The sequence below is a fragment of the Cotesia glomerata genome, linkage group LG10 (assembly GCF_020080835.1).
Source record: "Cotesia glomerata isolate CgM1 linkage group LG10, MPM_Cglom_v2.3, whole genome shotgun sequence".
NCBI lineage: Eukaryota > Metazoa > Arthropoda > Insecta > Hymenoptera > Braconidae > Cotesia > Cotesia glomerata.
In genome coordinates this window covers 7,212,701-7,340,540 of record NC_058167.1, presented here as the reverse complement: position 1 = coordinate 7,340,540, position 127,840 = coordinate 7,212,701, and the positions used below count along the sequence as shown (strand labels likewise).

The 127,840-nt window shown below is 27.6% G+C and overlaps 4 protein-coding genes, 1 long non-coding RNA gene and 1 other non-coding gene across 27 annotated transcripts; 2 read left to right on the top strand and 4 right to left on the bottom strand.

Annotated features, from left to right (window-relative positions):
* The first annotated feature begins 618 nt into the window (after nucleotides 1-618).
* LOC123272932 (bromodomain-containing protein 4) lies at nucleotides 619-31,749 on the top strand. 7 transcript variants are annotated; one of them, XM_044739957.1, is made up of 24 exons: nucleotides 620-1,569; nucleotides 2,803-3,090; nucleotides 3,314-3,362; nucleotides 4,460-4,501; nucleotides 4,920-5,168; nucleotides 5,265-5,459; nucleotides 5,557-6,165; nucleotides 6,652-6,729; nucleotides 7,038-7,133; nucleotides 7,240-7,341; nucleotides 7,474-7,619; nucleotides 7,714-8,033; nucleotides 8,127-8,435; nucleotides 9,396-9,554; nucleotides 9,638-9,757; nucleotides 9,844-9,993; nucleotides 15,946-16,028; nucleotides 26,463-26,580; nucleotides 26,714-27,073; nucleotides 29,040-29,597; nucleotides 29,741-29,886; nucleotides 29,999-30,151; nucleotides 30,543-30,839; nucleotides 31,425-31,749. In XM_044739957.1, exons 2-24 carry the CDS (start codon nucleotides 3,080-3,082, stop codon nucleotides 31,488-31,490), a joined length of 4,416 nt encoding a protein of 1,471 aa, XP_044595892.1. In that variant the 5' UTR covers nucleotides 620-1,569; nucleotides 2,803-3,079; the 3' UTR covers nucleotides 31,491-31,749. The 7 variants fall into 7 exon arrangements, with proteins under 7 accessions (XP_044595886.1, XP_044595885.1, XP_044595887.1 ...); XM_044739951.1 differs by having other exon boundaries at nucleotides 619-1,569; nucleotides 7,714-8,435; nucleotides 29,759-29,886; XM_044739950.1 differs by having other exon boundaries at nucleotides 619-1,569; nucleotides 7,714-8,435.
* A 4,673-nt stretch (nucleotides 31,750-36,422) lies between these two features.
* On the bottom strand, nucleotides 36,423-47,074 carry LOC123272933 (protein ROP). Of its 2 annotated transcripts, none has more exons than XM_044739959.1 (11): nucleotides 46,982-47,074; nucleotides 41,391-41,735; nucleotides 41,079-41,182; nucleotides 40,235-40,383; nucleotides 39,931-40,146; nucleotides 39,753-39,854; nucleotides 39,434-39,641; nucleotides 39,117-39,359; nucleotides 38,848-39,035; nucleotides 37,843-37,997; nucleotides 36,423-37,767 (listed from the first exon to the last, which is right to left on the bottom strand). In XM_044739959.1, exons 1-11 carry the CDS (start codon nucleotides 47,007-47,009, stop codon nucleotides 37,706-37,708), a joined length of 1,800 nt encoding a protein of 599 aa, XP_044595894.1. In that variant the 5' UTR covers nucleotides 47,010-47,074; the 3' UTR covers nucleotides 36,423-37,705. The 2 variants fall into 2 exon arrangements, with proteins under 2 accessions (XP_044595894.1, XP_044595893.1); XM_044739958.1 differs by lacking the exon at nucleotides 41,079-41,182 and adding an exon at nucleotides 40,687-40,790.
* A 1,503-nt stretch (nucleotides 47,075-48,577) lies between these two features.
* LOC123273022 (disabled homolog 2-interacting protein) lies at nucleotides 48,578-115,267 on the top strand. 15 transcript variants are annotated; one of them, XM_044740109.1, is made up of 12 exons: nucleotides 48,578-49,150; nucleotides 61,327-61,439; nucleotides 65,094-65,135; nucleotides 65,839-66,025; nucleotides 70,474-70,599; nucleotides 74,895-74,960; nucleotides 84,770-84,847; nucleotides 105,613-105,707; nucleotides 110,299-110,582; nucleotides 110,665-113,482; nucleotides 113,648-113,772; nucleotides 114,498-115,267. In XM_044740109.1, the coding sequence occupies exons 1-12, from the start codon at nucleotides 49,102-49,104 to the stop codon at nucleotides 114,775-114,777; spliced, it is 4,263 nt and encodes a 1,420-aa protein (XP_044596044.1). In that variant the 5' UTR covers nucleotides 48,578-49,101; the 3' UTR covers nucleotides 114,778-115,267. The 15 variants fall into 15 exon arrangements, with proteins under 15 accessions (XP_044596044.1, XP_044596046.1, XP_044596037.1 ...); XM_044740102.1 differs by lacking the exon at nucleotides 48,578-49,150 and adding an exon at nucleotides 58,885-59,267; XM_044740111.1 differs by lacking the exon at nucleotides 65,094-65,135 and having other exon boundaries at nucleotides 48,579-49,150.
* LOC123273487 lies at nucleotides 52,100-52,250 on the bottom strand. Its single transcript, XR_006511320.1, has one exon. It is a non-coding gene; the product is annotated as a U12 minor spliceosomal RNA (small nuclear RNA).
* On the bottom strand, nucleotides 81,526-85,375 carry LOC123273025. Its single transcript, XR_006511223.1, has 2 exons — nucleotides 85,344-85,375; nucleotides 81,526-81,675 (listed from the first exon to the last, which is right to left on the bottom strand). It is a non-coding gene; the product is annotated as an uncharacterized LOC123273025 (long non-coding RNA).
* Nucleotides 115,268-117,429: 2,162 nt separating the features above from the next.
* LOC123273024 (HIV Tat-specific factor 1 homolog) lies at nucleotides 117,430-119,626 on the bottom strand. Its single transcript, XM_044740133.1, has 2 exons — nucleotides 119,331-119,626; nucleotides 117,430-119,258 (listed from the first exon to the last, which is right to left on the bottom strand). The coding sequence occupies exon 2, from the start codon at nucleotides 119,237-119,239 to the stop codon at nucleotides 117,599-117,601; it is 1,641 nt and encodes a 546-aa protein (XP_044596068.1). The 5' UTR covers nucleotides 119,240-119,258; nucleotides 119,331-119,626; the 3' UTR covers nucleotides 117,430-117,598.
* Between the last annotated feature and the right edge of the window lie 8,214 nt (nucleotides 119,627-127,840).

Below are 127,840 nucleotides of genomic sequence, written 5' to 3'. Positions count from 1 at the left end.
TAATAAAACAAAAATGAACATAAGTTGACTAGTTATTGACGCCATTTTATTATTATAACGGAACAAACGATGACACGACATGTTGCGAAATATTATTAATTAGTAAAATAATAAATATATTATGTACTATTATTATTTAAATAAATAAATTTGTTTATTATAAAGTTTCCTGGAAATGAAAATACATATTTATATTCAAAAATTTAATATTGAGTGTTTGTATAGCAAACGCATACTTTTATGCGTAAATTATTAAGTTGAGTGCATTGTGGGTAGAAATAGGAATGTGAAATATAAATTAGCAAAAACTTATTATTAAATATTATTATCCTCAACTATATAATATAAAAAAAAGTGTTATATTTATAAATAAAAATAAATAAATATTATGATAAATAATAAATGTATTATTATTGAGATAATAAAAAACACGTCGCAAGGACAAAACTAAATGCATTGTGGGTAGAGACCGGAATGGTGGAACAGGAATTATTTTTTGATTGGTCTTCAACACAAGCGTGTCTTCAATGTTAATGTTTACCGTTGTCTAAAACAACCTCGTGTGTGCTTTAACAACGATTAAACAAACTTTATAAATAATATTAATAATATTTATTTAAATATTATATCTAAGCTGATAATATTAAATTCGTATAGTATAAATTATCAGCACCATCGCATTATATTAGTAAGTAATTAATGTGTGTGTTTATTAAATTTCCAATGACATACATAATACTGCTGGGTATATAGCAATTTTTTGCATTAATGGTGAACTAAAAAGGGTTAAATAATAATAATAAAATATCGTAAAAAAATAAGTATACAAATAAAATTTGTTTATTAAACAGGAGTTTGATTATTAAGTTAATGGTAAATGGAATTTTGGCGGCAGACTGTGATGACGTAGATGGATGTAAAATAATCGGGTGGCGGTGGGGGCGGAAAGTAGAGGAGAGTATCAGAGTAGTCGAGTGGTTTAGCTATAGTGTTTACAACGAGAAGCAGATGCTATAGTAAAAGGTATCAGGAAAAGGAGAAAAGGAAGAGGAACAGTGGAACCGAACCAGTCGGTACGTCGCGGAAGAATGCGTAGCCATTGTTGGTGCTGCAATCATTAGTTTATAGATCCTCATAACAGTTGATTCGGAAATATTATTATTTACTTGTTAAATAGTTGCTGAACTTTCGGTTTGATTTTATATAAAATGACTTATCCCAAATAAACAGTGGGTAATTATAAATTTAAATGAATAAGTTTTAGTAAGTGAGATGTGTTAGTCGTTGCGTCTGATCGTTTGGTGGCGTATAAGAACTGAACCCTCGCGCAACGTTCCTATACACCATAGATACAGTGTGTGTTGGTAGCTAACAGCCAGTGAGTAATATACTGTACGGTGTGATATTGTGGATGTGGACGGTGGGGCATACTCGGCGGCAGCCATAATACCACCAACGGACCAACCAAACTTAACGAGCAGGGAGAAAGCGTAGTGTTCGAGTATCCGATACGTAGTGGTAGTGTTTTTGATTTTAAATTACGTGGATAGTCAACGTTTGAGTCATCAGGTAGGTTTTTAACTAGTTACTCAAACATTATTTATTACCATCATTGCTATTGTTGATATAATAAATAAAGTTTAGTTGGTGTAATCTAGTGACAAATATACCGACAGGCCTTATGAGCTTTCTTTATACTTAACGGCCTGAACCGCCATGTTGAATTAAAACCTACGCCAAATCAAGCTAGTGCAATATAGAGTTTACAATTTTTTTATTATTCTTTTAATCAACTTTTTTATCATTTTCATTTAATATTTCATATTGTAGACTTTAAAACACCTCTCTTGTACTCGGTATGTATCACTACTTATTAGTCGTGTTTATCCTGCACTCAGTGCATCAATCATTATCAACTGGTTCAACTCGTTGGCTGGTTGGTTTGCTAGTCGCCTGCCTGTCTGGGCGCGGGTCTGCTGTACTCTGCACTATACCCTTCTCCTGGTCTGATGTACTTAATAATGTTTTGCCGCCACTTCATTCTTTACTTGTACATATTCTAATATAAATATAACTACATATATAGCATATATGTACTTATAAATACAGTTGATATTTATTTATTTATTTATTATTATTATTTATCATTTTTTTACATCCACATTTTTTAACTTGTATATATAATATATAGAATTTATTTCATGTGCCACTTATATCTATGACTGACCCTGAATTTCAATGCCATGGTGATCGTTCATTATACGTGTTTCATCGTCAATTTATCACTTAAATCTTGTCATTTTAATTTAATTATATTATATTATTATCAATTGATTATATAATATTAAAACATTATTTATCGCGTTGTAATTTTTTTTTTAATCTAATAATTCAATCGTTTGAAATTTTATTATTTTTTTCTTGATGGTGAAATTAACAAATATCTGATAATTTTTAGAGTTTTTTGATTAAATAAATTTAAAAAAAAAAAAAAAAAAACGTTGACATTTTTTAAAAATTATGAATGCAATTTTTTTTTTTTCTTTTACTTTTCTTATTACTAATTTATTTTTCACAAACTAATTATTGATTTTTTCCATCATTTTAATTAAAATAATTATTTAAAAATTGCTTAGCAAAATAGCGTTGAGATCGGTCACCATAGAGGTAACGCGTTTGTAAATAGTTACTTTATTTACTTACACACATTTTTTTTTTACTCCTGATTAAGTTTGTACTAAAAATATTAGAGGAGGTTATGATTTCGGTTGTTACAATTTGGGGTCCTGTTATGTTATTCAGATGTTGCTAGTATTACGAATCCTGGGTGGAGTCTCGGCGAATCACATGAAGGTACAGGGCTGACATCCAAGTATCTACCTTTCGGTAGGCTTGAGTAGTGTTATGTCTCTTCGGCATCAATCTCCTTGGTCGCAGCCAAAACATCTCAGCAAGCAAATATCGAGCTACCATGCTCAAAACAAAATATATTATTGTCAACTCAGTTGTTGATGAAGCCTCGTAGCATCAAGCATCAGCATAAGACAGTAACCTGCCACGTAGCATTTATGTACCATTTATGTCGGAAAGGTAGGTGTATCTCTAAATCGTGGATCACTAATTCCGATTATTTGCGATTATTATTTATATACATATATTAGTCGATAAACATTGAGGTTATCTTTACTAGTTTGTAATTGGTTTGATGCTGTATTTTATTATAGTTTTAAAGACTGTTACTATTATTATTAATATTATTAAATCTTTTCATTTTTTTTCTTCATATTTTAATCATGGACTTTTTTTGTTTCAGAAATCAAGTCAACATGCAGCAGGTGGATACTAACTCGCAAAACAACTCCGTAAGTATTCGTTATGGTGTTTTTTTTCTTGGTATAAAATTTACTCAAGATATAGTGTAAATAAACAGCATACTAAAATCTACCCTTTTGCGTAGAATGTATTTTAAATTTTAAAAAATTGGAGTGTACATAAAAAAATGTATGAATTTATTTTATTTTATAAATGGAGTATCGTTTTGATCTTAGTAAAGAAAAACTCTGTTTTACAACACAGTAGATAAATTTGGCATTTGTATTATATAATTCAATTTTTTATTTTGTAGAAGATTAAAAATTAAGATACTGTTTCTGTAAGTCATTTTTAATTTTTATAGAAAAAAAAAAATATTGGAGTTTAAAAAATATTGTCTTAACGAAAGATTATAAATTTAATACCAAAATGTTAACTCCATTTAATATTTTAATTGTAAATGTATATATCGACGGTCTAATTAGCAATTTGTCTAACTCCTTATTTTTTAGAGGGTAATTTTTTTAACATTTTGATGTAGCAATAATCCAATTATAAATTATTTGAATGATTCAAACCTAAATATTATATCTCTATTAGATATTAATGATATTAAATGGTTTTTTAAAGTGATAATAAATTTTTAACTAATTGTTTTTTTCGTACAAATAGAAGATTCTCTAAAATGGAGTTAGACAATTTGCTAATTAGAACGTCGATATGTGTATATAATTTTTCCATCAATAATCGGACCTTGTTCATCCAATATATTTTGGCTAATTTTTTATTTAATAGATACTCCGTAGTTTACAGAAACATTTTAATTAACCTGAGTGATCATACTATGTATTTAGATTTAATATTTTGAACTTTAAATTGACTCTTGACGGTGTTTTATATAAATTTCCTCGTATATGAATAGTTGAATATCATTATCCTTCACCAACTCAAAGTTTTTTTAGTATAAAAATTGAATTACTTATCCGTTATTTCTGCTGAAACTTTTTTTTTCTAACATAAATTATTGGACACATTGCTCTAGTTTTTGTAAAGCATAAAAAAACGTGATATGAAATAAATAAATGTACTATGAGCATTGTTAATATATTAAAGTTTGACTTATAATCGATAAATCTGTAAATTACAGTTAGATGTGGAAGAGCGAGAAAGGCTGTGTAATATACCGAAGGTGAGAATCATTGTTGAACATAGAAATTCCAATGATTTATTAATTATCGGTGGTAGTTGTTTTTTTTAATGCCATTCACTCTTTTAAGTATGATTTGGTAAAAATTTATTTGCACAGGCACTCGTATTCTTTTGCTATTGTTTAGTAGTATTAAGAAGAACTTGTAATTTTTCATAGCAACGCACATCTAAATTTAAATAATCAGCATTAAAATTCTAAAAATTTGCTCGCCTTTTTCATTAAGTTTCATGCTTATTTTTTACAAAAATTAGGTTTAAAGGGCATTTCTCATTTCACTTTTATTTGTTTGTGTAATAGAGCACGTGTTTAATTTAACCTTTTATTATTGAGTGAAGCTTAAAGTAAAATTATTTTATGTACTTACAACTTACGTGATTACTTGAAAAAAAAAATACAGACAAGTGCACCTGGACGAACACCAGGATCACAACCGTTACCAGCAAGAACGCCACCACCACGTGAAGAGCCCGCAGTAGAGCCAGTAAATGGCGTAGTCCAACCACCAGTCGTACCTCCACCAACTCGTCCAGGACGAATCACTAATCAGCTTCAGTTCTTGTCAAAAGGAGTACTGAAGCCAGTATGGAAGCATACGTTCGCTTGGCCTTTTCAGCAACCTGTCGATGCGAAGAAACTCAACTTACCCGTAAGTTATTTTATACTCATTAATTATTTTATTAAATATTTTTTTCATAAAAAAATTGGTTTTTATTTATTTTCTTTTTAAATTAATTTCTATTAGGATTACCACAAAATCATAAAAGAACCGATGGATTTGGGTACGATCAAGAAACGTTTAGAAAATACGTATTATTGGTCTGCACGAGAATGTATTCAGGACTTCAATACTATGTTTACCAATTGCTATGTCTACAACAAACCCGGAGAGGATGTTGTAGTAATGGCTCAAGCACTCGAGAAATTATTTCTCACAAAGGTATGGAATTTGTAGATATTCAATATTTTATTATTTAAAAGTAGTAGAGTATCAAAGAGGCATTAATTAATTAATTAAAAAAAATCTATAATTTTAGGTTGCACAAATGCCAAGAGAAGAAGTGGAACTCGAACCTCCTCTCCCGAAAGGACCAAAAGGAAAAAAGGCAAGAGTTGGTGCCCCTATGATCAGTGGTACTCCAGGAGTGACACCGGGAGTCGGTCGAGGTCGACCTTCTTCTGGAGCGGCGACAGTCAGTTCTAGTGTACCAAACAATCTTCCACCTACTGCTACAACAGCAGGAACTACTGGTGTCTTGCCAATACCACCTCTCGGTACTCAAGCACCAGTATCTGTACCTGGAAGTACCAATACAACTACAATCGCACCTCCAGCTAGTATAAGCGTCACCTCAATGGCTACCCATAACTCTTTACCGCAACAAGTAGTTCCTCCACCCAGTGGATATCACGCTCAACCAGCGTTAGATCCCCAAGCAGCTACTGCTGTACCTGCTCCTCCACAAGTTCCAACTGCACCTACAGTAATGCCCCCTTCACAGCCTGCTAAAGTCAAAAAGGGGGTGAAGAGAAAGGCTGATACGACGACACCCACCGCTAATTCTTTTGAACCCATGTATCAACCCATGGAATCTAAAAATGCTAAACTTCCTACGAGAAGAGAATCAGGCAGACAGATCAAAAAGGTAGCTATTATTTTATTATATTTTTAAATCATTTTAATAATTAGTGTGCTTTGTATGTAAACCCCATAAAAATATTTTTTAAATTGAATTTTTTCTTAATTTTTCTGATCTGGATAAAGAAAAAACTCGGTTTTTTAAATTATTATTAGAGATTTTTCAAGTTTTTTATTATTCAAATTCAACAACTTGATAATTTTATAAATTTAAACAACAAAATTTTATTGAGATTTGTAAACAGCATGAAATTATTTCGAATTATAAATTTTTAATTGTTGTCTTTTCGCTCAAGATTTAATCTTGGTAATTTCATTGGAAAAAAAAAAAAAAAAAAAAAAAAAAAATCGGTTGTAAAATATAAAATCGGTTGTAAAAATTAAAAAGAAACTTTTTGTTCGTTGTAATAATGATTTAAAGATGTCCTTGACGCTTGCATGTACATCATTGCATTAACATACTAACAGAGGGTTGATGATGGGGCTGTTTCAGCCGTCGAGGCAAGCGGAAGACGGCCTTGTGCCATTCCATCAGGCCAACATGCCCCTCATCGGGGTGATGGCCCAACAGGTACTCATACAATTTATCATCAACAATAGCATCAAGAATGCATCATATTTCATTTGTGTTGTTTGTGGCTTAAAGTGATTTTTATTTTTTATTTATTTCAAATTTTATATATTTTAATAATTTATCATTAAAAATTTTTTTTTATAATAATTAAAATCAATTTTTTTTTTCACTTTTTATTTTTAAAATCATTTAATGAATAATAATCATTCGCCTAAAAACAAAATTTAGAGAAGCTAAAACTAACTAAATCTAAGTTTTTGATAATGTATGTTAATTATAATATGAATATATTTTTTATCTTTTAGCCACAACATGTCGGCGGTAAATCAAAAGAAAAACTCTCGGATGCCCTAAAGTCTTGCAATGAAATTCTTAAAGAATTATTCTCTAAGAGACATTCGGTAATATTTTTTTTTTTTTCATTTTTATACTTTATTGAATTTTTTTTACATCTGTAAATAAAGTAAAATTGTTTAACTATCGGAATTTTTTCAATTTTTTTATTAGGGCTATGCCTGGCCATTTTACAAGCCCGTAGATGCCGAACTATTGGGTCTTCATGATTACCACGATATTATCAAAAAACCCATGGATTTGGGTACTGTAAAGGTAATTTCAGCATTCATTAACATTATTTGATGACGAAAAGAAAAGTATTTTTTTTTTTAAATTAGAAGCAAAATGAATTACTTAACTTTTTTTAATTGAGTAAACAAAAATAAACACTAATTGGATATTCAGACGAAAATGGACAGCCGAGAGTACAAAACGGCTCAAGAATTTGCCTGTGATGTACGGCTTATCTTCACCAATTGTTACAAGTACAATCCTCCTGACCACGATGTTGTGGCAATGGCTAGAAAACTTCAGGATGTCTTCGAAATGAGGTTAATAAATTTTAACATGATCTTTGTAATTATTATTTTTAATATAATGAATTGTTAAAAGAAAGTGTTTTAACAAATAATAAAATGAATTCAGGTATGCTAAAATTCCTGATGAGCCTGTGGGAGGAATGGCAGCAGTAACTCATAGTAGCAGTAGCGGAAGTAGTTCAGGTTCTGAATCATCATCGGGCTCCGAGGATTCCGAGGAAGAGCGTACCCAAAAACTTCTTGCTCTTCAACAAGAATTAAAGGCAATGCAAGAAAAAATAAAAAAGGTGGTTGAAGAGTCCGGTAAAAAGAAAAGCAAAAAAAGTAAATTGGAGAAACCTAAGTCGAAGCCTATGAGTAGTAAAACTCCAGGACTTGTTGGAAGTCACAGTGGTGCCATGAAGGAACTTATGAAACCTAGTGTTGGTATGCAAAATGTTTCGGATAGTGTTGGCGCAAGTATAGCTAGTGTTGCAATGGGAGCGGGTGATCTTAAAATGCCTAGTGGTTTGCCCGTAGGTGTTGGTATGGGTTTGCCTGGTGATCATCATCTGGCTTTAGCTGTTGGTCCTAATAAAACTCATCCTGGTGCTGCCGCGGCAGCAAGTGTTAAACCGAAAGGTAAAACTCGAGGTCCTGGGAAGTCCGCTGCCACTAATGCTGCTAGCAAACGACCGAAAACGAATAGTAGGTCCACTAGCAATAAGAAGAAGAATGCTGCTAATCAACCCCCTCCAATGCCGTTCGACTCTGAGGATGAGGACAATGCTAAACCCATGTCTTATGACGAAAAACGACAGCTCAGTTTGGATATTAATAAACTGCCTGGTATGTTCAAAAATTAATACTTAAATATTGTGGATTATTATTATTATTATTATTTTAGAAATATTACTAAGATCGGTGATTTTACTTATTAAAGAGGATTTTATTATTATTATTATTATTATTATTATTATTATTATTATTATTATTATTTTTTATTATAAGCCAACTTACCCGATCCACTTAGAGACTATTCAATTTTTATTTATTAATTATTTTCACCACAATATTGTCGGTATGAGCAATCATACCATCCTCGAATGAATATATAATAATTAAAAATTTTGATTTTGAAGACAATTTTAATTGGGATTATATAAAGATTAGGGTTTGCCAAAATATAACTTCCGTGGAGAACTTTTTAAAATTGGAGTTCCACTTTTAACAGGGTCTGTGTTACGGCATTTCCTGAGATATTTTGAGGTGAGACGATATATTTGATTTTCATAGAATTTTTTAACAAGAGCTTAGTTTGGGTGTTTCCGCTGAAAATTCAAAATTTGGTCGGAAATGCCCAATTAAATCTCCTGTTTAAAGATTCTATGAACATTAAATAAATCCTCTCACCCCGAAATATCTCAGGAAATGCCCAAACACAACTGCTGTTAGAAGCGGAACTCAAAATTCCAATTTTAAAAGGTTCTCCACGAAAGTTAAATTTTGGCAAACTCTAATCTTTATATAATCCCAATTAAAATTGTCTTCAAAATCAATCAAAATTTTTAATTATTATATATTCACCCAAGGATGGTATGAGTGCTCATATCGACAATATTGTGGTCAAAATAATTAATAAATAAAAATTGAATAGTCTCTAAATGAATCGGGTAAGTTGGCTTAAAAATTAATAATAATAAAATCCTCTTTAACTATTATTATTATTATTTATTGTTGTTGTTGTTATTATTATTACTATTAATTTTCCCTAATACATATTTTTATGCATGTAAATTATGATTGTAGGTGATAAGTTAGGGCGTGTAGTACATATTATTCAGTCTCGAGAGCCTTCGTTAAGAGATTCAAATCCCGATGAAATCGAAATTGATTTTGAAACTCTTAAACCCTCAACACTGAGAGAGTTGGAAAGCTACGTTGCTTCGTGCTTGAGAAAAAAAATTCGTAAGTTTACACTTTTGCTTCATCAATTTATTACTGTTGATTTATTGTTCTTTTAATATATGAAATATTAATTATTTATTCAGATAAAAAAGTTAGTGGAAAATCTAAAGACGAACAAATGGCTGAAAGAAAACAAGAGTTGGAAAAACGATTACAAGATGTCACTGGGCAATTAGGCAATGTAAAGAAAGCTACTAAAAAAGGTTGGTTTGAAATAAAAATGTTTATTATATTTGTATGGGGAAAAAAAAAAAATTACTAAATAAATATGTATTGACTTTGTTCACAGAAGACAACAGTAAATCAGTAGATGTAGTTGGTTCAGCAGGAACGAGTGGACCATCAAGGCTGTCAGCGTCAAGCAGTAGTAGCAGTGACAGTGATTCCAGTAGTAGTTCGTTATCATCGAGTTCGAGTGATTCGAGCGACAGTGAAGCAGGTTAGATATAATACGTCTTGTAACTGTTGCAAATTATTTACGACCCTCATGTTGGGAACAAATTAATTAATTAACTAAGCTAACTAAAATTTTTATCATTGAATTGCTAACGTGCATATAAGAAAAATTGAACTGACAATTTATGACGCAATTTTTTCAATTTTGCGAGGCTATTTGCGATTATTGTCTTGTCAGTTATATCAAGTTTTCCAATATAAATAGTTGTTTTTAAAATATCAATATTAAATTGATCGTGTTTTTACAAGGTTTATAAATAATTCAGTATATAATAAATATTTTTTTATGAAATATTTACTACAAAATTGACAAGCATTTTAAATTTTCTTTATAAGACTAGTTTTCAATTATTGAATTTCACTTATTTTTTTTATTGTCAATTTTTTATTCTAATTTTATAAGAAAGTAAAAACAAAAATAATATGCCAACTTCCAATATGAATAGCTTATAAATCTACAATTTCAACAAACAAAAAAAACCCGTTTTTATTATGCTTGTCAATCATTTTTCTTGTTGAAGCGATATTTTTTTATATTTTGATGATAACTACGTCTTCATCACATAAATAAACAATTATCTCATTTTTTAATCATAATATCATAATTAAAGTTAATAATTGACGGTGTACATTTTTTTCTCGTGTGTTCATCAATGAAATCAATTTACTATGTTGATTTTTTAAGAACTTAAAGACTTATAAATATTATTTACTTTGACAGCAGAATAAATAGATAACTTTTGATTAATAATCAATACACAAAAACTATCGCAAATAACTTCTCAAATTTAAAAAATATCAATAATTATATAATATTTATTGAAATTGTGTTGTTGGTTGTTGAAAGAAATAAATTTACCATGTCTACATGCAAGTATAAATCTAGTGTCAAATTTTTATATTTTACTAAATAATTTATTAATTTTTATTGTAAATACAAATCAATACGAAATACTATAGATTATATACATATAGTTAACTACTCTAATTACGAAGGAAGTAAATAAGTAATACTAGAGAAATCTGTTGTAGTAATAGTTAATAAACAGTCGAATTATAAACTTTTGACACAAGATTTGGAACTTGATATTTTTTACACAAACCTAGATTAAATACAATTTTTTTTCGTTTATTTTATGAGTAAAAAATATATATAAATATATAATCATATATATATATTTATTAAATATACATAGATCACTAAATATATTTATGTGAAAAACATAACAAGAAAGCAATTATGCTGAGCAGGTGAGCTAGTGGAGTGCAGACTGTGTTTAGAGGATACCATATGTCATACCAGCTTCTTATACTTATGCGCGCAATCCGTTAATTTGGAAAAAAAAAAAAAAAAAAAAATAATAAATGGTTAATTCTTTTGCCTTAATCTACAAAAAAAAATTCATCGCATGAAATGCAAGTAAACAGAAATAAATTTTATTTATTTTTTATTATTTTTTTCTCAAAGTATTTAATTTTAATGCTGCATTATTTTTTCTTCGAAAAGCTAGTGTAGAAAAGTGAAATTATCATTATTGTTCCAATTTTAGCATAGCAATTAATTACAAGTTTAATTGTAGCAATAAAATTAAATAAATTGAATCATCTGTTGGTGTTGTATAGGTTTAAATAAATTTTAATAACTTGACTACGGTAAAAAGAACTTTAATTTAAAAAATTATAAATATTTATTAATTTGTACGTAAATGTGTTTGTTTTAAATGTTCGAAAATGTGAATTTTTTTTACATCAGTTCGTTTATTTTGTATCATTTGGTTTTAAATGGTCGTTTTAATTAAAAAGTCACTTGGGTGATTGAAAAAAGCGCGGAAAGAAGAATGTAAGTCCCGATGCGGAAAACAGAATGAAAAAAGCGAAAAAATGAAAAACCGATTTATCGAAAACCAAAAATAGTAGGAAATAAATTAAATTTTATTAATAAAATAATATATTGAACAAATTAACTTACGAAAAGTTGATAATGTCAACAGACAATCAGCACGACAGTGTATGTGCATCTTGATTCGAGTACGATTATTATAGCTTATAAAATCAAAAAGTAAATAAACTCAAAACATTGACAATGCCATAATAAAAACAAAAAAAGAATAAAATGCAGACAATGTGTATTGGTGGCTGGATTTTTTTTTCTGATCGGCGCATTGTAGCATCGTTCTTCGATTTAAATAAAATTTAAAATCTTCGGATAACTACTCGATTTACTCACTTAAGCATCTTCGTTAATTTATCGCACAATAGCTATTCAGTAATCCCATATGTATTAGAAGGTGATTTGAAAAATCATTAATTTATAACGAACATTTTTTATCCAAATCTGACGGAAAACAAAATGTGATTTATAACAATTGAAATTAAAATGTGAAAAGAAATTGAATTGCTTATTATAAATGGAGTAACTGCATGGATCGAAGTCATGGATCAAATAACGAGGAACAAAGTGATAATGAAGATGAGTAATAATAACTATGAGAAATTAAAAAAGTTAATAAGTAACAAAATAAAAAATATATACATGTATAAACATCAATATATTATGTACATGAAAAAGGCGCACGGCCTCCAAACACATTGTTTGCACTCCGCTAAGCTTTTTTTTAATCGGTCTACTATTATTTCGTCATGCTATTTATTGATTTTTGTTCAATTTTCTAACTAAATAATCGTTTATCACGTAAAAATGTAAAAAAAAAAAAAAACAAACGGAAAAAAATTGTTTAAATTTTGTTTATCATCGCAATTTTTTTGTCTGATGAAATTGTGAATATTGTTAAAATAACAATGATTAATTAGATTGGTATGGTTTTACATGCCTTCAATATATGAATACTAGTTTACAAATTAAATTTTTTAAAAATGGTCGCATTAATCATTATAAATAAATAAATTGATTAATTTTTATTATTTATCCAACAATACCACTCGAGGATATAAGTTCCACAGCTAATGTAAATATTTGCAATTTTTAATTAAAAATGTTTTTTTAAATTTCTTCTAATGTTATATAACGAATTAATGTAACAGTTATAATTATTATATTTTTGCATAATGTGTCTATTTATTAAAATAATATAAATGAAAATTAGTATGTTTTAAACAAATTTTACTCAGTGAATGATAGTTGAATAATGAAATTAAATGTCTTTGATAATTTCTATTTTAAATGTTGGCTTAATTATTATACTTTTACTATTTTTAATTTGCAAATCATGTTAATTTTACTTGAAATACATTAAAAATACTAGATAGTTAAAGAACCGTAATGACAGAAAATGACAAGAAAAATAATAGTTCATGTAAATTAATAGTGATTATTATTAAATATAAAAAAGATTACAAGACACACGAGTGAATTAATTCTGCACTCTGAGTGAATATAATACTTTTATTATTATCAATTACCATTATTATTATTATTATAATTACTATTGTTATTATTACTAACGTTATTATTATCATTATTATCGTCGCTATTATTTGTATATTTATAACTATTTTAATGACTAGTTTCAAGTATTTTTTTTTTGGAAATTATTAGTATAATTATTATAAATTTTTATTACTACATACGTACTTAAATAATTTCAAAATTGAACAAAAAAAATAATGCAATTTGAATTTTATAAAGTAATCTTAACGATATAGTGTTCTATAGTATCTAAAAAAAATATTAATTTTTTGTGATCAATTATAACTTGTTTAATAATTATTCTTTTCCTTTTTATAAAGAACAAATATAGGTAAAAAAAATTAATAAATATTATTTATAAAGGTTTACGAGAATAATTAAAAATGAAAATAAATAAAGAAATTATTAGTATTTAGCTTAGATAGGGTTATTCATTAACGATGATCATAATTAGCCTAGGAACAAGTTTAGGGCATTTAATTACTATTCACATTGCCTTCCAAATTGTTTGCTGGATAATTTTTCATATGTACAGTAACATCTACGTTTATTATTTAAATAATTTCTTCTTAAAGTAACTATATTCTTCCTTTTTTTAAAATAAGTTTCACAAGTTATAAATTACTTAATTAAATTACCTATCTCTCTTTTACTGTTTTTTTTTATTGCTTTATCAGATCACTAATAAGAAAATTAAAGTTTGATTTATATTCATACGAATGCTAATTACTGAAAACAATACTGTTAGAACGTCAGTACAAAAATTCATTTTTGTACGTCCTATCACGAGTGGTATTGACCGGAATGGTTCATGAGTGTTTTGTACATAGTAAAGAAAAAGAAAGAAAAAATAAAAAAAAAAAGCATAAATGATTAAATGAAATAATAAAATTGTATCATTAAGTATTAATAGTAAGAATATTAATAATTCACTAAAAACAAAATGAAACTAATGTAGCAATTATGATTTCTCATTGAAAAAAGAAATCTGAGCGACAAAGTCATTATGTGAAGAAAACACAGAATAGAAAAACATTAAATTTTTTGATAATTTGTTATCTCTAAAAAATGTTTGACGAATAATGTACTGTATAGATCTCGACGCGCAATCAGATCCTTATTTGATTATTGATTTGAACTCGTTATATGATTTATGTTTAAGAGACAACATATATATAATCTTGTTCGTTGTTTATTAAATAATAGGAGAATATAAATAATTATTAAAAAAAATGGAATTTATTGAAAATAACTACACGAATGAATGAAAAGCATCGAACAAGACATAATAATCGATCTCAGAGTTGTGCTAACTAATTGTCTGGATAAATATTTAATATTATACCATTATATTATATATTTTGCATTTTAAAAAAGGAAAACATTGTTCTTATAATTGTGTCAGTATATTAATTGAATCAAATTATTTTTTGCAAACATAGCACTTATTCGAGTTTCGTTATGCTATTATTTTTATTTTAATAACAATTAGTTTAATATGAAACAATAAAATGAACAAAACATCATACGCTGACCAAGTAAAAAAAAAAAAAAACTCAAGTTAAATAATAAATGAAATGTCGAGGGTTTGGAGTTGCTTTTTTTTCTAGCCGATCATTTGTAAGAATTGCTGTACGATAAAAAACAAAAATAAAAGATGAAATTGAAAAATAAATAGACGTACGCGTTATTATACTATTCATATTAAAGTTATTTAGAAAGCAAAAAAATTATAAAGCAACAAACAAATAAACCAAGACAAAGATAAAGCAAAAGGAATTATCATTTTAAAAAATATAAAAATACTTTAAACTTTAACATGTCTAAAAAAAAAAAATAAATGAATTAATTATGTGTGGGTGTGAATTTTATGTGTGTAATTAATTAAAAAATGATTTTACGGATGAATGTAATATAATTGTGTACGCGTATACATATTTGTATGCACACGCAATTTTTTCGCTGAATTGTTTTAAATAAAATTTAATTGAAATAAAATGAATAAAGTTATAATAATAATAATAATATTGTAGAATGAACTAAAAATGAAAATGATTAAATGAAGGCAAAATGTTTTTGCGCATGAATTTTTTTTTTTTTTTAATATAAATATAAATATTAAAATTAATTAATTGAAAAACAAAAAAATATGTTAAAATAAGTAAAAATTGAGAAGAAAGTCCATAAAAAAGGAGCATACGATTGAGATATATAAATTAAAACAACGTTGTACACAGTGATACAATTATAATATAAGTATATGAATAATAAAAATCTATCAGTAAAAAAAATGTGCATCTAATATTGTTTAATTTTTACGTTTTTCAATAAATAACTTATTTATTAACCAAGTTTTGAGATAATTTACAATTTTCTTTGTTGGTATCCTCTAGAATAATCTGCACTTTATTAGCTCATTGGGTTACAAAAATATCATTAGAAATTTTTGTTTTAAGTTATTTTTAAATTGCGATATTTATCTACGACGAGTATCACGTTAATTTCCAGGAAATTCGTCTAATCGTCCACCGCGGAAGAAAACTAAAAAAACAGCTAATGCTGCTCCGCCTTCAAACCTCAACATTACACAGGTAAAGTGAAAAAATTTTCTTTTTTATATTTTTGGTATCGCTAACTGTTCTTTCTAACCAATTAAATAACAGAAAATTTTATGTATACTTTTAAATATTACTATTTTATTTTTTCAAAATTTGAGAACTTGAAACATTTTTAGTAGATTTCATAGAAATCTTAACTTGCATTGGTCCTCATGAAGAAACTTTTAAAAAATTTTGCTATATTTCGACTATACTCGTCGAGCTGAGTCGGAAAATGCATATAGTTTAAAAGTTTATATATGTATGTATATATCGGATATAACGCGGTTTATCACGACGATAGCGTCGCTAATTTACAACAGATTTCTACCAAACTCAATATACTTATTCTACAGATAAATACCCAAGTCAAGTTCGAAGATGAGCTTAATCGGTCAAGTAATTCAGAAATGCCAGGATTTCAAAAATTTGAAAATCATAAAAATTTATATTTCTTCACTTTCTTACTCGCATAACTTTTGAACGGGATAATTTATTGAAACTCTGTAAATTGCATCTGAAAGCTCTTTAAATAAGCTTCAATTTGAGTAGCATATCATATGTGTAATCTCAAAATTATGTCCTATTCCGCTATGTCAATTATGAAATTTGCTATTGCACTGGTTTTAGTATTTTTCCGTCGATATATATTCTTGTCGATTGCATAGAAGTTAAAAGCCCTAGTTTTGTATACAATGCTTGTTATATTTTTTTCTATTCATGATGAAATCTACTTCCATTTCGGCTGCTGAATGGTCTTTTTTTCCGTGATAATTGAAATGTTGATAAAATCAAAATTTAACGTTGGTCACACATTTTTCACGAAGTTTGGCATATTCAAGTTAATTTTTTAAGAAATAGAGCTGATTCGGCTTAAAAATTAATAAATAAAGTAATATTAAAGTCAATCGACAAAATAATGTTTTAGAAGTGTTCTTATAATTTTTCAAAAATAACTAATTGATCCAGCCTTAACTTTGAAAAAAATTTTAATTGAGTAAATATATATATATATGTTTTGTGTAGTCGAAGTAGCTGTTTAGAGCCTGAACATGTTGCCCTGATCAAAACTTGATTTTCAAAAATGAACTTTAGAACAGTGACTTGTTAAATTTTAATAAATTTACAACCTTAGCAAAACGTTGAAAATATAATTAATTTTCTTTTGAACATTAAAAAACATCAAAGTTTGGCATGAAAAATATCACGTTTGATGCTGAGTGAAACATAATGAATTCAAACTTTGAACGATGTCACACATTTTTTTTTTTTTAATTGATTAATTTGCTTAATATCTAAATTAGGGTGCTTCATTTGAGACGACTATTTTTTTTTTCTCACTCCATTAGCGAAATATTGTTCTTTACATAGAAAAAAAAAATTCTCACCAAAGGATAGTTCTTAATTTCAATTTTAAGTACTCGCTGGATGAATTTGAAGTTTTCTCATTTAATTAACCCGTTAAAATCATTTTTTTTTGCTTAAATTATCTATAGGCGGAAGTTGTAGAAGGATCCTTCCTCTTTAAAAGCTCTGACAGCTTATTTCCAATTTATGAGCTATTTCGCCAGTAAAAAATTGTATATTTGATTTTTGCTCAAAAGTCGTGGTTTTTTGATTTTTTCTCCTAAACTATTGATCTGACACCAAAATTGCAAAGGACATTTTTTGTAAAGAATTTAATTTTCTACAAGATAGATTGATAGCTGAGCCCTTTAAATGAAATTCCTCTGAGATAAATTTAATTAATCACAAGAAAACAATAAATGACACTATTTTATCGTAATTTTTATACTTTTTAATAAAACAACAGTTGATAAAAAAAATTAGGATGACGGTTGACTCTAAAGGCCATCCTTGCAACTTCCCGCTCATTTTGTACTTAAGCGCTCAAAGTTACACATTACGTTTTTGAGCTCTTCGAGCTCAAAAATATGATTGCTGTGTCATTTTGAGCTCTCCGAGCTCAAAACTCTAATAGCAGTTTAATAAAACACAATTTTTTGAATTTTCAAACGGCAATAACTTTTGAATAAATGAACCGATTTTCACGCGGTTGGCGGCATTCGACGCAGTTTTCAAAACTCCATGAAAAACTATTAAGTTTAAATTGATCGAGCCAGTAATTTCGAAGTAATACCGAAAAAACACTTTTTTCGGTTTTTTTTTCGACAACGATAACTCACGAACGAATCAATCAATTTTGACCGGGCTTGCGGTGATCGACGTGGTTTTTTATCTTAAGAGCTTATGAGATTTTGGAATAGATCGGTAAAGCCATTTAAAAGTAATTCCAAAAAAATGACATTTCAAAAAATTTAAAATCTAAGTTTAGTCGAGCCCTTTCGAATGGCGCCAACCGTGATGAAATCGGTCAAACCGTTCAAAAAGTATGAGAGGTTTACATACGGCCACACACACACACACACACACACACACACACACACACACACACACACACACACACATACAGGCAGACATACGGACATCATCGCGAAAACATTCAGGGAAGTTTCCTAGGACCTCAAAACGTCTAGATCTGATGAGAACTCGATTTTCGAAAAACGGGGTAAAACTAAAACCAATAACTTCCCGATTTTTTGAAAATTTTCAATTTTCTTAGCGGGAAGTTAAAAATTATAACATTGTATATTTTTATAATCAACCATTTTGATATCGTTATAATGCCTAAATTTTTAAAATTTTAAATCATCTTACAAATATTCTAATAAATATAGTTGTTACATAAAATATATCCAAAATATATAGTCATACATAACTCCAGCTCACAAAAAAAAAAGTGCTTTGGACCGGAACTACCTATTGAAATGAATATTGACCCACTGAATCCGAATTTCAAGTCCGTTTGACCCGGTTACCCTCCAATTTTGAGCATAATGCAAAAAAACCCCAAAAAATTGTAAAAAACTGCAGTCACAGCAATGAAAAAATTCTTCTGGACCCGGATCAAGTATGATTCTTGTGTATTTCAATTTACTGAATCTAAATCTGAACGTTAATTAGCCCAGTGCCACGTTAAAGTTTTGAAATTAAAAAAATCTCAAAAAACCAAAAAAATCAGGAAAAATACAGTTACAAATATGAAAAAACAATTTATAAAACATGATTAAATACTTTTCTTGTATTTTTTCACGCATGAAATACAAAAGATAATAACAAACGGAAGAAAAATTTACTGCGTAGATCATTTGAGAACAAAAGAGTTCGATACCAATGAAGAACAGTTTAAAATTCGAGAAAATCGTTCTCTTTATTCTAGTTATACGTTATTTTTTATAGATTTAAAAATTTTTTATATTTTCAGATTCTTAATTTGTATTTTATGCGCGAAAAAATACGAAAAGTATTTAATCATGTTTTATAGATTTTTTCTCATATTTATAGCTGCAATTTTCCCGATTTTTTTGGTTTTTTGAGATTTTTTTTAATTTTAAAACGTTAACGGGGCAAGAAAACTTCAGATTCAAACTCAGTGGAACAAAATACATGAAAATCATACTCAATCTGATTCGAAAAAAAATTTTATCTCGATAACTTCAATTTTTCATGACTTATTGCAATTTTTTTGGGTTTTTCGTTTTTTTTTTTTTTTTTTTTTTCAAATTTGGTCGGCTCACCAGGCTACTTAACATTCAGATTTAGTTTCAGTAAATTGAGATACATAAAAATCATACTTGATCCGGGTCCAGAAGAATTTTTTCATTGCTGTGACTGCAGTTTTTTGCAATTTTTTGGGGTTTTTTGCATTATGCTCAAAATTGGAGGGTGACCGGATCAAACGGACTTGAAATTCGGATTCAGTGGGTCAATATTCATTTCAATAGGTAGGTCCGGCCCAAAGTACATGCCACTTTTTTTTTTTTGTGAGCTGGAGTTATGTATAACTATATATTTTGGATATATTTTATGTAACAACTATATTTATGAGAATATTTGTAAGATGATTCAAAATTTTAAAAATTTAGGCATTATAACGATATCAAAATGGTTGATTATAAAAATATACAATGTTATAATTTTTTTTATTAACTGTTGTTTTATTAAAAATTATAAAAATTACGATAAAATAGTGTCATTTATTGTTTTCTTGTAATTAATTAAATTTATCTCAGAGGCAATTCATTGAAAGGGTTTAGCTATCAATCTATCTTGTAGAAAATTAAATTCTTTACAAAAAATGTCCTTTGTAATTTTGGTGTCAGATCAATAGTTTAGGAGAAAAAATCAAAAAACCACGACTTTTAAGCAAAAATCAAATATACAATTTTTTACTGGCGAGATAGCTCATAAATTGGAAATAAGCTGTCAGAGCTTTTAAAGAGGAAGGATCCCTCTACAACTTCCGCCCATGGTCAAATGAATGTCATGAAATGTCGCTATGCTATAGATAATTTAAGCAAAAAAAAATGATTTTAACGGGTTAATTAAATGAGAAAACTTCAAATTCATCCAGCGAGTACTTAAAATTGAAATTAAGAACTATCCTTTGGTGAGAATTTTTTTTTCTATGTAAAGAACAATATTTCGTCAATGGAGTGAGAAAAAAAAATAGTCGTCTCAAATGAAGCACCCTAATCTAAATTGTTAAACATTACGGATTTATTTAAAACCAAATTGTATTTTCTTTATTTTAGTTAGTAGTCAAAAGTAAGACATCTATTTGTTTGTTATAATTACATATTGATGGGTTACTGTAAGAACCCTATTTGTATATTGTGTATATCAATTATTTAGTATCCTCGTCAAACTTTTGATGCTAGTTTCTTTAAAATTTATCTTCTTTTCCCCCTTGGGGAACAATATTAAAAATAATATATTTTGTTGTATACACAAAATCATTTGTTTCATTTGATCAAAGACACGATCGTACACACTTGTAAACTAACATAACATTTTCGTTATAGATCAAGTTAATGTATTTATGTATTATATTTAAATTAAAAATTAGAGAAGAATCTTGTCCGGAAACTTTCCGTCGATAGTGTATATTTACTATTTCTACAGAAAATAAAACATTCGTCTCAGGATACAATTACTAGATAGAAAAAAAATATTGTGTGGTTTTATGAAACCACGATTCAAGTGAAACTTTTTTTGGATTGTTGACATTCAACTAAAAATTTTCAGAAAATTAATCAATTTAGGGTATTAAAATTGCGTTTTTAATTCTAACTTGATAATTGGTAAATGAAAAGAGTCAACCCAGGGGATGTTGCCGCGATTGAGCTTATAGTTATTAATGGATCTTAATGAAATTTAGTACACACATTTCACAGATGAGTTATCTCAAATAAGTTCAAAGATGAGTTAAGTTGGTCAATAAGTTTAGAAATAATAGTCATTTGAATTTTTCTGAAGATAGTGAAAGTTGAATTTTCCGTCTTGTTATTTTTGAAGAACATTTAATTGAAATAATATAGCTTATTATTTCTTTAAAACTTATCTTATGATTGATAAAATTGCGTCTTTAATTTGATCTATCAAACATTTACCGCATGACGATTTTATTAAGATTATAAGAATTTCAATTTCTGCCAGTTTTTGGTAGACGGGTTTTATTAGTCCGTGTAATAGAACTAACGGTGGTTTGATTGAAAATTAATTGTGATTTTTCACTGATAATTTAAGAATTTATTGTTTGATATAATTTTTTTAACTATGAATTTTATCGAAATCTACCTTTCAATAGAATTATTCTATCAATAACTTTATTTTCGCCATGAGTCTCGTAGTTTATAAATGTAACTAATATTCTATAGTAACGAAAATAAGCCTTGATTAAACAAAAGGATTAAAAAATATTTAAAGTATTGAACTATTAATATTTCAAATTTTCTCAAATTCTACCTTTTATGAAAGTTCAGTACATGAAGAATCATTTTTGATCCTTTTGTTTTTTTAGGGAGTAAACAACGTCTTACATTGCATTTGAATATAAATGCTACACGGTTATCTGATGCGAGCTATGGGCGCCGCCATATTGGCCTTGGCTGTTCTGCCATGTGCCTTTCACTTTATCCCTACTCCATGGCCGGGTAATGCGACATGCGATAGATGGACGAAAAATTTTGGGGCGATAGAATAAAAGTTTAACTTTAAAAAAAAAAAAAAAATCAGTAAACGGTTATTTCTTCTCAATTTATCATAAAACTGTGTCAGAAAGCACCAAAATGGAGGCTCAATATCGCACGAATTTTTGGTACTATTTTTTTATTAAAAATGCGGAAGTGAATTCCGATACCAAGCTGGGGTCATAGGGTAAAGCCCCTCTGAAAAAAAAAAAACAAAAGATAAATTATAAAGTAAAAATATTTAAAATGATCGTAATAACTTCACCTAAAAAAATAAACATAGACTTTTTATGATTTTTCGATAAATTAACTCTCATCATTTATGAAAAGTACAGTATATATCCTGAATTTTCAATCATTTGAAGCAAAATTATTGGAAAAATAGTTTTATAAATCTGCCTGTTTCAGTCAAGTTGAAAAATAAGCCAAATTCGTCCATTAGTTCGAAAGTTTTGGGTGATTGAAAAATTTTTTGATTTTTATAAATTTCAAAAATTTTCGAGTTTTTTCATAATAACTTTAAAACAATTAACGAAAAGTTAGTTATGTTAATTTTATCTTGTAGTTACTGTAATTAGCTTCAGTTTTCGTTATCTTATTTTTCTTTCTACTCATTTTCCAAATTTTTTTACAGCTTTTAAAGTTAGCAAAAATATTGAAAATTTTTGCATAACTTATCATGTCTAAATTCAATAAAATGCATGTTATAGTTTATGAAATAAGCTTCAGTTTAAACTGTTGAATATATAATTGTCCTCGAGTCTGTTATTTTTTAGCTTTAAAAGTAACATCAAAAATTTGATGCAGGCCAATTTCTGATTGTATTGTGATTTCTTAACACATATAATCATTTTTCCCCCTTTCGGGCGGAAAGCGTCAATTTTCCTCCCACTACGCTAATCATATTACGTAAAAAAGAAAATATAACTCTTTTTCACAAGTAAATACTTACATTTTCAATTTATGAATAATCATAAACTGCAATTTCAGCTTTCGAAAGTTATTTCTGTCAATAATTATTGAATTTATTGTTTTTTGGACTAGCTATTATTGTTTTAAGTTAAAAGTAGTATGATATTTTTGATAGAGATATTACAGACTAAAATTTTCAATATTGAAAAATTTAGCGAAATGTAAAATATGCAAACATGTGAATAGAATTTATTTGAATTATTTAAAAACTATTGTTTGATTTTATAATTCAGATTTTTATGTTGAGTATTTTTTTTTAACTCTATTAAAAAATTGAAAATTAAGAAAAAACGAATAAGTTCTTGAGATAATCTATATTTTTTATTATTCAATAATTTTATCTTAAAAAAGTGTGTCTTTTTTATTACTTACAAATAATACCATTAATATCAATTTTTTCTCTATTATCACCGTAGTTATAACTAAGAAAGAAAACATTTTCAATAATAATTTTTGGTTTATATTTATTTTAGTTGATTATTCTAATAGGGGAGGGGGGGCGGCAAAATGGGGTACTTAAAAAATCGTTATGATTTTAAGGACTTAAATACGCTGATTTTTCTCGTTTTCAGTCGTAATTGAAGAAAAATAATCAAATTTCAAGTTGCCGTAGAAAAAAAATTTTTTTTTTGCGGGCAAAATGGGGTACTCCCTGAAAAACTGAAAAAAAAAAATTTCTTCATCCGAAAATGAAATATCGTGAAAAAAATAACATTTTCTTATCGATAAGTCTACGAAAAAACCCAGAGAGGAACAAATCACCTAAAAAAGAGACATTGTTAGCTGAAGCAACATACTCCTAACAGGAATTGAGGTAGTAAAAAAAATTTTTAAACTTTGTAATAATTTTTGACGGGTTTCGCTTGAGTAAAAATAATATCAAGATAAAAAAAGAGTTCTCTCGAGAAAATTCTAGTTTTTGGAACTTCCGGTGAAAAAATTTTTAGACTCATAGTTCTCACGCAATTCAAAATAATAGCATGAAAAAAAAGATTCGTAATTTTTTTGCACTCTCTTTCTTGGTTTAGGGATTCAGGAAAATTTTTTCAAGTTGAATAATCTTGTAGGCCTGAAGATCTTACTTTTTAAATTAAATATCTTACAAGCGCACCAAATGATTTTGAAGAAATTGGCGGCCTCTGACTCAGTTTTCTGAGCATTCATAGTTAAATTATGTCATCAAAAATAATTCAAGAATAAATTCGATGTTATTTGAAAAACATACTTTTTTAAAATAATTAATGTACGATTTCTCTTCAACACATCACCCGATTTTGATGCGGTTTGCAGCAGTCAACGTCGTTTTTTAAATTAAAGAACTGTTTAGATTTTGGAATTGATCGTTACATCTGTTTAAAAGCTGTTAAAAGAAAAAAGTTATTTTAAATTTATGAGAAAGTCTAAGTTTCGCTGAACCTTATCGAATGACGCGATTGTCGTTCAAATCAGTGGAGTTGCTCAAAAGTTATGAGAGGTTTACACACACACACACACACACACACACACACCCTGATAGAAATCCTCGTAGGAATATTAAGAGCTACTTCCTAAGACCTTAAAAATGTGGAGATCAGATTAGAACTTGATTTTCGAAAACTGGCATGGAACCAATGACTTCCCGATTTTTTTTTTTTTTTGTAAAGTGTAAAAATTTTTGTGTAGCAAATTACACTCTAGTGTGTAGAATTTTACATTCTCATGTATTGATTTAACACACAAGAATGTAGAATTAACATTAGTTTGTGTAAAAACAGTCAGTAACACAAATATTTGTGTTAAATTTGACGAAAATTTTTTTACTCTATGCAAAAAAAATTAGAAAAAAAAAATTATTTCATGTTTTTTAATTAAAAAAATTTTTTTCCTCTGAAATTGTAGGAAATGACGTTAAAATATATTTTAGAAAGCTAAAAAAGCTTTTTGGAAAAAAAAATTTTTTTTACGAAATTTTGGGGGTACCCCATTTTGCCACCCCTACCCCATTTTGCCCCCCCCCCTCCCCTATACAAAACAAATTTTGTTCTTTTAACTTAGTTTTGCTTTAATAACAAGAAATTGCTTCGAAAGTTTCAGTACAATTATTATTTCGATGCTAATTAATTGTTTAATTGAGACTGGATTGTTTGACAGTGAAAAGTTTTTAGAGAAAATATTTCCGTGTTGTTAAGAAGGAAATGAACGAACTCCGCTAGTTCACTAATAATATATTACTTACGCAACTAAATTGGTTTTTAATAAACTATTATACTATAAACAAGGTCGCAACAAGAAATGAGAACATTTTTAGACTTTAATTTAGTCAACTAAACTGTAGTGGAAAATAATGCGGAAATGAACAGACATCTGATAATATTTAGAATGTTTTTAACATACAAATCAAAATTGAAAAAAAATTCTATGTGAAAATTAAAAAAAAACTAGCAACCTTTCAGTCACTAAGTGACTGCCGTGACTTGTAAACTATAAAAAATTAAAATTTTGCTTTGTTAAATTGCACTGTACTTGTTTAAATATTGACGTTTTTAAAGATATAAGCTCATCCCGATGTTACAAACATTAAGAGCTTTCATTTGAGTACCTACATACATTTTGATGTATTTTTCATATATATATATATATATATAAAATATATGATGTGGGTACTCGAATGAAAAGTCTCGATGAGTGTAACATCGAGATGAGCTTATATCTTTAAAAATGTCAATATTTCACAAGATAAAAGGTCATTTCTTAATTATGTATCAAGAGAGAATTTTCGAATGCAGCCTAAATACTTATCTTTATAAATTAACTATCGCCGAGAATGAAATGAAACCTTGAAAACGCATAAATTCAAATCAAGACCTTTACAATGACACTAAATTTCACTAAAATAACCGATTTTATCATATGACTATCCTGGAAACAAAATTTTTCCTATTCTCTTAATAATATCGACGTTCTAATTAGCAAATTGTCTAACTCCATTTTAGAGAATCTTCCATTTGTACGAAAAAATAATTAGTTCAAAATTTATTATCACTTTAAAAGGCAATTTAATATTTAATAGAAGTATAATATTTTGGTTTGGATCAGTCAAATAATTTATAATTAGACTATTGCTACATCAAAATATTAAAAAATCACCCTTTAAAAAATAAGGAGTTAGACCAATTGCTAATTAGACCGTCGATATGGATTACTGATCTTAGTATCATTATGAAAATAGAGATATATTTTTTGACTTTATTTTTCCTACAATTTTTTAGTGTCACTGGATACTTTTTTATTACTTTTTAGATGACGCTTTAATGTATTTAAACATCTTATTTTCATTAAAAAATTAAATTTAGACTCTAAGGAATTTAATTGTTTTTTTTTTTAGCAATTGTCATCTGTAAATCATACGGGAAATCTCCTTATGAATAATCAACCACCAAACTCCACGGGACCAGTTACAAAATCTATAGTAACACAACCTAATGCAATGCCCATCGATCATGGTACGCGTTATATGTAGTTGATATATTATTTATTGTCTAAAATTGAAATTTTTATCTATATCAATTTTTATTCAACGAAAAAAAGAAAGAAAAAAAAATGGAATTTTACCATGATTTATGAATTAATTGCTAGGTGGTAATCAACCAGCAGTCGGAGGAGTTGCTACAGTAACTGAGAGTCAAGGAATGGCAATATCAAGTCATACATCAATGCCAGCTCAACCGTCGAGACCAACTGCTTTAGCAACAGCAGCACCAATGAAGAAAAAGACAACTCCACCACCATCAACTCCATCAAATCCACCCACTCCCTCAGTGTCAGTACCAACCCCACCGCCCAGTGTCACTCCGACAAATGCAAATGCATCTATAACATCACCAATGATTTCTCAAGCAACGACTATTGCAAGTTATCCAATAATGAGCACGATATCTGCCATTAATGATACTACTATCAATCAGCCAGACCTTATGCAGCCTTTTAATCCTCTAGGTATTTTTTAACAATCAAGTTACCTTGATACTTTTAATGTTTAAAGAAATTTTCGGTTATTATCTGGAAGTAGGGTTCACAATATCTTTTTTAACCCACAAAAATGATGTTAAAAAATTTTTTTTAACAATCACATTCTCTTTTTATTGAAGTTCACTAAAAATAGAAAAATTAAAAAAGAAAAGAATTCTAAAAAATGTCTTTTATCAAAAATTTTCGCTCGATATTAAATTTTTGTTAAACATTAAAAGCTTTGAACCTAATTGAAAAGTAAATTTTTTGACTCTTTTAATAATAGGTGTTATGAATCTGCCATAAAATAGAATACTTAAAAAAGAATCTCGGAAAAAATAGACAAGAAAAAATTTTAAAGTTATGAAAAATTCATATTATTTCATTAAAATTATTATTTATTTATTTATTTATTTATTATATATACCAAACGCCGATCGGTATTATACATCAAGATTAATATAGTAAATAAGAGAAATATGAGAAAAATAGAATACAGGGTATAGAGACAGAGACTGAGAACAGATCAGCCAAATCATAATATGAAATTAATTCTGGATATAAATGATTGAAGTGTCCCGTTGAAGAAGTCTACGTCCAAGTGGAGTTTATTGATTAAATTAGCAATTCTGTTGCGTGGATCGTTGATGATGTAGTTCTTGTTAGAAAGGGAGGTCTTGAGTAATCGGTTATGTCTTAGATTCTGTTTGTTATTAATGAATTCAAAACAGTTGAGAACGTCAGGGGCTTCTAATTATAAAATAAAAATAATAATAATTTTTTTTTTGTAACAAAAAATGGAGCGATCATTCTGGGGGTGCTTGTTTTTCAAGAAAATTGTGGGGATGGATATTATAATTCTTATTTTATCATAATTTCAATGAAATAATATGAATTTTTCATAACTTAAAAATTTTTTCCGATTACCCTTTAAAAAAATCTGAAAAGCGGTTGACCGGTAAGCCAACCCTGGAACTTCCCGCTTTTTCGAGCTTAAAACAATCCAAAATCTTCTAATTGGTTGATTTTTGAATTCTTCGAGCTCAAAAATTCAAAAGTTATTTAAAAAAAACAATGATTATTCAGAAATTTTTATTTGGCTATAACTTTCGAACGCCTCGTTCGATTTTAATTTATTAAACGGCATTTGACGCCCTGACGGATCCAAAGTGCGGTAGAGTACGGCAAATTTACGGTAGGGTACGGTAGAGTACGGTACGTACAGTGATTTACCGTAATACAGTATGACACCGTAAATTACGAAGATTGTATGACAAAATACCGTGATTGTACAGTAATTTATCGTTATTGTACGGTAAGATACCGTGATTGTACGGTAAAATACCGTAATTGTTAGTAAAATACTATAATTATCCGGTAAAAAAAGTACTGTTTTTGTACGCTAAAGTACCATAATTGTACGGTAATGTACTGTAATTGTACGGTAACTTATCGCTAAAATAAGGTATATTTGACGGTAGGGTACCATTGGAATACGGTAGTGCGGAAAGTTCAGAAGTATATATTCTACCGTATTTTCACCGTACCCTACCGCAATTGTACCGTAATTTTACCCTTATATACCGTATTTTCACCGTTCTTTACTGTACGTTACGGTGTTTTACAGTTTCTACCGTGCAAGTAGAATGATACTGTAATCTACGGTAGCCATACAGTATATCGACCGTATTTTTACCGTATAATACCGTAATTCTACGGTATTTCAGATCCACCAGGGCGCAGTTTAGATAAAAACTCACATTCTCAAAATCGGACCAAAATCTATGATTTCCTATAAGAAACTAAAATAGAAAATGTTTATTATCAAAAATAAGGTGGACCCTACTTTCAAACAATTACCAAATACTTTTATTTTTATATTATTTACAAGTATGAGTATTGTTAATTAAATTTTTTTTTTTTTTTTTTTTTTTTTTTTTTTTTTTATAAATAGGATCTATAACAACGACTCAACCATCTATAGAAATGAATTTGAGTAGCATGAAAAAAGAAACGACCCATGCGTCAATGGTTCAAAATATTCATCAACCTGTATCAACAAATAATACTAATGCAAATTTAATGACTAATTTTAAAAGTTCTGTTAACATGATGCCAACAAATATGCAATCAAATTTATTGAATAATATTGGTATGGGTAATATGAATTTGAATTTACAACAAAATCTTGGTCCAGCGTTACTACAAAATCAGTTAGAAAATATGATGAATACAACGCAATTAAATAATATACAAAATGCTCATAATATGGTTATGAATAATCAACAGCATTCCAATGGATTTTCTAATATTAAACGTGAAACTTCACCATCTATGATGAACAATAATGGTATACCTAACTTAAATATGCCACTAGGTATATCGACCGTAGGATCAATATTTGATCCAGTTCCTCCGATGGTTTCTATGCCAATGCAAATTCCTCAATTGACTGTCAAAAAAGATGAACGGCCTCAAATGACACAAGCTCCACCTCATAAACCTATGGATGGTAAGTCATCCCTTATCACTTATTTCGTAATTTCTTTTCTACCTTTTTTTTTTTAACCTCATTAAATAACTCATTGTATTTTTAATTATTAATAATACTAACTAATGCTTTACTAATAAAATCTTAAAATGAAATCTCTTTAGCGGGGGCTTTCTTTGCAGAGATGAACTCATTAGGGATGCCAGTGATGAGTAACCACTCTAATGCACAAATATTGCCAGAAAAGAAAATGACGCCGCCAGATTCGAAAAATTCAGCGGCTAATTTTGCTTCGGCTTTCAAAAATAAGGTATTTGTTACTATCATTACTTTTTATTTATTTCTACAAACTCATAGAAAAAAAATTTATTAGTATTAAATTTCTAATGAAAAAATTTTTTGTAATTTTTGACAAAAAACAGACTGTTGAACAAAATGTTAAAAATGCATCGTCATGGTCATCGTTGGCTCAAGCTTCAAGTCCACAATCAGCTGCAGGAAGTAATATAAAAAGAGATTCATCAAGAGACTCTTTCTTATCATTCAAGAAGCAAGCCAAAGAAAAACAGGATAGGGTAAATCATTAAATTTATTTACTTTATTTTACTTTATTAGTTAATCCATACGGAGAATAAATTCTTGACGTTTGACGCATCTACCGAATTCCTTTTCGTATCGAGCTTTGTTGACAAACCGATTCGTTAAATAAATTCTCTAAGTTTCGTATTCATTCGTAAGACTTCGATACCTGTCGGCTATTAACTTGGCTACGTATATATATATATAGCTGTAGCGTCCTCTTAATCTGACTAAATTTTATTTTCTTTCATTAACGAACAAGTGACCGATCTTGACAGTCTAGAAAACTACAGTATTCTTAAAAGAAGAATTTTTAGTCTTTCACTAATAATAATTTATTTTAATTTTTCTTTATTCTTAATTTATTTTTATTATAAAAATATGCAGCAACGTGCATTACTGGAGCAACAAGAGATCCGAAGGCAACAAAAAGAACAAGAAAGATTACGCCAGGAAAGTGAACGAAAACGAGAGCGTGAAGATGAAGATGCGTTAGAAAAAGTCATGAAGACTGTCAATGAACAGCAAGGAGTAACCATTACACCAACATCACGGGTAGAAGAAATAAAAGTCTCTACTGAAACTGACAGTAGTAGTCCGAGTCATTCATCTAGCCAGGATAGAGCGGCAGCTGAACGCGAACGTCAAAGGCTGCGAGAACAAGACAGACGGCGACGTGAAGCGGTAAGTTTTTTTTTTTCTTTCTTTCTTTCTTTCTTTAATAATAAGATGATAAAATTCATGAATAAATAAAAACGTAAAAATGTACTTTATAATTATTTACTTTTATCAAAATCAGCATAATTATTTTTTGTGATTTTCGGAAAAAAAAAATTAACAAATTTTATAATAAGTGAAAGTAATAAATCATTATGTTGTTTATTCATTGATGCAGTCATATTATATTTGAAAATTAAATATTAATTACAGTAGTAATTTTGCTTGAAATGAAAAAATTTAAGAATTTTTCAAATTTAGATAAGATTGTGAAAAAGTAAGAAGGAAAAATATGCCATTTGCTTGATTGGTTTAATTTATTTCTATAGTTTGATATTAAAATACTATCTTTCTCAGCAAACAGTTGGTTTTTTCTTTGTTTTGGATACATATTTTCTAAAATTTAGTGCTTCTGTGAAATGATAGTTACATCAATGATGAACCTTAAAAAAAAGTAACTTAATATAGTTAACAGCATATTTTTCTTTCTTACCTGACAACAGATTTTATTTTTGAGAGATTAGAAAAGAATAGGAATATTTGTTATTTCAGAATGCAAACAAGATTGACATGAACATGCAAAGTGACTTGATGGCTGCATTTGAAGAAACGTTATAATAATGTACCTTGCAGGACTTGGACAAAGCGTTTCGCCGCTGGACGATAATACTATCATTGGATGTTTTGTTAATATTAAATATATATTTGTCAATATTATTATTACTATTATTGAAGCAATTGATGAATATAGTAATGATGATAAATATACTACAAAGAATAGTCAAAATGATAATTACTCATCATTACTTTAATGTGTTTCACAAAGTTCATTATTTACGGATAAATTGCTACAAGGACAAACGATAGTAAAAAATTAAGTTTGAAACAACTGATAAAAATTTACTAATTTACTAATCATATTTTTTTTTATTATTAATATTATTATTATTATTATTATTATTATTATTATTATTATTATTATTATTATTATTATTATTATTATTATATTAGAATAAGTAGCTAGAATTTATTTGTTCTGCACAATGAAAATGTTTACTTGACATTGCAGTTGTTTAGTTGACGGGCACTTGTGTCATGTGTGACCAAATATAATTGAAACGAAAAAATATATTACGTATTGATTATATATTTTGATAGTCTATATGTGCTATAAATAAATTATACATGTATGTATATAATCTATGCATATATATATATATATATATATATATATATATATATATATATATATATATATATATATATATATATATATATATATATATATATGTATATATGTTGTTTTCTGACATGGTATCTTACAAAAAATAAAATACTAAACCATAAAATATTGCGATAAAATAAGAATTATTGAGATGTGTAAAAGTGAACATAAGAGTGATTAATAAGCAGGATAATGATAAAATAACGTAAATTTAAAAAAATGATCCTTTGATTAAGTTTTGTATTTTTTCACATACAGTCCACCAATCATTGACAGTTCATGTACACATGTACATGTCAGTAACATTAATATAGAAACTAATTGCTATTAAATATTATTCTTTTATTAATTTCGAAATTGTTAAATTATCAATATTACACGAATTATAGTCCAATACGAATAAATGGCTGCGTTCAGGTTTACTAAGTTCTGAGCAGGGCTGACTTTATCTACCAAAAAAATTAATTTTAAACACACTTAAATAAATATACTTTGCATTGTTTTATTATAGATTAAAAAAAAAAATAATATAGTTATTTTAAGTTGTTGCTACAAGATATGCTCAGATCTGCTAAGAACTTAGTAAACTTGAACGCAGTCAATATGATATAATAGTGATCATAACCATTGATGACATACATTCATATGTCACATAAAATCTAAATTGACGAAAAAAAAAAAAAAAAAAAAAAAAAAAAATCTACAATCGATCTGTTTGATAAAAAAAAATAATGTTTAAATATAAATCGCTTAAGAAAAGCTGTCAATTAATATAAAGATAATTAACAAAAATATGCGTTATGTGAAACCATTTGATCGCTTAAAGAACAATTTTATGTAATATATTCATATGTTTAATACTACTATTACATATTTATATAACTGATTTATTTTTAATGTAAATCAAAAAATAATAAATCTGGGATCCTATAATAAACTAATTGAATTCTTTGTATATATATATATATATATATATATATATATATATATATATATATATATATATATATATATATATATATATATATATATATATATATATATATATATATATATAGATTAATGATGAAACAATATTTTGAGGAAGCGTCTTTGCTCGCGCTGGCAATATTTATTACTCTTGATAAGTGTATTATTGGTAATTAATAATAAATTTTCTTAATTACATAAATGTTCATTATCTTTATTAGAATATAAATAAAAAAAATTTTTAAAGTACAAAAATGTTCGAGTAAAAAAAAAAAAAAATGAAAAAAAAATCGTTCAAATCGAAATTTGATTGAAATATTTCGACATTGAAAAAAAATGTTATAATTTCGTAACACTGTTAGAATTAACACGAAGTCGATATGTGAATTGTAAAATATTAAATTATTTCTTAGAAAAATTAAAATTTTTTTTTCAAAAGTATTTAAGTTTGCTTTTTTATATTATAATTTTATTTTATTTTTACTGACGTTCTGTTATTTCGTATAACTCAAATTCTTGAGCATGATTATTGTGAATTGAATTTTGTTATTAAGAAGAAAATAACAGGTATAAAACTGTATAATATCCAATTACATCAGTAGCATTTTTATTTGTTATATTTAAACTCGACTTAATTTATCTATAAGCTTGTATTATATTATTAAATATAAAGGACTACCGTAGATTTTACATTAAATCACATAATTGTCTTTATTCTTTTTTTTTTGTTATTAACTGACGATACAATAATTTACTAACAGTAATTCAATAAAAAATTTATTTCATTATTTATATTATTTTTTTTTCGGATACATTTAATTTTAATTGTTTATTTGGGGTTGTGTAAAAAAAAACAACATTAATTTATTATTTTTAGTAGGCGCGACATAATCATGCTTCTTCTTAAAAAAAAAATTAATAAAATAAAATATGAAAAAAAAAATACACAACTTATTATACAATACACTCATTCATATATGTATTAGTCAGTTTATAGTTTAATAATAGCATGCTATCGGCCGTATCATCTTTAATAATTATTATTTTAATATATCACCTTGACAAAGTAAGGAAATAAACTGTAAATGTAGAAGAATATATGAAATACGGCCGCCGATTGAATATTCTTATACTTATGTGTAATTAATTTTTTACATAATATTTTTTTCTTTCAATTGAAAGCGTGTTACACATTGAGTAAAAAACATTGTTTTATTTTATTCTAATAATAGTAATAATAATAATAACAAAACTCAGGTATTTGTCTTCGCTCATGAAGTAATTGGTTTATAATGTATTTATAATCGATGGATTATTATAAAAATTGAGTGACAAATGAATCGTTCATTGACTACTCAAACACCGCTGAGGTCTAGCTTCCAGTAATTAAAAAAAAAATATTTGTTTTTTTTTTAATTATATGATTAAATATAACGTGTTTTCTTCTCTATATTTAAGTGATATTATAAATACATTGTTATTAATTATTAATCGTTATTACACGAAAACATATTAATTATTATTATTTTTTGTTCAATTTATTCGAGTGTTGATAAATTAATGATTAATTTAAAATGCAAATGATTAAATAAGCTAAAAAAAAATGTAACCATTGTTAAAATAATGGTACTACTACCCTGCATGAGTGACATCCTAACGTTTGTTCTGCTACACATTGAATAAAAATAATGAATAAAACGTAATTATAATAATAACTAATGATAATATATAAAATAAAATAATAAATAACAAAAAGTTGATAACCAGTACGTTTAGTATTTAAAATAAAATTATGTGTGATAGGTATTAATAGTTGTATAAATAAAAAAGTTTATAAATGTAAATATAGGACGAAAAAATGAATCATTGGCAGCAACTAACATGATTAACATATTAAAATAAAATAAATATATACAGTCTTATGTATAAAAAATTTATAAAAAATAATACAAACGGTCACTTATAATTAATAATTATTATTTTATTCTCTTAAGGGATAAGGTTTGTAATAATTACAACAAAGAGGAGACAGATTGTGTAACTTATTAGATCTCAGCGTAAGATTTATTATTATTATTATTATTATAGCAATATTAATTTTTAAAAATAAGTAAACACCAAAATCATTCTCCGCTGTATCAAAATGAAAAATAATAAAATAAAATAAAAAAATAATAATTTTTATATAAGTACCTATGAGCGCACATAATTTTGAATGGCACATTAAATTTTAGCGACAATTAATACAATAAATAAAGAAATGTTATTAAATATAAAACTTACTATTACTTAGAACTAATAATACAATAAAATGGTTGTACATAAATAATAATAAATACTGAAATAAATGGCTAAAATATTAATTAAAAGCTGTTGTTGTTAGGTTAAAGAGAAGTATAGTTTATTGATTATATACTTACCTACTTTTCCATCTTATTTCAAATTTCAATATTTAATATATTTTATAAATATGAACTTTATTTTTATTAGATTTACACAGTCCTTTCATACACATATTTAAATTAATCTTCTTTTTTGTTTTTCGTTTCTTCTTTTCTTTGAATATTACATACATAAATAATGAATTTCATTTACTTCGCAACATAAAATATGTAAGCGCGCATACGTAAAAATAGTCAAAAAAAGGTTTCGACAGAAAATTGTTGACATATATTGAAAATTGAATGGAAAAAGTTACAATAATAATAATTATTATGAATTGAAATACGAAAAAAAAAAAAAAAAAACAGTATTTAGTTTAATGAAAATACATAAAAAAAATAAAATTAATAAATATTTCACGACGTTTTCGTTTCCTAGTTAGCAATTTTTCCGATTCATGTGTAAACTTTATCATCATACAATGTTATACATATATATATATATATATATATATATATATATATATATATATATATATATATATATATATATATATATATATATATATACACATACATAAATATATATTATACATGTACATGGATAACATGTTTGTGTGTGTGTATGTAGAATAAGTTAATAAGAAATGCACTAAAGATTATGATTATATTTACATAGTTATTCCAAGTTTTATATAAAATAATAATCAATTAAACATCAATATTTGTAGCATTAATTAATATTTTTCTACATGTTTAAGAACTACATATATCCTAATACAAATCCTTAATCCAACAAAAAGCAAAATAAAATTAGGCAGGGGGTAAATTGAATTGTAGTAGTTATAGTGTATTATTCATTTTATTATCATTGTAATTATTTGTATTTAAATATTATCATTATATTATTATGATAAGTTTATTATATAGAGTGATCGCGTAATTTGATCTATATTGAAACAATTATTAATTTCATTAACAACACATATAATTTAATTAACTGATTTCTTTAAACCCTACAATGTATAGGCCATTTTAAGCAGAACACTTTCTTTGGATTAACATAATATAAATACACATTTATAATAACTAATTATATAAATATTCTAAGTTGCATTTTTATAATTATTTCAATAGATCTTTAACTGTTGCTATTCAACGGATATATATATTGTAATATTTATATTTTTAATTAGCGAACAATAAAAATCTAAAATTGATCAGTGTATACAGATTGAAAGCATTGTAGTGATACTACAGATTATGCATTATAATGAAGATAGTAATTTTTTTAATAATGGAAAATATAATAATTTTGTTTTTCATTGCATAGTTGATAGATTTTTTTTTCTTATTTCATTTATGTGATGAGTGCTTGTACGGAATGACTATACGCATAGCTTTAATAATTTAATAAAGATATTTCATTATTATATTAATGGTTAGTCAACTTCATTATTGAATCTCAAAAATCTAATAATGTTATAAACTTATTTTTGATGACAAGTTAATTTTACTTTCAGAATTTCTTTTTTTTTTTTTTTTTTTTTTTCCAACTATTTCTGATTCTGAAAATTAAAAGCTTCTATTTTTTGATTATTGGTGAAAAAAAGGTGGTCAGGATATAGAAAATTTTAGAATAATTTAAATTGTAAAATTTGATTAATTTGATAGATATTATAATTTTTTTATCTAACAATATTGCATTCGCGCTCATCATTTTTACCTATTTTTAATCTATAAATTTGAATAATTCATTTAATGATTACTTAAGTTTTTTTTCTTCTCCTTTATATGCAAAAAAATATTTAAATAATTAATAAGAACACAAAAATATAAGTAACAATTATTAATTTTTATACAATCATCACGTCCATGACTAATGTAAAATAAAAGTTAGACTATTGGACGTGACTGAAACATATGATATATTTATATATTTTTTATTATTATTATTTAACTTTTTTCTATTGCTTATGATAAGAATTACTATTTATTGTTGAACATATACTATTACTATTAATCTCAAGTGGTATTAGTAATATTAATAAATAATTCTTCAAAGTATCTCATGCAGGCACTTGACACATTTGTCGAAAATCCAATCAATTTTTTCGTTTCCAATTTTTTACGTTCTCCAGAATACATTAAAAATAAATAAAAAATTTTATTAATATTACTGATTCCACTGAAATTATTAGTACACAATATGTAATCTATGTCATCATAAAGTTGTAGATAAAATCAGTCAATTAGATTTAGATGTGGACTTTACTCAAATCCGATAGAAAAGATTTTGGTGTGATAATATGAGATGATCCTGAAAAAAGTCGATAAATAATTAAAATTTACTAATAATATAAGATAAAAAAACACACGATTTGACTAATCTTACCAATTATGACTTCCCAATTTTTCATAGCATTCGTTACTTCATATGCACATCGAATTTCAGAAAAACATACTCCACCAACGATAAAGACTATTAAACGTGGTACATTTTTAATAGTCTGCTGTCCTTTATCTTTATGCCAGTGTCCATAACGTGCGCTAGAATAATATAATTAATTTTTTTTCATATTATATAAATATAATTTATTTATTTATTTATTTATTTAAACAAACCCAACAGCTTACGCCATTAACAGGGTTGATAGTTACAATAGTTAGTATATAAAAAATTTGTAATGTATAACAAGATGACATAAATAGTACAATAATTTAATAGATAGTTTGCTAAATGAGTAGACCATTGATGTGCTAGCAATTGCAACCCAAAAAAAAATAATAGTAATTAATAAAACGATAAAGAAAAAATAATAATAATTATAAAAATTACAGCAATTACACATAAATAACGCCATTAAGTTGATAATTTGTCAAGTTAGACAGCCACTAAGTTAGTTAGACAGCACCAGGTCTAAATAATTGCTTGATAATTAGTAACAAGAGTGTATTGTTCAAATTAAAGCAAGTTATAAAAGTTATTTAAGAGCGAAAATCTTGCATTATGTAATATACGAGCCTGGTGCCTGATAAACATATTAGTATTTAAATCATCAGATTTAATAATCTTACAGCTAATATCAGTCAAACTCTCAGATAACAGATCCAACAAATTACTAAGTACACCAATCACTACTGCAGGTGGTACATATACACGAACAGTATAGGCTGATCACAATTCACAATTCTCTACTAGTCGAACACTAATGGTGTCAATGGCTTTAAAGATGAATAATGATGATGTATTAAAAAAAAAAAAAAAAAAAATTGATAATACACCGCGTAGTTCGCTAGTAGAACATTCACTAGTAGAACACTCTCATGGATAGTTAATGATCTTTGTTCAAGCCCAGAAACGATAATCAATAATAATCATTATAAAAACAAACTATACCTCGTTGGAGCATGATATCCAGAACTAACAGCACGCCCGGCTAAAAATGGAAAATGTTTAGTATCTAATCTATCTTCAATAGAATCCTCCATAATATCTTTAACAACTGGTGTCCAACGACTCATTTGGTAAGTTTGTTCAGTAATTCTTTCTTTCCGTGGAACTGTGTATGGTTTACGTCCTTTACCCTATGGAATAAAATGTAAATATTAACTTTAATGAATGTAGTAATTATTAATAAATATTTTTTACAACTATTTTGCACATACGTCAACATTGATGCCTAAGCTTGCCATATTCATAATGGTTTGTTTGTCGTCTGGTGATACTTGAGCATGATGAACTAAACGATTGAGATTGTCTTCATTAATTCCGTTTTTACTTAATACATATAGGGCAATAATACGCAATTTATCTAGATTGTTAACTGTTTGATCTAACAAAACTGGAGTAATGTTGCGCATTTGATCTTTGATACGCTCGCCTTCAGCATCAGTACCCATAGCCAAATCCTTTTAGTATTGTATTTGTTAATTTTAAACATTTTAAAAAAAAAAAAAAAAAATGAAAAACAGTTTTTTCTTACCTGTTCAACCTTACAAAGTTTGTCTACATTTCCTTGATAACGCTTCATGCAATCTTCCGCCAAATGTAAATGAGTAGCATATTTACTCAATTCTTTCTGATATTGAGGCATTTTTTTAATCATTTGCGAAAGATCTCTCATACTTTGTTTATCTCCTTGCGGCATTCTTTTTGATTCTGTAAATTTCTTAAGATTCTTTGTGACATTTCTAAAAAAAAAAAAGAAAATATTCATTAATAAAAATAATTATAATACAAATTGTTCATATACAAACTGTATACTATGTAAATAAAAAATGGTTAATAATTTTCACGCTTACTGAGATACAACAGCAATATGTTGATGCCTCAATTCTACCCACAGTTCATCATTTTCGTCAAGCAAAACTTCTTTTTCACCCTGGCCTGCCGATGCCTCATAGCTGTAGAAAAATAATTCAAAAGTGGTAAATAATTTTTATATATAAATGATAATTTATAATAAAGGAGAATAGTTACCTATAAACATCATTTTCAATGTCAAGTAAATCATACGCCATAGCTTGGAGTGTAAGTTCATGCAATAGAGGCGAAACGCAGTCGAATCCACGATCAAGAATTAATAATTGCGAGCGTGATTTTTCCGGACCCTCACCCATTGTTGGTTCATCGGCTTTATAAGCGTCTAATTTTTGCTGTACCATTTGTGCGAGTTCCACATTACGATCAAAATCGCTATTACAATTATTAAAAATTTAATATTTAGTTGCTTAGTTTTTTTATAAATATAAGGAAGTAAAATTTTTAATGAATAATTAATTACCTTCGATATCTTACTGATGGATATTCACCAAGAGTAGCACAAAGTGTTGCTATTTGTTCAGCACTGCGTTCCATATTTGCATTTCGAGCATTTATAAATGATGGATTGTAAAAGCATTGAAACGTTTCACGTGAATCCAGAGAAAAAACCTGAGTATATATTAATGTTAAAATTAATTTGTTTATTTAGTCGCTTGGTTCTACTATAAATGCCAAGCTAATATATTATTATATTGTTATTTTGAGCAATAAGCAATAATTTGTCACATAAATTTTATGCAAAGCTAATTAATATGCATAGAGAAGCCACAAGTTAATATCTTCTTTTTTTACGATTTTAGCCAATAAGGAAAAACAATGACAAAGAAAGTGAAAAGTTATTTTGAGTGAATAAAATACGGTATGTTTGATATAATTTGGATGGATTTATTTGTTTGAACAGTTTTATTTCACCTGAGACTCATACGGAAGAAATGCAATGTTGATCTCTTTGAGAGTTTTTATCTTTCTAGCGGCGAGAGACTTGCAGAGTTCATTGAAGAGCTCCTCTGGACACACTGGATGAGTGCAAGCATTAATGCATTTTGAAAAATTGTTAGTTCGTGCGATGAATAAAATCAATACACGTGTAATACATTTAATTGCAGAATAATGTCGTTTTGAGAAGAAAAAAAAAACATTTATTTTCATCATTTCGAATCGTAAAGTTGTAGGGATGAAGATAAAGAGAGTGTAAGAACAAAAAGAAAGAAATAAACAAAACAATTTATCAGCTTGATAAAAGACAAGAATTTCACCCGCAAATCAAATTAAAAAAAAAAAAAATAAAAAAAAAATATTTTTACCTGCTCTTCATACGGTATAAATGCTATGTTGATTTCCTTTAAAGTTCTAATGTATTTTTTTACCATCGATTGGCGTAAATTGTTAAATAAATCATCAGGACATGCTGTGAAAAAATATTAACTAAAAATTGATGTAAAAAATAAAAACATAATAAAACTCAAAACACTCTTTAAAAAAAATTAAAAAAAAATCTATAAATTAAACGCTATTATTGTGCGATTGTAAATTTATTGATATTAATATTTATATTAGATTTAGTTAAAAGATTTGGTTATAATTAATCGATAGGAGAAACGATAATTAGACTTTACCTTCAGTGAAATATACGTGGGCAGCTTTATAAATAGTTCTAGATGGATTACTGAAGTCATCAATAAGTTTTTGCACCGAGCCATTGCAAGGAGTAATAAGATAAATAGCTTCCATTGATGGTAAAGGCTCTCGTTTCTTATTGATATCTTCTACTAATGTAATTCCTTGAGCACTTATATCATGCATTTTGCAACATGCTGATACCATTCTCATGGCTAATTGATCTACGACGAGGATTCTCCATTCAACATTAGCACCAGCACCAGCACCAACAGCAGCACCACCACCGCCACCAGCAGAAGCTTTTTTGTTAATCTTCTGCTTGATAACTTCATTCATGATTTCTATAAATAAAAATTACAAATTAATAATTATTCATGAAAAAAAAAAAAAATATCTTTATAATTTACAATGATTATGTTGTACAGTGATTATGTCGTGTATCAAATGCCAAAAGGGCGTATTACAGCAGTTAGATAGGGTTCCATGCCAAAAGAGCGTATAAAAAAAAATCAGGATTTTTCAAAATTTCGAAAAACAGTCTTCAAAATTGTCCGGAGAAAGTTTGTATAAAAAAAATTTTTAAAAATCAACATTTTCGATGGTGATAACTTTAAATTTTCATCATCTTGGACAGTCCAATGATTAAAAAAGCATATGAATTCAAAATTTTTTTCGCGTATTAAAATGTTAATGTTTTTATCAATTTCTTTTTTTTTCAGACGAAAATGTAAAAGATGCAGATAGAGATAGGTGCAGGAATTGTACCCCACTAAACTTTCCGTATTTTGATATTAGTTTTTTTTCGTATTTTTTAACTTCGAATAATTATAATAATTTCTTGCCCGCTATAGCTTTAATAAAAGATATATTTTTGTTTAACTGTATACCTTAAGCACGAAAGTAAGTATACTCTACTCTCGCCTAAAAATTCAAGCCACCGATTCCGCTACGTAAAATTGTAGTTAAAATCCATAATATGTATATATAGAATGAAAAACACCTCATTATAAATAAGAAATTGTTAACTAATCGTTAAAAAAAATTTTTGAGCTGAATACAGTTGAATATTGATCTGATGAAAACTCTATTTTCGAAAAACGGGATAAGACCAATAACTTTTCGATTTTAGAAAATTTTTAATTTTCTTAGCGGGAAGTTAAAAATTATACGCCCTTTTGGTTTTAGATCACTAAATTTTTAGTGTTCTAAAGCCAAAAGGCGTATAACTTGAGACATACGCCCTTTTGGCTTTGGAATTTTTTTTTTCATTTTTAGGCTTAGAACATGTTTACAAAACGATTGGCATAAAAAAAAAAAATTATACGCCCTTTTGGTTTTGCAAAGCAAAAAAAATAAAAATAATTGTTTAATTAAATCATCTTATATTATTTTTTTATTAGATAATAAAAGTAAAAAAAAATACGTTTAAAATAATCTATCGTAACAATGTGTAAAAAAAAAAAATCAAATATCTGTTTACTGAAGTCTCCAACAGTTATGATGATTACTTCCAGTAACTGTAAACATTTTGTTTAATGATGTTCAGTTTTTCACAGTTTTGTAAATAAACTTTAATAGCTCTAACTATTTTTAATGATAATTTCCTTTTGTTAGAAAGAATCTTTATTTAAAAAAATATAAAACTACATAACTTGTTTGTTATTGAAACACATTTCAAAATTTTATATTTTCTATCTTTATAATTTATTCATTGCGGTATTAATGTTTAATCTTAGTAAAAAAAATTTTTTTTCATATTCACTGGCTCATTGTAGATGTTTAAATTAATACGAGATTTAAATAATCCCTGCATTGTGTTCAACTGCGAGGTATTAATGAACAATTTATACTTAATACCGCATAGTACAAATTTAACGATAACTGTCTCCTGTTATGTTGTTATGTGCAATAAAACAATGCAGCTTTGAAAGTAATAATACATAACCAGTGATATGTAATTTTTATGAGAATATAAAATCTAACCATGAACTGAGTTACGAAGATATAATTATTAATTACATAAATATAATTATTCAATTATAGTAATCGAATTTTATCACTATGGAAATACTACACCCAATTAAAGGTATCTACAATTTTCTACTTTCAATATATTGAGATAACAATTTCGATGTTTCAATGAAGGATGACCTATTTTAACAATCTGCCTGATGTCATTTTATCTATTATAATTTTTTTTTTTACATATCATATGAATCTATTCTCAATTATAGCATCGGTTCAGATTTCTACCGTTACGTGATACGATATTGTAATTAAATATATATATATATATATATATATATATATATATATATATATATATATATATATATATATATATATATATATATATCGGAATTGATTTAATTAAAAAAGAAAGTTTCAATAAAATTTAAAAAAGTAGAAAAATCATTTCATATCAAATCACCTAGTTTTTAAAATTTTTTTATACAACTAATTTTTTGATACGTTTTTTTATGTATCAAAAGAAGCTTGCCTGGAAATTTTTAGTCCTTGATCTTTTAAAATTTGTACATTCAGATTTTTTTTTTAATTTCAAAAAAGCAGCGGTATGGTGGATTTAAAAAATTCTCAACTTTTGATTGAGTTTTAATGTTTTTTTTTTTTTTTTTTAACTCAAGTTCTTCCGAAATCAAAAAAAAGTTAAGAAAAATTTTATTTTTACAAAAAGTCGAAGAAGTTGAGTACTTGTTATGTTTCATACTATAAAATGTTTTGTTTTTTCTTCCTTTTTCTTTACTCAACTGAATTTCAGGATTATAAAAATAACCCTTATTACTTTTAAATTAATTTTAATATTACAATAATAATAATAATAATATTTATAATTATAATTTCAGAAAAAAAATTACTCAGAATAAAAATAATTTTCATAAAAAATTTCTTAAACAAAAATAAAATTTGTTTCATGCCGTAAGATGGACGGTGGTGTTTATAAGAAGGTCCTTCTTTACAAGCATGTACAAAAGTCAAAAATTTTTACAAAAAAAAAATTTTTTTTTTAATTTGTTTGTTTGTTTTTTTTTTTTTTTTTTTATTAAAATTTACTGATGAGCTGAGGCAAATTGAGAGCAAAACGAAAAAAAAATCAAGTTTTCATTTTTCTGAAGATTGCAGCACGATAATGGATAAAATCTTATTCCTTTAATTTTTTCAAAAATTTGAATTATCGGGGCGGAAAAACTACTCAATGGATCGATTTGAAAATTTACATTGTTTTAAGGGGTACATTGAGGTGTAAAAATTCCTGCAATGTCTAGCTTCCACGTCGATATTTGTTAAGATACAGTCGATTAACCAAAATAAGGGAAAAAGTCACTTTTTTCAACTTTCCTTAACGCGGTATCGTACATCGATAAAATTTTTTTTTTTGGAATTTTTTATGGGATTTCATTAGGAATATTTTCCAGTTTTCAAAACTGTCCTTTTTTTTGCTGTGCGATTATTGGTTGCAGAGATATTGATGATTAAAGACATAAACGTCTTTTTTCGTCTAATCTCGGATATCTCCGCAAAAAATGGTTGTATCGAGCTAAATAAAAAAATGAAATTGAATCTGAATAAATAAGCTATCTGTTCCATAAGGTCGCTTTATCTGAAAAAATTTTTCCGAGCCCGTAGAGCGAAAAAAAAAAATCAAAAATTTCGAAAATTTTTTTTTCGCTCTTTTTCTTCGGATCATGTTGAAACCGTACTTCCTAAAAAATTTTGATCTCAAGATCTGAAAACTAGAATCTCAGAGCTTTAAAATGCATTTTTAATTTTTGCGATACGATCATTTTCCACTGGAATACAGCCTGTCAAAAATCTAAAAAAAAATTGCATTTTTTTTTATTCCCTTAATTTTTGTGAGTAGTGTAGATTAAAACAATCAAAAGTTATGAACATTCAAAACTTATATTATATCACTCTTCTTAAGAAATTCTAAAAATTGAACGTGTAAAAAATTCTTAAACTTAAAAAAAATTGCTGAAAAAAGAAATATATTTTTCTAAAACAGGTATGATTTGGTATGGATTGACCTAAATGTAGTACCCAGTCGACTCTTTATTAAGTAATAAATAATAAAAGACATAACATACTACGTTTTTAGTAAAAAACATAAAAAAAAATTATATTTTTGTATCTTCGGATCTTTCATTACAAATTAAAATTTAAACAGTATTTAACTCTCTAAATTACTCCAAATATTACTCAAAACTACTTTCTACGATGGACATAATTTTAATGATGATTAGAAGTTAAGGATTACAGAAAATCATTATTTCCCTTAACTAATAGTAGTAATTCTATTGTATAGGTCAAATTATAAAAAAAGTTATCGACTTATAAAAAAAAAAATGTTAAATTGTCATATTAATAAAAAAAAAAAACAAATTTAAAATTTTGTTAAAAACAAAACGTTTTCAAATTTCATGAGTGTGAAAGAAGCAAGCAGCTAATTCAAAAAATTTTCAAGTAACTCTAAAATTAATAATTGAAGAAATATTTTTAAAAATTACACAGGAAGATTTCTTTCAAATTTCCAAGTTCATTTTTTTTTATATTATTTTTTTTCGAAACAAGTAAATTATTTATAAATTAATAAAAATAATTTTTTCAACATCTGCTACAATCATACTCATAAAAAGTTTCCAAAAAAGCATAAAAAATAAAAAATTTTCTTTATTATAAAAAAAACAATATAATTACATGATTTATAAAAAATTTTGATTTGTTATCTATATTAATTTATAAAATAAAAAATGGTGAGATTTAATTAAAAATAAAATAAAGGTAATGTACAGATTAGTTAGATAAATTGCTGTAATCTGTAACATTAAATCTTTCGGTACCCATCTATTCAAGTATTGATCGGTCTTTAAAGTTAGTGACGTCACAACAGTCACGTATACTTGTGAAATAGTACCCTTATAATTAAATATCTATGTATGTAATATTAATAAAATTGAATAATTAATAATTAAGATTTCTAATTTCTCAATAATTTGAAGTAATGTTTTAAAGTTCCTATAATCAATATGAAATTATTTTACTCATAAATAACGAATTAGATTAGTGTTATGTCAAGTCCACGTGTGTAATCTAAAAATAGAATTGTCACGGATTATATCAAGAACACTAGGTTAATTATCAATTGAATTTTATTATCATTAAAAAATCAATGTTATGATTCATCACTGTTGATATAGTAAGTATCATATACAAACAATTAAACGTCAAAGTGTAATTAAAAATAAATAATTGTGATAAATTACAATAATTTATGATGTAAATTTATAAGCCTACTAAATAATCAGTGAATTGTTTATTTGATGTAAATGTTATGGACTGACAAAAATACTAAATAGTTTGACATTTATGAGTATGCTCAATTGTGTGATGAAATCATCTTGACCAAGACGTACGCCCAACAAAACCTTAATATCATACGTATTTGAGGTTATTATAAATAACTATTACTATTTATAGTAAAGTATTATTCAAACAATCTATGTGCAATGACAAATTACACTTATTTTGTTGCGATAAATAATAAATTTTATTTTTTTAGGGTACTCACTTTGACCGACTTGTGCTTTGAGCGCCATTTTGACAGAACTGAAACTCTCGCCAGAGAAATCCCACACAGGTGGCGTCTATTTCATAATACCTATATATACTTACATGTTTCATACTTTTTTATTATTTAGTTTTTTATTGATATGCTATAATTATAAAATATTTGCAAAAAATATTGGGTTTTCTTCTGTATCGTATTAATTTCTATTTAGTAATAATTTTATTGAAACGAATTTATTATTTGCATAAATTATTTTATACATTTTTTTTCTAAATATAAATTGTATTATTTTATGATACTGAAATTAACAAAGAATTATTTACCCATTACTTGATCTTATTAAAAATTAAAATAATACTGAGAAAATATTTTCATAAAAAATTGAATTCATAGTTTTGGTCAATCTTTGACGCGAAAAATTATTTTTTTTGATAACTTATTTGTTTAATTTTTTAAAATAGATAGCGAATTATAAAGGAAGTATTTATAAAAATTTGCACTCTCATTTCTTTCAATCTTGTAAGTATATTTTTTTCATAGTGAACTATTTGTTAGGGAAAACCATGGGATTGATAGCTCAATACTACTCTACAAAAATTGAGAAAGTAATAAAAAGTATTTATTTTTCATGCGTATGTTGTGATGTTTGTTGTTTTTATTGTGATAAAAATTTATGTCTATGCATCAATATTAAAAATTAATAAAATTGAAATTAGCAAACATGTAAAAATTTTTTAGTTTTTTAAACTCATAAGTTACTAGTAAAAAAAACATTTTAAAAAATTGCATCAATAATTTTCATTAATTTTAACACTACCAAAATAACAATTTAAATGGGAATTTTTCTGTCTGCAATAATAAAAAATGTTTTTAATAATTCTATAATAATTATTTTTTTATTTTTTCATAATTTATTTTCTTTGGAAAATAATCCTAACATATATTTATCAAGTCTGTTAAATTTATTATCATAACATAAAACCTATAAATAAAACTAATTAGAGTCTTAAATGTGAACCGATGAATATAAATGACACCGAAGTTGACAGACATTAAAAATTTTTTTAGAATTTTATGGCAATTAAATTATTATAAAAAAAAGTTTAATTAAAAAATTCTACATGTGAAAATTAATAAAAATTACAAGTGAAAATTTTTATAAGCATTTTTTTATTATAATTGGTTTGTTACAAAAATTTTAAAAATTGACATCTGACAGCTAACTTCAGTACCATGAATATAATTAAAAATTATTTAACAATAAATAGATATTTACAACAGAGAATTATATTATTGGGACTTGCGTAGTAGTTGAAATGTTCTGCGCATATTATTTGAACACTGCTGCGCGCGCAATTTTTGATTCTGCGTTTGATGGTTGGAGCACCGTGCGAGTAAAAGAGAAATGATTGTTCGTGAGTTGTCGGTAATGTTCGGTAGCGGTCGTTGTGGGTGAGTGTAAAGTGGAGTTAAAAGGGAGCAGATGAAATGTATAGGACAGATAATGCAGCTTATGTATAGAGTATAGAGTGAGAGTCGTTGAATGTGTTTGTGCTTGAGCACTAGCCGGTGGGTCTGTTGGCCTCGCCTCGCTCCTCGTTGCTATACATCCATACAGTAATACACAGTAATACAGTCCAACATTTATACGTTGTGTTGGTTGGTCTAGTCTTTCCTCACTACATTGCCACTTTCAGTTTGAATCGAGGAGCTGGTGCTGATGCATGTGGTTCGTATGGTGCCCCACGTCCCACGATTGAGAAGTATGTAGTGTTTTACCGCGCGCTTACCAACAAACCTAACGATCGTGCTTTGCATCTGGCACTCGGGTCTCTTGTTTATATTTCAATTGTAAACTCCATTTCAAGTTGGTCAACGGTCAAGGATTTTCACCCCGAGAGTGATTGCAAGCATAATTATTTCTATTCAGTATTTATGCTATTGTTCACTTATTTATTTATTAATTATTTATTATTATTCTTCACTGATTAGATGGCATAATATGATCCGGATTAATTATAAGTTTTTTAGTGATGATTTCTTGTGTTGGTGTAAATTTTCAATTGGATAGTACATACTAATATCTTGAGAAGTATAATTTATCGGTGAATCGGAGCATCATGAAGCTGGAGTACCCTTGTCGAGTTGAGGGATGGCTCAACGTTTGTGGTGAGTAGTCAATTTTCTTGTTTTACTATTTTAATATGTGCAACACGGTTCAATTCTTATGATCTTTATATTAAATAATCAGTTAATTAAAATGATACTGAAATAAGTGGACCTCTGACTATTTTTAGGATTTTTCTCAATAAATAAATTATTATAAAAAAAAAAAAGCTATATAACACTTTTTTAATATTTTGTTATTGATAATTTACTTATTAAATGAAATCAAATAATAACTAGGTGTCAGCAGATATTTGACCATTTAATAAAAAAAAATTTGCATTCACAGATTTGTAAAATTTTCTTTATAATCTATTTATCAAAAAATTTTTTAAGTTACCAGATGTCCGTTTACTTTAGTATAAACTGAAATCATTAGACATTTAACCATTTGTTGGATTTTCTTTTTTTACAAATAAATTACAAAAAAATATTAAAGAAAATTATATTGATAGTTTTTTAAAACTTCTAATGTTAAATTTTTTTTATTATATTTTATTTATTTAAAAATCCTAATAACTGTGGAAGGTGCCTGTTAATTCCAGTATCATTAAGTATAAAAATATGTATCTACGAAACAAATGTGTATTGACATAAGTAAATTAACACGTGTGATGGACGGTTTTTAAATCTCGTGGTGAATCACGTGTATGTACTTTACTTATTGAATATAACTATAATAATAATAATAATAATAATAAATAAAAACAGATAAAAATAATAGACTCTTACATCTATGAACATGTCAAAAGCTAAGTCAACTAGAAAGCTATAATTTCCTGTCAATATCTCGCAACATCAAATTCTATTCCCAACTAATTGTAATTATATGATTGATTATGCGAAATTACACAAAATATATACAATGCATTCATATTTAATTTGTATGAATAAAATAGCATTTGATGACATATTAAATAATATTCAATGAAAATGACGGTATAATTGTGATTAAAAAAAAAAAATACTCTCCCTTTCTGATTGGTAGCCGATCAAAATCAATGATACGTTCCTCACATTGCTACCACGACTACCAATGAAAGATTGACTTAGTCAATAGCATTCCAGAGTACTGTTTTTTATTTTTTATTGTGCATACATCATTAAACATATATCAACGAGTGGAAGCTTTTATGTATGTCGCGAAAACAATTTGATAGTAGAATACGCATATGTATTATTAATTATTACTATTGTATATGGAGACTGAACTCACGAGATATTAAAATTTATTAAGTTAAAATTTACAGAGTTTCGTGCTTGCACGTGACATGCGAACGGACGGCATAACGGCTTATGGCAACGTTTGTTGTAAAATACCTACAACAATTTATTTAACGATATAACTAGCAACATTAAGACGAATGATAGCAGACTGATGAATAAATTATATTTTTCGTAAGTGTATAAGTATCGAAATCTTTAAAAGGTAAAATAAAAATAGTATGCAGATATATAAACTCATGAATCTTAACAAATTAATTCAAACTTGATAATTATTAATCGATAATTATTTTTCTTTGTTTTATTTTTATTACCAAGCGACAATACGTGCAGAGTTCAATCGAGAGTTTTGCCATCATAAATACTCGAACTCGTTTCGTCAGATATTTTTACACTCAAACTCATCCACACAACAAACACCCTACTTTATCTTGTCTACTTTTATTCTCTGCATTCGAAATTCAAACACGTATGTCTTTGTAATTTAAACTCAACTCTAAAAAAGTTTTTTTTATATCTTTAAATCTTAAAATCTAAAAAAGGAAAATTATTATGCTCGGTGAATTTTAATTTTAAATCCTATAAACCCAAGTAAAGTTTACTAGATTGCACAATCTGTGAAGGTACTGATTAAAAATTAACGCTTTTGGGATTTCGGGTGAAATTTGCAAGGAATTTATACAGTATACTGAGCACCGAGGAAAGTGTAGGTGAGTAGGTAGAAGTAAAAGAGAAGAAACAAACGGTACAGCACGTGAATGGAATTTTGTTGGAGGGGTTTACTACGCTTTTTGTACCCCCGCCCTTAGTTTTTTTTTTTCAAGTCAGAGAAATACTGACAATTCTTAGACAGTGTAGCAATACTCTACAAAAAAAACTCATTTTATTTATTAAAATAAAAATTAATGTTGATATTGAATAAGCTTCGCTTTTGAAATTGGACAAAGCTTTAACGGTTTTTTGAGTTACTACCCAAAAATTCGTATTTAAATATATTTTAAAGCATAGAAATTAAAATCTTCTATCATACGAAACTCGCACGATTCGTGTCACGCACGTTGCTCACACTTCCGGTTGTGACTGCGCATGCCCTTTGTCTACCTTCCGGTGATGATAGGAAAGTATAGAGACAATATAAAGGTAGTAGTAAACGTATACAGGTAAAAAAAAAAACATTACGGTTACTTGCAGAATTACAGTTATGCCGACTTCAAGATTCAATTCCAGCCGTGGATACTCCCACGATTATGACCGTGAATTAAATCATTTCATAGTGAATATATTTAAAAGTTGAAAAAAATAATACATCTAACATCATACTGTGAAACTATTTTGCATATTATTTTTTAATGTTTCTCACTTGTGTTTTGTCTTTACAAAACAATAACTACTTTATGCTGAAGGAAATTTTTTGAATGAGCACTTACAACTATGTGTTATACGTAGACGTCAAGGTCTTTTTAAATTTCAACATGAGTTTTGAGAGTTGAAGTGTATTGCGTGTTCTGAACGAAAATATTTTCTTGAATTTTAGGTGCCTGACCGTTTAAAAATAGATTTAATCTTTAACTGAAAATCTATTTTAATCAGGATTCGGAATTATTGGTGAGGCTTGAATTTCCAAGAATTAAAAAAAAAATACCAAAAGAAGTTTTTTTTCGTTTTTTCTACCTGATGGAAAATTGTTCCGAAAAAGTTTCTTCAGATGTATTCTTTTGATCTAATAATAGGGTAGATCGCTTCACTCAGCCGCTCGAAAAAGTAGTTCAAGCAGCTAAAGGACGACCTGTGCCCCGTCAAAAATATGGTCGCTTAATTATTTAGCATAGCTAAGCATTACCAAAGCTCTATATTTTCCTTACTCATTAGTTTAAGGCACGAAAATTTCATCTATCTGAGTGGTCTTTATTATTTCTTAATCAACAGTCTTCAAGCGAAAAAATGTTGGCGATTAAGCCACCTACCGATGACGTACAGTACTAGTATTTTACGAATATATTCAATCGGATTTTTTATTCTGTTCAAAGATTTTCGTTGTTCTTCTAAATTAATCTACAATTAAAAATTAAAGCTTTTCAAGTATGCACTTGTTAGTACCTGTTTATGGAGTGTCGCTAAGTGTGCTCTAATGATATCATTATTATACGATAAACATTTTATAATGATATTGGACTTGTTATCACCCGACAACGACGTATTAAAATAGCACGCTTGGAAGAAATACAACACTTTGATACATTTGATCGTTTCGAGTGATTATTAAGTGTAATTATATTTTCAAAACATTTATTAAACTTTATAAAAATATGGAGGGTAAATTTGAGGATTGGAAAAATAAAATAAAATAAAAAGCTAGGTGATGTTTTAGTTTTGTTGATGGTACAAGAATATCCTGAGGGTGGTTTTTAAAGGTCTGATCGGTCTTGGTCTTGATGTGTAAGGGTAAAAAGAAGCGTCAGAAGCGTGGAAAGCGACCCAGCACTAAGGCTACATTATAAAGAGAAGCTGCTGGAATATCGATTACTCTCACGCCATGTACTCTAAACCATCCCTCGTGAAACTAGAGAAGTGAACGTGCTTTCGCGATTTATAGAATCGACTTACCTAACATAACTTTTGTACCAAACTACAAAAAAAATACAAATAATTATACTTTCAGTAGGCGGCGAATGGAAAATCCTTAAAAAAATTAAAAAGCTGGATAATGGTATACGCGACCGCAAGATTAAATTTAAAAATATTTAAGTATGTGTAAATATATACTTAATGATGCGTAATGTTCAACTCACGCGACTATCTGTAGACTTTCGCAAAAGAGCATTTTTGCGCAAGTCTTCGTCTTTATTTCTTATCGTCCGCGTGGAAAGAGAGAAAGTTATTACGGAAGTAAATTATTACCCGCGCTTGTTGTTATATTCCTATTCTTTACATTTCTTTCACTATTTTCAATACCCTGAGAACATATTTCCCATCCATTCGCAAATTAGATCTAGCTATTTGATTAATAACTATTATAAATATTTAGAAAGACCAATTTAATTATATATGTTAATTAACATCTCTTCTTTAATAACCGTATTTATTTTTGAAAATGACAATTTTGCAATTCTAAAAATTACAAATGCCAAGAATGTGTGATAAATGTATAAAAGGCGGATTTAATGCAATAATCTAAAAATAATCATGATCCACACCCACCTTTTTGCCATCTGAGATACAAAATTTTACCTTGAATAATCCAGTTGGGTGCGACGATGTTATGAATAAAATGAATAATAGATATCATATATTGATTAAAATGAAAAAACTATGGCTCTCGATATCAAGTTTTGTGTGATATTTCTCATCGTTGAGTTACAGGCAAGAGAATCCGGTCGATAGACAGTAGCGAGACAGTCCAGTGTAACTATAAACCTTTCTCTTTCTCAACACTATATATCTATATATCCATAGATAAACATACTCTCACAGATTATTTATTGAATTTAACAACTTTCTTAATCACTTATTTGTAACTAAGTGTGTTTAATTAACATGTTTAATATCGTCAAAAATATTTAAAACATATAGGTATTTGCTACTAACAATCTATAATAATGTACTGAAGTATAATTTATATTTCATATAATTTATTATTTGATATAAATTAAATTCGCAGTACTCATAAAATTTCATAATTTATATAGCTATTGTAAGCGGCATGATGGCCGAGCGGGCTGTCATTATCCCGTTAGTTCGTTCGTGCATCATGTCGTGAGGCGAGGGTTCGAGCCCTGATGGTTGTTCGAATAGTTCTAACACCAACCGTCGGAGATCGCTCCGGTAGCCGACTGTACTGGCATGGGTTTTCTCTGTGGTTTCCCCATCGCCACTATTCCAACAACCGATAGAAAGGGGTGAGGAATAGGGTAAATACAGTACAGAAAGCACAAGTCGGTCCACAGCCGCATTGAGAATAGAATTATGTGCGAAATGATATGTTGATTATAAAAAGAAGCGGAGAACATGTTGATTATAAAAATACCGGAGAATATGTCGATAATAAAAGAGTTGAAAGATTGTATTGATAATATAGAGCGGAGCATATATTGATAATAAAGAGTTGAAAAAGACTATATGCGGAGAAGCTGAGACAATTAGCCTTGTAAAAACTAGAAAACGGTATACACTGATAAAAGGATTTGTTTATAGTTAAAAATATTTGTTAATATTTAACAAATCATTTATTAGAGACCACTTTTTAGTCCTTAACAAATATTTCTTAGTATTTAACAAGATTTATTAATATTTAATAAATGAATATCAGATTTATTAAATACAAACAAATCATTTTAAATACTAAGAAATATTTGTTTGATACTAAAAAATGGTCTCTAATAAATGATTTGTTAACTATTAACAAATATTTTTTTAATACAAATAAATCCTTCTATCAGTGTACAAGTAAAACTCATAATAATAATATAGCTATTGTATATTAAAAAAAAAAAAAAAAACAGGTTTAAAAAAATATTGCTCAAAAGTATTGTTAAAACATTTTTCAACTTCCCAATTTGACATGAAACATTACTTCCTTTTAACTCGATAATACTTTAAAAACTTAATTCTTATGTACAGCAATAATCTTTAAGATTTAAACTAATACACAAGAGTTGGCTGTAGTAAACTGTGGGAATGAAAATTCAACCAACTAGAATGTCTTTCTTTAGGGCTTTAGCTTACGCGTATTACATAATAACTCAACATAATGTACTAGTAACCTCTCTAACACATGCGATTCGGTCATCGTTTGTATGTTATGTTTTATTGTTTCTATATTTTTCTTTCTTTATATATACAAAATTTATTTTCAAAATAAAAATATCAAATTAATTTTATACTTAGTGCATAGAATAATATAATTAATTTGAATGATTTGACAAAAATACGCCTAAATAAAATACAATGATTTTATTTACTTAGGATATTTTTGGGTCATTCTATTTATTTCTATATTTTGACACTCACGATCATCACTCGACATAAATATCAATGAAAAGCATTGTTGATCGTCAATTACATATCCAACTAATATTCGATGAGTTTGCAAGTCATAGTGTCGAGTATTGTAATAAGTACTTGTTGCTCTTGGGAAAAGAAAAAAAAAAAAAGAGAGAAAAAAGAATGTAGATATAAAAATCCTCTTTCCTTACGATGTTTCTTTAACGGTATATTCTTGTATCCTAAACGTAGATTACCATTTAGACAATGAGTTGATGATTCATAGTGTTCGCAAATAAGCGAGAAACCTGGCTTTTTATTATACTGCAACATGTTACATAGCTGATGAATCATGTTCAAAGATGACGAAAATTATTGATAGTAAATTGCTCATGGTGCTTCAGCGTGACCGGATCTATGTATGAGAAATTTATTGAAGTTATGAGAGAGAGATACATAGAAAAAAAAAGAAAAATAGTAAAACGTGACACCCTTGAGCTGCAAGATCGGATTTCGATACGCGTATTGACGTTCGAGAATTTTTGTTCCTTTTCTATGATGTTTAAAAAAAAATGTTTTTATATGAAATAGAACATTATTTGATACGATAAAAATTCTGTACATACACTTGAAGGTTCAAAGTTTCAATCAAATCACTAAAGTTGAGTACGTTTAAGTAATAAACGGGAAAAAATTTATACTTAAAGTTGGTTGTATATTAGAAAATTAGAAAGCGAGAAATCGTGACCAGTCAAGTTTGCTTTTACTTAAAGATAAGAGAATCAATGAGATCAATCAAAAAGCTAAAGTATTTAATAGTTGTAAAAATTTTGAATAATTTATTTTTAATGTGAATAAATTATTACACATATCAAACGTTTATGAATATCTAAAATTCAACTTTTCAAATCAAATATATATTCACGTATGAAAGTAAGAGCTGGAGTGGATGAGAGTAGGTAGCTTTAAGGATATAATTTTTCCCCTAATGTATTTTATTTCCATCCCCTTCATATGGACCTAAAGGCATCTAGGATAGGCTTTAGTCTGCGACTGTTTATTTTTGTTGGCTCCCTTCTTTTTACTTCATCATCTCGCTGGCGATTGATCCGTCGATGCATCTCGTTGGCTCTTGCTGTGTATTTGTGATATACATCCCGGTTAGTTATATATATACATACTGTATAATAAAAAAAAATAAGAAAAAAAAGGAAAAATAATGTAGAATAGTCGACGAGGGTAGACTAGGTTGCGAAGAAAAAGGGGCTGGAAAATTTTCATGCCCGACGGACCGAACTCCATTCGTCTGCACCTGCATCGGTGCGCACCATGCGATTGACAACAGTGCGCCAACAATTATGCTTTTTTTCTGTTGCATATAAAATATTGAATACGTTTCGAAATCTACATTATATTTATAGACACATAAAAAAATAATTAATTTTTTTTTTTTTTTTTTTTTTTTGATTACAAATATATATTACAAATTATATATAATAGACAAAACAATCTGAAAATCTGTTCATATTACCGGTGGAAGATAAATTTATCCTTGCCGATAAGGTCTTTGCAATCGGTATGGAAGATATTCTTTGAGTTCTTCATCTTCAATCAAAATAATGATGATGATAATGGAAAATGAGAAAAACAATAAATGATACCTAACGGAAGATTCTAGTTGACTTGATAAAGTAATAAGAGTCCAGTCGACCTTGTCCAGCATCAAGCAATCTAAGGATACTAGAACATGGTCATCCACAATCAAAAAAAAAAAAGATACGGAAGAAGATAGAAACAAGAAATTCAAGGAAGGATGTAACTGCATCAACGATTATGCGGTTCGCTGCGCGTATAAATGCGGTTAATAGTTAAACCGTAAGATATTCCACATGTGACATTAAGATCTTGTATTGTGCTTACATATCAACTGTAATACTTTTTTTTTCTTTTATAAAGACATTTGTATACTTTCTTGCACCTGATGCAAAAATATTGACATTCCCCGGCAGATGTTGAATTGTAATAAACTCTAACGTTCGTAGTTTTATTATTCTTTTAGCTCAAAATTTTATGCTGTAGATTATTAAAATTTCAATTTATGGATTGTTTTGCAAATAAATTTTCCTCGCAATATTGTTGAATTAAATGGAAATTGATTTTAGTTTAATTTCATTTGATTGAGATAGCACAGAATAAGTCTTTCAGGTTGTATAGGCTTATAAATTTCCAATAGATAAAGGTACACAGGAATCAAATATTGAAATGTGAATTATTAAATTATCCTAAAGAGATGAAGATTCGAGATGGATATTCCGGGTCGTCGGCCGGCTTCGTGGAGCCTCGGATTCGTTCGGACTTCAGATCTTGGCTCCACTCTATGTTAAGTCAGTTGACGACGAACCTAGAACGCGTTGACTTCAAAGATTTCGCGGGTTATTTCATAATGTGACAGTTTGCTCAAATTCTTATCATCCTAGTTTCATTTTTTTTTATCCAGTTATTCTTATATTTAACTTTGATTTTTTTCCCGTTCATACTGTCATAATAAAACAAACTCTTTATGTTAGATTAATCATAAAGGAACAAAGTAATATGAATTGTTTCGCATAAATGACTGGAAAAAATGAAAAACTATTGATTTATCAATTTGACAGTATTTTATTATTTATTTTTTTAGTATAACGATGTGATAGCTATCAAAACTGAATATACTTTGAAATATACGTAATTTTTTTCATTTTTTGTTTCATTATATGAATTGAATAAAATGTCATGAGAACTCGTTGCGTGATACGAATTGTTTGATTGGATTCATAAAACGCAAATGTTCATTTTATCGCGACAGGATAAAACAAATATTTGAAATTGAGCAAAATCTTAACAGTATATATGTATACATATACATATATAAAAGTGGCGATCGCACGTGCGCATAGAAATTAATTCATTGGAATTATTTTGAATGATTCGATATCCCAACAGTTAATCTATATTATTTTATGTTTGTTACATATTTACACTATATTTGACTCATTGTTAGTTCAATACAATTGTATTACTCACTAAATATTTTATAAAGTATTAATTCGATTAAAAAACTTTAAATGAATAATAAAATTTATTCAAAAACGGAGTTAAGTTGAAAAAGAGGTTTATTTGTTGATTTTATCTTTTTATGTTTTCGCGAATTCGTTACTCGGGCTTGCAGTGAAACCCGACATTAATTAATGTACATTGTGAGAAAGACTCAAGTCTTTATGCGAAGTAATAAAAAATCATAAACGGCGTCTCGTCTCTACTTGAGTCTGACCAAGTATACAAACATCAACAAGACAGTGAGTCTGATCTACAAGTAAAGCTGTAGCTGTTCTAGCAGGACTTTTACTGTTATACGTCGCCACGATTGGTGTTCTCTATACCTCATTTTATCTTTCTCTTTTCTCTTTATTAATTTTTCATTCATTGAAAAAAGAAAAAACAACCAGCAGCATTTATAATTTATAATAGATAAGACATAAAAGAATGGAAATCTATCATAAATGAATAAAAAACAGTGACATTAATAATTGCGGTAGTTCTACTAGAAAATAACCAGTGAAAATGGTTAAAGAAGTAAATAATTAATCGTGCAGTTTAATAATTTTTCTCCGTTAATGTACTGATGCTGAAAACATGGCGTTGTGTCAACACGGCACAGTATCATCTTCATCATCAGAATTACGAGAATTTATTACTGAGGACGAAAGTGCTATTGGTGATAATATCAGTATATTTGAGCCTTTGAGCGATTCATGCGGCGAAAGCGACATGGAGGGTCTTGATTTTTCTCTATTTGAGCCTCAAGTTGAACCCAACTGTTGCCATCAAGATTCTCGCGTTTGTTCTGGCATGCTTGACCTCTTGATGCACTACTGTGGTAAGCAAATTCTTTACTGTATACATGAAAGATTCTCTTGTCATTTGCCTTTCTCCATTCGTGTTAATAAATTCGTTGAATATATTATTATTATTATCATTATTTTCATACTGTTAAATCAAGTTTAATTTGCAATAATATCTATAATATGTATTCATTCTTGTAGCCTCGTTTTGCGCATCATTACCCACTTTCTGAGTGGCTTGTTTGGCGTGAGATCATGTCTATAATTCATAGATCTCTATCTTTTACTATGTTTGGTGTTTTCAAGAACAATATAGTAAGTGGTTAAAAAAAATTTAATTACTTAAATCAGTTAGGTATTTTATTGATTTTATCTCTTGGTAAAATAAACAAAATTGCTTAAGTACATTGAACTAATTGACCGACTTTGTCAATCTAAAAATACCAATTATATTTCGCGGAACTATAAACAAATTGTTTAATTGGTCTTACAATTGTCTATCAAGTCAGTTTCAATGAGATCTGACAGGTTTTCGATTTATGTGCTTATTCCCATTTACTAATACGTATATCCGGCAAGATAATGCTAAAAATAGTTAACATTAATAGAAAATCAATAGTATTTAAATATATTTATATGGTCTATTTTTGGAATTTTCTATTACTTATTGTGAGAACATTAATAAACACACTTTAAAATTTAGGTTAATTGATGGTAATTGTATGAAAAGTAAAGCTTTACATATTTTCAGCCATAAAAAAGCGAAAAATGAAGTTGTTCTTAATTCATTCTTCACTGATAAAAAAATTAACTTGATTAAAAGAAAAAATCGTGAACCAAGAACATTATTTTAAAAAGTTAGATCATTTTGAATAAAGATAAAAAATTCTTGAATCAAGTAAAATTAATTTGAACCAAAAACGATTCTTTAATTCAATAACTCTCCTGCTTGATTCACAATGGTCTAACTTTTCAAAATTATGTTTGTGATTCAATATTTTATTTCCAGAATCCGTTTAATTTTTTTATAACTGTACTTTTCGTTGGACTAAAAATACAAATTAATTCAAATTAAAAAAATTTTGATTTGAAAAAACTTTTAGAGATCGAGTCAAATAGGGTTTTTTCTTTAAAAGTATTATTTTCGATGCAAAGTATTATGACAAAATATATTAATCTGAAAAAATTAATCATCTTCCAATTGTTGATAGAAATTCAAAATTTTTATTTTAAAAGTTTTCGAACTTTAAAGTGAAGCCTTAATTATATATAATTACCTAATGGATAAAAAATAATGTACAATAAATGAAATTTAAGTAATACTCTCTCCTTTTTTTTCATAAATTATTTTTTCTCGTGGTATTTACTATAAAAAATGAAAAAAAATATATTTCCGTGCATGCAATTCTGACTGTAATTTCAAAATTATTCGGGGGATAATAACTGTGGTGTATTATACTTGTAGATAAAAAGTATGAGTAAAATAAAAGTATTGAAGAGGTGTGGAAAAGGCTGTATACAATTCTATACAGGGATTTAATTATTTGAAATGAAGGTAGTCTGACGATGTCGAGATTTGAAGCTATTAGCATCCGGAAATTGTCGTCGAAGTAGCTACATAGTTATAATACGAAGTTGGTTCACCTGGGCTTAATACTATATAGTTATATGCTCGAGTGGTCTCACGGGATCTTTCACCCTTTTCTTTTATACACTTTGCTTCATCTTCCATCTTCTCTGTATAATACTGTTTCGCGCAGATATAATACCAAACTTTATCTGCTATTGACGTGCACAAGTGTATAAATTCGCAGTATGAAACGTTATGCTTATAGGTATACCGTACTTGCTCATGACCGGTTTGCCATAAGCTAATCCCTTTCACGGCTGGTTTGCCACCGACGCGATTTCATAATTAATAGCAAATTGTATCACGATTGAGTATAATATCCAATAATCTTATTCACTCATCGACCTTTCACTACACTCGTTCACTGATTTGTTAACTATATATTTTATCATTATTTTATTTATCATTATCTGATTTTTTTTTATGTCTAATTCCGGCTATTATAAAATGTTCAATGCTTACAGAGCCAGAATGCTGTGTCAGCGAAACTGCAGGCGAAGCATGTTGGGAACCATGTTACTGTGTTCTATTGCAAGATGAGCAAACACTCACAGCATACCGGAGTGAGGATATGGCGGTAAGTTGTTCAATTTTAATATAATAATTAACTGAAATTTTTCAATAAAGACAACGTCGGACTTTCGGTAGTTAACCCTAAATAATTAACTGAATAAAAGTGATCTTTTGTTAGAATTATTTATGATGTCTAGACAAAATTAATCGATTAAACATCATTTTAAAATGATGTAATTATTTTTGGATGATGGTAGATTAATCACTTATACTTTTAATATAGTGAATTCTTTTTGGAAAATTTTTTTATTAATTGATACAATTTTTTCTACGGTTTCGTAATAGGAAGAGTAACGCAATTGTATAGAAAATCTAAGAACTATTGTACTAAATACGAGATTCTAATCACTTTGTTTCATGTAGAATTAAATATTTTGTAATTCATTAGATTTTTTTGTAACAAACAAAATATCTTTCAGGAAATTGTGATATAAATGAAAACACTATAAATCGTTTGATTTTTTTGTTCTGGAAATATTTTCAATTAATAAACACCCTGATAAGAATTTATTAGAAATTTGGTTTATTTATCTTCAATAGTAATGGGTTATACAATAATGCTTGAATTTATGTCAATACATTAACATCAATGATACGTATGTTTAATTTATCTATTGGTTCGATAGCTTTTAATGACAATTGTTTGCACTTTACTTGATATCTATTCTAATTAATTGATATAGTTAAAATTAATAAAGTTTCACATTGGAACAGCCAGAATGCAATAAAAGGTTCGAAAACGAGAAATTAAATTGTTGTATATAATTTTTTTTAATATTTGGAAGAATATCTAAGCACTAGAATATTGTGACGTCACTGCTAAACAAATCGATTTTGTTTCCATGACTTTCTGTGTTCGAGAATCATAAATTATTCTGGTGCATTCATATCGATGAAACACGTACTAAATTTTCAGTGAAATCAATCCAATCTATCATATCGAAAATCTTCATATTTTTATTTTTTTTTTTTTTTTTTTTTTTTTTTTTTAAAGCTGTCTAACGAAGATTAAGATATAGATAAAATTAATATTTATTTTGACTGCCTTTGGGAGATTAATAAATGATTGATCTAATTTGAATTAAGCGTACACGGAGAGAATTTTATGTTAACGGTAACCATCCCTATTTTGTAGCTTCTACTATCCAGGATGGTTATTAACTTTTGCAAAGTTAAGATGATAAATGCAACTATCCGGCGATTGTAATTAGTACAATCAGTATACATTAATTCCCACAATTATGATGATACGTTTTATTATCTAGATGGTAACTTTTATCATCGGAGATAGTTAAAATCATCATGATTACAATCATAAAAAAAATAAACAGGAAGTATAAAAAACTAAACTTTTTCGATTTTAGAGTCAGAATATAATAACATTCTAATGTTTGACATAAGAGTGAGTATTGAAAAAAGTATATCTATATTATTAAGAGAATAACAAAAATTTTGTCTCTAGGATAGTCATGTGATAAAATCGGTTTTTTTAGTAAAATTTAGTGTCATTGCAATAGTCTTGACTTGAATTTCCGCCTTTTCAAGGTTTCATATCATTCTCATCGATAGTCAATTTATCATGATAAGTATTTAGGCTGCATTCGAAAATGCTCCATTTCTAGACACATAATTAAGAAATGATCTTTTATCTTGTTAACTATTGACATTTTTTAAGATATAAGCTCATCCCGACATTACACTCATCGAGACCTTTCATTTGAGTACCCACATCAATTTTTCATATATATATATTATATATATGTATATATAAAAAATATATCAAAATGCATGTGGGTACTCAAATGAAAGCTCTTGGTGAGTGTGACATCAGGATGAGCTTATATATTAAAAAATGTCAATAATTAAGAACTGACATTGCTATCTTGTCAACTATTGACATTTTTAAAGATATAAGCTCACCCCGACATTACACTCATCGAGACCTTTCATTTGAGTACCCACATCAATTTTTCATATATTTCATATATTATATATGTATATATCAAAAATGCATGTGGGTACTCAAATGAAAGCTCTTAATGAGTGTGACACCAGGATGAGCTTACATCTTTATAAATATCAATAATCAAGAAATGACCTTGTATCTTGTAAATTATTGACATTTTTAAAGATACATAGTAAAAAATTTTTCGTCATTTTGTAGAGTGTTAAAATTTGTGTGTTGAATATTACACTCTAGTGTGTAGAATTTAACATTTTCATGTATTGATTTAATGATTTAACACACTAGAATGTTAAATTCTACACACTAGAGTGTAATATTCAACACACAAATTTTAACACTCTACAAAATGACGAAAAATTTTTTACTGTGTATAAATTCACCCAAACATCACACTCATCGAGACCTTTCATTTGAGTAACCTCATCAATTTTTCATATATTTTATATATTTTTATATATTATATATAAATATATAAAATATATGCTTGTATCTTCAAAAACGTCAATATTTAAGAAAGTACAGTGCAATTTAACAAAAGTCATTATTTAATAAAGCGAAATTTTTGTTTATTCATATTACCAGCCAGATGGTAATAATTATTATCCAGATGGTAAATGTAACTATCTGGATGGTTCAGTTAACAATTTGGATAGTTCTTGCAATCATTCATACTAAGAAGCCTGTTTTTACAATACTTGGATAGTTGTATTTAACATTAAATTCTCTCCGTGTAGTAAAGCTTATATAATAATTTTAAAAATTCATTCAACATATAAATATGTACTATTATTTATTATTATATTGGGATCAATTTCTTTTATCTAAAAACGTTTTATAATAAAAAAAAAAAAATTGTTGTATAAATCTTGTATGTAAAATCTTTCTTGTATAAATGACCAATATTTGATGACTATTTCAAATATATTATTAAATTCAAGCACTAAGGTAAAAGCCCCAATATATGATCATGTACCAGTATATGATCACTCCATGTATTTGTATACCTATATTTGTGAATATAGATATACAAATACATGGAGTGATCATATACTGGTACGTGATCATCTATTGGGGCTTTTACCTTAGCTAATAAATCAAATTTTGATTTCATATCGAATAAAGAGCAGTTGATAAATACAGTTTATGATACAAATTATAGTGACTGGGGACACTCTAAGCAAAAAAAAACTGGAAAAATTGGTTTCGAAATAAAATTTTCATAATCTCTGTAAGTGATGCATATTTTGAAACTGTAAAATGATATTAAAAACTAATAAAATCAGTACTTACATAGAATTATATTTATAAAAATATTGCTTGAAACTATGTAACTTTTCCAGTTTTATGCTGAGAATTCCTATTATTACTGAAGAAAGTATATAAATATACATCGCTCCTGACATATAATCAGAGAGATATAGGTTTGATCGAACAAATACTTTCAGCTACTATTTATTTTAGACTTTGACAAACAAACAGATTGCCTAAATTTTTATAATAAATCAAAAATTTTATTTACATAAAATTTCTCAGTTTTTACGATTGTAAACTTTTTAAAAAGTTATTGACGTTACAAGCAATAAAAAAAGCTTTCTTTTTTATTTAAAATATATAAATTGCATGTGTTTCTTTAGCTTCATTTAAATATTTTATTACTGAACTAATTAGATTTAATTTTGCTTGTAAATGCAGCTATTTGCCGGTACTGGGTGCATTTTCAGGGCTCAGGACAAGGTTTGTATATTAAACAGCCTACGGGTTCAATAGCATGATGTAGATACATTTGAATTATTTATTATGACTGACTACTAACAATAAAAAAAAATTAGAATGCAGTCAGTGCTCTTTCATAGATCAAAGAGCAAGTTTGTGTCAGTACAAATATTGAAAGGTTTCAATGTATCATATAGTTTTCGTGTGGTAACACGTACACAGACTAAACTATTGAATGCACTCGTTAACCTGCCAATATAAATAAGAGAGGACACAACATCTGCCATTGGATAGTATTATATACGATCACGATCACTTTCATCAAACCCTTTTGAGCATGTAATTGATAGGCCTGCTCAAATACGTTGATCTATGATATGTCATCCAATTTTATAGTGAGCTTTAATTAATGACATCATTCTTATAAAGTTAGGTCAATTTCTGACACCGGCTCGTGTGGAGACATGGTAACTGATATGCAGATGGTACGCGATTCAGACTTTCTCACAATTCATGCTAATGTCTTCTTCATTCATTCTTAAATAATATTTGTTAAATATACCTTCTAAATGATAATCATAAATTAATATTAATATTACCATATCAGTAATGTTTGAGTTTTATAATAGGTATATACATCAAATGCATGGTATAGAATCAATGCATATTGAATATTAATATCAATAAAGATAATGTATAATAAATTTATGATGAATTATTCCAGATTGGTGATGCGATATTTGTGGAATTACCGCGCGTACGTTTAGACGGTGGAGCCAGAGCATTTCGTCAATATTGGGGTTATGAATCGCGCCCATTAGCACCCCCGCCACCACTCATTGAAGAAGACGAAGGTGGCATTGAACCAGAAACTGTTAGTCTACGTGAAGCCAACACCGCGTCTCCTATAGGTAAATTGAATTATTTATTTTTTATTAGGGATACTAATAACTAATAACAATATCTTAAAGAAAAAAAAGAGAAATCATTTCTGGATATATTTGAGTGAGATACTGCAGTAAATTTATATGAAAATTAGTGAAAAAAAATTTATTTTTTAATTAGTTTTATTGTCATATATGGAATAATTTATTAATTTAAAAGAGTTTAATAAAAAGTGAATATGTTAAAATATTTCTCTGAGATAACTAAATGATAATCTGGACTCTAAAGTCTTGAAATGAATCTTGTTTTCGATTGATCTCTTTAAGGTAGTACCGGTAATATGGGTAGTCTCGGTCGTTGAATAAATGTTCAAAATTTAATAAAATTTGGTATATTAGTATATAATGATCTCATTAAATTTTGAAGAGGTACAAAGAACCTGCAAAAAAATATTGAACTTTAAAAATTTTTATATTTAACATTAAGTCTTATGAGTAAATGACAGTTTTTATTTTATAGTACAAAACTTAGCCTTCAGGTTTTAATAAAATTGAAATAATCAAGGAATATAACATATTAACTATTTTCTATAATTGAAAGTCCATATTCAGAGAAAGCGATAGTTGAAATTAGTGAAAAACTATCAAAAAAAATCTGTCTCTCTTTTCTACCGCGACGTTGCATAAGTAAATTTACTACGTTAATTGAACAAGACTTAGTATTTGACATTTAACACTTGTAGTATCGACAGTACACCCTTAATTGTCATCACGAGTATTTAAATTGATTGTTTTGTTCGAGAGATGTACATACAATGTTGAAACAAACAGTTTTATATGTAAGACTCTATACTAACAAAATAGTGATTTTCATGATACTAAAATCAGCTATTTGGCTACTTTTCGGTTTTATTTATCAAATTAGTACTTAAAAATTAGTTAATTTTAGTATCATCAATTTTTATGCTTTTTCACAAAATTTATTTACTTATTTTTTAATTTCTTACGTGATAGTAAAAATACTAATTATTTCGATTAACATAGATGATTTATAAGAAATCCCAACCGAAATAAATTTTTTTTGTTCATGTTTTGTTGAATTTAAGTTGACGATTATTGATTTTTAATTTCTTGTTGAGTAAAATCTACCAAAAAGTTAACATTATTTTTTGTGGTGTTTAGGATGTAGTAATGTAAAAAATTTACTTAAAAATGGCTCATACTCCTCAACTCGTACTTAAAATAAACATTGTAATACAGAAAAAAGTAGTAAAATGCCTAACAACAATAACCAAAAAAAAGTTTTTTTTGCATTAATTTTTAAAACTAAAAAATTAAAACAAAGAACTCTAAATTGAAATTAATTAAAATATATATTCGTGAATTGGCATTGCTTATCAATGCAATCTCTTTTATAAATTTAACATCAGCAGGTCAAGTAGGAATAGTATTTCTACGTTTCTTACCATATCACAGTAAGGGTTCTAAAAAAAGTTTGCATCCGATTGAAGTCTAAAAATCTTCTAAATATTTTACGTCATTCGGTCTTTAAAAAACAGCTTTAATTTTTACCACTTCAAATTTTATTGCAATTTTCCTCTAATTGAGAATAATAATTGACCCTGATAGCCAGCGCTTTCTCAGTAAGTGTTGACTTCCAGCAGTTACGGTTAATTTATAGATCAAGTTGGCGGTAATTCTTCACTCAACAACAGTTGTAAGCAAATTGATGGAAATCTACGGTCGCAACTTGAATACAAGTTAACAATCAAACTTGTAGTTAAATTTCCTTTCAACTTTACTACAATTTGACGGAAATACTTGTACAACAAGTTTTGACGTCTATTTGCAGAGTAAGTTATAGGTAACTAATAGGTAATCGCTCGCTTTGCCAACTCTTTCCGTCAAGTTTGCTTCAAATTGCGGACGTAGATTGACAGTAAGTTATAGGTAAGGTGGCTATCAGGGGAACTGCAGGTTGTGTCATTGCGTGACTAGTTTCTACATTACCATCAATGTTTGTCCCTGTCTACAAAACCCACATAAAAGTTATCTGTTAGCTAGCGACACCACGAATAAATTCAAACAAGCAAAATTAGTTGAGTGTTTAAATAACAATATTTAAACACTGAGGATAGAAATTTTATCAATGATACACTGAATAGCTTTGAATTATGTTTTAAATTTCCAAAACCGCAACATGCGTCAATATTTAAACGACAAACTTTAAATGATTAACATATTTTTATATTATGTTACATTTATCTCTGATTGTATTATATTACATTACTCCGATTTATCAGATTAGTTCGAACTGTTCAAAGAGACGCTCCCATACCTCGTTACAGTAGCCATCAACATACATATAGTTGTTATTTATCGAATTATATGAGGTAGAACGCTTTTATCCGTCATTGCAGACAGTGTCATTGCATCGTCATCCGTTCCTTTGCGGATACGATAAAACAAAATAAAATAAAACTTACAACCGCTTCTCATCCAGTCTGTTAGTAATGTTTCGAATGCTTATACGTGTTTTATATTCTGTAAAGTACAAGTGGCAATAGCTTTTTATTTACCATTAAATTCCAGCTATTTTAATTGATTAAAGTACAGCGTAATATAATCAACAAGTGAATAAGTGAATAATCAGTGATTCAATGCCGTTCAATCATTAAAGATATACATGTGGCTATTGTTCAAATATTTTTATGTACTTGATGCAAAAAAGTGTTTTTTTTCTTTCTTCAAATTGTGTTTAGCATAATTTTATTAAAAAATGGGTCATCGAAGACTGTGGAATTCATTTGTGAGGTGGACAAGAAAAGACAGTTTTGATTATCAAGAGGAAGAAGATGATTCGTCATGTTCTGAAAGTGATCGTGAGTAATATAATGAAAAACTAATGATACTGAAATCAGTAAATATTTAAAAATTTTTTTATCAAAAAAATTACTGTAAAAAAATATTCTTTAGAGTTCACAATTATAATTTATTCATTTTTTTTTTTATAATTATTCAATTTTTATAAAAATTTTTGCGTGTCTATAAAATTAACTGCCATGAAGAAAACTGGTATTTTATTTAGTAGATATTTTTAATTTTTTTTAAACAAATAAGAAAAAACATTTATAAAAATTTTGACTCACAATTTTTTCAAATTTCTTCACGGGCAATTTTTTAAAATATCTTTTTCTACAATAAATTATTAGTTTAAAAAAATCCAAAAAATTGTCAATTGTCATCTTATTTAAATATCATAAAAAATAAAAACGAACAAAGATAAAACAGCAATTAATTGATATGTTTTGACTAATTATTGAGCTCTTATTTATTTCATTTGATATAAACATATAATCTTCAGAACCTCGACGCCAACAGAAAAAAAGAAACAATAGAAAAAGGTTAAAGAGCATAGTTGGTTGATGAGTTTACACTCTAAGGTGAAATAAGAGTTTCTCTGTAATAAATTGCAAACAATGGTTTTCTCCATAGAACGCGAACCCGATATGCAAGTAGTGTACTCTTATTACTCTAAGTAGGTTATAATTTGACTCTAGTCCACACTCAATAATGATTACGAAATTTCTTAGATGTTATTAGTAACACTTATTATATGGTGACGTAATTGAACATCAAGATACAAGCGTGCGGCATAAGATCGTTTATTGTTAAAAGTCTTGAAGGCTTCTTTTTATAATAGATAAATATTACATATAGTTTTTATTTTGTTTTAAAACTAAATAAAATGAAAGTTGATGTGGTAACCACTGAAAAATTGGTAGTATTATTTTTTTGTGTTTACAATGAGTCACAGTAGAGAATAATGGGTCTATTGATAGTGAAAATATAATTCAAGTATTTGAATATTTATTTATAAAAATTGTTTAAGAAAAACATTTGATTGCTAAAGATTAGCAATATATTTTTGCTAGGAACTAAATGAATAATAAAACACAAGGAAGTGTTACCTGAATGTTTTTCAACTAGTGTCTTGTTCATCCTACGTAAACCTTTAAAGAGTGACTCACTCATGGCTTGCATTTATTGAGAAATTAAACAAAACTATTAAATGTTATTTTTGTTAAACAATTTTTGTTTAAATTTAGCAATATATATTGAGAAAAATATATTTTTACAGTTGGTAAAAATTAAATATTTTTAGCGACACTATTGAATTTATTTTGGAGTGAATGATCATGATGACCATTTAAAACGGATGGTGATTAAAAGTTGAATTTCCGTATTTCCTTACTGATAATAAATTCGAGATAAGCAACAGTGTTTCTCAACTGCTATGCTCAGAATTGTTTATATTTACTTAAAATTAAATTAACAATTTATTTTTGTTTTATCTCGTTACACGTTTTTATTTTTTATTTTTAATATTGTACATAAATATTACACTTAAGTAATGGAATATAAAATACAAATTAAAATAAATAAAGTGAATTAACCCGAAATCTTATCAACAGCGTCTTTTGTGAGAAAAGCCAGAACTCTACCCGCAAAAGGTTATCGTCAACAACGACACACAATGCATCCTGATTTATCACGTCTGTCGAATAGTAAAGTTGATACAAATTTACCTATACCGCCTTGTAAGTTATGCATTACTATAATTTAAATAATTTTTCTACCTTTGACATTTTTTTATTGATTAAATTATTTTATGTATCTATTAGAGCGGAAGTTATAGCTTCTTTTTATAGATTAATGTATTAAAAATAATGAAGAAATAAATGAAAATAATAATGAAAGAATTCTAGAATGATTAATTTTATAGAAAGTGAATCTAAGAATTGAATTATTGTGAAGTTGATGGAGATGGAAAGAATAATAAAAGTTTATATAATAAAATAATATCTTTTGTTGAAGTAAAGGCAAAGTGAGTATTTTATACTCTATAGAGTATTGCAAAGATACAGGAAGTAAAATAATGAAAAATAGACGAAAAGCTTTGGAGAAAATTGATATTCTCTTTCACCTCGTCCCACTTAACCCGCCCCCTCCTTCCGTTTAGCGTTCTTCTGTCTTTCGTATCTTAATCTATATCTTTCTCTTTCTGTTTTGCTTTTGGCTCACAGTTATTGTGCCGCACACAAATTTACGATTTTCCCATGTTTATGTATCCACAATCGACTCTTGGAAATGAGCCAGTGATATTTTTATGTATGCCGCAACGCAGCTGAGTTTTTGTCAGTTTTATTAAACTTTTTAAATTTTAACGATTGAAGTTGAACGAAAAAAGGATTCAATCTTATGTAAATATCTACTATAAAGGGTAATTTGAATCCGGACAATCTGGCGACTTAATACATCCGGTACTCCGGAAGTGGAGCGGCTGTACACAGGAAAAAGTCCCGTTTTTAACGTCAAATAAAGCGGACTTTCACCTGATTTGTTATTATATTATTGTGAGAATATTAAAATAATAATAATAATAATATTAATAATAATAATAATAATAATAATAATAATAATAATAACTATTTTATCGGAATAAAAATAGAAATTGTGAGAATATTAAAAAAATGAGAATTTTTCAACTCAATATTTTTAAGGGCTACAATCGATTTTATTTGCAATAAAATTCATAATAACATTTACTTTAAATATGTCAATAACCATAACAACTAGTATTGTACAAAAAATTTCATCATTTGCTAATTTTTGAAGACGTATTAAAATTTGAATTTATTGTTGTTAAATAGTACAATAGTAACAATTTGCAATAAATTCTAACTTATAAATATCGTGTAAAATCAGAATGGCTTATATATAAAAAATAATAAATTATAAAAATTTTCAGTATACATTATATACCTTCATCAGTTAATACTTGTCATTGATTTTTTCATGTTGTAGCTTGTAGCAGAGATAAAAATAATTTTACATTATAATATGTAACTGAGTAGTCTTTCATAGTACAGAATTAAGTGAATATCGTTGTGTGTTTTATTATCAAAAAATTTACGTTGAAACATATTCATTTGATGCCTCTATTTATTTTAAAAAATATACTCGTTTATAGTTTATGTTAAAATAATACCAGTGTTCATTTTTAGAGAGGAAATGTAATATTTTTAATTTTTGTAATGTAAATTCTTTCGTACAATGTATTTATATCAATTTAATCTATAGTTGTTACTTTGATCCAATTATTTTATGATATTTTTAGACATGTTTGTAACTTCCCACTTAAAGAATGAAAATGTTCTATAACTTAAAGACTATTTGTTTTCAATCTGGCTTCCGATAATCGAGCTTGAACTATGTTATTTGACGTTTTGCAATTCCATGGAGCTATTTTAAATATTTTCTAGATAATCTACAAGTGAGTGTATAAATTTTAAATTAATTTTTGAATGAATTAAACGAAATAAAAATTTCATTTGATGGCCAGCTCTTTATGAATACGTTTTGATATAATACTACTGACATACTTTAATGTCTACTCGAAAATAACCAGTAATGATTCTTTCAAGTAAGTTGAATTAAAATTTGGGGTTATACAGTTACTAGTTATATGTGTTTGCATTTACAGTTTTTGAAAAATTTTGACTTAATGGTCGTGTAACTCCAGGTTCTAGAACTACAGATTCTGTGCAATAATATCCTATTGGAAATATTTTTAAACAAAAAAATTTATTGCACGGAAAAAAGAAAACTCGAAAAATTACATTATAAATAGTAATAAGTGTCCCGTCGTATTCAAAACTAGAAAAATTACAGTTCGAAATAACATTTTTCTAAATTCAAACTTTGAATGTTAATTTTCAGAGCTTTCAATGTAAATATTACATTCTACAATGTAATTCTTATAAAATCTGTAATAATAACAATCTGAAACTGTGATTTTTCCATTATATATTGGATTTTTCCAATATATAATCACATTATATATTGTAATTATTCGAATTTTCTTTTTTCCGTGTGTACTTTTGGTCATGAAATTGATTACATATTTAAAAAAAAGATGTTTTTCACTAGATATCCTTGAAACAATACTTTTAGAAAACTGTTTATTTGGAAAAATACTTTCTTACCACAAACCTGGTAAATTTCAAAATCTAAACGACTGAAATCTTGATTCAAAACCGTCATTTGTACACATACCTAATCAAAATTATTAATTGTATTACTTACCAAAAAATCAAATCGGATAGTAAAATATAAAAATGTTATTTATTTATTTATTGAAAATTAAACGCCTATCGGCTATATATAACTAGAATACAAGTTTGGATTTAAATGTAGGAAAAAAACAAATGTGTTATATTTCAGTTATTCCATTATTCACTAACTAGTAATTATAATAAATTTTAAAAATTACTGCATCTTTTAATAACGCTTGCATGAATAACTTAAATGAGCAAAGGGGAACAAAACGAGAACGTGAACAAAAATAATGAAGTTTCATGAACCTATTGAATGAATCATCTTTTTCTCATTTTTATCTTAATACGGTAGTTGTCGCCATAGAATATTATGTAGATGTAATGACGTTACTTAGATTTACATACATATTCATACGAATGCTATTCATTTCAAAGAGTGTGGCAACTTGACAAAATTCTCTATTAGTGAATATTATTGAGTATTTACTCCTATCTCTTTCACTTTCAATTTGCTATTTGAAAATAGTACTACTTACGTACAGCTCACAATAAACTGACATATATTATAAATGTTTATAAAATTTCCAAGTTTGCAGTCTATTAAGATTATATATAGTACATATTTTCAACAAAATCTCGTGCATAATATCTTCACTTAAAGTATAGTTATTGCGCCGTGAGTCCAGTTTCTGAAAATTCTAAATTTTTGTATACTTATTGAGAATATAAAAATACCCTTGTTCTTAAAATTTGAAAAAATCCCCAAGCGCGAGATAGTTGCAATTAAAAATGACATTTTTGTATACAAACAGAATCGGAGAAGAGTGAAAAAATCGCACATTTTTACGCTTTTGTACTTAATGCATTCAAAGAATGCTATACTTATAATTACTTTCAAAAATTTGGAAATTCTTAGACTCATAGTTTTTAGAAATTATTAATATAAACTAGTAAAGTAAACCAAAATGATCATGAGAGAAAGCAAGTAAGGAATAATTTGTGAGGAAGGCAACATTATTGAGTAAGAAAAAAAGCAAAAGCACAGACTATATGTAGTGTGAAAACTATCTTAGTATATTTTTTTTAATTGCCATGAAAATAGAATTTGCTGAAATTTTGATAGTCATTAGTGTTACACTGATGTTTAAGTCAAATTTTCATCGAATTTCTACATTTTGAGGTTCTAGCAAGCAATTTTGCATATTTAAGTCTACGAATGTCTAGCCTTATATTTGTGTGTTTTGTCGTGCGTATACAATATCTCGAGAACAAATTAACCGATATTCAATCACAAAAAAAAGATAGTTGTTTTTTTTTTTTTTTTTTTCTTTCTTTAATTCATCGATTCAGCTGTGTTCTTTTAATCATACACGTTTTGTAAGTATGCAAAAAACGTTATGCATATTTAACACAGTAATCTAAAAAATTATTTCCAGAATTGAAAAGTACCGTAAAAATAATTTTTTTGTCTTGGTTATTTTAATACTTTTTTGTCACTGATTCTCGTTACAGGACAAACAATAGATTATAAAGATACGGTCTGTATACGTTTACTGCGTGTTTTTGCTCTTCAACTTAGTGTAACAAGCATTACTAACCTAACGTTGATTTGTTAAATAGACGCGTGTACAGTTGCATAACTATATACAACAGAACTTGTTGCATCAAATTCATAATGTTGATTACTCAAATTAATTTTTAATATTCAGTTGCCATTATCCAATACATTAATTTAATTAATTTACATTATTAATTATAACATTATTTTGTTTCAGGTGAGTTAAAGTCTTTATCCTTACCTCGAGGGTTTCCTCCACCTGTAAATGAGGACGGTAGTAAAGGTAAGCGTTTACTCTGTCTTTCTACACTAATTTTTGTTAAATAGCCTTAATTATCCAATAGTCGTTATCAAGTAAGTTCTAAAACTTACCTTGTCTCGTAAAACGCGTTACGTATTTTTTTTCATTTTCGTATTAATTTTTTATCTTTTTAATTAATTACGTATTACCTAATAATAGAATACAAAGTCACAGCTCTAAGAAATCATTCTGGATAGTTTATATTTCCGTTTTTTTGTTCTACGGAATTATTTAAACACTAAAATACAGAAAACGTTTCTCTCATAATTATACACAGAAGAAAAAAAATTGTTTTCTTTTTGCATTTAAAATAATTGTCAACAAGTTTTTTAAGTCTTTCGATTTTCATCCAAACTGTATATAAACAAGAACTATTTTATTATTTAATAAATGATAAAAAATTTTCCTTCATTGAATTGAAAAAAGTTTTTGTAAGAAATTTTTATGTTTAATGTTTTACATTTAACTTTTCTGTGTTAATTTAATACAACTGTATCGAATTAACGTATGAAGGTGTTAAATATTTTGCATAAAAATTTTGTATAAAATTTTTTTGATGTAATGATTTAAGAATTTTTACTCTGTTCATATTAGGTTGAATAAAAATCAAATATTTGTTTTTCGCAAAAAAAAAAATGCCCTGAAAATATTGTTTAGCCTAAAATTTAATTTACCAGAAATTGTGAGTTATGAGGTTTTTTTTTTATTTTTGGTGAATTAATCATATTTTTTACTAAACTTACTCTTAATTTTCTTTTTTTAAGTCTTTTCGAGATTCTGAATTTCGATTGCGTTATAACGATACACTGAAAAAAAATATTCTTGACTGGAGGGTAAATTTTCTTGGCTAAAAAAAATATCAAGAAAAATTAAAAATTTCTTGAATGAAGTCAAAGTTTCTTGAGCCAAGAAAATTTCTTCTTGCTTCAAAATAACTTTTATTTTCGTTAAAATTTTCTTGGTGCAAGAAGTTTTTTTTCTGTGTAGTTTTGTTAAAAAAAACTGCTGTTTTAAACAATTGTTACTAATTGGCAAATTTTATTGAGCTCGAAAATATTAAATGTAATGTTGTTTAAACTTTTTCGATGCCTCTGAGCTCAGAAATATAAATTTTATACATTTTTGATGATTCATAATAATCGACGTTTTTAAAATCCAAACATGGTAATTAAATCATAAATATCGTTTCAAAAAATATATGAAATCTATTTTTATAAGAATAGAATAGAGAAAATGTTATAGCTATAATAAATGTGAAATAAATAAATAAAATAAAAATTATTATTATTATTTTTCATATCAATCAAAAGTTTTTAAAACATAGTTTTTTAACAGAACTACTATCACAACGCAATCGAAATATTTTTAGAATCTTAAAAATACTTCAGTGAAAATAATTTAGAACGGAATTTCCGAAAGAGTCCGATTATTTTGCCAAGAAATTGAAAAAAAAAAACTCAAAATTTTTATTAAGTTTAAATTTAATCTCGAATAACTTTTAAAGAAGTAAATTTAAAAAAAAAATTGATAAAGACCTCTTTGTAGAGCATTTAATTCTCTACAAAAATTTTTGTTGGTCTCATTAGTCTAAAAAACGGTTAAGTTACAAAATTTCAAAGGTTAAAAATTTCTCCATGTTAATTAAATAGGAAATGAGGAATCTCTTAATATTAAAATTAAGAGCTGCCTTTTTCATGGGGTCATTTTTTAGATTTCCTGGACAATATTTTCAGAATATTTTTTGGGGTGAAAAAAATTACTCCGTTTTTTTTTCATACAGCCTATTGTGTACAATGTTTCCCCTAATACTTATAACTTTTATCTATAAAATATTAATAATAATTTCCATATTTGAACAATAATATTATAGTTAAACAATCTGATAAGATCGTATTACACAATCGATGTACATAAAAGTACTAAAATAATTCAATGTCAAGCTCCGTGAATTGATAAAAATAATTATTGAATATTGTTTTTTCGATAATTCGAGCGTAAAAAAATGGTATTAAACGATGGCACACAGAGTAGTGGACCGTCATGATGCACACGATGCTCTAAAAATAGTGCTCGCCATAACCGTACATTTTATAGTATTATATATGCAATGTAGACTCACAACTAGGGCGTCTGTCTAATACTTTTTATATAGATGTAGGTACACCTATACATATGGATATGTGTCAATAACATAAACGCTGTAAACCATCAGAAAGATAGGTCAGATAATTAGAACAAAACTAAATTATTCCTGTTGATAAAAAAAAAAAAAAAAAAAAAAAAAAGGATAAAAAAAAAGATCGAAACGGTATACTAGTGTTAACACGACTATGTTATTATAACCACTACTATACACATAAATAATTACACAGTAGACTGTAGACAATAATCAGAGTAACAATTACAATTATATTCACATGTAGTGTCTACTATTGTTCATGGAAGTTGATTCTCAAATGAAATATGTCAGGGATGGTAATTCGTGAAAGCTTTTATTTACAATCGTGCAATAAACCATCATATCAGAGGACGCTTCAAGTGCTGGTATTGTATTTTCAACGAATATAACAAATACATTTAATGTAACATTGTATACAAATACACATGTATACATACGTATACATGTGTAAAAGTAATAATGCTGTAGGTTTGTATGTTAGTACAGGCGCATAAACGATACGATGCGTCGGCTCAGTCGGTTCAGTTCGGCAACATACGTCTCCCACTTTTGTTGTACACCAACCACAAGTCTCAACAGTCTAGTTTCAACTTTGCTTGGATGCGAGTGGACTAACGTGCGCTGATACAATTAATAATTCATTTAACTTTGTTTTTAATTTACAATTATTATTTTCAATTAATTTTTTATTTAATAAAAAATATCTGTGATAAATTAAAAGTGAGTGATATAATCATCAATTATTTCGTGATATTTATAATATTGATTGTTTTTATTGATCATCAAGCATAAAGTCTTTTAAGTATTGTAATTGTATTCTCGATAATCCAGATAACACTTATTGGTAATTTATTTTTAAAAAATTCAATTATAAAGATGAACAGAAGAAAATTTTAAAAATCGTGACATTCTCATACCTTATTTATTATATATATATATATATATATATATATATGTATATATATATTTTTTTCTTTTTTTGGAGTACGTATACTCGCTTTGGACGCGGTGTCCTTGGTGTTTTGTGCAAGAGAACTCGCCTCTAAGTTGATGTTTCGAGTTTTCGTTCTTATTTTGTAAAGAGTATTGTATTCACATGTACAAAAGAAAATTTACTTGTATAAAGTTATATATAACAACAGAAATTGAGAGACTTTTTTTTTCTTCACGAGGTTGACAATTGTATCTGAATACATTCCTTTGAAATCGGAGGAGTATCATAATATAAGACGTACACACATATATTTATATTCAAAGAGTGAATTTCTTGTATTGAGTTTAAAGACTATATCTATTCACATTTATATCATATCAAATAATAAATGGTATTGCTCTGTCGTCGTGCAGTCTCGACAAGTTTTAGTATTTCCGCAATACGAGAAATAATATTAAAGTATAAAAATTATTTTATCAATGAGCTCTGAAAATGATACGGATACGGATAAGATATTGGCATCCCTTTAAACACATGGAGCCGAGGAGGCTTGCACCTGTTTTACTGCTGCATGTTCACAGTCCAGGTGGTAAACAGTAAAAAAGGCCTGAAAAAAGAAAAAAAAAGTAACATAAAAAGAGGGAAAGAGACCCCGCTGGTTCATGTGCGTTTCCGTTCAGCTCTTTTACACTTACTTACTCCAATAATATATGTACTTAAATATACTAATTTAAAGCGTTGGCTATATGCTATATCACACAAACAAATGATATAGCTTAGATAAATTCGTAAAGGACTGATGAGTAAAAAAAAGGCAACGCCCACTACACCATATGAGTTGATTTATTTAAACGAACTGGACAGAGCATAGAACGGTCACATTATTTACCGGATGTCGTGTTACACTGACTGAAAACGCCACCACTCTATGCTGATGATATATCAATTAATGTTTCGTCGAATAGCCTTGAAAAAAAAGTAAATAATACACGATATTGTCACTACATGTGTATGTTTAATTTCGTTACTATAACGCTAATCAGTTATTACTGTATTTATATATGTTATATTATAAATTCTACAAATTATCTATCACTATGACATTTTCAAATTCTGACATGACATTTGATGCTTCGTTTGATTAAAGAAGAAAATTATATAGATAAAGAAAAGTGATAAAATTATAGGTGTTTATTTGAATTTTATTTTTGTAAATAAATGATAAAATTTTTCTCTTTGAATCTTCTTTTTTTTCTTGATCGTCTTCCGCGCTACACGTGCACGAAAGAACATGGTACTTAAACTTCTGAAAAGACTTACCGGAAGCACAAGCAGGTAGTAGACTACTACTACGTCCGGTATTTGGTTTCGGATGACAACCAACAAAAGGAGCTTCCGTTTTCTGTTTTCCCTGTTTATAAAATATTGAAAATTATGAATATTACATTGCCTAAAATAATAATTGATAAAGTGATTATTCGAGTGTTTTATTTTATGTTGCTAAATATTGTGCAATCATAAATTGGAAATACGTAAAAACAATATGAATCCCGCGGTGACTAATGAAGCGACATCACCGGGGGGTCGACGACTCTCACGTAGTTTTCACTCTTGTCTTCGAGGTGCTGATACAGACGAACCAGAATCAGGTATATCATAAATTGTCAATTACTTTATTGAAATTGAACTATTGCGCATTGGTCCTTAAGTCAGAATTCAGTTAATGTTCACTGTTCAGAATAGAATTAGAAAAAAAAGGGATTTTTGTCCCTTTACTCGTAAATAACTTTTTAGTGAAAAGAGATAGTTCATATGAGAAAATGTTAGTTAAGGGATTAATTTACTTTCTGCGCTAAAAAAAGGCGGTTTTTTTTTCTTTTAAGTGTCTATGATAGATAATGATATAAAAGTTGGAGGACTTGATGAATAAATTCTCGAAATACAAGAAAAAAATTTTTTTTTAATTTTAAACACTTTCGATACACAAAAATGTTAGTCACGGGTAATTTTTAAAAAAGTAGGCAGGTGAGTTGCCTAAGCCATATTTTTGAAACGAACACGGAAAAAAAATATTGTTAAAATGACTATCCAACGTATCCTCAAGTGACGTTTCCTTAAAATAACGATCCGGATTGCTGATTTAAGGATTCATTTGTTTGACTTAAGCATACAGAGTATAGCTCTTGTCAATGGCTGCGTTCAGGTTTACTAAGTTCTGAGTAGGGCTGACTTTATCTACCAAAAAATTAATATTTAGACACACTTAAATAAATATATCTTGCATTGTTTTATTATAGGTTTTTTTAAAAAACAATATAGTTACTTTAAGTTGTTGCTACAAGATATGCTAAGATCTGCCAAGAACTTAGTAAGCTTGAACGCGGCCAATATATGTAGTTTCGTCAAGACAGGCAACTATTTTATTAACGTGAGGATCTGTATAGTTGAATTAACTAAATGTTACGCTAAAATAATGATATGGATCGTCATTTTGATGATCCGCTGTACAGCTGAATTGGCTATACAGCATATATCTCTAAAAAAAATGACTATACGGCGTATAGTCAGAATAACGATACGTATCATTATTCTAACGATATTTTTTTCTCCGTGAATCATCAGGAATAAAGAAATTAATGATAACATTAGATGAAGTACAATAGTATAAGTTCGTTTGGAATTACCTCTATTAATCTTTAAACATAATTAGTGAAATGGCAAACTTTTTCAAAAAAAAAAAAAAAAAAAAAAAATAGGTGATTTTTCAGTAATTTTTGCTATAATAAATATATAGTAAAATTTAAAATTTTGAGACAATCGTAGTTCCGGATGAACTCATACATATTAGGGATGTGATCAAAATTTCAAAAGGATCGGTTCCGTACTTTCTGAGAATCAACTCATGCAAGGCTAAAAAAGGTTGTTTCGAGAAAAACGCCTTTAAAGTTTTTTTTTTTATCTCGATAAAGCGTGCTCAGGTAGTAATATCCGTGGTGTAGAAAATTACATACATTCTAAACACTCAGATCATTCTAAAATTTTCAGATAATATTTATAAAAATATTAATTTTTTTAAAATTAAAAAAATTCAATTTTTCGCGAAAGTAAAAAAGTAGATCAGTAAGAATAAAATTATTATTTCAATGAAGTTATCTTCGATTTTGAGTAAAAAAAAACCTTTGACTGTGTATAAATTTTTGGTAAATTTATTGTCTTAAGTTAACTGCATAAATTTTGATATTACCCTAATAGCCACCTCACACTATAAGTTCTTGTAGATAAATTAGCGACAAATTATCGTTAAGTTAACGTTAAGTCTACAAATGCCCATTCTTATATGCAAGTTGACAATAAGATAGTGCCGATATTTAAAAACAAGTTATCTATAAGCTTATAATAAACTTGAATAGAAAATTTCGGCAACTTAACGGCAATTGTTTCAATACAATTCGTTGAAGAAAAGTTGACCATAACTTTACGATAACTTGTAGATTAACACTTATTGCCAGCCTACTTTTCGTCAAGTTATCTATAATTTGTGGCACTAGGTTATCTGAAAGTTATAATATGAGGTGGCTATCAGGCTATGTTAATAGAGGTACAGAGATTGAATATATGCGATTTGTATCAAATCTTGATTAAAATTCGTAAGCTTATTATATTTTTTAGATAATTATCGTCGATAATTTAAAAAATTTGCAGATAGTTATTTGTGTAATTAATTTATAAATTTTATTAAATATATATAATGAATGAACACACGTATTTTTTACTGTCTAAACTGAAAAAATTATTAAACAAATTAAATACTCCAAATTCATACGGCGAGATGCATCATATTTTAGTGAAAATTTTAGCTTCTAATATATTATCGATGTTGAGTTAGTTTCGAAAATATCAAGTTTTTATTTTAAATTCATTGCTTTTGAATCACATTTATTAAAGTGAAATGCCGCAATTCCATTGTTAATCGACTAATTTATTATTAAATTTAATAAAATCTCGATGATAGTTATAGAGATGTCCATGTACAAAGGTGAAAAAAATTTTTTTGTATATATAATAAACTTATAAGGCATTTCAATGAAATTAAAATCAATTAACGGTAAATGCTGATGTAAAGTTAAAAAAAATTGTTTTATTGAGAAACATTAACGAATTTTCATGTAAGCCCGGAGAAGCGAGCCATCAAACGTTTAGTACTTTAAATAAAAAGTAATCGTTTTTTCGCCAAAATCTTGCTTCATTTTATATTTTTCGCTAATTACATAAAAGTTTAAAGAGGGGTTTACAATAATAAGAGTTAAGTTTTATTGTATATTTTTCTTCATTAGCAAATGATTATTTCACCTATTTATAATTTTAACTTCACGTCTATAATTATTACATTTCACTTTTTGTAATAACTATATATATACATATAAGTTATGAAAGTAATTACACATACACGTCAGAAATTGAATAAATATTCCAAACAGGTTCCGCGCCTACAATGCAATCATCCGCGATGATACAGATGAGGGCGTGTAGTACAAACGCAATTTTATGATAACAATACTTTTTGTTGAAGTATTTCAAAAATTAAAAAAAAAAAATTTGAGTTTTTAAACGCTGACAGTAATGTGATAATAATATAAATTGTAGTACCCTATAATATTTATGACTATGAAGTCGCGCTTTGATGATTACACCTTGCGTGGGGGGTTGTCAGAAACATATGAGGGCGAAATATATACATTTATTCATTTAACTACTGTGGCACGCAGTCAAGTACCGCATACGCATACACTGTGACTACATAATGTAATAATATTATATGGGAATGGCATTAATATTTACTCATATCATTTATACAACCTCCACTTGACGCCGAGTTTTACGCAGTCCATTACTGACATGCGGTCTGACTATTCACTCTATATTTATGTTTATTTTTATATTTTTATACATTTACTAGTCTAAAAACTTACTAATTTACCAGCACTGTCAATAAATAGTGATTTACATAAGTGAGATATCACGTATTTAATTTTGCCAGCTCTAATTAAAATTTACAATTTGAATATGAAAAACAAATATATCAAACATACTTCGCATAGTAAAAGTCGTAAGTTTTTTATCTAATAAATATTATAAATTAATACTTCATTAAATTAATAACAATAATAATAACAGTAATATATTATAAAATTATTACCAGTGTTTTATGCATCTTGTCATGACAAGATTGTCAACAGCTTTGACAACCAAATAAGTACACAGAAAGAATGGTTTACTTGAACCAAGAAAATATTTTTCTTGCTAATTATTTTCTTGGGCGAAAAAAAAATTTTTTTTTGACACAAGAAATTTCACTTATCCCAACAAAATTAATTCTCTTGCTTCAAGAAATACGTATCTTGATCCAAGTCAATTTATTCAAATCAAGAAAGTTTTCTTGTTTTGAGAAAATTTTTCTCTTGCTCCAAAAAATTAAATGTCTTGATAATAAATTTTCATTAATATTTTTATTGACGAACATGTCAAATGGGAAGATCAAATAATATTGAAACATTTTCTTTCATTCAATATGTATAATTGCGTGTTAAAATAATCTAAAATGGGTATCAAATATTCAAGAGAAAAATTTTCTCAAGGTGAGAAAATTTTTTTCTCAGCTGAAGTAGGTGGTGCTGCTTTCCTAAAGTATCTAAAAATCTTGATCCAATATAAAAATTTATTGTATCAAGTATTTATGATAATTTGAATTAAGAAAAATGACTTCCACCAAGAATAGAATTTCAAGAAAAACTTTTACTTCGGCCAAGACAACTTCGGTCTTCCTTTGGGCACCCGAAAATTTACTTGAGCCAAGAATTTTATTCTCCAGTCAAGAAATCTTTTTTTCTGTGTATATACTTCAGTCCGTTATGTGTCGGGACTTACATTTTTTAATGGTCAGCACGCAAACAGTAACTATTGAGTAGTTTAAAGCGGTGATAATATATTATTTCATCTTAATTTTATAAATGATAGTGGTTGATTGATGACAAAACAACTAATTACCTCAACTAACAATTCTAATTTATAATTATTAAAATACTGTAAAAATGATGTAGTAAAGTAGATAACTTATTACCTAAGAAATGTTTACAACATTTTTTGAATGTACTTCATTAATTTTAATAGCAATAAATTTCTCCTAATTTATTAGAATATTGTAATCGAATTTAATTTATACAGCACCTATTATTGCAAGGAATTAATTACAGATATTACCATATAGAAACTAGCCATAAATTGAATTTAATTAGGTTGAAATTTCATAATTTTTTTTTAATGTACATCGAACTATAAAGTATAGATTTATTTATTTTCGATATGTTAGACAAGGGTTGGTATCTAAAGTAATTTCTTTGTCAGAAATGTTTGATAGTCCCGTACAAAGTTTCTGGACTTAACTCAAAGTAGAGGGGCATTGGAGCGCGTGTTCTCAGTTATGGTCACCGAACCCATTAAATTTATACGTTGACATCGCAAAAAAATATTGTCCTTTTTACACGAGAAACGTGTTCGCTTAAATCAAACTCGTGTACCATTTGCTGCATTTACTTGTACCAAGTGAATTATACATTTTTTTTTACATCAGATATAATTAAACGTTCAAATTGTAATTATGGTTTTTTTTATCTGTTTCAGGTAAGCTAAAAACTAAATCACTGCCACGAAATTACTCTCAATCCTCTCAATATAACGTGAGTTGTAAAAATTTGCGAGGTAAGCTCATTGCCGTTTCAATTAAAAATACAAATATTTCATTATAATTATAATTTACACTTTCTGTACTAAAGACACCCACCAAGACCTTTATTGTATCTTAAACTTATACTTATAAGCATGCAGCACCCCACGCATCGGAATAAACAGTATATATGTTCATAGGACAAACATATGTCTTATATAGTGACGCAAAGTACGATTTTAATGGGAACAGCTATGACTTTATAATTCACCATTGTTTGTCCTATAGAACAACTCAGTTATAGAAAACGAGGGAAAACTTCAAGCCGGATATGAAAAAATAAAACAATCATTAGTTTTCACGTATAAATATGTTATTTCTTTTGGAACGTGTGAATTATTTTGTTGAGCTATAAATTTTATCTTTAAATTTTACATTTCAATATTTTATCGACCGGAACTCTTTTGTACCAACTGTTACTGCATGAACGGTCGATAACATAGGTACTTATAATGGTTTAATGTTATCGACTATCAGTAATTATACCCTGATAGCCACGCTTTGATTAAAAGTACCCTGATAGCCACAGTTTCAGACCAACCAAGTTGGTGTCAGATAGTTGCCACCAACTTAGCGACAACTTGCGGTCAACTTCCGAATTTGTAACTGTTGGCGCCAAGTTGGCTACAAGTTTCTGAGAAAAAAGAGACCAATCTACTGCTGCAATATGTCGCCAAATTTCTTGAGAAACTTATCGTCAACTTGGTGTGAAAAAGTTTCAGAGCAACTTTTGCCGACAACTTGGTGAACAAGTTGACACCAACTGAGTTACTTTCCAAGAGTTGCCGCCAAGTTGGTGACAAGTTGCGGCAGTAGATTGACAGAAAGTTGCGGCCAACTTGGCTATCAGGGTAGTTGCATTTCAGCAGTTACAGTTAACTTGACATCAAGTTTGCCGTAAATTTTTATAGTACAATAGTTGTAAACAAATTGAATGCAATTTACAGCCCCAATTTGAATACAAGTTAACACCGAACTTTTAGTTAAATTGTACTACAATTTTACTACAACTTGAATAAAATAATTGTACTGCAAGTCTTGACGTCAAATTGCACTGTAACTTGTAGACAACTTAAGTAAAAACGTTTGGTTTGCAACTTTTTTCATCAAGTTGGCTACAAATTTCGGCAGTAGATTGAATAAAAGTTTAAGTTAAGATGGCTATCAGGGTAGTTTTAAACTTCCCAACAAATCCGGCTCGATGCAAATTGACCATCGAAATTAGATGCTAAGATCAGTATAAAAGATTGTAATTGATTGATAGCGTTAGTTTCTATGACCTCAAGTGTTAATTTAAAAGTACCTTTCTGTATCTCTATTGATCAAGTTTATTTACCAACAAGGTGATAGTAACTTTCTCTAGCAACTTACTTTCAGATTACGGCCGTAGTTTTCCTAGGTAATTAGTTTATCAGCAACAAATTGCATATAAATATGTTGTCAGCTGTAATATTGATATTTTTTACTAAAAAAAATAGAAATTTTTGTAACAAGATAATTTTTACTTTTACCAAGATAATTTTAGTCTGTCTTGATTCAGTTAAGCTGATAGCAATTTTTAATTAACGTTTTGTTAAATTTTCTTCAACTGAAATTGAAGTTATTATCTACAATATTGATTAAACTTGATTACACACTGAAATTAATCTACTGCCAATCAAAAGTCAAAAAGTTAGCAAAGTTCTCACTAGTTTTCGACTTCAATAAATTAAAATTCAAAAATTATTTTTAACATATCAACCTTTTGCGTGCAATTTGGAATCAAATTTCACTAGATAGAAATCAAATAAACTTCCTGTCAGTTTGACTGGATATCTGAATTGTATCTTGAACACAAATTCCAAGTAATCGTAAGACAAGAATTTGACATTAACTAAACGTCAAACTGATCATAACTACTGAAATATAACTTTGTGAAGAGAAAGTCTGTTATCAAGGAACAAACTAATTATTTTTCCAATGAAGACATTTTTCTCTCACTTTTTTTTTTTTTTCTAATTAACATCTCATAAAAACTGAAATTATTAATTATGTAGTCAGAAAGAAATGAGAAAGATAGGAAGAAATTATAAAATAAAACATAACATAAATTAATTACTTTTTAATAAATTATCATGCACTGCACATTTGGATAGATAGAATGCAGTCATGTTTAAAACATCAAAAATATTGATTGATTAAATAAAAAAATATTCTCTGAACGTACGAACACTTCCATTAATGGAGCCTCTTTAGCTCCCTAACAAGGTGGTGGGACCATCATATAAGGTTTGTCCCTTACTTATCTTGAATGCATAAGATCATTGACCGTCTAAACCATTGTTTTTATTTAATACGTGACCAAATATAAATTGATATAATTAATTTGATTGAAATAATAAAACAATTAACGCAATATGATTGTTGGCCATTAGAGCAAAATATAGAGTACAATAATACAACAGTTAACTAATCGAGTGTTCTTTCCCACGTATTTTCGTTGCAAGAGGTGAGAACCAAGAGAAATACGACCTCGTAAGAAATTCCCTTCTCCAACGGCTTTCTACTTCAAACTATAAAATAAAAAAAATAAGTAAATAAATAAATAAAAATAACCACAAACAAAACATTTATCGTACTTTAACACGATAAACTATTGTTCAGCTATACTACTTATCATGCAAGAATTATTATTTTTTCTCAATTCTTTCCGGATGAATTTCTTTAATCAACTTGTCTTGAAGTCTTTTAAAACTTAAAATCTTGCACGAATTAAACATCTTGGAACTCGTTTGGAGCCGAGCATGTCTACTACTCCTTGTCGTGGTTGCACAGTCACGTATTTCTTCCTTTCCTTTTGTACCCTCTTTTAACTCTTTCTCTCTCTCCCTTTATTTAAACCTTTCTCTTTCCTTCTTCTTTTGGTTATTTTTTATTGTTCTCTTTTCTCTCTTAACTTTTTATTTTATCTTTTGCTTGAATTTGCGTCGTGGACAAACATCCGTAGTCTTTTCTTCTCTTTAAACTCTCATTTCTTCAGTCCTTAGTCCATGTCACGAATTCGCTTTTCTTTACTGTACTATACAAGTACATTCTTTTATTTAAAACTACTCTCCTCATCCATAATTCAACTATTTTAAAAAAAGATTCTCATGTGTTCATCACTTCTTTCATTCTTCCCTCTTTATTTATTTTTTTTTTTATTGTAATCTATTAGATACTGTAGTACCATACACTCCACCCAATCTTAATGTACATAATTATAAATAGAATTGTTTTTATAAACACATAAAAATTTATTAATAATATCAGTACAAAAATTTATCCAAAAATATCCAAAGTATTAATTATTAAAAGAGCTTGTCAGTCAAAAGCTCTACGCCGGAAATATTAGTTGTCACTAAATAAATCTAACGGGTCGTTATTTCCTGTCTCTATACATATACATCGTAATACATATAATCATCATATGTTGTTACAGCACGTGTGTCAATTGCAGATACACCGGTCCGGTTCAGTAAACTTTTTTACTATTTTTTCCTTACATACCTACTGTACTACATACTTCATATTTAACAAAACTAAAACTTTAAGTATAAATACAAACGTAGTAATAGCAATAGGTGTGCCTTGCCTCGTGTATCGTGAGAAGACATCCGGATACTTAGAATGGAGCACCTTCAACTTATGCTGCGACACGTCTCAGTGATTCTCATGCCAATATTCTAATGATATTCACAGTGTGAATATTGTTGTATGTTGTGTTTCAGTCTAGACACCGACCGGCAAAAAAACTATTTTTTCTTCAGTTCCATCTTGTTTATTATTTTTTCTTCACTCTCTTATACCCATAAAACATACATATACATATATACATAAATATGAGCCAGTAATCAATTTTGCGTTTCATCCGTATCGCATTTACTTTTTCGTCTTTACTCCAAATCACCCGCTGCTGCCTTTTCTTAAGAAACTGATGTTCTGAATATTTTACAAACATAAATTTTATTTACAAAAAATAAAGCGTAAAGCAATTTTTCATTCTTTTAAATATTAACTCTGGTGAATTCAATGCGCAGAGTAAATTTATTTAAAAAACATTAAATTAAATTAATGAAGTCAATGAAAGGAGATAAACGTAAAAATAAATTTACACAAATATAAGTGAAGGTAATTGATTATTTTAAACAAAACCTTTCATCTTCTGCAGAATTTTAAATTAAACTTTTTATTAAATTTTATGAGTGTAAAATTAGTAGACATTAAATTTTTGAAAATTTTTAAAATCCTCGGATGCCTGCTAATAATTTTTTTAGTTTTGTTATTATACATTAAAAAAATGTTTGTATTTGTGATTGTAACATTAACAGGATTTGCGTATGATAAAACTTAACTCGCATTATATAAACTTTAATTTATTTAAACAAATAAAATTTTAAACATTTTAAATTCCGTAAAGTTACCGTTTGAATAAACGTCAAAAATAATAATCCTTATATAGCGCCAAAAACGATGTATAATATTTTTCAGCGTGTCTGTATAAATGTAAATGTCATCAATAAAAGCTCAAGAGTCAGCGAAGCACATGTGTTGTCGCGAAACGACAAAGAGGCATGATTCTTGATAATCTTTCCGTTTGTATTGAATCAACTAAACTCTCCTGAATACATATATTTAATGTAGTTTATACGGGTGGTATATATTAAAAGGAAGTTTAGATGAATATAGCGTACTATAAATGCACTCCAAAGCAAAAGCAAATATCAATGCCACGCGGAGACTAACATAGTTTCGAAGAATAACCGTGTAGCGGCGCTGAGTGTTGTGTGAGTAAAGAGATATGTGCCGATGGTATTTGAGAGGAGTTGAATATACGATAGTCGTGCGTTCGTCCAGCTTGGCGAACGACAGTCGAACGGTTTATTCCCTTTTCTCCAAGTCAAATACATTCACCATGACATTCTATCGTGTACTAAGTACTAAATACCTCAATATTTAATCTGATTGACCGTTTTATTTATTCAACTCCAATTTATTATTTATCTTCTAAATTACTAGTGAAGAAAAGTGCAACACGTGCCTGATTATTATTATTACCATCAATTCTTTAATTGTGTAATTGTTATTGTTATTTATAAAATTTTTAATTCATTAACAATAAATTATTCAAAAGAAGAAATAAAATTATTTCTTCTCTATAAAAAACTATTTAAAGACGTGATATGTCTTCTGTATGTTTATTATAGAAAGTTATTATCCTTGAATAATAATTAAAAGTTATTGGTATTTGATTATAAACAATGAAAATAGTTTAAAAATAACTAAGGACTTGACGTTTTTGTTGAATGACGTCACAAACCTAAGGTAGAAAAAATAATAGAGAATTGAGTCATCAGTAGGGCGTTGAACAAGCCCTAACACTGCTGAGTAAGAAAAAGACACTCAAGAGGGTGATAATCTTAATGATGATGGTTTAGATAAATTTTTTTCAAGTAGCATTTGTATTGCTGGTATTTACTTACTTACTAAACTTTAAGGAAATTAGAAAGTCACAATGATTGGAAACGATAACAAGGAAAGGGACAAAGATGATTTACCAAAACGTAGGTCAACATTTTACGTATCTTTGGAAAATGATACCCGGCATTGTCATCCTAAAATAACAAAATGTTTATCTCAAGATGCTGATAAGTACGCGTGCAATACATTTCCAATAAGTGCTACTAAAAATGCTCCGATATTGAGCCGGACCTTTAGTAATAAAGATGGGTTGAACAAAAGATCAGAAACAAGTACCAGTATTGTTGGTATGAATACTGATACTGAGACTGGTACTGGTAGTGGTACACGAGGTAAAGTACAGAGTCTTACACGGATGTTTGAAACACCGCAGATTGTAGTGGAATCGATTGAAGATACAACTCAAAGAAAGAAGGTCGAGAGGACACGTTCGTTCAAGACTATAGAGAGGTTTCAAAATCGTTTTGTTGGTAGAAAAGACACGGATAAAAAAAATATCCGGCTTAACAACACAATAGGGTGCTTGGAAATTAATCGTGAGGATCAATCTAATGAAACTGAACGAAGAAGCAAAAGGAAAGACGAAGCTAGAACTAAAATTTTAAGAATTCAAGGGCCAAATCGTATTAATAATAACAATAACAATAGTAATAATAATAATGACAATAATAATAATAGTAAAATAAAAATAAAAAATAGCAATGAGAATAATTCATTGAGTAATTTACTAATTCGTCGAACTCACAGTACCAAAGTTGTTAGAAGTGCGAGTGCACATGTTAAATCATCAAGTGTTTCTTCTAGGCATGTGTCTGTTGATTGTCCGGGTAATTCCTCAATTGATAAAAGTAAATTTCGTTGCAATGATTCAGATAATGAGTGTGAAAATAATTTTTATGAGGATGCTGATGAATCAGTATTCGAAGAAACGGAGGCCGTTCATTCAGGTAATTTTTGAATATGAATAATGAGCTTGCGGCTATATATATGCTCCATACCCTACACTATAGATAATATTATTATAAGTTATAAGTAATGATGGGAAGCTGTAAAAGATGCGGTGAAAAAGAAGGTTTGATGTATTATATTGGATGAACCGGTCGGTGTGCATTAAGAAAAACAAGTCGGGACTTGCTACAAGAGTCGAGCACAACGGTTCAACTGATCAACCGACTACACTAGGGCTATACCATCGCCAGCCATCACATCAAGAGATTTTATTTCTTGGGACCCTTGGATGTATGAAACTTGAGTTGAGTTCATTTTCTGGGAGGCCTACTTGTACCGGGCTTTCAACTCGTTCTCTTTCAATTCCATCTCTCTATATCTTCTTACTCATTTGTTTTTTCACTAACTTTTTTTTATAAGATATACGTTTGAATCAATGGGGCCACCTGCTTGAAGACATTTTGGCGACACATCTACTCTCAACTATTAAAAAAATCTATTTATTTTTTTATTATTAAAACAATAAATTAGATTTTTTTAATCACTGTCCATTAAAACGTTGACTCTTAAATTAAACTTTTATTAAATTAAAAAAAATAATCAAGTCTTTATTAATCGCTATGTACGAATGATGTAAGAATGAAATGTCAAAAGTATTTTATTGCTCGTGATAACAAACTTACAATACCACTGTCGTGTATATAAAGAGCTTATGCGTGCAAAAATATATATATATATATATATATATATATATATATATATATATATATATATAATAAATTGATCCGTATCAAGATTTAACTGTGCTAGCACTAGTAGCATCCACTTTTGACATTGATAAAGGATCCGGATTGTAAGTGTAATTGTCAGTGAACCTTTTAAATAATCCTTTTATATAAATTCGTCAGAATTGCCCGTATTAAATTGAAATGACCTCGCTCGAGTTTAGTATACAATAATTTAACCTCAAGATAAAGCTGTTAGCACATGTCCTAAACCTCATAAATCTTTTAATAAACCGTTTTCATTTTTCTTCCCCGTCAGTTTATGGTCTTTTTCATGAATTGGGATAAACGATTTCCGCTGGTACAATGAATTACATTCCAAATAAAAAAAAGCATTGCTTACTTTCAGGGATCAAAGGAATGCGCTTTATAAATGTTTTCATTATTTTATAATTCTTTTTTGTATTATCGCTCTGATTTATTTTATATTCATTCCGTTTTTCTCAATCAATCACATATGATTCAACAAATATAATATATTAACATTTATAACGGTCATTGATATCTAATAGTATTGAATAAGATAAAAATAAAAAAATGAGTGCAACAATGAAGATAAAATATTAAATAATTCTTAGCATGATTAATCAATTGATTAACTCTGTATTTACGTATTCCTGACCAGCATAACAAGAGCATGAGATCAGTATCACGATCTCTGAGCAGTCGAGTAAAATAAAGTAGAATGTTGTATACATTCGCTTGTAATCAGTATACATATATATACGGCTGAAGTTATGAAAGGTTTTGCTTTCACAACTTGACCAATTGCTTAATTACCGGTTGAGTAGTTTATAAGCGTCGCACAATAAGGCACAAGCTATATTGATTGTTTTGGCCTCGAGTAACTTTTTTTTTTTTTTTTAACTTTTTGTCAGTATGAAAACAATAATTTGCTGTAAATAATTTCTTTTTGTTTGTTTTATTTTTTACGACCATAACTTATGTTTTTTTTTCATGACCACTTTACTTTTTTTTCTCATTCCCGTTTATAGAAGCCTTTCTCTTATAAACACTCGGCTATTAGAATCTCGGATAAAATAACTCCCCTCTCGGTTGTGGCCGGTAAAAAAAGGATTCACTGGCATTCGACCCTTGCAGTACTATTATACTATTACAATACACGTTACCTTAATCCGCAAAAATTTAGTCTTTGTCAAGATACAGACTGTGACCCTTTAAAAGCTAGTTATTTGTGCAGGACACAGTGTAGATTTATATCCCATATATATTAGCAACATATAAAAGCCTATCAGTCCCCCAAGAATCATCACCCCACTATCATCTCATTCTAAGACCTGACTTTTTTTATTTTTAATCTTTCAATATTTATATTCAATGAAATATATTATTATCCTTTCCATTATTTGCTTATGGATATTTCGTTAATCTCTAGACTTTTTTAATAAATCTCTTGTCTATACATAATACCAGCATGGTTAAAAATATCATCAAAAGTCTCAAACAAACTGTTTGAAATTTTATATCTGACGTTTTAGAAATGATTTACTAATGAAAATATTATGCATATTCTAAAAATAATTGACGATTTATTACAATTTAAAAATTTCAGAATTTATCGGTAATTTTAAAATATGCTACGAATTTCGGTACCTCTTTATTCAATTTCAGCTTCTGAAATGTCAGAAAAAAAATTTCAAAAGTTATATATGTTTTTTATCAAATATGAGTTTAAAATTGATAAAAATCTTAAATTTCACATAATTTTCAAATTTTTATAAACTCAAGAATTACTATCTGTCGATTTAGAGTTGACCTCTGTCTTCAAGAATGTGTAATACGCAAAAAAAAATCTTTTAGCAAGATAATGCCTACTAGCCAATAACTTACAGTATTTTAAGCTTCTAAACGAATCAAGCAGAAAAATTCTTAAACTAAAATTTTTTCTCACTTGATTCAACAATTTTTCTTTTAGATTCAAGACAAAGAAATCCTTGAAAATGATTTCCTTGGTTAAAAATTTCTTCATTTGAATCTTTAATTTTTTTGTATCAGTATGATGGAAAATATGTTGGGGCCAAAGTAGAACATTTGGAAAATTTAGTTAACAAAATATTTTTCCATCCGCACCGATAGAAGGATTTGTTTATAGTTAAAAATATTTGTTAATATTTAACAAATCATTTATTAGAGACCACTTTTTAGTATTAAACAAATATTTCTTAGTATTTAAAAAGATTTATTAATATTTAATAAATTAATATCAGATTTATTAAATACAAACAAATCATTTTAAATACTAAGAAATATTTGTTCGATACTAAAAAATGGTCCCTAATAAATGATTTGTTAATAATTAACAAATATTGCTTAATACAAATAAATCCTTCTATCAGTGCGGTCGTAAACTAGTATAAATTTTAAGTAGGAAGTTGAATTAAGAAAAAAAAGAAATACTCCATCAAAGAATATGATCTATCATTTACGAGATTTATTTTTCTCTTAATGTATATTATTATATTATATCATTATAATCCTATAATCTTAGGTTTTTATTTGCGGATGCTGCAAATAATTCTTATAATGGTTGCCCCGGTTACATGAGTCACTTTTGCAAACGTATATGTAGCGTACCAGTGAATGCATTTATACATGCAATCTTGGTTATTCGCTTATATACCCGAGTAGTTTCTCATCAGCGTCATACAAGTTTGGTTACCACGTTGTGGGAATTAATGACCCCTTCTATTTCATTTCTTTCTTACTAAATCTCTGTATCTAGGTATAAGTTTTACTTCTCGCAATATTGCAACCTTTCTTAAATAAATAATATAAATGCTTTGCACGCTAAATGCTAATGCTTAATAAATTTAGATCTCATAGAGTTTACAGGAAAAATAAATAAATATACTTTACACGTATAGGAACTTGTTTATTTATATTGAATATATAAAGGTTCATAAAAATATGTGCAGTGTAAAGTGTAACATAAAGCAAGCATATATATATGTGCACGCGTACGTGTATGTGACTTTCGTTGAAATATTAAAATAGGCTAGGCGCCGTACAAGAAAGTGGATCGATTTAACTTTAGCGGGGAGTTGAGATGAATCGGGTGTACGCTAGAATTCCTACTTGTAATGTATGTTATGCTTTTAATGTTTAAAACTACTTTGCGATTTTGAGACTAGTCTATATGCGAATTGATTTTTGTTTAAGTTAATATATTAGATTAAAGTTATAAAGTTTTCAGTTATTTATTTTTAAATTTAACTTTGTAATTCTTTATACACCTTAAGGTCGATTAATTTTTGTGAAAAAATATAGTTCGCGAATAATTTTTTTGGTAACCCAATATCAGTCAAATGCTGCTTCTATTCAACAAGGCAATCCAGAGGCGACCCAATAGAGTTTACTTTGATATTTTTGGTCGGGTCATTATATCGCTTACTAATACTGTAAAAAATCTTATGGAATAATTTTACCACGAAAATTTGAATATTAATTAATAAAAAATGAAAAAATTTCTTACTTTCTTTTTACGTTATGGGTAAAAATAATTATTTTTGCTTCACGAATTAAAATTTTTGTAAATATAATGAAATATTTAAATTTAGTTGTGAAAAAAATAAAAAACCAGATATTAAGAGTTTTAATAAAAAAGAATTTCTCAATAATTATTCAAGTATGAAAAAAAAATTTTTCATTAGTCTCAAATTCTAACTAAAGCCTCAAAATTCATAATAAATAAATCCTCATCTTTATCTCTCAGATTTGAAAAATTCTCCAATTGAAAACAATTTCAAAGTTAAAAAAAAATTTGACTTATAAAAAAGTAATTTTTAAACATTTTTCAAATTATTACTTAATAAAAATGAAAACTATCAAGTTTATCATGCAATGAAGATTCGGTAGTTTTTAAAATATACGGGTTGATTAATTAGGTTCATTCGGAAATATTGCTATTAAATCATTTATGTAATTCTATAAAAAATGAGATAAAATTTAAATAATTTCTAGAGTTTCATCAAATATTGTGAAATTGAGCACAGTTTTATAAAATGTTACAAAATTCATATCAAACTTGAAAATTTTCACTTTGTTCAAAAGCACATACTGTATTATTCTAGATAAAATATTAAAAAAGTTTGGAAAATCCAAAAGTGCACGCCTAATAACGCTCAATCATTTTTTAAGAAAAAAATTAACTGTGTAATTGATTAAAAAAAAAATTATAATTAATTTCTTAGAGTATTTTTTATTTTTTTTTTAAATATCGGCGCCCTTTTTTCTTGTCATATGCGCACGCAGTCTAAAAAAATCTAGCTTGATCAAGTGGCGCCATAGTTTTCACGTGACAAATAAGAAAAGTTCGTTTGGCTTTGTACGGTTGTATCCGTGAATTTTAATAAAAATTCAATTTAAAAAAAAAAATACATAAGCTAGGCCACTGATATGAAATACGGACCCAGTTCATCGAATTTTTAAACTAATAAAAAAGGCCTGGTCTTGAAATATCAATTTGTTCGGGAGTAATCGTTGGTACATCCAAAATGGGGTGACATCCGGACGTCCACGTAAAATTTTTTTCAAAACGTTTTTTTTTTTCAAAATAGCAACATGAAATGATTTTAGAAAGTAAAAGATGGTTTAATTTAAGTGTTTTTCGGTGTACATCTACTTATATTATTGAATAAGTGTAATATGGTTGTGATAGAGGCATTTAAAGATCACAAAATTGCTTGACCTTGACGAGTCGAGTATAAAGCACAACCTCACGCGCTTCGCGCTATGAGGCGTGCAATATCTATTCCTAGACAAATTAATTAAAACTTTTACTGAGCATTTGATTCTATTAAAATGAATTAGTAATCAGTTTAAGAATAAGTTAATCAATAATTAACAAATTTCGCGATTATTTTTATTGTAATGCAATATCAACTATTCATTATCCGATAATAATTAAATTTCGCTCATGCAAAATGTTGGACGTGTTCTACTCTCATTTAAAAATATTCAATTGGATTCACTTAAGTTAAATCATTGCTGTATTTCTAGAGAAGTACAATTAGGATATTATACACAGTAAAAAAATTTTCGTAAAATTTAACATAAAATTTTGTGTAGATGTTTTTTTTACATAAAATTTATGTTAATTCTACACAAACGGTTTGTATTGATCAATCCATCCATTTTTTAACACACTCAAGTGTTAATTCAAAGTAAAACTACACTTTTTTAATGTTACTGGCCAACCAACACAAAATTTATGTTAAAGAATTCTTCATATATAGTCACGTATGCCACACAAGATAGACATGTAAATGTGATAGCCTCAACGTCATTTTAATTTGGTGGATTTTGATTTGTGTCATTACGTAAAATACTTAAATGCAGCTAATAAATATACAATTGTAGTGTATAGCAATTAAAAACTAAGTAAATAAAGGGTAATTTATATTAAAACATCCGATAATAGAATTGTAACCTTAAAATTCATTACAAGGTTAATGTCCTTTCTAGTGTGAATCTAGAAGACAGAATAAATTATAAATTATGAGGAAATAAATAAAATAAGAAAAATTATAAATTTTATGATTATGAATCTAGCAGACATGTTGATTTTTTTTGACAAATTATTTACAAGTTAAAAAATACTTAAAAAAAATTACACGAATAATTCTTCAAATTTTCTACAAGTGAAATTTTTTTTTTAATTTTTTTGTAATAATTTTTCATTAAAAAATTGTAAAAATTTTCAGATGTCGGCTAACTTAATTTTCATTTATTTTTTTGAATTAGACAAAAAAATAAATAATTGAAATTAATAAATTATTAGAAAATAAACTTACAGTTTTTTTAATTTTCTACATGTGCATTTTTCCTTTAATTTATTATTTTCAATTGCTCATGTATTTTTTTTAATCACAAAATATATATATATTTAAATTATTAGTAAAACTCACATATTTGACAGCTGATCTGAGTAACACAAAGAAAAAGTTACAATCAACACTTTATTTGTGTTATGGATAACATTTAAGTGTGTAGAAATCCGAGAATCAGCCAATGAAAGTTTTAACATATTTTTGTGTTACTTTTAACACAGAATTATGTTGATTTCATCAATACAAACAGTATGTGTAGAATTAACATAAATTTTGTGTAAAAAAATCATCTACACAAAATTTTATGTTAAATTTTACGAAAATTTTTTTACTGTGTAGAAATGATAAAACAATCAAACAATCATATATTAATTACAAACCATTAATATTACTCACTGAATATTCGTACAGAATATACGGTGCGACTAAATTTTTAATTTATATACAGGGGAAAGCGCATGAGAATTGGTTTGCTCTCATTTCCGTTTGCTTATGTGCAACGTAGTCTAATAAGTAAAGTCTGAGATCTTGTGCTTATGTCCTGTGTTAGTCCCGGGTATTTTACTTACTAGCTCAATAATAATAATAATAATAATAATAATAATAACTTACAAGTGATATTTGTCCAACGCCTGACATATTTCGCGGTTAGATTGCGGTCGCGTGCTCATACTGGAACGAAAGAAGAGTTGAAGAGGGAATATTAATGCACGCAACTATAATATGTATATTATATTATATGGATAAAGTGTTAAAAGCACTTTGTTATACTTATACATGTACAATATATATGTGATATTATTATAGACATACATCAAGTTTAATTCTAGCATCTGCACCACCTGCGTGTATTTCTTTCATGGCCATGGATGGTCATCTCGTTTTCGATAAGTACGCGCACGAGTACTCAAGAAGCATCTGCTGTTATTGTTTAAGTCGCGTGCCCTGAACCGCTCCAATTATCCTCGATTTTCTTTAATATTCCCTGCATATGGTGTATTGCATACTTTTTGATAAAATCTAAATGTACATTCGAGCATACTCGGTTCTATTTCGAAACAAAGACTATAGCGAAAAAAATGTATCATAAATATTCGCGGGAAAGTCATCGAACATTTCATTTTAAATATACATACATCACACATCAATGCGAATTTACAATGAATTATTTTTTTACACCGTATATGGAAGTTTTATAAGTCTACTTTGTATTTTACGTTTTTAAATTCTTCTAATAAATGTAATAAAGGAGCTTTCATTGTAAATGTCTGAAAAAAACAGTAGTGACCAGAAAATTTAGAGAAAGGAAGTTTTTTTTCTGTTGCTGATGAAATTCTGAAGAAAACCGTTACGTTACTTGATGATTATTGTACCGCCAACTACTATTCTCAGTTAAGAATTTTATAATGTTTGAGAAAAAATATGTTATTTTCTCATAAAATCTTACTTTCTCGATGTTATTTACGTATTCTTCTTTTAAATTGTAAAATACATACTACAAAAGGCGTATTACATTTTTCAGCCATCAAAATTGTAAACAATTGCATTAAAAAATTTATTTGTGTAATAAATTGCTTGTGAGATACTTTTTATTGTTTCAATAATAAAAAAAAAATTTCTATCATAAATATAAAAGAATACATTATTCTCTCCAAGTTAAACTTATACTACTCACATTTTTTGTGAACGGCCATAAAGTTCCGTTTTTTTAGACAAAGTTGTCGCATCTTATAAAAAATTATATAAAATTTATCGGGAATGAAATTCTAAAAATTTTCACCTCTGGTGCTAGTTTTGTCGCTCTCGAATAAATTTGAAAAAATATATCATGCTGTTTTACTTTTTTGATCAATTTGTTATTCTTAATTGATTCAACTTCATAAAGTAATATTTTATTTAATATATTTTCCAAATTGAATAGTATATTATGTAAATATGTTGTTTTAATTCATATTCATAACTTAACATTTACCTCTGATAAATATTTTTTTATAAAAATTCTTGAAATTTTTGCTATTTTACATCACTAATAAAGTAATAAGTGAAAAAAATGTAATATAAGGTTATATCATTTTCAGTGAAATCTCGATAATTTATAATTATTACCTGTTGTACATTTTTTATTAAAAATTTAAATATCTACTGATATAAGCACTTACGTATAAAGAAGTATGTTTTATTGGAACAAAGTTCTTTGACATAAGACTCACATTTACATAGTGAAACTGTTTTATTGATTCTGTTACATATAGTATTACTATTTTATTCTTTTCATATCTATTTTTTAATAAAGGGATTTAAATAAATTTTAAACATTACATTGTTTTTATAACAGTTATAAACTTAAAATTTTGAAAGGAATGGTATAAAAAATAAATAAATAAAACAGCAATTTTAATTGTGTAAAGTAAAATGTTTTATTTAATATCCAAGTTTAATATACGGGGCAAAAAAATGATAGCACCAGAAGTTGAGATGTATTTTGCATAAAATTTAAATTCAGGTAAAATATTCCTCACACTATCATACGCGTATTTACTAGAGTTAATTTTTTTCTCTCTGTTCATCAAAGCGACGAGAATAACATTTAATTTGAAAAAGTAAAGGTTCAGCTTAAATAAACAAATTTTAAATATATTAAATAATTAGAAAAAAATTATTAAAAATTAAAAAATAAATATTTAATTATTATAAAACTAGTAATGCATGTAAGTTTTGACACATTACAACTAATATTTAAGTTGTAAATTATTAAAAAACTAACAACAATTTATAATAATTTGTGGTGTATATATTGGCTTCTGTATTAAAAGTATCCCACGATTCTTGCATAACTTAGCGTTTAAATCGGCCTTCATTTGAGAGTGCAGTATATAACTAAACCGGAGGCAGTAGTTCCGCCAGAGAACGCATGATATATAAATGAATAAAATGCTTTTGAAATGATTGTTTTCGTACTATATACAACAGTAACTGTTAGTTGTAACAACTATTACCATATCTAATGAAACATTTCCTTATAACACAAAATACCGCATAACATTATATAATGTATGATATATGATTTAATGTTCCCTAATTCTCAAGGTATTTATAGCTAATATAGTATACAAAAGAAATATTAGTGGTGTGATTATTATAAAACAGTCACGCCTTCTGTGAGCGATTTTTATGTAAAACCTATAGATTTGATCAGTTTACCTCCACCTTTGTTGGGTCGGTTTGTTACGTGTGGATCATGAGTCGACATTCATGTCAAAGGTATTCGACAATAAATAAAATCGCAATGTCGCTGTGCGTATATGAATAAAGGTCTGGTCCGGCCGGTGGTATATTCTATAATCCAGTCTGGACGCAACATATATAACATACTGCTGACTCGTAAATCGTGTTCGGTCATCCTCTAGCTATAAATATTATCACGGATAATATACTACTAGCAAGCGTATCGAGCATGTCATTTTAACTAACCTTAACACGCCTTAGACAACTGGACACATATGAAACATTGACATAGAATTACATATTCTGTATTATACTTTCATTTTTATTTTAGTTTCAATCTATATATATTTAAAGTTGAATAAAATAGTAATACAAAAATCCATTCGTTTCAGACATGAGTTAGTGACAGTCAGGATTGCGAATGATTTCATTAAAATTTTACATTTTCGTCATTTAAAATGAAATTAATTACTCTAATTATTTTTCAGATAGTAAATTAATTAAAATAAAAAAAATTAGTGATTTAAATATTTTAAAAAAATGTAGTAATTAAATTTTCAAAATAGAATTTTTTGTGAAATCCGAAAATTAATTTATCAAAATTTATAATATTTGAGAAAAAAAATATACTATTTTTTAATTACCATTAAAAAAAAAAAAAAAAAGAAATAGAATAATTCGTATTTTGTAAATTCTCCGAAAATGTATTAATTATATTTATTCTTCTTATTTATTAAGAAAAAAGTGTCAATTATATTTTTTTCAGTTACTCATTTTTTCTAAAACTCTTTCTTCCTCTTTAATTTTGAATTCATAACAAGTTATTACTATACTTTCTTTTAGTTTCAATTAATGCAGCTATTAAATTTACTTAATTTTTTAAATATTGCATCAATGACTTTTCTTTCATTTCCAGTTTTTAAACAAAGCATTTATTACATTTTTTAGAAATTAATTTTTCATCGAATAAAAAAATTCAATCATTAAAATTTGTAAATTAAAAAAAAATTTAATAATTATATTATTTAACAAACCATTTACAATTTAATTATCAAATGAGTGTTTTTCAATCCTGTTGATAACATCACACTTAAAAATTTAAATTAAAACATAATAAAATGTATACAGTGCACATTTTTAAATCTTTCTTCATTGGTAGGGAACTTCATTGCAATTCAATGTCTAATATTTTTTTTACATGGGCAGTAATTGGATCACCGTTTAATGAACACAAAGAAGAGAGAATTTTTTATAACTCATGTATAGAGTATGGATGGATATTTCAACAATGCAAGCGTAAAAATTAAATGGTGATAATGGATATCGCGTTGACAGTTGTGAGGAATTAATACCGCTTGAATCCGCATGAATGCTTCGGAGCAATAGCATTAGTTAAGCGGTTGACTCGTTGAAACGAATAAATGCTCTCACTTCGATGTAGATTGGGTGTTCTTTTCAAGCTCTCTATACAAAGCACTCCTAAAAAATTTATATCCTTAGCACGTTTGCTTTGAAAAGGCTTTATTTTTTGGTAATTGCGTTAATAGTTCAAATAAAGTTTAAATATAGAAATTTTTCAATTTCCCGCTAAATAAATCGGTTTTTTAAAACTTTTTTAAAATCCCTTTTAATTACTGTTTTGAATATTTTTTTCTGATTTTTTTCAAGTATTAATATTGGTATTTTTAAAAATAATCGTACACAGAAAAAAAGGTTCACTTGAGCCAAGAAAATATTTTTCTTGCTAATTATTTTCTTGAGCAAAAAAAAAAATTTTTTTTGACACAAGAAATTTCATTTATTCCAACAAAATTAATTCTATTGCTTTAAGAAATACATATCTTGATCCAAGAAAATTTATTTGTCAAGAAAATTTTCTTGTCTTGAGAAAATTTCTCTTTTGCTCCAAAAAATTAAATATTTCGATAGAAGTAAATTTTCATTAATGTTTTTATTAATTAACATGTCAAATAGAAAGATCAAATAATATTGAATCATTTTTTTTTATCCAATATGTATAATTGTACGTTAAAATAATATAAAATGGGCATTAAATATTCAAGAGAAAAATTTTCTCAAGGTGAGAAAATTTTTTTCTAAGCTGAAGTAGGTGGCGCTGCTTCCCTAAAATATCTAAAAATCTTAATCAAATATAAAAATTTATTGTATCAAGTATTTATGATAATTTGAATTAAGAAAAAATGACTTCCATCAAGAATAGAATTTCAAGAAAAATTTTTATTTCGGCCAACACAACTTCGGTCTTCCTTAAGGCACCCGAAAATTTTCTTAAGCCAAGAAAATTTCTTATTCTCCAGTCAAGAAATTTTTCTTTCTGTGTAGAATAGTCGATCTTCTTGAGTTCGAGAAGTGACATAAATAATGAAATTTATTTGAGACAAGATTCTACTTTGAGCGCTCGAACAAAGAATGTTGTGAACAATTTTTTATGAACTTATGAATGAAGATATGGATATAGAATTCATTAGTTGATGGGTTGGTGTTCAAAATTTAAATAAAGGATTGAAAGTCTGAAAGTTTAGACTAAAACAGGAAATTTTGAGTCCTTAGAAACAACCATTTTCTAGATTTTTCTATGTACACTGATAAAAAAGTTAACGATTCAAACGAAAAAATTTTGAATCAATAATGCTATTTTGAAAAATAATTATTTACTTGAATCAAGGATAATTTTTTGTCTTAGAAATTTTTTTTCTTGACTCAAGAAACTTATTTTTGAAAATGGTATTTTTGGTTTAAGATTTTTTCTCTTGAAACAAGTCAAATTTTTTATCAGGTTAAAGGAATACAAAATTTCAGATAAAATTTAATATTTATTTAAATTACTTTTGAACAATAGAAATAATATCGAAACAATTTATCGTATAGAGCAATTATACAATTAATATCTACATACTATGAGCAACATGATCCTCTATAACCTTGTGATCATTGTTCTTTATATTATGCGATGTATTAATTTATTATTTTTTTTTTAATCGTTAAATACAATGAGTAATTACTGGAATAGAATCTCGAACTATATATAGTTACAGTTATAAAAATCCAATTCAAGTGGTATGATCCCGTACTGTGGAATTTGAATAGAGTAACATAGCGATCATTAGTAACCGTTGACCAGCTTTTGAACAATGAGAGGAGGGATGAGAGCAAATAAAAAGCCAGCCGGTACAAAGTATTAATAGCAGTAGTAAGTAGAGTCGTGTGGCGCTCGTTTTTATTTTATTTCATTCCATTTCATTTCAATTGCGATTCAAATGTATAGTTTCGGGCGTGCCACTATGCTATAGGGGATCATATTTTTGATGGACCAAAGTCATTATAAAACTTGAGGCGCCACACAAAGCAAAAATCTTTTTTTCCTTCCTCTGATTAATATTTCTGAATATTATCGATTTATAGTAACAAAATGCTACCATAACTCATATTGCAGCTGCAATTTTTTTTTTTTTTTATATTTTCATGTTTTTATTTATATTTTCTTTCTCTCGTTGCTCTTTATCTTCAACTCAAGATTACTTTGTAATGAACAAAGAAATCTCGAGCAAAATCACAGCGATTAACTGTGGAAAAAATATTAAATTTATGGCTATTAGCTTCAATTAGTATTCGTGAGCATGCACATCCAAAGAGAGGATAAACAGGAATGAGAGGAGCAAAAGAGAAAGAGAAAATGCATAGCTATGAGGCATCAAGAGAGTTTATGGTGTTGGATGTGCCAGGATACAAGATGGATGATACTTTTCCGGTATATTATTTTATTTGTTTGTGGGATTTAATAGCATCCTCTTTGCTTGTTATTAAAGTTTCACATGATTTATAGTTCAATTTACGCCTGTCAACAAATTGGGGAGATTATTTTTTATTACAACAAAATGTCAATGTTCTTTTTTTTTATGTATACCTTTAAATTGAATTAAAGGTTAAATATGCATTAGTAAAAACCAAGACAAAAAATGATATAAATTATTACTGCGACAAATTTTTTCAAGTTTATAGATATTTTTACAGAAAAATGTGGTGGATGTACTTCGGTTATTATTTTTTTTAAGAATAATTTTTAAGAAAAAATAAATGAAATATTTGTATTTTTTTGAAACTTCGATTATCTGAGTGTTAACTTTCATGCCTGTATAAAAATATTTATGATACTAAAATAAACAGACATCTAATATTTTTTTTTTTTTTTAATGTAATAATACCAACAACATATTTTGAAAAAATTGCGTTCCGAGATTTTTTTTCAAATTTCTACGGGTGAAATTTTTTTATTATTTTTTTTGTAATAATTTGTTTGTTAAAAACAATCAGATGTCTGTAAATTTCAGTATCAAGAAAATTTATTATTATTATTTTTTTTAAGAAAAAAAGTTTATAAGCAATTATTTTATGAAAATTTTTTTCAAATTTCAGATACATCGTACGAAAAGGCGTGCAGAAGGGGAAGTGCTCCAGCTACACCAGTTTTGGGTGCACGACCTTTAGATGCAACTCCCAACAGAATCGTCGTAAGTGTTGTTCTTTCTTTACATAATAGTAATAAAAAAAATAGTATGTATGAATTGATTAGCAAGTCATATGTAAAATGTAAGCAACGGTCATTGTTTATTTTAGCTGGACATACGTCAGAATCTAGTTTTATTTTTCTAGAGCACATCGGTCCTATCTATTCGTGTTGTCTTTTCCCCTTACGTGTCTTTGGTGAGATTCATCTGGGTATTTGTTCGCTTACTTTCACCCATATTCCATATAACAAATGCCCAACCTACATGTTAAAATGACAATACAGAAAAACATTAGCATGATTCACTAGTATAAATATAACTATATACATATATGCTGAAATACAAATACTCGTAACTACAACACCAATTTGTCGTATTGATTTTTATTTTATTCCATTTTACATGCAAGAATTGAAATAACAATTACTAAAATACCTCACGATGACTCAAGGTATTTTTTTTCAACCTCCATTGGATACTGAAATAATTTAAATACTTCCATAAACTGCATATTTAATTTTATTTGCTTGATAAAATCTTTTGTGTAAACTTAAGGTAACAATAATATTGTTATCGATCCCTAAATCCCAAATCTCAAATTTAAATGTCCCGTGAAAAACACGATTATAAGATTACCAAAACATACAATTAATCAAAAAATCAGCACGCGCGTGACCAAAAATTATATACCATTAAATTATCCTTGTCATCTCTAATATAATTTCTTTTCTTTTCATAAAGATGCCGTAATATTAAATTACACAAATCTACCCTTAAAATCAAACAAACATTTTGTTACTCATATATTATATTACATTCATAACTTAGTAGGGTGACAAAAAAAATCGACTTCTTCGTTTTTAAGCCCCTTACATATGGAAATATGTTATAGTTTATCATGTCTTGAGATCTCTCCAAAAATCAGCTCATTTAATAAATTTTTAAAACCCACTCAAGATTTTTCTAAACCTCCAAAATTTCTAGAAACTAAAATTTTTATCTTTTTTATTATTCGATCATTTTCTTCAGAAATATTTTGTAACTTTCTGAAAATTTCAAGTTAATATTTTGATTTTAAGAAGTTGCTCAATTTTTAACTTCCCGCTAAGAAAATTGAAAATTTTCAAAAATCGGGAAGTTATTGGTTTCACCCCGTTTTTCCAAAATCGAGTTTTCAACGGATGTTGACGTTTTGAGGTCCTAGGAAGCCTCCCCGAATGCTTCCGCGATGATGTCCGTACGTCTGTATGTATCTGTGTGCGTGTGTGTGTGTGTGTGTGTGTGTGTGTGTGTGTGTGTGTGTGTGTGTGTGTGTGTGTGTGTGTGTGTGTGTGTGTGTGTGTGTGTGGCCGTATTTAAACCTCTCATAACTTTTGAACGGCTTGACCGATTTCATCGCGGTTGGCACTATTCGAAAGGGCTTGACTAAACTTAGATTTTGACCATAATTTAGATCGGTTCAAACCAGTAGATTTTGAGAAATCTCAAAAAAATGCAAAAAAAAATTTTTTCAAATGTGGTTTTTTTAAAATAACTTTCAAATGGTTTAACCGATCGATTCCAAAAACTAATCAGATCTTAACATAAAAAAAAACACGTCGATTGCCGCCAGCCCGGTCGAAATCGGTTAATTCGTTCATGAGTTATCGTTAGCGAAAAAAATCGAAAAAATAGTTTTTTAGGAATTACTTTGAAATTCCTTGTTTGATCAATTTAAAATTAAAACTTCATTATGAGGCTTTAAAAACTGCGTTGAATGCCACCGACCACGTAAAAATCGGTTCATTCATTCAAAAGTTATTGCGGTTTAAAAATTCGAAAAATAGTGTTTTATTCAACTTTTAGCAGATTTTTGAGCTCGGAGAGCTCAAAATGATACGAAAATTATATTTTTGAACTCGAAGAGCTTAAAAACGTAATAAATGCAGTTTTGTGTGCTTAAGTATGAAATGAGCGGGAAGTTGCAGGGATGGCCTTTAGAGTCAACCGTTTTCCTAATTTTTTTTTTTTGTAATTTTCAAAGCAGAATTGCAATAAATAAATTTTTCTGCCCTCTGGCCGGAAAGTGGCAACTTTCTGGCCGCTGCGCTAAACAAAGTTGCCACATTCCGGCTACGTCGAGCAGAAAAATAGTATACACACCTTGGCCAGTAAATAAGAAAGCCTCATATCACATGTTTGTCAACCTCGGCTTCGCCTCGGCCAACAATTACATGTGATCTAAGACTCTTCTTATTTTACTGGCCTAGGTATGTAATATACTATTTCTTGCTCTACTTCCCGAAAGTACGCTCTTTCTGGACGCATTTTACTCCAGAAAGAGCAACATTTGTGGCTTATTTTGGCGCATGCGCGCTACGCTTATTTTCTGGCCGGGCAGCACAGAACCTCGCTTTTTTTCATATTTTCGTGGCGCGAGTTTCAACTGACTAACAGTCACAACATCGTCTGTATGTAACATGTCAGCGCATAAACTAACCAGAAAATGTCAAAGAAATAAAAAATAATTTATAACTAAATTATTATTAATTAACTATTTAATAATAACACTACACAAATGATTTATATAAAAAGTTTATACAAAATAAAATATAAAAGTTTTGTGGACTTTATTTGCTTTCTTTTATATTTTGACAGCTAGTCAAGCAATGTTTATAAAACAATAGGTACATGTACTCTACAAGCTTCTAATAATTTAATTTCAATCTTTCTTAGCCATCGATTACTAACTAAAAATTAATTTTTAATCAACTAAAAAAAATAAATTCTGTTATTAGAACGAGTTTAAATATTTGTGCCAAGTTCTGTGCATTTTGTCACTCTAAATTAGAACAGTTGTTAGTAAACTTTAGAATAACTTTTTTTTTTTTTTTTAATTTAATAATTTTTACTTTTTTTTTGTCCGCCCCGACCAGCAAAGCCTCGGCTTCGCAAGAGCCTCGAGAGCAAGAAAAATAGTATACAACCCACGACCAGAATGTTGGATGCCCTCACGTAGCCTCGGCCATCATATCCCATACGCCAGGAAATCCAACTTTCTGGCCTAGGGTTGTAATATACTATTTCTAACAATTTATTTTTGATTTAGTTAATAATTAAATTATATGATTACAAGGATCTCAAAGCATTAGGATAAATAATTATTTAAACTCAAAACTTTTTTATAAATGCATCAAAACAATTGCTTTAATTAATCATTTTTTATTGAGGATCTTTAATAACCACATCATTTAAAAAATAAAAAATGTTAATATTTTAAACTCTGCTTCAAAGTAGATCAATAGCAGCCTCTTTTAATAATTAAAACTTACAATTGTCAGCTTTTACAAAAATTTATCTTAGTAGAAAGAAAATAATTTACTCTCAACTAATAAAAAATTCTTAAGAAAAAAAAATTTTTTTAAAGAAAAGTATCATTAAATTATTTGCTCAAAGTAATAAAAAATACAACAATGATTATCCTAACACATAATAATTCAAAATGTGGAAATCTTCTTTTGCAATTAAAAAAAAAAAAAAAAAAACGGAAAAAAAACGTGCAAACGTTTTTCAGCATCCACTCGTCCGTGTTATACAGGATAGATAAAGAAAGACAATTTACGAAGTATTTAACATGTGAAAAGAGAGTAGAATCGATCTTCTGCCTCACTTTAATATAAGCGTTTCACATATAATAATATAATATGTAGACCTCAATGTGGAAGTAGAAGTAGATGTAGATGTAGTCTGGGGTTCTTTTTCGTTTGCAATACAAAGGTACTCCCGGTGCTCAAGTGGAGCCCCAATGATCCCTTGACTTGGTTAGACGAATAAGGTGAGATGGTCTACAAGCATCTGCAGTCGTTTCTGAGATTTCGTTGTGCTATGAACACACTTGCTTAAACTGCCATTTTACTATTTTACTTTTATTTGCAATGCTAAATTTTATATAATTTTATGTTACTTTTACATGAATGTTATGTTATATTACCTTAACTGAAAATTTTGAATTAAAATAAAATGCACAATAAATATATATGTATTCTTATATTAAATACAATTGAATAAAACTGTGATTAAATTCAGATTTTTATAAAGGGAAATTGTGTCAAGTAAAACGTAATATCCTTATCATTGAAAATAGACAATGACACTATAAGTGATAATCTTTTTTTCACATATTGTGTTGTATGATGATAAAATTTTATAAGTAATATTATATGTATAAAACATATGTTTATATTAATTTATTAATGAATACAAAAGAAAATATTTAATAATATTTTAAAAATGTGTGTAAATGCGACGAAAGAAAGTAATCAAAATAATAAAATATTCAACGTAATAACAAATTATTTTGTCACGCGGGTAAATATTGTTACTTAAAATATGACGTAAATAATTTTAAGGATGTAAGAAACATAATAAATAATCCGGAAGTTATTAAAATCTAAATTTATACTTGAATGTAGAAAGTAGTTTATAATAATGATAGCTTTTATTAAAATGATAGTAGACTGAATCTCTCTAGAGTTATCATCATTTTTTTTTTCTAAAAAAATTATTATCAACTGTTGTGAATAGAATGATAATAATGTTTATTTATTTATTTCAGAACTTTTTTTCAAAGCGATCTTTCCGTTCAAATCCCTTGAAGAGAACGAAAAGTGTGACGAAACTTGAGCGGCAAAAGCAGCGGGGAGCTGGTCTAAGAGGTTGTCGTTCACACGAGTCACTTTTGTGCGGACAAGCTGTAACATCAATGGATCTTGCAGCAGTTACACCATTACATCCAAGTCTACTAGGTAGACCACATTGTTTTCAAGTGACACCAAGTAATGGTCCACCAAAATATTTTAGCTGTCGAACGGCCCACGAAAGAGATCAATGGTTACACAGGTTAATAATCTATTGTTATTTAAAACCTCAAAATATGTATTTTGTATTTTATATTACTAAAAATCTATTGTTGTATTTACAGTCTGAGGAAGTCAGTTCAACCAGATGCTGAGCAAACTCGTCGAACAGACAATTCTCTGCAGATATGGTTACTCGAAGCCAAAGGTGTACCAACTAAGAAGCGTTATTTCTGTGAAGTATGTTTGGACAATACATTGTACGCTCGCACAACAGCTAAATTAAAAACAGAATTATGTTTTTGGGGCGAGCATTTCGACTTTCATCATTTACCTTCAGTCAACACAATACAAGTTAATTTGTATAGAGAAGCTGATAGGAAAAAAAAAAGAGACAAGAATGTACTGATAGGTTCCGTTAGTATACCCGTACAAAATGTTACCTCACGTTATCTAACTGAAAAGTGGTATCCAGTACAAAGTGACAAAGGAGTATTAAAAGAACCACCAGCGTTACGTGTTAAATGCCGTTTTCAATCAGTTGACATTCTACCTGTTCATGTTTATCAAGAGTTTCTTGAATATTTAAAAACAGATTATGCATCACTTTGCGAGAGATTGGAACCTGTTATTGGAGTTAAAGCTAAAGAAGACATTGCAACTGCGTTGGTAGCAGTAATGCAACGTGAAAAAAAGGCACCACAATTTCTAGCTGACTTAGTTATGATGGATATTCATCGGATTGACGATGAACGACTAACCTTCCGCGGTAATTCGCTAGCAACCAAAGCGATGGAGGCGTATCTTAAACTAACAGGTGATCGTTATCTTCAAGAAACACTGGGAGCTGTTGTCCGGGGTGCTGTTGATGGAGGGGACTGTGAAGTCGATCCGTTAAAAGTTTCATCATTAGCTGCGTTGCACAAACAACAGCAAAATTTACGTGCAGCAGTCGAATTAGCATGGAGTAGAATATTGTCCAGCCATGCACACTTTCCTCTTGAACTACGAGAATGTTTTAGAATATTCCGCGAGCGCTTAGCGGAACTGGGGCGTGAAGATATTGCTGACAATCTTATATCAGCATCTATTTTCCTAAGATTTTTGTGTCCGGCTATACTGAGTCCTTCACTATTTAATATAACACACGAGTATCCCAATGAAAAAGCAGCCAGAAATCTTACTCTGGTGGCTAAAAGTCTACAAACTCTCGCAAATTTCACGAGATTTCAGGGCAAAGAAAATTTCATGGAATTTATGAACGATGTACTGGAACGTGAAGCGCCGGCAATGAAAAATTTCTTGTTATTAATCAGCAGTCCAGTATCTAAAGATGCGCCATCCAATGATTCCCTCGAATTTGATGGATACATTGACTTAGGCAAGCAATTGTCATTATTGCACGCACTTTTACGCGAAAGTATTGCTGGAACAAACTCTTCATCACCATCATCACCACCTTCCAAGCTTCCTGACATTCTTGATAGGATTTCTCAGGCCTTGGATCAACCTGGACCTAGTCCTGTATCAACTGCTCATCGGTATCCAAGTCTTCAGAACAATATTTTCCGGTACAATGATCCAACATTAGCCAACAGCAATTCAAATCTTTCTGTGTCGGCATCGTCAACACTGAGTAATCACAGTACATTGAATGGTACACTGAGAGACAGTAATGAATTATTACAAAGCAATACTTTGGGACACAGTGGAAATTTAACACGATCACCGAATGTAATAAGAGCAGCAACACTGCCGCGAAATGCCTACCTTCCAACAAATGGTGGTAAATTACAATTACAAATAACATCTGATGATTATCATCCATTAGAGCCACCGGCTTTTGTATCGCGATCACCAACTCCAGTTGCACGTCAGCAAAGACCTACTCTATTAAACCGTACTGGTTATCGATTAACAACAAGTGCTAGTCTTGCTAATGTAAATCACTGCCAAAATAATCCAACGAGCCCAATACGATCAGAGAGCCACAGTAATCTCAAAGATACTAATTATAACATTAATGTCAATCAAAATAATCAGATAATAACCAGCACAGGGATTAATCAGCATCGACATCATAATCTACAAAGCAAATTGATTGGACATGATCAACACGATGATAACTACAATCATAATTACAATATATCTAGATCAAACAGTAGAAATCATTTCCACAAAGAAGATAATGCGAATCAACCACAACAAAATTATAATAATAACATAACTAAAACAACAGTTAATGCTAATCCAATAAATATTAATCCTACGTCGAATCTAACGTTGTCGATAAATAATCAACCAAATAATAATTATAATAACGTTAAAACAATTATCGGTACAAATGGTAATCTTGATGAAATTTCTGATTTATTGAGGTATGCTGATGATGAAGTGTCGGAATCTAAATCACAAAAAGGCTCACAGATATCAATATCACAATTGAGTAATGTTGCATCATCTGGATATCAAAGTTTTGCTGCTTATAGCCAAAGCTCCAGTCCTGTTGAACTTAGTAATAATGCTAATTCACATATCATTAGTGCTACGCCTCTTGCTTTTGCGAATCCAGTCTACCACATGGAAAGTACCCACGGAAGAAATGGTAGAAGAGGTAGTAGCAGCTCTGAAGAAAGAGAAGTTGGTAGTGGTGGAAGTGGTAATGGCGGTAACGGAGTTGAAGGTGTTTGTGGTGTTGATTTGAGTCCCTCACCACCTTCACAACAATCTAACAACATTAGAAATAATCAGCGAAATGGCCAGCATCAGTGGAGACAAGCCAATTCAAATTATCGCAATGCTGAACAAAACCAAAATACATGTTGTACAAAACTTATGAGACGATTGTCTCTAGATTCAACGAGAGATTTATCGGACACCAGCGAAGAGGAAAATTGCCCAAATCGACGAAATAAATCTCGTAGCCATCGAAATATCGATCAAGTATGTTTTTATCAATATTTATTTATTAATTTATTAATTAATTCAATAATATAATGCTATTCACGTTTTTAACGTTGGAATTAATTTTGTTTGTAATTAATTTACATCTTTAATTAACTAACTAACTGTCCAAGTAACTAACCAAGTAATTATATTCGTTTGCAGTACGAGATGGAAATTGAACGACTACAAAATAGCGTTGATAGATTACGAGCACGATTAGGAGCTGCTGAGGATGCTGAAATTGATGGCAAAGCGCCTGATACTAAAATGAAGAATATTATTAGCAGGTATTTGCTTAATACAATTAATTTTATTAACGTTTTTATAATCATTGGTTAATGTTATTAACACAAAAAAAAAAACTGTATTTTTACATTTTTATAAAATATCTTCCGAATTTTAGTCACTTTTTATAACTATTAATTCCTATGTGTTAATCTTAATTAATCCTCATATAAAATATATTTTATTAAAATTGTTACTATTAAAGATAAATGTAATTATTGTTAAATTTATTATGTGTTCCTATTGCATTCTATCTGCTGCATTTGGTAAACTGTGACTTTATCTGGATCTTGGTGTAAGAGTTAATTATTATTAATAAGCTTATTCGTTATTTTTTTATCATGAAAAAATATACATTAAACTTATTGTTCACTTTTTGTTTATTTACTCAGCACTTTCGTGATAACTTATTGTTATTATTTATTTATTTATTCTTTTGTAAAGTAATAGTGTATTTGTTTTATTGTTTCATTATTGTACTACTCACTATTGTTGGGACAATATATGTCTATATAAATATTATATGGAACACACAGCAACTAAAATAAACTGCACGTGTCATGTCCACATGAAACATAAAAATTTCTTACACACCAAATATAAATAGATCCACAGGTTTTTACGTAAAAAAATTAAATAAATATTTTATATTATTTAAATAAAATTTATAAACATTAAAATAAATATATATAATTAATTTTATTAATATTAATTTTTTTTTTAACAGATTGATTTCTGTGGAGGAGGAGTTACGCCGCGAGCAGCAAAAAATGTCTGCAGCACTTTCGTACAAGCAGCGCGTGATCGACGCCCAAGAACAACAAATAGCTGCTCTGGATGCAGCAAACACACGGCTGATGTCATCAAATTCAAGACTATTATCAGCATTAAGCACTCTTAAACAACGCTATAATATTAATAAAACACAGCCAAATAATAATAACGAAGCCGCAGCATTATTACAGAATATTGCTGATATTAACGAGCTTAAAAGTTCATCTTGTTAAGAATTTATTTGTTTTTCTCATCAAAGACAAAAATTAATTAAAGTATTTTTGTTACTTTTTTTTTTTTTTTTTTTTTTTATTAATATCGAAATACCGAAGATTATTAATATATTTATAATATCATTATAATTATTGATTTATTGTAAAATTATTTATCTGAATCTGTCACTCTGCTTCTTATGTAGGTTTGTTTAGAGGAGAAACAATTTTTGTTGAAGTTAGTGGTGGCATATAGAGGCTAATTAGAGTAATAAATAATATTTCGATATCGATAGATTTATAATTGGATAATTTTTACGAAAAGTTACATTTTGTATTATATTGCATGGGACACTATCGACAGATTTTTCATATAATACTATATAATAGATATTTTACTCTAGTTGACGAATTTTGTTTTGTATTACATTCAATTTTTTTTAAAACAATAATTTACGACAATTATGATTTTTTTAAATCACTAAATTTTCATTGCAAAAAACAAAAGTATTTTTATTTTTTTTTTGTTCGATATTTTCACAGTCACAATTATTTTTCATTCATAAATACAACTATTTAAAATCAGAACTTCGGTTAAAATTAATAAGTATTAATTAAATGTGTATTATTTAATAAATTGTTAATATTTTTTTGTTTATATCAATTTCGTAATAATTAGTCCATATCGAGGAGATTAAATATTATTTTGAAATCGGTTATAAATTTTCAATTGGAAATTATGATATTTATTTAGCAATTGCTACCAAAGATACTGTGTATAAAATCTTGTAAGATAATGTGTTTTTATACTCTTATTATTGCTAATTTTTTTTCTAAGATTTATTATTGAATAATTTTTAATGAAATAATTATAAATATTATTTTACTTTTTTTTTTTTTAAATACACCGTTGTAATAATAAAGTCAGTCATGTCTTCATTGTAAACAATACAGATAAAAAATATTTATAATTTTAAATAAAATATGTTTATAGCTTTTTAACATCACAATTAGAAAATTAATTATAATTATAATTATATATTAAATCTGAGTGAATGAATATATTATGAAGGAGATATACATATAAATAACAATAATGATTGGTGTGCATAACTGAGTGTAAATGAAGCAAACTACTTGACAATCGAGCTATTTGGCTGTTTGAGGTAAAATTTAGAATGCAACGGTAAAGATTAATTACTGTAAGGATGTAATTTCAAAAGTATTACTATTTAAATTTGTAAAGTGAAAAAATTCTTTAATAGAGTTGTAGAATAATATTATTAGTTGTTAATATTTGAAAAGTAATTTTGTATAGAAAAACATACTTGTTTATCTTTTTTTCGTGTAATACTTATTATTATATGATTTAAAGATTAATTTATAATGTTAAGTATTTATATTAATAGTTGATACTAAATTAAGACAAAATAAAATTATCTCACTTAAATCAGCTATTACGTAGTATTAATAATTTTTTCTTTTTATTTAATCTCATGTATTTAAAAATTTTAAATAATCAAATACAGATAAATAAATTTAATTAGATCCAATAAGTTTTAATTTATTGAATAAAAATACGATTATCTCTGCATTATTTAATCAAACATCTTAAAAATACATTTTTTTTTTTATTCACAATTAAAAGATAATTTATTACAGTTTATTATATTTATTATAATTATAGACATGTCTACACAATAATAATAATTAATAAATGCCGAAAAACTACCGCAGATTGCGTTTAAAAAATAAAATTAAATACATTCTACCTATAATTCCATATGATATTTAATTATGAAACAATTTTAAGCAAAAACTTGGTGGTTGTATATATTTTGTTTTTGTCATAAGTTAAAACCAATAATGAACAATAGATAATAACTAATATTTATTTATTTATTTAATCATATGCCAAAGCAAAAGCTGAATGGCAAAGATACATAACAATTTTATAGTTACATAAATACTATGACATATTTATATAAAGTTGATTTAGTAAATTTAGAAATACAAAAATCAGTAAATTAATTTCAATACATTATTCAGAATAATCAAAAAAAGAAAATATTTAGATAATTTGATATGGATTTTAATAATTAATAAATTATTTATTTGTATGTAAGCGCAATGCTAATTATTATTTTCACGGTTTAAGAAAAACTTGAATGCTTTATTTTTAAAGCTTTTAAGCGAACTTGAACTAATATATTCAATTTAAATTGATAAATTATAATACACATTTTAAATTTAAATAAAAAATTTAAATATTTTGGCTGCATGAAAATAATTAACTAATTAACTAATATAAGATAACAATAATCTCATATAATAATACGGCATTATAATTCGTTTTAATTTGTCTGCCGATAATTATAACTAATAAGTGATCCTTGCGCGTAAAATGGATTAATGCAGAAAAAAACTCAGAATAAATCACCCGATGAAACAGTAGCTGTTGGTATTAATTCTATTATTTTATGTAAAGGTAAGAAATAATAAAATCGTATTGTTATACTTATTAATTTAATAGTGTTTTAATTTTACATTTTTACATATTTAAAAAAGTATCTTTCTATTTAACAATTTTTTTATTGTTGTAAGTTGAAAATTTTTGAAAAGAAAAAAAAGAAAAACTTTTTTAATAAAAATGAAGTGATTTACAATTTTACTGCTGAACAAAATGTAAAAAAAATAATTTCATGACTATAATTTAGAGTGATTAACTATCCATTTTCAGCAATTTTAATTTATTCATTAAAAAAAAATAAATACAAAAATTGAGATGTACTATTATAATAAAAATAATTATACAGTGTATCATTCAATTATTTAAACATGATTAAGAATTTTCTAACTCGTCGCCATATTTATTTAATCGTTCTTCAATTTCAGCTTCTGTTTCCTTAATTTTGTACTTTGTTTTTCCATCCCATATTTCAGCAATGATTTTCCTTTGATTAAACCAACGGCCATTCATTAACTCAACACATTTATCAGCTTCTTCTGGCTGACGAAACTTAACCACAGCGACTCCTTCAGGATGTAACTCGTGAACATCAACTTTTGTGACATCACCGCACTTGGCACACTCAGATTGAATATCTTGTTTATATTCAAGACTAAGAGTAATATCTTTTTCAAAGTCTTTTGGTGTGAATAAATTTTTCAATACCACAACTCGATGACACTTAAGCGGCTGGTTAGGTAGAGGTTCCGGTGTCCAACCCAAAATTTTTTCCATTTTTTTCTTTTGCCGATCTTTGTCTTTTTTCTTACGCTTCGGTTTAAGAGTTGGATCATATGTGCCTTTTAATTGAAATTTAGCACGCTGAGCCGATAATGTTTTACCCCGAATTCGAGTACCATCAAGGAACTTTAGCGCAAGATCTACAGATTCGATTTTTATGTATGTACAGACAGCATCACCCTTTGGATTTCCTTCAGGATCAAGATATAATTTTATTTTATTTTTATTTTTGTCATCACGAGCAATCACGCCGTACTTTTCAACTAACTCAACAAGTTCATCCATCGAAATGTCTAATGGCAATCCAGAAATGTAAACAGATGTATTGTGAGCATCGTCAATTTCAAACCACGTTGGTGGCTCAGCAGCTTTTCTTTTGAGTTCCTGTTTCTTTAGTTCTTTTTCAGCTTTTGTTTCAACTTTTGGCGGTGGTGACCTAGTTACTGTTCTTGTGGGAGCACCTTTAGTGGTATTTGGGTCTATGAAACCATAATTCATTTGATATATTGCCATAAAATCGTCATCTACTTTCGGAAACCAAGCGTTTTTTTCTGAATCCCAAAAATATTCAATATCATTATCCGTTTGAATTTTAGCGCCATTACTACTCAAGGAAGTTGCTGATGCTTGATCATCAGCTCCTTTAGCATCTTCTCCAGAATTACTCTCACCTTTTTTTGCATCATTTTTGACAACCCATTCATTTTTATCTTGGTCAAATTTATAAGCTATATTTGTTGTTTTATCAGTATAAATATAATTATTTCCATCATATTCATAATTTTTCATAATTTCAGCATTATTTTCATCTTCTGTTTTATCTTTATCTTTAGGGATCCACTTATTTTCTTGGGAATTCCAAACCAACTTGTTACCAGTTTCGGGCTCAGTATAAATACATAAATCACCCTCATATGTTAAATGCTTTGAATAATCTGATGAAACATCGTTGGAAGCTGATTGTTTTTCGGCCACTTGTTTATTTTTGTCTTCCAACTTTTCAGTCTTATCATTATCATCACCACCTTCGTCTTCATTCTCTTCATCATCCTCATCATTATTATCAATATTATTTTTTACCTCAGAAACTTCAACTATTGGTTTATCTGAAGAAGTTTCTTCATTTGATTTTGACTCATTGTCCTGAACATCAAGTACCTGGGTTATGGAATTATTTTCATCCGACTCTGGAGACTTTGATAACTCATCCATAGAACTATTTGGAGCAGTCATTTTTATTCATTTAATTACCCTATAATCAATCACAAAATTATTATCAACGTTACTTTACAACTTAAAAATAATAAACAAATTTTAAACTTACTTGAAAATTAATAATATTTACTCAATATTCACGTGAGTGTCAATTGTTGACAGATATTGTTATTTATAATAAAGCTTGTCAATGCACGTTAGAGCTATCAGCTGATGTTTGCAAAGTTAACCTCACTACGCGTTTAATTACGTTTTATAACAACGTATGTATTCTTAATGAAACACTGAATAAAAAAAAAAAATTATTTTACTAAACTAAGCTTATAAATAATTATTTTAATTAAAATGTGTAAGAGAAAAATGATTAAACTCAAGTAAAATTTTTGACTTAACTTGTCAATTATTCACAATTATCACAAGTTGCTTGAAATTATTTTGTTAGTATAGTTGCTCCATCTATATCAATAAACTCCAATGATATGAATTTTACGATTCTAGTAAAAAATTTTCTGTTATTTATAATTATAAAAATAATAATTATAATTATAATTATAATAAAAATTATTATTACAATAATAATAATAATAATAATAATATTTATAATTATAATTTCAGAAAAAAAAATTACTCAGAATAAAAATAATTTTCATAAAAAATTTCCTCAACAAAATAAAATATCTTTATTTCAGAAAGAAATAAAATATCTTTATTTCAGAAAGAAAGAAAATATCTTTAATAGAATATCTTTAATCGCGCGCGAAATATAAATTTTATGTAATAGATGCGTAAAAATTAGTATTTATTCGTATGGTACTAAAGTCAGCAGACATCTGACAATTTTTGAAATTTTTTTAATAAATCAATTATGATAAAAAAGATATTTTTGAAAATTTACACAAAATATAAATTTCATAAATTTCTACTTATAGAACTTTTTTACTTAATTTTTTTTCATGACTATAACACAGAAATTAGCAGACCTTGACAATTTTTTGATTTTTAATTAAAAAAAAACTAGGCCTATAAAAATATTAAAAAAAAATTACATTTATAATTTTTTAAAGTTTTTAAAGATGAAATTTTTTAAATAAATTTTTCTTGCTATAATTAATTTGTTAAATAAATTCTAAAAATTACCAGATGTCTTTCAATTTCAGTATCATGATAATTTAATTATTAAAAAAATCTAAAAAATTGAAAGATGTCTGTTGATTTAAGTGTCATTTTATTAGTATCCCATTGTGAGTATAATAATATATAGCTAATATAAGATGTTAGCTTTTTACGGTTACTGATGACAGATAAATACTGCACGCACTAATCGATAATATTAATCTTATAACATTATCTCATAACATTAATATTAATCTTATAATATTAACTCATTCATTTATCCTTTTTAATACGATGATAAGAGATTATTATTTTTTTTTATCAATAGTTAATTATTTTTATTTCCTTGTTTTCATTTTATCCTTTTCAAAACAATTTTACTTTATTAATTAACAAGAACGTCAAAAGAATATGAATTTTTTTAAGATCGCAGTAATCGCAGTTAGGAAGCAGCGTATTTGCAATTGGTAATGTAGACTTCACATTGCGTATTAACAACACAGCACCACATGATATGCGGTACTTTTCACTTTTTGAAGAACATGTTCAAACCATTTGTTAACAATGTTATAAATTAATATTTTTTGTTAGTTAACATTTCACAACGCTGTACGTAAATTCCATAGATAAATTAACAAAGATTAACCAACATCAACTTTTAGAAAGTTATTGCTTCATTGCAAAAAAATTGATGATCAACGAATATTTTTTACAATTGTTCAGTGCATGTCCATGACAGTACATGGAAATACTTACCTGAAATATCTCTTCTGGTGGATGAATATTGATTTCTTGTTAAATTTGGATTATTCACAATTTTATAAAGTCTCAAGGAAGTACATTAGCTTAATCAATGAAACTAGTAATTTTGAGCTTTTTCTTTTGTTCAAATTTAAAGTTAAACATTTATATGTTTATACAGTACTGGTCCTACACTGAAAAAGAATTAACAAGAACAAAGAGAAAGATTTTTTAACCAAGATAATAATCTTGGTTAAAAAATCTTTCTCTTTGTTCTTGTTAAAAATTATTATTTTTTCTAATGGATTATTTAATTATCTATTTGCTAGAAGAGAGTTTTTTACGAAATTTTCATTTGTTTAATTTAAAGAAAAATTCATGAAATTGCAATAGTTTTGCTGTTTCGAGGGCGACAAAGATAGTATGGTTTCTCTCGATGAGTGCAAGGAGAGAAAAAGATGGGACTCGTTCTTAAACCAAGAAAAATTTCTTAGTTTAAGAACTTTTCTACTCAAATCACGGAGATTGCGTTCTTCAAAATTATTTACTTAATTCAAGTTAATTTTTTTTTCTGTGTAAGGTAAAAGCCCCAATATATGATCATATACTGGTACATGATCATATATTGGGGCTTTTACCTTACTAGTCAAACAAATTGAAATCTTAATATTATCAAATTCTGAAAAATGATAAAATAAAGTTACAATCACTAGACTTTTTTCAGAGGTCTAATTTATTTAAAAAGTTAAAATTTTAATTAAAATACAATGTTTTTATTTAATTTTTAAAACAATTTCTGAATCAGAAGAGTGATAAAATAAAAGAATTTTTACAATAAATGTAATAAATAATCACAATTAGTTAGAGAACTTTAAAACATTGCTGTTTGGATCGAAATTTATTATTGGAACTCTACTCTTTTTAAGTTCAGAAAAATTATTTGTACCAGGTGAATTGACATTTTAATCCTGACGTATTTGATTGACTGCAATTTGCAGAACATCATAATGATTTTATCGTAAACCACGGTGAATTTAGTGAATCACTATTAACTCAATATAAATTGCCGTGACTTTACTGTAAACAGTACTCAAAATGACAGTGAAAACAAAACAATTTAGGATGAATATGGGCTGTTTGCTGGAAGAAGTTGAACTGCAAACTAAATAAGTTGACAATTGAAAAATGAGCTATCAGTCTATTTTGACTAGCTCTAGACACCAAACTTTGCGTTTTATTACAAATAGTATGAAAAATGTAGCCTCACGAAAAGATACAATAAATTATAGGTACACACCGTAGTAGAAAAGTAGTACATCTCATTTTGCAATTAAAACATTAAACTTTTCGAATTCAATTTATAATATTTTTCATCATATTTATAGCAGAAATTTTACATTTTTGCCATTATTTTGCGAAAAAATTAGTGCATTTGTTGATTCATTTCATTTATAATAATAATAATAATAATAATCAGTAGGTTTATGTATCCTTCAGTGAAGTATAACATGATATTTTCAACAAAGTAGTACAAGTATTGCTGACAGTGCAAAAAAATTTGTATACATTACATTTTTTGTAGTTTACTACGTACAGTACAGTCACTGGAAATTGTATCAGGAATTTAACATGCCTTTTAATGAATCGCTTTTGATTACTTTATTTATTCTGAACTAAAAAGTAATTAAATTATAAATGAAGCAAAATAATCATTTATGGCTGGGATCTTGTATGAGATGGACGTGTTACTTGCGTCTCGCAGAGTAAACCTGCTTGCGTCTGAGGGTCGAACTAGGCCAGTAAGATGAAAAAGTGTGAAGATGGACGAGAAGACTTTCTCAAGCCTATAAATGGTATCATCAGTTGAGACCTATGAAGTCCTTTCTCAAAAGCATTCATATTATATCTGATCTTTGGTACTTTTCAACGTACGTGACTTTACTTTGACTGTGATTTTCCTCTAAGATGGAAGTCATGAAGAATAATTTTGTTGGACAAAAATAAAGACCCACTTATTCCGATGTTTTAAAATTTATTTTGAAAAATATCTTCGAAAGGCTCATTAAGAATCGACTGAAAACACTGGTTGATGATTCAAGACATCTAGCAGAGAATCAAAATAATTTTCAGCAAAATCACATCAGGTTTATTATTTTGATGGAAAACTGTTGCGAGATAAGCTCGTAGACAGCTGAGCTGAATTGAATTACCATGTGAGTTTCAAATTATCCTTAATGATGCGCTACTGCGACTAAACCTACTGACTATGGTGTTGTTGGAGGGACTTAGCGGATTAAATAACGGTTCTTTTTTTTGTGGGTCGGAATAATATTTTGGCATAACGTCTGACAAGTTAAAGAAGAACCTTGAAAGTACATTGGAACAGGTAAGCACAAAAATTAACGCCGTAAAGGAAAGGTGTATCGTAGGCTTATAGGGCAGCTGCCGACATCTAAAAGTTAAAGAAACGTGGATAGGTTACTAGTAAGAACTACACTTAGTCTCCAGACAAGCACATATTTTTATATTTTCTTATTCTGACGAAGAATTTTGATGATATTGCTATTTGGATGCTGTAAAATCTACAGAAGTGACAGATTGTGACGGCTTTATCCGGAAAGTCCCTATGGAAAAAAAGACTGAAGAAATGATTATAGAGTAATGTTAACGCGATTCCGTGATATTGATATCAATGAGGAAAGATTTTCACGAGGTAGAAATCCTACACTATCAACAACAAATCTATCTTCATTTTACCATCTTCACTAAACAAAAAAAAAAAAAAAAAAAAAAAAAAGGAAAGAAGAAAATCTGAAAAAGCAATCGAATCTCCACGTTACCAATAATGTAAATAGGTGTTTATTTTGAAGTTAAAAAAACTCTAAAATCAAATATTTGATACTTAAAAAAGCGAAAATGTCAATAGCAAACTTTTTTTTATAATTGGACTCTGTTATGCAATAGTGTGTTAAGCACATACGATTTCCGTAGGACTTAACCTATTAATGCATAACAGTATTCAATTAAGTGAACGGACTCTAAGGTAAAAGCCCCAATAGATGATCACGTACCAGTATATGATCACTCCATGTATCTGTATATCTATATTCACAAATATAGGTATACAAATACATGGAGTGATCATATACTGGTACATGATCATCTATTGGGGCTTTTACCTTACACGGAAAGAAAATTGTACGAAAAATTACAATGAAAACATCGTAATTTTTAGTATAGGACATTGTAGTGCCGGACCAAAACTCAAACATCGTAACTTATACGATGCAACATCGTAAATTTCTATCACTCAAATAAAACAAGTTTAGGTCACCGAAGAAATAATTCTGTATCACCGAGGAATCGAACCCGGTGTCCTCTCTCCGCCAGAAGTCCAAGGTTTATCCCCTTACACTATCGTAAGGAGTATGTAAATTTCTGTTCAGTCACATAATAAGACCCTCCATACAGTAATTGGTCATCTTTCGGTGGTGGCGTCGCAAACTACTGGATTCTGTTTCTCTTTTATTAAAACATATAGTATGCGTCCTTATTCACTTGCTCTTGCGGAAAAAAAATTTACTAAATAATATCGTAATTTTCAATAATTCAAATTGTATTCTGTAGACGGCAGCATCGTAAAAATCAAGTTACTGAAAGTCTAGTCCTGGATTACGATGTTACTATTGTAATTTTTCATAGGATTTTTTTTCCGTGTATGTCATTTTTTTCTATTTCAGAATCTTTAGACATAAAAAAAATTATTTTAAATTGAGCCAAAGTTTGAAAAATAATTGGTAGAGTTTAAAAGTTATGAAACAAAAACATTCAGATTTTTTTAAGATTAAAATTGAATCGATCATGTCCATTTTAAAAGATTTAAAAACGTTCAATAAAAAAAAAAAAATTTCTATTTAAAACCTCATCACAGCAACATTGTGCGATTATTATCAACTTTTTTACGGTACATAAAAAAAGTTACGAAAGGATTAAATGATGATTCATAAAAAATGATGAATGATTTATTGATTTTTATGTAATATATTTGTGTAAAGAAAGAAATGTTTTTTAATACTGAATAATTTAATAATTGAAAGCTAATTTCACAGATTTTTATTACTTTGACTTTCCAAAACTATTTTGTCAAAAAAAATTTGAGCCCATAATAAGAATAGAAAATTTTTATCTCTAATAATAAATCCGATGATTCAAACAAATGTACCCTTTTAGTCATAAAAAAGTTTTTTCAAAATGACCATCAATAATGAACAATACTATTCTCATAAATATAGTTGTCTATACTGTTATAATTAAAATAATTTCCATAAAAAATACAATTGACAATAATTTTTAAAAATAAAGCGATGATATAAAAATATTTTTAGAGATATCAGTCATTAGATAAAGACTAATGAATCATACTTTAGGTTATTTCTTCACGTAAACTCTTATATGATTTTACTAGTAGTTTTGATGAGCTTAGTCTAACACCTTCATTAAAAAAATTTTTTAGGAAGAAATCTAAAAGAAGTTTTTACTTTTAATTCGATTACGAAAATCAAGAAATAAATGAAATAAAAAACTGAGATCATATGTATAGAAATGATTAGATATTATTTTTTGGCATTGAAGATTAGTAAATTGTGTGTCTACTTACTTGAAGAGGTCAATGTACAGAGTATACACATGTGCACATAAAGGTAAATAATGGTCTTTAGATATGTTTCACGTAAAAAAAAAACGAAATAATAGTAAGACATACATAAAGTATATATAATTTGATATGTGTTGTAATAAAAATATAAAAATTGTTATTATTCATTAATAATGTTTAATGTTATTGCTTTATTATTTTTGTCTCATTATTACATCGAGCATACAAAAAATACTGATAAAATTATTATCGACTTGATAGTTAATAAATTATATAACACGAAAGTCATAAAAAAGTTAATGAAACTTGAAAATACGCGATAATGACACAATAAGTCTACATTTAATTGATATTTTTGAATTAACTGGCCTTGATATAAGAATAGAATATATAGATTTAATAATTTCCACCATTTTAATGCTCGGATAAAATTTAAAATATTTATCAAAAATTAAATGATAACAAAACACTTGAATTAAGAATAGGATTATATTATGTAAACAAAATATTCGTGTCATGAAATCCATATAATATAACATTACATATTCTTTATACTTATTTAAATACTTTTAATTCATTTACAATTACACAGATTAGTAGTTGTAATTTACAGCATCATCATCTTGGTTTAAATATTAAAGTTTTTTAATGTTAACTTCATATTTATACTTTAATAATGTAAGTATGTACATAGTTAGTCTAAAAGTTGATGCATATGTACACATATACATCACATGCTTGAGCCGACCAAGTGACTTCAGAAGTCTGTGATGATAAGGTAAAACGAACAAGTGTGATAAGTCAAAATAAGATAGTGGTAGACTCAGTCGTCAACACTGTCGAGCGTATCTCAAAGTCAATGTCCTATGAAGGACTTGTTACTCAGCGTTCTATTACAATTGTAGATTACATGTACGTGTAATTAAATATTTTATTAATTAATTTTAGCTGTCAAAAACATTAAAGATTGTGGTAATTACATGGAAGTAGGATGTACTATATTTTAACCAATAAAATTGATATTAAATTTTTTTTTTCAACTACATATTTTTTTTTTCTCAAAGTTCATCAAAAATAAATAAATTACACAATATCAATATTTCAATATGAAAAAAGGAATAATGAAGAAGGAAGGAGTACGAAAAAGAAAAGAAAACTAAAAATTTATAGATTTATATGGGCACATTTTCTCAACGATTTTTGATCAACATGAATTTTTGTTAATGTTAAAGTTTTAACGCACTAATAAAAGAATGGTATCATAAATATGCTGTAGAATAAAATAATTTTTAAAAAATATCTGTTGACATTAACAAATATATTTTTTGATATTTTATCGCCACAGAAAAGACGAACCCTACTTCCAAAAAATTACCCCAGTATAATTTATATAATAATATTATCAAAATACTATTTTATTTTCTTACAAAAATGTATAATAAAAAAAACAATGAGTTGAATTTAACAATTTTTTTTATCTATACGCCAATCGAGGGTTTCAGAGTATGTAAAGTTTGTTACAAAAAAGTTTCGTAGTGCAAAATTTCTAATGATATTTTTTTACAAAAATGGATTACTATGCATCAGTATTTAAACGAAATGTTGAGACTTCTGAGGAGTTCGAAACAAACATAGAAAAAAACTATCGACGAACTCAGTGATAGAACTTAGAAAATAACTTTACAGGAGAATACTAATCGTAATAAATTTGAAATAATATTTCATAAGTTTATTCTTTTAAAATTTAGGTAATGATTAAAACTTGACTATTAAATGGGTGATTATTAGAAGTATAAGTTTTACTCTAAACGGACAATAAGTCAATTAAATAATTACTTTTTTTGTCACAAAATATACTTTATATTCAAATAGTGGGAGATATTTATTAAACTAAAAATAAGATAAATATATGAAAATGATTTACAAAGAATATTTCATACATTTTTGTAAGAAAATGAAAATTCTTTTTTGAAAAATTTATTACAGTCATATTAAAGGTTTTATAACTCAAACTATCAAAATAAAAAAAATACAATAAAAAATGTATGGTTATTTAAAAATGATATTTATAAATTGTATTTTGATAAACAACTATAGTACTAATTATTATT

Coding starts and splice junctions, on each gene's coding strand:
- LOC123272932 (XM_044739950.1), top strand. Junction 29,887..29,998: donor CTTCGGCTTTCAAAAATAAG/GTATTTGTTACT, acceptor GACAAAAAACAG/ACTGTTGAACAAAATGTTAA. Junction 30,840..31,424: donor ACAGACGGCGACGTGAAGCG/GTAAGTTTTTTT, acceptor TTGTTATTTCAG/AATGCAAACAAGATTGACAT.
- LOC123272933 (XM_044739959.1), bottom strand. CDS start 47,009: ATGGCGCTCAAAGCACAAGTCGGTCAAA. Junction 41,183..41,390: donor CCACGTATATTTCACTGAAG/GTAAAGTCTAAT, acceptor ATTTTTTCACAG/CATGTCCTGATGATTTATTT. Junction 37,998..38,847: donor GGATATCATGCTCCAACGAG/GTATAGTTTGTT, acceptor ATATTATTCTAG/CGCACGTTATGGACACTGGC.
- LOC123273022 (XM_044740101.1), top strand. CDS start 90,406: ATGATTGGAAACGATAACAAGGAAAGGGACAAAGATGATTTACCAAAA. Junction 105,708..110,298: donor CAACTCCCAACAGAATCGTC/GTAAGTGTTGTT, acceptor TATTTATTTCAG/AACTTTTTTTCAAAGCGATC. Junction 113,483..113,647: donor GCCATCGAAATATCGATCAA/GTATGTTTTTAT, acceptor ATTCGTTTGCAG/TACGAGATGGAAATTGAACG.
- LOC123273024 (XM_044740133.1), bottom strand. CDS start 119,239: ATGACTGCTCCAAATAGTTCTATGGATGAGTTATCAAAGTCTCCAGAG.